This window comes from Heterodontus francisci, chromosome 10 (assembly GCF_036365525.1).
Source record: "Heterodontus francisci isolate sHetFra1 chromosome 10, sHetFra1.hap1, whole genome shotgun sequence".
NCBI classification, from domain to species: domain Eukaryota; kingdom Metazoa; phylum Chordata; class Chondrichthyes; order Heterodontiformes; family Heterodontidae; genus Heterodontus; species Heterodontus francisci.
In genome coordinates this window covers 42389973-42534151 of record NC_090380.1, presented here as the reverse complement: position 1 = coordinate 42534151, position 144179 = coordinate 42389973, and the positions used below count along the sequence as shown (strand labels likewise).

The following is a 144179-nucleotide window of genomic DNA, read 5'->3' as shown; positions in this document are numbered from 1 at the left end:
CTTTTAAATTTTTCTCCTCCTGACCTGAAGATGGTAACCATGTTTAGTAGTTTCATGTGTACTAGCAATTCACACAAGTGACTGTTCATACTGTGCAAATCCAGTCACCAAGCAGCAGATTATTTGGCCATGGAAACACAGCTAAACCAAATCCACTGAACAACTATCCACTTGTCTAATTTCCAGGAAGAGCAGGAACAGTGGCTGATCTTGCTACTATTCAGCCCAGAAATACGGAGGCCAGTTCCAATTACCCCTGATGAGTTTAGCTTACTCAGCACAGACGAAAGAACAAAAATGAGTCTTGCCTTGCCTTAGAGCAGTGCCAAGTTAAAAGGTTGTTAATCCACTAAGTGGTACTTTTTAAGAATACATACTACACAACTATAGTTCCTGTTATCTGAACAAAGATTTTATTGGGTAAAACTGCAAGTTAGTTTAAATTTCTACAGAAGGTGCAAATTTAAGGTTCGAGTACTTAAAATGGAGGTTATTATCGTTTCATTTCTGATTGAGATTTGTGTTACCTGAACAGAAACACCCCATCACTGTTGTAGCAAACAAAATAACATCTTTATTTTACAGAGCATCAAATTAAACAGAGAAAGAGAAGCCCCAGGAATATATGCCACATTAAAAAAAAATCCTGTTTCCTTATGTTTGTATTTTATTAGCGTTAGTGAAATAAACATTGACTTCAACCTTTTTGTAATAGGGTGGAGAGAAAGGGGGTTATTGATTTAAGCAAAAGAACTATAAGCACAATAAATTACAAAAAACACATTTGCATATGTGTTGAACAATTTGGTCAGCTTCTGTTGAGTGAATACCCAGCTGTCAAAAAATTTTAAATGTACTCATCAGCAAATCACTGCAACACTCATTGGATTTCATACAGCAGATTTTCAAGAGATGAAATACGTAAAAGTACTGCACACTTTCTTTTGTCCTGTACTCAGTCATACCATGGTCATTTGAGTACTGCTACCTTTGAAAAGATTCATCCCAATATCATGTATGTCTATTGATACATTAATAAAATAGAAAAATACACAAACTTATTTTTCATCCAAAATGAGACATCACGGCAAGCCCATAAATACATTTGGGATTCTTTCTGGCATTACCTTTAATAGGAATTAAGGCAATAAGTGTTGATAGATCTTCAAATACTCAAGTAGAATTGACAAATAAAGGAGTCCTTTTTAAAAGTCAACTCTTTTTATTTAACACTTTTTACAGTTTTTACAAATATCTTCAGCTTTAAAAAGTCACAAAATATTTTTTGCACTGATTAAGTGGGTTTTGAATATTTTGTATATTGTACTGCAATGTGGTTCCAATTTTTCCAGTGAGGGTATAGTTAATATAAATAATAAGACATGAACAGTCAAATAGTGAACATGTAAATGCATTTCAACTTGGGTCTGCCTTAGACTGTAAGTGCTACTGCCTGCTCCTACTGGTCAAGGTGATCCTCAGCACCAAAAAGATCATCTGGTCCATGACTCGACAATGACCAGAGATGAGTAGACTTCAAGTAGGAGAATAAAATCTTTAAAAAAAAATTGTTAAAGCATTTAAGAAAACTACATTTAGTTGTACTTTAACTACACTGGCTGCATTTGTGAAGTAGTCCAAGAACAGCCAAACATTTATGATTTACATAGTCTGTTTCAAATGTAGAAAAACTTCCCTTTTATTCAAAACCATGGCAATGCATTACAGAAGTTTAAGTTTGCTGTGCTTTTCAGTGCCCCAATTTTAGTAACAATAGAACATAATGATTTACTGTAGGAATCCTTGCGGACTGGTCTTAACCTCAGATTTAGTTTGTCAACACAGGCACTTAAAACTCCTGGGACAACAGTCTGAATGCCCAGTTTATCAAAATGTTCACGAAATTAAAGAACTAAGTACCTTCCTGTTGCCTATTGCAAGATCTTTAAATTAATTTGTAGGTAATTTGTTAAAACCCAGAACAAGGTTTGTGACTTGTACACAAATAGTGTCTTCCTATTAACAGAGGGGGAAGTTTCCAGGCACAAACATGTTAGCTACATATTTTTCTGTATGACACAGATCTTTCCTTCTGACTGTAACTGTTTTCATGGATTGATTCAATTTCTTGCCCCCACCCCCCAATCCTACAGACATATACTTTTCTCAAATTTTATTATAAATAAGCATAAGGCTTCAAAAAAAAAAACTTCAGTACAGGGAGTTGTGTTTTTTTTTTAAAGTGGCAATTTGTACATTATGCAATCCAGTAGATGGCCTTTTATTAATGGAAATTGAATTTATAAAACTAGCAAGATGGTTGTTTGCAAAGGTGCATCCTACTGAACTGGAACACATACATTGTAAAGTGACTAGGATGTGTTAGTGACTACAGTCACCTCTACAGAAATGATGAATATAGCTTGTTGATATATAATGTCATCTTGTAACTGAGAAGTCTTAAATTTGAATTGCTTAATTGCTACAATAGCATATGTCAGTGATAAATCATTTTTTAAAAATATTTTAATTTTCAGTTGCACAAATTTTCAAGACTATAACTAACTAAATACACTTTATTTGGAAGCTTGATGCATCCACTTTACCCAGAGTGAAAAATAAGATTCAGTATTTACATTGCAAAACTTTTTACACTTCCTGATTTTTTTTCTGTCCCTTTACAATTTTTATGATAAGTCTACTATTTTTCCTACAATCAAATCCATGACTGACTTTGTTTTGGTTTCCAGAATGGTTAAAATGGTAAACGTGTTCAATATTTTTAAATAAGCTTTGTGGGTCACAAAGAGAAATAAAGAGTGTTACAAATGTGCAAGTTATATTGTTGAGTCCCTGGAAAAGCTGCAACTGGAGTTTACCATTTATTCTAGAATAAATGATGGCATGGAGATGGTACTAAAATATACATCTACGTGCATTTTGAAAAACAGTTTGTTCTTAGAACAGAACATTTTTTTATTTTTAAAAGAGAAACCTTTCCAGTGTTATTACCACCCAAACACAATACAGTTCATTTCAACTCAAATCAATGTGGAACTTGTTTACCCGACTCCTGTAATTCTATTGAAAGCTTATCCTATTATCTCAAACCTCTCATTCACACAATGATGAAGTTTAAAACATACAAAAGACATTGCAGTGACCTAATGAAGGATTTCCCAGCTACCCTTTTGTAAATTACCTCATATTATCTGAGCTAGAATAGTGCAGGATATGATTAACGCTGGAGTTTTGGTTTCCAGGGCTGTCCTTTGGAAACTCAAAATAAAACTGTTACATTACAAATAAAGATTTAAAAAAAGGATTGTATTCATGTTAAAGCTTATGAAAAGCGAACACACAAAATCAATCTGTTAAGCACAAGTTTAAACACAGGAGGAAACTCAACATTTTCTTCAAGAGGTTTTCATTTCCCCAAAATAATCATCTGATTCTGCAAAAATTCTCCTAGCACCTAGATTGCACTTTTTTCCTCCATGCATTAAAACTAACTGCACAATGTGGTAGTTTCATAACCTTACTGTCTTAAAGAGTTTGTATTTGATGGGTGCATAATTCTGAGCCAGATTGATCAGATAATGAAAGACAACAGGGAAAACTAGGGTAAAAATTCACAAGAAATAACGTTTTAGTGGAAAGGCCAACGTTTGCGATAAAATTCTAAACAGGAAACTAAAAGGAAAAACCTAATAAATGATAAAAGTGGCCAAAAATTCAGATACATCTGGTAAGCCCTCCAAAAATTGTACCAGGTACTAAGAGTGCCAGGCTGAAGATGCAAGGGTATCAAGGGGCAACTTGTCAAGTACAGTTACAAACGTAAACTTCCCCATTAACTAAGTTTTTAAACTTAAATGGTAGAGAATTAATTAATCTAAAATCTTTTATAGATTTTGACAAAGACTACACCTAATAAAATTAAACAAAAAATAACACTGTGAACTGCACTGAAAAGACGTACACAGCTTCTTCTTTTTGGCATCTTGTATTTCAAGGGCAATATTTTTTCAATACTGCATAACTTGCTCTCACGCAAATCCATTAAAAATCTACTCTGTTTCCCCTCCAGTTGATTAGTGTAACATAGCTAAAGCCATGTTTTAGGTACATCGCCGAACATGTTCCAATATGAAGTCAGGAAAGTAAAGGCTGCAGACTTGCAGGCCATCCAGCTTACAAGGCATCCTTGGGTATTCATCTTCTTTCCACTTATTTTCTTCTGGATCGAAGGTGAGTATGGAGTCACTATACTGACCATTGTAACAAAGGCCACCAAGAACTATTATCTGCTTTTCAACAACTGCAACCCCGTGTCCACTTCTTCCTATGGGCATTGATGCTAGGATCGTCCACTGATCAGTATCAGGATTATAAACTTCTGTAGACGGACAGCCTTGAGACTCAAAAGATGCCCGTAAAATTACACACACCCCACCAAATACATAGAGTTTCCCATTGTGGGCAATCATTTTATGAAAGCAGCGTGCATAATTCATTTTGGCCTTGTTCTCCCAACATGTTGTAACTACTTGCGTTCTCCTTGTCCGCTGTTCTACAGTCCCTTCTTTACTGGGATCAAATACACATACTTGTTTGGAGGTTGAAGAGGACATTATACCACCAGTTATGTATAGCTTATTGTTGAGAACTGTTCCTTCATGGCCGTATTTATTAACTGGATATGGATCAATGAATTCCCATTTGTTTTGTGTGATGTCATATCGTTCTGTTGAGTAAAACGTTTCGTCTCTCGTTCTCCCTGCCACGGCATAGATGTATTTTCCAATGATGCCAACAGCAAACTCAGATCGGGGGACAGACATGTCGGACATTCTCAACCATGAATTTTGTCGGGGATCATACCTGAAAACTTTCGAGGAGGCATGAAATTCACCATCGGGGCCCAATTCTTCCCCTCCTAATAGAAACACAAAGTTGTTCACTACTGCAAGGCAGTCAGGTCGCAGTGGTACTTGTGGACCCTCCAGTTCCCACCAGACCCTGGGCCTGTGCAGCAGAAGAATCTTGCTATTCACCATGCTGTGTCCAATCATTCCTCGGAAAACTGCAGTCTGTGCCTTGGCAGAGCGAATGCGATTAGATTTCATCTCCAGAAGAGGTTGTTGATTAACGTTCTGAAAGTAACTTAAAGCCTGCTCAACCTCAAAACGCAGCTGCCGCGAGTAGCGATAAAATTCAGATGGTTTCACCTGAGAAGAAATGAGAATATATAATAAAATGGTCACAATTTGGAAACAGGAAAGATAAACTTTAAACAGCAATATTTCTGTTCCAGTCTTCAGTTTAATTCAGTTCTGGTTGTCAACCCCAATATAATTTCTGCTTATAACTGGAAATCCTTGCCCAAGAAAAACACCAATTGCAACAATCAATACCAAAAGCCCTAGATTTCACGGTTGTGCAACTTTAGGCCAGACCTCAACAGGCACTTTACCTTAACATGGCAATCCAGCCTTCACACTCTTGTTAGCAATAGTGATGCAATGTAAACTACACACAAGTACAATGAGCAAGTAGTGATGTAAAATTTAATTGTACAACTCATACTTTACCGCAGTCTGTTTAGTAGGGTGATGTCCTGTCACAGAAAGCAGAAACTTCATGTTCCTCCTTTCCCCAAGTACTTTACAAATGAATATGACACTTAATGGATACTGCACCATCTCATTGGGAAAGTTACGGTACAACTGGATCAAGGTGAGTATCTTCAGCAAACTAAACCTCAGCAACAGCAAATATTTTAGTTTTGTTACCTTTGCAGCCATGCTTTGTTCTTAATGATTTAATTATCAAGTCACCATCGTGCAGGGAGGACAGCATGGAATTTCCCCATATTAAAAAAAAATCTGACCACCTCCAACTTAAACTGGATATTTAAATACTGCAGGGAATGGAAAACATTTGTGGTCTCACTTAAATATGAGGCACTCAACATGTAATTAGTTGATGCCATACTCATTAACTTTTCCTTCTGAAAGCACAGCAACGATTATTTTGCACCAAACAGATTCAACATAGAGGCCATTTAAAGTGCATGATGAATACCCTTTGACTTTTGCACAAACTGATGATAGGATCCAGGATATTACATTTTACAAACTGTAGAACAACATTGGATTTAATTTGGAGATTGTATAATAAGAACTCTTTATACAATAGTACAATAATCTGAAACAGGAAAGAGGAGGATTGGAGTATTGTAACAAAAAAACAACTCCACACATTGACCTGGACTGGCTACTGTGGTTAACACAAAGAAAATGGAAACTGTATTACATTGCAAGTTTCTTTTTTTACTTCTTGCACAAAACACATTTCAGTCACATATAGGAATCAGCACCAACACCGACCGGCCTCCCAATCAACTCTCTTAAATAACAAAATGCCCTGTGACTACAATGCAAACCCCGCCACTAACCTTCTAATGAAAACTTAATATAGGTAAAATTCAGAAACCAGTTTAAGAGAAGGAAAGTAACTTTTTAAAAAATCATTTCATAGTGGTGTGTTTCTTCCACAAGAAATAATTCAATTCCCAAAAACCTTATACAGTTCTTTATCTACTTCCTTGCTGAATAAGTGAGAAGTTGAATTTGGGACTTTATTTAACTTTAGAAAACAGCTCAGGTATGGATAGATTTTCCACCTGACACTTTATGTAATGTCACAGTAACAGTCTCAACAACACCTTGTGGAAAATGTTTAAAATAAGTAAGGAAACCACCCAGAATGTGATTATATATGACACACAAGTCTCATTGGAAGTGGAAAAGGTATTGTTGTACATTTGTATTTTCTACCTCTCCCTCTGACGGCAGGGACTTGTACTGGGGAATGGTTCATAGGCATAAGCAGCTTTCCTGCACCTCATCCAGGTGTATATACTCCACAATCAGCTTAGAAAGTGAATACTGGCAAACTATTTGATGGTAGCAGCATCACAGTTAAGACAATGCTTGTCCTCACCTGACTTTATCAAGGGTACTTAATATAGTTATCAAAAGCCTAAAGCTTTGGTTGATTTTTCCCATCCCTTGGGTGGGACAGTGTCCAGGGAACAAACTGGGGGGTGTTCCTGGTCTGTTGAGATCACTCTCACACCATGTGACAAATTTACAAACTAAGCTCACATTTTTTTTTAAATCCTTTAGAAGCACCCCACATTTTCCCCCCCGAATATTCTCCCTCCGAAGAAAGAGCTGGGGGCAGCTGAGGCCTTCTTCTTACTCTTTAGAACATAAGAATTGCAGTCATCGTAGAACCATGGAACTTTCAATGAACAGGCCAATTAAAAAGTTTTCCACAACACCAGCATGGCAATCCCCTAAAGGATGGGTTACATGTAAACGGTGTATTAATATCTCAAAGAGATGAGGCTTATTGCTTGCAAGAAAACAAAAGCAAGAATAACCATTAAATCACAAAACAGTAGCAGATCTGGGATGTAAAGGTCACCACGGAAAGCACTGTGCTAAAGCATTCAATTCATAAAAAATACATTTGGAGTTGATCCTTCAAAGATATTTATTTCAGCACCAAGCCATTCCTAGCATGCCTGCTTTTAGAAGTTAACCAATAAAGTGCACAAGTCCCTGTCCAAAAGACATTTAGCCTGAGGTAACAAAAACAAGTCTAAAAGGAGCATGTTCATGGATCAATGGAAACAGTCTTCTTTTTGGGGGGTGGGGAGGGGGGAGAGTCAGGGGAGCGACGAAAGAAACCAATTGCAATTATAAAACTGCAGTATGCTATCCACGCTACTTTGTTACTTAAACAGCAGCACAAATGTTTTAATAGGAAAAATTTGCTTGTACTGCTGCTTATGGTTTCCACCAAGCTTAAACCTAATCAGGTCATACAAATTATATTACAAAATATGAGCATCCAACATGGAAGGAAGTTGGTAAAAAGCTAATACTGGCTGTTTAAGGCTGGAATAATGAAGCAGCAAAGAATCCTTTTGTATTAGCATGGATGCACGAGACAGGATATAAAATTGATGCCTGAAGGTCAGAATTGCTGGTATCTGTAGCATATCATTTTGTTGCATCTGAACACATGATGGTATAAATTCATATAAAGATGGGTTTATGAAACTGTGAAAACTCTGGACTAATGTAGCTAGCCTCATGATGCAGTATCTTACTCTTAGTTGTAATTTAACTTCAGTACACCAAATTCCAGCATTTTTTGTGGGAAAAGAAAAACAAAGTTCTGAAGCATTATAGCAGGACCAAAATTTAAATGTACCAGTTAATAATTTTCCTCTTCTTTAAGTAAAACTGGTCAGATTTTTAAAAATTCTAGGAATAATTTACTTTGACATTGCTTGAAGTTACCTGGTCAGCCTCACATGGAGAAAGCGTTCATACTTCACGTTTTGCCATGGCCGATCAACTGGTTAATTCAGGAGGAAGGGAGGAGGAAAAGAAATCAAACAGCAAAAAGAACCTCCACAATTAATTTGGAACTTTTCCTCATAATTAAGATTTTTAAACTATGGCATCATGTCTTTCTTCCTCTGAGTTACGTCCAATCTTACTATACAGTCTGTGCTCCAATCATTCTTACAGCTTGCGTTTTAGTTACACTCATTATGTACAAATAAACACACAATGACTTACTGGCTAGGTTGGTATCCCCAGTACAAATGCTCTCCACACTTTGATGTGTGCTGGGAGTATCAGTCCACGCCATACGACTGGTGTGTTACTGCAAAAGGTGAGCTGTATTAGAGTAAAAGTGTGTGTCCTGTCCCTTCCCTCCCTCCTCCAATCAAATAAATAAAACACCAAACAAAAACAATAAACACATCTATGTTGCTCAAGAAAGTTTCTGTAATTATATCACAAATGTGTACATTTTCACATACAAGATGAATGGCAATTACAGACACTAACACTGGCATATTAACTCTGCTTCCTTCATTCCCACCTCACCAAATCACAACTTAGAAACACAGTAGCTGTAACATTTGCCATCTACTGATAACTACAGTGGAACCATCTTAAGCTCAATTCTTGCCTGCCTGAGAAAATTTCAGTCTCGATCCAATCATTCACCATTGGTTTTATTGGACTGAAGTAGTATATTGCAGGACCGGCTTGTTGCAGACAGATGTCACCAGTTCACTGTAAATACTGTACAGCATTTGACTCGAGACATCTAGTGATCACTAACAGCTACAGAGTTTACCAAAGCCCACTCCTCTGAGGTATAGCAGCTGGAGGTCATTATTAAACAGCACCACTAAATGTCATATTAAAGCAGCAAACTCAGCTTTGTTATGTATCTTAATCAATTTAACACAACTGGATGTATGGACAACAAAGAGCTGCGCAAGTCATTGGATTAACAAGTTGTGTTATTTGGGCTATATATAGGCTCTGAAACTAACCACAGCTGATAACATTAGTTTAAAAAGGCTGGCATAAGATGGTACTTAATTTGGGAATCAAAATTATTCTGTTCCTGGGTTACAAAACTTTGAATGACATTGGATCTCCTTAGAACTGATCATCAGCTATATGTGGTACAGAGCTCAAGATACTGGAAGATGATGAGTGGGTAGAGGGAGAAGGGAGAACGCAGGCTCAAGCTTCCACTTAACGATATCTCTGATTACAACCATGCTGTTGATAACTCAAAGGGAGGGAGGAGAAAACTGGAAGCCATGTTCAGCAGACCATTCCTCTGGTCTCCTAGCAGGTGCCTCCACAGCAACTCTTGCACACCTGCCCACTTGGTTGCAAGAAGTGCATGACCTGGGAGAGAAAAATAATTGATCTTAAGTGTGCTCCACTGTATTTCTTGGCTACAAGAATATCACATTTACAGAATTTATAACCAATTGTATTGCAATCATTCCACACAAACGTTGGAGATATAACAGGGCATTTCCTGCCAAGGTGGAACTGTACTAAATTGTGTGTGCATAGATTCAAATAAATACAAGTGCAAAAGGGTACATAATTCTCCTTTAAAGGGGCATGAACCCTATCAAGACCTGCCTGAATTCAAATCTCTTAGGCTTTCTATGTTCATTTGGTTCCTCTGAATTCATTGTGACTATGACATACATAAATACAACAGCGTCTTAAGAGTTTGCTGGCATGCTTTCAGATCCAAACAAAGTATCTCAACAGTCTGCTGTAGTGTGTGAGGACAAAAGCTCCGTTCAATCCCAACATGTTGATGCCTACTGCATAGACACTGCTGGGTCTGGGTTTGAACATGATGATTTTGAACAGAAACACACTTGGACCCCTTCCTATAGTGGCATTGTTTAGAAAAGAAAGACAGGACCACCACCAAACTGCAGAAACACAAAGCAAAACTATGAAATTATTGCTGAAGAGCAATGTTCTTAAATTATTCGTCTAATTTTTCAGTTCAGTTGATTTCACAGAAGTTAGAAGTAATGCCAGTCACCCACTGAATCTGGATAGCCAATCAAAACCTGATGGATAACCCAATTGTACAGGGATATTTTGTACTGAACATCAATCACATGAACTGATCCTCTGACTCCTAACCCATGATTAGTTGTCTTTCTGTCCTGTCTCTCTGTTAATACTATCTTCTACTAGCTTCTGGTGCAGGTGAATCCAGGATCTCAGATTCAATCCCAGTTCCACATGAAGTGGCGTCTACAGACTACCAGTGATCAAAAGGCTTGTTAGAACCTGCTTCCCAAAAATCCAAACTGTTTGTACTGCCATTCATAGCCGAGATTGCATCAAGATGGGAAGTGCTCTAGTTTGAAAAGGAGATTAAAGCAGAGCTTTAGCACTTTTACAATAAAAGCTTAATATAACTGTTTGCATTGAGGTAACATTCAAAAAGCTATCTTTCTCCCCAAGTATATTAACGAGAAATCAATTCAATGGCATGCTACAGCAAAGCATTATCTAAATTCTTGCATTATCAAAAAAACTTTTACATCACTGTACTATATGACAAAAAAATTACTGTAACCTTGTTTTTCGTAAACGCTGTAATAACATTCCCTCACCCTATGATACAAGAATACTGCGTAATCAGCGATAGCATAAAGCAATAGCTAAAAAGTGAAGAAGCAAAGAAGGCAAAGAGTAATTGCTAACGATAACAGATCAACCAGCTAAAGCAAAGAGTAAACGGACCCTGACTGATAATTTCCCCACAGCACACACAATGGTCTAGCTAAGTGTCGATTCTCAGTTACTGCTTTCAAACATACTAACCTTTTCCAAAACGTTTGTCGTATTCATCAGACAAAACCTGACATTCTGAACAATGGCATCTGTGTGCCTCCAACGGCTTCTGTCATGTCGCAGCCAGGCCTGCGCAGCCTCAAAGAGCTCAATCTCTGGGAATCGGCTCAGTTGATCATTCTCCAAACATGACAAAAGTTTTTCAACACTCAAGTACGACAGAAAGTCAGCTCGGGACATGAGTGGCACGAAATTCTCTAGCAGGAACTTGTCCAGTTGCTCTTGAATACCATCTATATTAACACTGAAATCATCCAAAAGTCGCATGATTTCTGCGCAGTTGTCTAAGCAGATTTTTGACAACAGGAAAGAACAGCAGAATTTCACCACTTCGGTCAACTGGACATACATGGCTGCCTGCAGGATCTCATGGACAGTGCTCATGTTCAGTTCAATGGAGCCATAATACATAAACTGAAGCACATGACTAAAGCCTGTTGGAGTGAGTCCCTTAAGATGAATCTTGTTCTGGTCCCGCTCCCTCATGTCAGCAGTGAACATTATTCGAAAGTAGTCACTCTGCGTAGCCAATAGTGCCTTGTGAGCTTGGAACTGGTGATCCTCAATTACTAGGGTGACATCAAATAATAATCCCTCCTCGTACAGGGTTTTAAACCCTGAAGAAACACAGGAGTCATGAACAGAAGAGTTGTACACATCCACGTTTCCTGCCATTAATACCCTGCAACAGTCAAAAAAATGAATCTTAATACAGATCAAGACAAAATTAACACATTTAATTTCAAAGAAATTCTACAGAATTATTGGCCGCAAGTGCTCACCCTAGCTGCCACTCCCCTCTCCTAACAACATAAATATTAACCATTGCATTATTATAACCTCTGAAGTAGCACAATGCACATGCTTGTAGCTACATTTTAGAAAATTAACAATTAGAAAGTGTTTTTATACACAAATCTTAATGCAGTTCTCAAAGGCTTAATGCCAGCAGCTGGTTAGATTATCAAACACCAAAATAAATTAATTACAGCAGCACTGATACTCATATCCACCTATAGTCACCATATATGCTCAATTCAACCAAACTCCAAGACCCAATTTTATTTTCCCAATCTTCAGAAAAAATTATATCCATGATCTTGCGTTAAAATTTACCTTTATATTGTTTATTGTGCTCACTATCAGTTTGTATTTATACTGCTCACTATTGATACAGTACTCACTAGCATTATCACTGTTTACTATCAACAGCACTTTATAGTGATCTCAACTGGCATCAGTTTTTGTTACTAGTATGAATTCTTCTCAAAAGCAATGATCTGTAAATAGCCTGAAACAGCCAAGTAGGTTTTGAGACATGTTTAGAATCCAATGAAATCACGACTATAGGTAAATCAGTTACTCTGAGTTCCACTCTGGCTTTTGCGCAATCTTGCACAGCACAAAGATTAACACACAGTTAGCAGATTACCACTATTCTAACCTTGCATTTCAACCTTTTAAAAAATATTTAGTACAACACAAATAAATATACATCTCATTTGTAAAAGAGTGCAATGTTACCATAAAGTGACTAAAATGAAATATTTTTAGTCATTGTTTTAACCTTTAAAACAAAGATTGGTAACGAATCCTCTGACGTTCTCACCTACTCAACATTAAACTGATATGCAACGACACACCTATCATACCTAAATTCAAACAGATCTTTCCTTATTCAGTGCTATTTAACAAAGCAATAACTAGGTAAGAGATTGAACTGCTGTTTTTCCCCACAGAAGAGCTTGGTGGACTAACTGGGATAGATTTTCATTCTCAATACCTGGGCACTAACTTGACAGATTCAATCATCTGTTTGTTATACAGTCCACCTTATTTTTTTCCAGAACAAATCAATGGCATGATAATTATGAAAATCAGGCAGGTTTTAGAACGAGTGGACAATTCACCCCACCAGATTACTGCATAGGTGTTGAAGATAGTCTTCTTCTTCTTTGGCCTCCTTATCTCGAGAGACAATGGGTAAGCTCCTGGAGGTGGTCAGTGGTTTGTGGAGTAGCCTGGAGTGGCTATAAAGGCCAATATTAGAGTGACAGACTTTTCCACAGGTGCTGCAGAAAAAATTGTTTGTTGGGGCTGTTACACAGTTGGCTCTCCCCTTTCGCTTCTGTCTTTTTTCCTGCCAACTGCTAAGTCTCTTCGACTCGCCACACTTTAGCCCCGCCTTTATGGCTGCCCGCCAGCTCTGGCGATCGCTGGCAACTGGCAACTGAAGATAGTAGCCATTTGAATTTAATACTGGCCGGCCAGGTTTCCTAGGGCTCAGGAAACCTGTAAGCTAATGGGAGGCTGAAGCAGCCGGTGCAAGTATGTAAGTGCTTTTTACAGCACTGCACGTGGGGCCACAAAGAGCAGAGTGCTTCCACCAACCCATTAAGCAATCTTCTTCCGCAGTCGGCCCAACACCCCCCCCCCCCCCCCCACCCCCCACCCCACCAACCAAGTCCACTACGCCTTGATCTTTCCTTCCCTGCATACTTCTACATCCCGGACCCCCTACATGATCTTTTACAATTTCCGGGGCTGTCCCTGGCTGCAATATTTTACCATTGGCTTTCCCGCCCCTACTCTCAATCTGGCCTCTTGCTAGCTGGAAAACAGAGTTTTAAAAAATGACACTGACACACTACACATTCCCAGCGACACCCACAAACCCAGGCTTCCCTCCAAGGTGCATGTATGTGCAACAACCCAGAAGGTATCATGCAGACCACTCACAAGTTGTAAGATAATGTGCGTGTACACAAAAGAAATGTAAAAGCACCGCACAACAAAAAGAGGGAACACAGGCTCCCTCCCCCTTCCCAGAAATATCAGGGCCACTGCGTTTCATTCAGCAATTATATTGGTATTTTAAAACTTAAAAGGAGACTGCTTTCTTTTTCAACATTCTTCCTACTCTTCTGGTGGCAGTGAATCAGCTAGGGTACTGATCTATGGTCACCCGTTGGATCCTCTCCTAAATGGCCATTATTTATTTAGAAGCTTCAACAGTGAGTCACTAGGCTCTTCATCCATGGGGACATAATAGATAAACTGATCCAAATTTCACCCAGTGGATACACAGGAATATTTCCAGCAGGGCTGTTGAGCAGTGATAAAGGGCTGGAAACCCAGCTTACATTTTCCCCTACTCAGGGACACTGAGACAATCACAGCTCTTTCAGCACAGCCCTAATCAAGATCAGCAAACTTACCACGGACTCAAATGGGACTTGGTATCTGAATCACAGGCACAGACACAAAACTTTTTTTTTTGTACCAAAAATGAGTTTATTTTCTAATTCTTTGGCTGGTCACTTCAGTTACAATTTAATCCAGCTTCTTATTTAGTGGGCCTGACAGCAACAGCTTGCATTTATATAGCGGCCTAACATAATGAAACGTCCCCAAGGCACTTCACAGAAGCATTACAAATCAAAATTTGACACCGAGCCACATGAGATATTAGGCCAGATAATCAAAAGATTGGTCAAAGAGGTCAGTTTTAAAGAGTGTCTTAAAGTCGGAAAGCGAGGTAGAGAGGAAAGGTCTGGGGGGAATTTCAGAGGTTAAGGCCCTGGTAGCTGAAGGCACGGCCACTAATGGTGGAGCAATTAAAATCAGAAATGCTCAAGAGGCCAGAATTAGAGGAGCACAGATATCTCAGAAGATTTTAGGGTTGGAAGAGGTTAGAGTAGTTAAGGACAGATGAGGCCATGAGGGGATCTGAAAACAAGGATGAGAATTTTAAAAATCAAGGCACTGCTTAACAATGAGCACAGGGGTGATGGGCGAATGGAACTTGGTGCAGCTAGGACAAGAGCAGCAGAGTTTTGGATTACCTCAAATTCACAGATGATAGCACATGGGAGACTGGCCAGGAATGCATTGCAATTGTCAAGTCTAGAGGTAACAAAGGTATGGGTGAGGTTTTCAGCAGCACATCCTGAGGTAAGGGTGGAATCGGGCGATGTTACGAAGGTGGAAATAGGAGGCCTTAGTGATGTGTGGTCAAAAGATCATCTCAGGGTCAAATATGACATCAAGGTTGCGAACAGTATGGTTCAGCCTCAGACAGTTGCCAGAGAGAAGGATGGAGTTTTTTTTAAATTCGTTCATGGGATGTGGGCGTCACTGGCATGGCCAGCATTTATGGCCCATCCCTAATTGCCCTTGACCTGAGTTGCTTGCTGGGCCATTTCAGAGGGCATTTAAGAGTCAACCACATTGCTGTGGGTCTGGAGTCACATGCAGGCCAGACCAGGTAAGGACAGCAGATTTCCTTACCAAAGGACCTGACAATAGTTTCTCAAGAGTTCACTTGACTCAGTTAATGAGTGTTTAGCAGGGGTTTCATTAGAAGCCAGCAACTGTACAACTTCTTCATCCACCCAACTCAGTGGCTTGTTTCATGACATTGTAACCAAATTTAAAGATAATGCAGGCTTTATGCATCTTGCATATGCTATATATTCAGGCAATTATTTCTCTGAAGTTTCCTATTTCACGCCTCCATGGAACCTGCAAATTATGTTTTATTTTACTGTTGTAGGCAGGCACAATAAGATGCCTCCATTCATTAAAAAAAGTTATAGATCTACTCTCATTGCAGCCAGCCCTGTCCCCCCATCTTTGTAAATTAGAACATTGTTAGATGCAACAAAAAAAATTACCTGGTAGTATTTCACCAAGTGTCAATTTTAAACTTAAAATAAATTAGTAGCAAAAATGTCATGGTGGGAGGGGGAAGGGGACGAGACTCTAAGTAAAAACTGGAATTTACTTGCAAGCAGAAAAAAGTCTGATCCTAAACCATGACAAGCAGCAAACATTGCTCTCCAGAAACATAAAACAACTGCAAATCCACTGCAGCTTTAAATTACGAAACAGTTGAAATTCTAGCCAGGTCACAGCTAACACGGAGAAGAGCCTTTTTGGTTGGCAAAATAAGACAAATGAGTTGACCTCAACTTTGATCCATTCATTTCCTATGAAAAGCATCTTCATTTTTGTTACCTAAAAAGGGGTGTATGTCTGCATTCTGTTACACAAGTTGTAAAATCAATGGTTTTTACAGTGATAAGCAGGGCACTTCGAGGGGAAAATAAACTTTTACTGTTGTTAAAGTTGGAATTCAGTCAGTCTGGCTGCATTTCCATTCTTTCATCAGTAACAAGTACACAATGTTGCACTGCTTCAATCTCCATTTTACAACAATTTGTATCTATATAGCACCTTTATATAAGAAAGATCCCAAGGCACAAGAAAAACTGCCGCTGATCTGGGAAAGAAGTTTCGGAGGAGTGACTGAAATCACGGCCAAAGAGAGGGGTCTTAAGAAATTTTTAAAAGGTGGAGGAAGAGGTGGCGAAGTTTGAGGGCACAGCTTTAAAATGTAGGACTGAAGTTGTTTATCACTCTGCCATTAATATGGGAACAAGGTTGGGAGATGCATAGAAAGCTAGAATCAGAGGAACAAAGCATTTGGGAGAAGATATAGGGTTTGAGAAGATAGCAGAGATAGGGTGTGGAACGAAAATTAGAATAAGCTCTAATGTAAAAAAACAGCCATGGCACAGACATGATAAGCTAAATACCCTCAGTGTGGAAATTTCAGTGATTCTAAAACAGCAACACGCTGTACTATAAAACACAGATTTGTTGCATAAAATCGATGATGATTCATACTCATAGAATGGTTACAGCAGAGGAGGAGGCCATTCAGCCCATCTCGTCTGTGCTGGCTCTCTAAGAACAATTGAGACACTCTGTTGTCAATGCAGGGCTTCGTTGTGGATGAGCACAGGACATTACAATGGAAAAGTAATGAACTAACAAAAGAAAGAGCAACTCCTGATGTATTAGGCAGCACCTGTTGTTAGGCACTGAATTAAAACTATTAATAAAGCTCATAATTTTGGAAAATACACCCAGGTAAGCCAATTGTTCTTCCCAGTACAAATAAGGCAGCAACTCTCGTTGGGGCACAGGTCTGTGGTGCCTTGCCCACATGGCCATTCTTCAAGCATTTTCTTATACAGCAAAGCCCCAAAATGATCATAGAATCAGAATGGTTAAAGCACGAGGCCATTCAGCCCATCGTGTCTGTGCTGGCTCTCTGTAAGAACAATCAAGAATCGTTGACTTCTCTGTGACTTTTCTAATATTTATCAGTTCCGAAGAAGGGTCACTGACCCAAAACGTTAACTCTGCTTCTCTTTTCACAGATGCTGCCTGACCTGCTGAGTGGTTCCAGCATTTCTTGTTTTTATTTCAGATTTCCAGCATCCGCAGTATTTTGCTTTTAATCAAGTATCGTTGTTGTTAACGCAGGGCTTCGTCGTGGATGAGCACAGGGCATTACTTCAGACATGCATTCATTTTGATGTACAACAATTCATGGTTGTTATAAAAGTTGCCCAAAGGAAAGCAGCACTGCTGTCCAGTGTCAGCCTCTGTGTAAAGCAGCAGCTATGATACAGTCAAACTCTGAAATTCACTGTCAGGCAAGTTCCATCTCCAGTACTCATCTTGCCAATGTAAGATGACTGCTGGCCTAGCTGTCTATGTAAGCTTGAGAGTTTTCCATCCCAAAATTAAGTCAAAACTTGGGCTTTCCTTGGAAGCAGCATTTATATGTAGCTACATTTAGCTCCCAGTATTAGTTTCTTTTTCTATAGAGGGTGTCATTTCTGCATATTATTTGTTTAATGCACTTTCATACAAAATTGCAGCAGGCAGCAGCAGCATACATATTGCTCCCTTATCTCAAATCCTGTACCACTGAACTAACTATGCTACTAATCTAACTCCCAGCACCCACTGCAGTTGCTGACAGCCTATCAGAATCAGAGATGCTAGCTTCAATTTCTAGCCAGTCCTTCCTACTGCTGGGGTGGGTGTGCCTGCAATTATCAAGATCATAATTTTATGACTAAGGCGTCAATAGGCTGTTATTCCACAGTGAGTATCACAGCCACGCTTCCAACAGGGATCACTGAGAAGCATTTGGGAGTTGGAATTCCAGCTATTTTCCTAGAAGACAATCCTTTTGTTAATTGAAAAATAACCTGTTAGCACCTATTGGTGGGAAAAGAAGCCTCAATCTTCACGGTGGCCATTGTTTGTAATTAACTAGCAAGAACTGCATGAATGTGAACAATCATTTAGACACCAGTTTTCCCTTCTTGTGGGGATGCCCCTCACCTTTACTCACAACTGTCTCAAGGCTGAGTATGACTGGGACTGGCAATTTAATACACAGGGGGCAAATTCATCGCTTGCCATTGCCCCTTCCACAGAAGCAAGCAGCCTTTTTGCTATTTAATACTGGCCAAAAGCCATTTCTGTTTCCAACATATCACTGAAATGTAACTTTCTACAAATTTATTTTATGGATAAACTTATCTGGATTAATCCATTAATTCTATTTCAAAACCACACTTTAGAATGATGTTTAAGTCCTTAGGGAGGGTGCAGAAAAGATTTACTAAAATGGTGCCAGGAATAAGGGATTACAGTTACATGGATAGACTGGAGAAACTGGAATTGTTCTCATTAGAGCAGAGAGGGCTAGGGGTAGATATGATAGGTGTTTATTTACTCTATCTAAACTGTTGATGATTTTAAAGAGAACTGATTCCAATAGCTGAAGGGTTGATAACCAGAGGGCACAGATTTAATGTGATTGAAAGAAAGAACTAGAGGCGACATGAGGCAAAACATTTTACATGACAAGTGCTTAAGATTTGTAATGTACTGCTTGACAGGGTGGTGGAAACAGATTCAGAAGTAGCTACAATTGCCATGGCAAGTTAATAAATTGAAGGAGAAAAGATTTCAGGGCTATGGGGAGCAAGTGGGTGAATGAGAAGAACTGGATTGCTCTTCGAAAGAACCGTCGCAGATTCAATAGGGCAAACTATCTCCTTCTGTAGTGTACTATTTTATGGTTCTATGAAAACAAACTGTAAAATTCACTTTTCCTATGATGCTGTTTAAGTACAAGTTTGGAGAAGGAATTATATTCAAATTGATTAGTTAGAGATGAAATTTGTTAGCCAATGACTTTCTCCCTGAAATGGGTACCTTTTGCTGGATGATCATAGAACTGCCTTGCCGGCAGTTAGGAGAAAATATGATGCCATGACTATCCTGTTGTTCCAAACTGGAAAAGGAGGCATGATGTGGAGTAACCTACAAGTAGAGAAAAGTCTTTACGCTTCTTCATTGAATTATAGAATGGTTACAGCACAGGAGGTGGCCGTTTGACCCGTCGCGTCCGTGCCAGCTCTTTGAGAGCAACTCAACTACTCCCACTCGCCTGTCCTTTCCCTACAGCCCTGCAATTCCCTATTGAAAGCCACGATTGAATCTGCCCCCACCACACTCTCAGTCAGTGCATTCCAGATCTTAACAACTCACTGTTAAAACGTTTTTCCTCATGTTACTGTTGATTCTTTTGCCAATCACTTAAATCGGTGTCTTCTGGTTCTTGATCCTTCTGCCAATGGAAAATGTTTCTCCCTACCTACTCTGTCCAGACCCTCATGATTTTGAGCATCTCTATCAAACCTTCTCTTCTGAGAGCAAGCCCAGCTTCTCCAATCTATCCTCATAGCTGAAGTCCCTCATCCCTGGAACTATTCTTGTAAATCTTTTCTGCAACTTCGCCAATGCCTTCACATCCTTCCTAAAGTGTGATGCCCAAAATTGGGCACAATACTTCATTTGAGGCCAAACCAGTGTTTTATAAAGATTCATCATAACTTCCTTGCTTTTGCACTGAGGCTGTTGGCTGCCCTGAAAAAAACTGTGCATCATACCAAAGCCTTCCACTCATCCAAGGGAAGGTGAGATAACATAGGAGAGCTCGAGGTCTAGGACCCGGGGCAGGGCTGCCCCACGCTTTATTGACACGGACCTAAATATCACGTTGGAGGCCGTGAGGCAGAGTAGGGAGGTCCTTTTCCCAAAGGGTGAACAGAGGAGGCCACCAGCTGAGACCAAGTAGGCCTGGCTTGAGACTGCTGCTGTTATGAGTAGCAGAAGTGGTAATAAAAGCAAAATACTGCAGATGCTGGAAATCTGAAATAAAAACAAAAAATGTTGGAAATACTCAGCAGGTCTGGCAACATCTGTGGCGAGAGAAGCAAAGTTAACGTTTCATGTCTGATGAAAGGTCACAGACCTAAGATATTGTAATTCTTAATCCAGTGCTGGAAAAGATTCACCACCTCATACATTCTAGCAAGCTGAGTGCAACCCCCACCCCCTCTGGATGGGTCTCAAGGCTTGCACTCTCCAGCAGCCACACACCTGAGGAGCCTCAGGGCACGTGCTGCTCCTAAACATGGGAGGGTGCGTGTCCAAAGCAATTACTGACCCCTCAGAATGGTTCACAGCCATAGTGCTGATGAAGAGCTGTTAACAGTGTGACAAGCAGGTCCTAATGCATAGGAGCAGATACCATTGAGCAGAGTAGAGCAGTGCCTCATCTCACTCTCTTTTGTCCTTGCAGAAGTGCGCTCATGTGAGGGAGAGGGCCCAGACAAGATGAGGGGTGCCCTTCCTCTATTGAATCACCCCCATGGAGGCCAAGGCCTTCGACATAGCCAGATCAGTGGAAGAGGATGCAGTCGGGTGAAACCACAGTTCCTGGTGCACCTGGTGATTTCAGAGGGTAAGTGCTCATTAAGGGGGTGCAGTGCACTCCATCCCATCAGATAATATGTCGCGTACAGAGTAATATTTGTTAACCATAGCATTACTCGCCTACGCTGGCTCTCATCATCTTATGTCACCTTTGATTTCAATTTATTTCATCCTGTGCCTTATCCGATGCATTACCAAAAAACCTTTTCTCTTCCTTTTAAGTCTTAAGCACGCAAGCTCCAGCAACTCATGGGCACAAACGCCCCTCCAGATCTTTCTTCCCCTTCCCTCTGACACCATCCTTTCCCCTAATCTCAACCCTTGTCGCGTATTCACAATACCCTCTGACCTTCCCCTCTCTGACGCTGAAGGATCTGTACTTAGCAAAGAACTCAGTTTTATACCCTGACACCCCCACCTCAATGAATTCATACTCGGCATGACGTTGAGCTTTTCTTCTGTCCACTTTGCCTCCAGACTCACTTCTTTGGCCAGGAGTCCTCCCCCCGACCAGCGGACCCCATTCACCACCACCCGCCCCGCCACCCCCCATGGTGTTCTCCCTCCTCCTCTACCCCTCCCTCTGGCCTCTTACCTGCTCTTGATCTTTTCATTGAGAACTGTCGGCATGACATCAGCCGTCCTAATTTCTGTGCCCCCCCCCTCACTCACTCTAACCTCTCTCCCTCTGAACTTGCTGCACTCCGTTCTCGCAGGTCTAACCCTGACATTGTGATCAAACCCCTGACAAGGGTGGTGCTGCTGTAGTCTAGCGCACGACCTCTACCTTGCAGAGACTGAGTGCCAATCTCAAACACTTCTTCCTACCTCCCCCAAACCATGACCCCACTACCGAACATCAAGCCAATGACCTCATTTCCTCTGGAGATCTTCCCTCTATAGCTTCTATAGTGGGGCATAAATGATTCATTTTCTGGTTGGCACGATGCACCGAGTGGTGTGCCACAGGTATCTGTGCTGGGGCCTCAACTTTTTATAATTTATATAAATGACTTAGATGAAGGGACCGAAGGTATGGTTGCTAAATTTGCTGATGACACAAAGATAGGTAGGAAAGTAACTTGTAAAGAGGACATAAAGGGGCTACAAAAGGATATAGATAGGTTAAGTGAGTGGGCAAAGACCTGGCAAATGGAGTATAATGTGGGAAAGTGGGAAATTGTCCACTTTGGCAGGCAGAATAAAAAAAAGATATTATCTCAATGGTGAGAGATTGCAGAGCTCTGAGATGCAGAGGGATCTGGGTGTCCTAGTGCATCAATCGCATAAGGTTAGTATGCAGGTGCAGCACGTAATTAGGAAAGCTAATAGAATGTTATCATTTATTGCAAGGGGAATTGAATACAAAAGTAGGGAAGTTATGCTTCAGCTATACAGGGCATTGGTGAGACCACAATCTGGAGTATTGTGTACAGTACTGGTCTCCTTATTTAAGGAAAGATGTAAATGCATTGGAGGCAGTACAGAGAGGGTTTACTAGACTAATACCTGGAATGGGCGGGCTGTCTTACGAGGAAAGATTGGACAGGCTAGGCTTACATCCACTGGAATTTAGAAGAGTAGGTGACTTGATTGAAACATACAAGATCCTGAGGAGTCTTGACAGGGTGGATGTGGAAAGGATGTTTCCCGTTGTGGGAGAATCTAGAACTAGGGGTCACTGTTTAAAAGTAAGGGGTCACCCATTTAAGACAAGGATGAGGAGAAATATGTTCTCTCAGAGGGTCGTGAGTCTTTTGAACTCTCTTCCTCAAAAGGGGGTGGATGCAGAATCTTTGAATATTTTTAAGGCAGAGGTAGATAGATTCTTGATAAGCAAGGGGGTGGACGATTATCAGGGGTAGGTGGAAATGTGGAGAAATCTGTTCAGCCATGAACTTAGTGAATGGCGGAGCACACTTGAAGGGCTGAGTGGCCTACTCCTGCTCTTAACTTGTATGTTCCCACCTCATAGTCCCACAACCTCGAACAGCCAGCTTCTATCTTCTTCCCAAAATCCACAAACAGGACTGTCTGGTAGACCCATCATTTCAGCCTGTTCCTGCCCCACTGAACTTATTTCCTATCTCGATTCTATCTTTTCTCACCTTGTCCAGTCTCTTCCCACCTACATCCGTGACTCTTCTGATGCCCTACGTCATTTCGACAGTTTCCTGGCTCGGACCATCTCCTCTTCACTATGGACATCCAATCTCTCTACACCTCCATCCCCCACCAGGACGGTCTGTTCCTTGAACAGAGGCCCACCCAGTCCCCATCCACTCAACACCCACTCACTTCCTCCAAATAAAAGGTGCTGTTATGGGTATCCGTATGGGTCCTAGTTATGCCTGCATTTTTGTGGGGTATGTCGAACATTCCTTGTTCCTGTCCTACTCAGGCCCCCTTCCCAACTCTTTTTCTGGTACATTAATGATTGTATTGGTGCCACTTCCTGCTCTTGCCCCGAACTGGGGCATCATTTCATCAACTTTTGCTTCCAATTTCCACCCTTCTCTCACCTTCACATGGTCCATCTCTGACACGTCCCTTCGCTTCCTTGACTTCTCTGTCGCCATCTCTGGGGATAGGCTGCCCACTAGTATTTATCAGCCCACCAACTTCCATGGCTACCTCGACTACACTTCTTCACATCCTGCCCCCTGTAAGAACTCCATTCCATTCTCCCAGTTTCTCCATCGCTGGCACATTTGTTCTGATGATGCAACCTTCCAGAACAGCACCTGTGACATATCTTCCTATTTCCTCACACAAGGATTGCCCCCGCACTGTGGTTGACAGGGCCCTCGACTATGTCTGACACATTTCCCACACTTCTGCCCTCACCCCTTCCCCTCCCTCCCAGAACCCCGACAGGGTTCTCCTTGTCCTCACTTTCCACCCCACCAGCCTCCACATCCAAAGGATCATCCTCCACCATTTCTGCCACCTCCAGCATGATGCCACCACCAAACACAACTTCACCTCCCGTCAGCATTGCGAAGGGACTGTTCCCTCCGCGACACCCTGGTCCACTCCTCCATCAGCCCTGACACCTCGCCCCTTTCCCATGGCACCTTCCCATGCAATCACAGGAGGCCTAATACCTGCCCTCTTCCTTCCTCTCCTCACTATCCAAGGCCCCAAACACTCCTTCCAGGTGAAGCAGCAATATACTTGCACTTCTTTCAATTTAGTATACAGTATTTGCTGCTCACGGTGGTCTCCTCTACATTGGAGAGACCAAAAGCAGATCGGCTGACTGCTTTGCAGAACACCTCCACTCGATCCACAAGCAAGATATCAAGCTTCCGGTTGCCTGCCATTGTAATTCACCACCTTGTTCTCATGCCCTCATTTCTGTCCTCAGCCTGCTGCAGTGTTCCAGTGAACATCAATGTAAGCTCGAGGAACAGCACCTCATCTTCCAATTAGGCACTACAGCCTTCTGGACTCAATATTGAGTTCAATAATTTCAGACCATGAGCCCCATTATTTTTTGTTTAATTATTTTTTTTAAAATATATTTTCTTTTTAAAATTATTTTTTAGCCATGTGCTCATTAAACTTATTTTTCATGGTTTTGCACAGAGATGTTCTTTATTCTGCCATGAGCACACTCTGGACTCATGCTTTGTCTTTCTCAACAACTGTTTACACTCTATTTGCATTCTGTTCCATGACATCTCTCCCCCCTGCATCCTATCTGAGTCCTTCCTTCTGGTTCTTCTTAGCCCCTCCCCTTTCACTTGCACAAAGACTGTTACATTTCTAGCTTTTGCCAGTTCTGATGAAGGGTCACTGACCTGAAACGTTAACTCTGTTTCTCTCTCCACAGATGCTGCCAGACCTGTTGAATATTCCCGGCACTTTATGTCCTTATCTCAGGGTTCCAGCATCCGCAGTATTTTTCTCTTATCTCATCATCTCTTCTTGTGTCTCCCATAGTGGGTCCAACACAAGGCACCCTCTCCCTCTACCACCTGATCTACAAAGGGAGAAGCAGCAGCATTGTCTCACACTACGAGCACACCACCAACCAGTGCAGATACTCTCGGAGGGTCCTCGCGTGCATGTAGGTATGGTGGCAGGGTGATGATCACGGCACTAGTGTACAGGACGAGATGCCAGACGCAGAGGGAGCTATGGTCAGTTCACCTCAGAGGAGGGAGAACAGACATAGCCCTGCTTTTGCTGGGCACAGGTGCAGGGCCTCAGGAGTCACTGGAAAAGAGGCTCACCCTTGAACAGTAGTAGGCAATGTGCTCCAACACGTCAGAGTTCCCTGAGGCAGTGTGGGGTCTTGGGCACAGGATGGAAGAGTGCATCCAGCTAACGTGCACCACTATGGCTCAGGGCTGTGAGCGAATGAGCTCCTCCATAAAGCGGGCAATCTCTTGGAAAGCCATATGCGACAGTACTCGGAGTACATGCAGGAATTTTGTACCGACATCCACAGGAACCGAGAGACGCTGGGTAGTGCAGACTGATGAGTAGAGCTACAGATCCCTTGGAGAGGATGTCAGTTGCGCCCCAAATGGTGTCCTCTGCCAGGTAGCCGGCACATCCAGCAAGTGCTGAGGATGTCGTGGAGGAGGGTGAGGGCGCCACCGGTCATGGGGCTCCCTCATTACCCCTGGCCCCTCAGACTGAGGGACCATCTGTGCAGCAGAGCCAAGTGAAGGAGGCTGCCTTGGCCATGATGGATGTGCAGCAGCCTCAGGAGATGCCCCCACGAGCATCTCCACGATGAGGATGACCACCACGTTCATCTCAGCCACAGACAAGTGAACAGGCTGCCTCCACCTCGAGGCCACAAGGGGGGGCAACGCCTAGAAGTGGCCGAGCATGGAGGCCACCATGTTAAGCAGAGCACAAGTGGGTCGCTGCGGTGTCTTCCTACAGTCTCTGTCAACTGTTTTCCTCCCTGCAAACTTTGTATAAAAAAAGGACACGTCTGGTACTCCTTTTCCTGCTGCCATGATAGGAAAAGTGTTTTGAGTTGACGAAAGACATAACAGGATCGTCAACGCTGAGAGCAAAGCCTCTGGGCAGCTGTGCATCAGTCATTAACAGTAAATGATTAGATGTTCCAGGCTGCATCGTCCATGCATGCGTTAGCACAGGTATCTCAGACTCCCTTCCATGCCATGCCCCTCTAACTGAGTCGGAGGCGCTCAGTTGAAACTTCTCTGAATCAGGAAATCCCTGACTTTCATAGCATCCTCATAAGCCTGTTACCCCACTCCCGAACTGTGCCGGATTACCTCTTTGTGAAGCGGGGCACCTTACTATTCTGCGCCATCTTCCTCCGGCTCCATTTCCACCTCCTCCCTCACCTCCTGCTCTCCCCTCAATGACCTGTCTGCTTCCACGGACCCACCGTCAAGGTCCACACCTCTCTGGAAAGCCATGTTATGGTGAACGCAGCAAACCACTACAATGACCAAGACCCATGCAGAAGGGTACTGGAGGACGCCACCCGACCTGTCCAGGCACCTGAAGTGCATTTCAGACCCCAGATGACCTGTTCAAGGATGCCCTAGTGAGCAGGTGGCTCTGGTTGTATCGCCTCTATGCCTCTCATGGAAGGGTGAGTAGCCATGTCTTCAAAGGACATCCCTTGTCCCCTAGGATCCATCCACGCGCTCTGGAATTTGGAATGAAGATCTGAGCAGCATGTACTGGTGAAGGATGAAGGAGTCATGGCAACTGCCAGGATAGCATGCACAAAAATGGAGGAAGTTCTTTTCGTGGTTGCAGACCAGTTGAACATTGAGGGAGTGAAAGCCCTTCCTGTTGATGAATCTCAGTGGACGGTCAGTTGGTGCCTTGATGACCACATGGGTGCAATCGATGTTGCCCTGCACCTGGGGGAATCCAGCAATGGCGATAAAACCTGTTGCCCTCTGATCCTACAAGCCAGGGTCTGTCATGAAGTGAATATACTGGCTAGCTCTGGCAATGAGGGTATCTGTGATCTGCGAGATGCAGTGGTGTGCTGTCACTTGCGAGATGCTACTAAGGTCCACTTGGAAGGAGCTAGAAGTGAAGAGGTTCAAAGCCATGGTGACTTTGAAGGCTACTAGCAGGGCATGGCAGTCACAGCGCTGCGAGGTCTTCAGCGACGAAGGCACAGATATCTGAGGTCATCTGCCTGCGGCTCTGAGTCTTGGTAATCTCAAGGTAGCTCCACCTTCAGCAGTAGATCTTGTGCTGTGGGTATCGTCTCTGTGTCCTTCCGACTCTTCTTTGCTCTTCCTGTTGCTTAGGGCTCCGCCTTTCCTGTGGAGAGCATTGACCCTCATCGCCACTGGGCCCAAAGTCCTAAAGTCGTGCCCCCATTGCCAGCTGCAGCCTTATTCTGGGCACGTGGCTGCCCAACTGTCTTTGGCAGCCTTGACCACTGCTCTTCTGCCCCCACGTTGCCTGTTCAATGCCTGAGCGCTGTAATGCCCCTCTCCCTGACACCTACACAATGCCAAGGGCACCCCCTTACCAAGAGCTAAGTCCCCCTTTGCCCAATGACCCTCTTAAGGGGCTAGGGTAATGCCCTGGGACAGCCATGACTGACTCCCCACTTTGTACCCACCTCCCCTCACCTCATCTGTTTCAGAAGGCGGGTGTTAACTCATGTGCCTCTAAAAATTTGAACTTGAATCGCTGACGAGCTCTTAACAAGCTTTTCAACAATGCAAATTGGCCTTAAATAGGAGCAAAGAGGAATTCATGTCCCGCCCTGGTGATTATTGCGGGCACCAGCTTAGGCGCCTTGAAATTGACATGCCCAGTGCCAGTTATTTCCCGTGCTTCCCCGCTCTCCCCTCCTGTTCCCGACTTCGGGGAACCCCAAAAATTCAGCCCACGGTGTGTGCAATCATAGAAATGTTTAGTACAAAAGGCGCCACTGTAACTGTGCCAGCTCCACATCAGTATCTGTTCCAATTCCATTTTTCTGATCTTTACCTGCACTCAACATTTTTCTTTAAGTAGTCAATCCTTCTTAAATGCAATGGTTGGCTCAGATTCAGTAAACACTTCTTATTGCATTTCATAACCTAATAAGTCTTGGTGTTTAGATTAGATTGGGATTAGATTGGGTGGTTAGTTTTTTCTGGCCAGCAAGGACACGACAGGCTGAATGGCCTCCTTCTATGCTATAATTTTTCTCTGGTGGTATGGCTTAAAAAAATCTTTTAGCTTTCCCCTTAGATTCTAATCATATCTGGAAAATATTACCCACCTGATTCACCAGACCAGTAAAAATAATCTTTTACTATACATCCTATCAAACTATTCTGAACATTTACTAGGTTCCCCCTTAAAAACTCTGCACCAGAGACTGCAGACCATGTTTCAATCACAACTACATCCTTTCATCCTAACACAGATTCCTGAGACATGTCACTGACTATACTTATACAATCCAACAATCATCCATTTACTCTGTCTTCTAGCCATCCTGATATCCATGGCGCATTTTATGTGAGAGAAAAGCATGCATAGATCACATCTTACCACGTTGAGGTTTATTTTTTTTTAAATATAATTAAATATTTATATATACACCAGGTAGTTTAGTGGCATACTCGCAAGTGAGGAACATAGGTCTGTGACCAGATTTCCCTGTAAAAGGACTAATCTCTGCCAGGTTGCCATAGGAAGGAAAAATACACTTAAACCTCTGTACCTTTTTCGTGACACAGACACCTCAAAATAGGTCAGGGAGTGGTGCACTGTTAAGAATGATCACATACACCTCCAACATCTTACACACAAAAGTAGTATTTTACTGTACCATTCGCATGCTTTTGACAAGATTTAGTAATTTATGGTTTATGGATTTTCTATTGTCTCAAATATTTAACCATTTGTAGCTCAGTAGCAAGGAAACACAGCATCTACCTGAAACCATGGGTATGGCTCCAGTAGTGCCCAACTGACACTGTTAGGAGGTGAGGAGCAAGTAGGTATCATTAGTCTTGGCTAGGCTGCTCATAAGAGAGATTCTAAGGTGGGAAATGACACACCATTCTGATCGAAAGGGGAAATATCTGACAGTTGTCTCACCCTGCTACAAGTCCGCCTTCTGTTGGATGAGCGTGGAGTAACATTGACGAAATTCGTGAAGAAGTCCGCAGACCCGACCGTCCTGTGATCCTGCCCAAAGGAGGTTCCACACTAGCAAGCGATTCCTGCACAGAAGACAGAAAATGAAAATCAGTTTGAAGATATTTTCATACTTCTATTTAAATAACTAAGCTCTAATGTTTATTAACTATAGAGAAAAAGCCTAAAAGAAAATGTTTATGGGCTTTCCTGCTTTCCCTCTTTCCTCAGCTTGGTTTCATAGATTGCTGCAGCCATCTCGTACCTTACCCAAGCAGCTACTTTTTGTATCGAGTTGAAACTTTGCGGTAGTCTATTCAACTGTAGGAGAAATCACATTCAAGCTCAATCCTAGCCTTAACCAACATCCAAACATCCACTATCCAAGCAGTCACCTGATTATGATCAGATACAACACTGAGTTTATTCAGCAAAAATAGCCACTTTATTGCCCTGATTCAGAGGCGTTAACCCAACGCAAACCAGGAATTGAACACTCACCCTTACAGTGAACCAACTAAGCTATCAGGAAGCTCAAATGCTACACTTCTTAAAACTATTCTGCTAAGCAAAAACTATGAAGAAACAATTCACAATAAACCACTAAGCACGATGATGATTAAAGCCTAAATTTCATGCCTTTTGGAAATTATAATCAGTTGATATATTTTGATGCTTTGAAGCAGGCATGCCCACACTGCAGCATTTGACCCACAAGCTTTGCCAAGTCAGTTTTATTTCAGTTTTTATTTCATACCTGGTCACTTGCCCTGTTTGAATTGAGAGGCTAGACATGAAAATGGCTGTGCTTAGTACTGTTACCATTCTGGTGAACAAATCTTAAATCAGAATATTAAATTTGATTGGTATCAACAGCTTGTGATATTAGCATGATCATTATTCAGGGAACTCTAGCATAGTGGTAATCTTACTTGACTTGTAATCCAGAGGCCTAGACTAATGCTCTGGAGACATGAGTTCAAATCCCACCACGGTAGATGGTGGAATTTAAATTGAATTAATAAATCTGGAATAAAAAGGCAATCTCAGTAATGGTGATCATTAAACTAACAGACTTTCATAAAAACCCACCTGATTCACAAATTTAGGGACAGAAATGTGCCGTCCTTACCCGGTCTGGCCTATATGTGACGCCAGACCCACAGGAACGTGGTTGACTCTTAACCACCCTCTGAAATGGCCTCGCAAGTCACTCAGTTGTATCAAACCACTGCAGAAAAGTTGAATGAGAATAAAAGCGGACAGATCACCCAGCATCAACCTAGGCACCAGAAATGACACAGGCAGTTGACCCTGCAAAGTCCTCCTCGCTAACAGCTAGGGACGTGCCAAAATTGGGAGAGCTATCCCACAGGCCAGTCAAGCAACAGCCTGACACAGTCATACTCACCAAATCATACCTTACAGCCAATATCCCAGACTCCTCCAAAGGTGGCTACACAGTTGTATATAGTTAGGAAGAAGGCCCCAGGACTCCTCATCATTGACTCTGGACCCCATGAAGTCAAGAACAAGCAGGTTATGTAGAACTTGTATATGATACTAGTTCAGCCTCAGCTGCAGCATTGCATCCAATTCTGGGCGCCGCACTTTAGGAAAGATGTGAAGGCAATGGAATGGATACAGAAAAGATTCATGAGAATGGTTCCGGGGTGAGGACCATCAATTATAAAGAATGATTGGAGAAGTTGGGACTGTTTTCCTTGGAGAAGAGAAGGCCGAGAGGAGATTTGATAGAGGTATTCAAAATCACGAGGGGTCTGGACAGAGTGGATAGGGAAAATCTGTTCCCACTCGTGAAAGGATTGAGAACAAGGGGGGCACAGATTTAAAGTGACTGGCAAAAGAAGCAAAAGAAACAGACATGAGGGAAAACGTCTTCATGCAGCAAGTGGTTAGTATCTGGAATGCACTGCCGGAGAGTGTGATGGAGGCAGGTTCAATCGAGGCATTCAAAAGGCAATTACACTGTTATCTGAAAAGGAAGAATGTGCAGGGTTATGGAGAGAAGACGGGGGAATGGCATTAGGTGAATTGCTCATTCGGAGAGCAGGTGCAGAAAAGATGGGCTGAATGGCCTCCTTCGGCGCTGTGCATCAGATCAAACATGAGCAAGGAAACCTGATTACCACCTACTGCCCTCTTTCAGCTGATGAATCCATGTTGAACACCACTTGGAAAAAGTACTCAGGGTAGCAAGGGCACGGAATGTACTCTGGGTGGAGGACTTCAATGTCCGTCACCAAGAGTGGCTCGGTAGCCCCACAACCGACAGAGCCCTGATGGGCATATCTGCCAGACTGGGCCTGCGGCAGGTGGCAACAGAGGGGGAAAAACTTCGCCCTGACCAATCTACCTGTCACAGATGCATCTCTCCATCATATCGGTGGAAATGACCACCAGACATCATGTTGTAGGGCATTACCACTGTAATGGGATAGATTCAAAACAGATATAGCAGTTCAAAGTTGGGCATCCATGAGGCACTGTGGGCCATCAGCAGCAGCAGAATTGTATTCAACCACAATCTGTAACCTCATGGCCTGGGATATGCCTCACTCTACTATCACCATCAAGCCAGGGGATCAACCTTAGCTCAATGAAGAATGCAGGAGAGCATGCCAGGAGCAGCACCAGGCATACCTAAAAATGAGGTGCTAACCCGAAGCTACAACACAGGACTACATGCATGTTAAACAGCAGCAGCAGCATCCTATAGATAGAGCTAAGCGATTCCACAACCACTGGATCAGATCAAAGCTCTGCAATCCTGCCACACCCAGTCATAAATTGTAGAGGACAATTAAACAACTGGGCGGCACAGTGGTTAGCACTGCAGCCTCACCGCTCCAGCGATCAGGGTTCGATTCTGGGTACTGCCTGTGTGGAGTTTGCAAGTTCTCCCTGCGACCGCTTGGGTTTCCACCGGGTGCTCCGGTTTCCTCCCACAGCCAAAGACTTGCAGGTTGATAGGTAAATTGGCCATTGTAAATTGCCCCTAGTATAGGCAGGTGGTAGGGGAATTGAGGGAAGGTGGGGATGTGGTATATGGGATTAATGTAGGATTAGTATAAATGGGTGGTTGATGGTCGGCATAGACTCGGTGGGCCGAAGGGCCTGTTTCAGTGCTGTAACTCTAAATAAATAAAATAAATAAACTGATTGGAGGAGCAAACATCCCCAAGCTCAATGATGGGGGAGCCCAGCATGTCACTGCAAGAGATAATGCTGAAACATTTGCAACCATCTTCAGCCAGAACTGCCACCTCAGCCTCCCAGATGTCAGTCTTCAGCCAATTTGATTCATTCCACATGATATCAAGAAACTGCTGAAGGCACTGGATACAGCAAAGGCTATGGTCCCTGACAACATTTCGGCTGAAGACGTACTCGAGAACTAACCGCGCCCCTAGCCAAGCTGTTCCAGTTCAGTTACAACACGGGCATCTACCCGACGATGTGGAAAATTGCCCAGATATATCCTGTCCACAAATCTAATCTGGCCAATTACCGCTCCATCAGTCTACTCTCAATCATCAAAGTGATGGAAGGTGTCATTGACAGTGCTGTCAAGTGGCACTTACTCAGTGGTACTTACTTGCTCACCAATGTTCAGTTTGGATTCCACCAGGGCCACCTGGCACTGGACCTCATTACAGCCTTGGCCCAAACATGGACAAAAGAGCTGAATTCCAGAGGTGAGAATAACTGCCCTTGATATTTAGGGCATTTAGAAAAATTCACGGTTATCAGGCAGAGTCAACATGGTTTTGTGAAAGGGAAATCATGTTTGAGCAATTTATTGGAGTTCTTTGAGGGAGTTACATGTGCTGTGGATAAAGGTGGATGTATTGTACTTAGATTTCCAGAAGGCCTTTGATAAGGTGCTACATCAAAGGTTATTGCAGAAAATAAAAGCTCATGGTGTAGGGATTAACATACTGGCAAAGGATAGAACATTGGTTAGCTAACAGGAAAGAGAGAGTGGGCATAAATCAGTCATTTTCTGGTTGGCAAGATGTAATGAGTGCTGGGATCTCAACTTTTTATAATTTATATAAATGACTTAGATGAAGGGACCGAAGGTATGGTTGCTAAATTTGCTGATGACACAAAGATAGGTAGGAAAGTATTTTGTAAAGAGGACATAAAGGGGCTACAAAGGGATATAGATAGGTTAGGTGAGTGGGCAAAGACCTGGCAAATGGAGTATAATGTGGGAAAGTGGGAAATTGTCCACTTTGGCAGGAAGAATAAAAAAGCATATTATCTAAATGGAGAGAGATTGCAGAGCTCTGAGATGCAGAGGGATCTGGGTGTCCTAGTGCATGAATCGCAAAAGGTTAGGATGCAGGTACAGCACGTAATTAGGAAAGCTAATAGAATGTTATAGTTTATCGTGAGGGGAATTGAATACAAAAATAGGGAAATTATGCTTCCGTCACATAGGGCATTGGTGAGACCACATCTGGAGTACTGTTAAGTACTGCTCTCCTTATTTAAGGAAGGATGTAAATGCGTTGGAAGCAGTTCAGAGAAGGTTTATGAGACTAATTCCTGGAATGGGCGGGCTGTCTTACAAGGAAAGATTGGACAGACTAGACTTGTATCTGCTGGAATTTACTAGAGTAAGAGGCGACTTGATTGAAGCATATAAGATATTGAGGGGTCTTGACAGTATGGATGTAGATTCTACCTTGTGGGAGAATCTAGAACTAGGGATCACTAGTTAAAAATAAGGGGTCGCCCATTTAAGACAGAGATGAGGAGAATTTTTTTCTCAGAGGGTTGAGAGTCTTTGGAATTCTCTTCCTCAAAAGGCAGTGGAAGCAGAGTCTTTGAATATTTTTAAGGCAGAGGTAAACAGATTCTTGATAAGCAAGGGGGTGGAAGGTTATCGGGGGTGGAAATGTGGAGTAATCAGTTCAGCCATGAACTTATTGAATAGTGGAGCAGGTTCGAAGGGCTGAGTGGCCCACTCCTGCTCCTAATTCGTATGACATCAAGGCAACATATGACCAAGCGTGGCATCAAGGAGCCCGAGCAATATTGAAGTCAATGGGGATCAGGGGAAAACTCTCCACTAGTCGGATCAAACCTAGCACAAAGGAAGAAGTGGTGGTGGAAGGCCAAGCATCTAACCCCAGAACATTGCTGCAGGAGTTCCTCAGGATAGTGCCCTAGGGCCAACCATCTTCAGCTGCTTCATTAATGACCTTCCCTCCGTCATAAGAAGTGGAGACGTTCACTGATGATTGCATAGCGTTCAGCACCATTCTCAACTCCTCAAATACTGAAGCAGTCCGTGCCCATGTGCAGCAAGACCTGGACAACATTCAGGCTTGGGCTGATAAGTGGTAAGTAACATTCATGCTGCACAAATGTCAGGCAATGACCATCTTCCATGAGAGAATCTAACCATCACCCTTGACATTCAACGGCATTACCATTGCTGAAACCCCCACCATCAACATCCTAGGGGTTACTATTGACCAGAAACTTAACTGGACCAGCCATATAAACACTATGGCTTCTGGAGCAGGTCAGAGACTGGAAATTCTGCGGCAAATAACCCACCTCCTGACTCCCCAAAGCCTGTCCACCATCTATAAGGTACATGTCACGAGTGTGATCCACTTGACTGGATGAATGCAGCTCCAAAACAAAAGAAGTTCGACACTATCCAGGACAATGCAGCCTGCTGGATTGGCAACCCATTCACCATCTTAAACCTTCACTCCCTCCACCACTGGCAAGCAGTGTCGGCAGTGTGTTCCACCCATAAGATGCATTGCAGCAACTCACTTCGACAGCTCCTTCCAAATCCGCAAACTCAACCACCTAGAAGAACAAGGGCAGCAGATGTATGGGAATACTACCACCTGCAAGTTCCTCGCTAAGCCATACACCATCCTGACCTGGAAATATATCGCTGTTCTTTCACTGTCGCTGCGGCAAAATCCTGGAACTCATTTCCTAATAGCACTGTGGGTGGGCCTACACCGCATGGACTGCAGAAGTTCAAGAAGGCACCTCACCACCACCTTCTCAAGAGCATTTAGGGATGGGCAACAAATAACGGTCTTGCAAGCGACGTTCAAATTCCATACACAATTTTAAAAAACTGTTTTAAACTTTATACAAGCTCGATAAAACCAGCAGCCCAGTGCAAAAAGCACAGACGTTCATACGATAAAGACGGTAAATGCTACATTCAAAAACATTTGTGCAATATTGCAATCTCAAGAGTTACACTAATAACTGCCTTTTCCAACACCTTGCCAGGCTGATCCTTGCAATCTAACACTCAAAACAAGATTTGAAATATACAAAGTTTTAAACTGCCTTTGTGATCACAGTGCCAGGTTACTGTAGTTTTTTGAGACCACAAAAATATATATTTAAGCTCTATAGTTATTGGCCTAAAGCATTTCTTCTGCATTTTAGAAAACAAAATATTCAACACATTTAAGTGCATATTACACCTCCTCTAAATCCCAGTCATCTAAGAGAAATACACACCAGTGGGTTTAATGAACTTCAACCATGTATGAAAATCTAATGTTAAAAAAGAGTTAGAATCAACCTCAGTAACGTTTATATAAATAAACGCAATAAATTAAGTGATCCACAAAAGGCGAGTCAGAGTGAGTGTTTTTCTATGAACAAACTCTAGTCTCCAAGTTTGACCTTTAATTTCCTCAACATCAAAATTAGAAAATAAGCAGGAGTTTTGCGCCCTCGACCCACACTCCAGGTGGTTACTACAAGATAGGTGGGATGACTTGCTTTAACTGAAAGTGGACGCCCGTTAACCTGCCTGCAGTAACGTTAGAGGTTGAGCAGAGCAGGATTTCCTGGGATGGTGCAGCCTCACACGCTACCTCTGCCTCACACTCACCAACATCGGTAGCCGCCGCTCCGCATTCACAACCCAACCTGCCCTTTTAACCGCAGCTCATGGGGGGACCCCGGCGTTCTTTCCTCTCCCCGCTCGGCCTCTCTCGGCGCTTTGCCGCCAATGAAGATGATGCCGTTTCCCCCCACCCCCCGAACTTAGTGTCAGCTCCAGCCGACCGCCGCCATCTTCTCTTCCACCGGCCTGCGCTGCCAGTTACGCCCAACGTCACTTCCGTCAAAACAACGGAAACCACTTCCGGGTGAAGTTCTTCCCACGGGGTCTGGGAAGGGGCGGAGCCTGGAGTTCGGTCTACCGACGTTAATGGTCAAATTCTGGCTCGGGGGAATTGCAGCATTATCGTCGGTTCAGTTTATAGTCACCCTTTCGAGGCGGAAGTTTCCCCGATTTGATGGGCAACTCTGAAGCAGTGCAGCGGTGTTTGATACATTGTGCGGTCGGGCTGACAAGTGCCCATCGCCACGGTCCTGCTGCCCAGCCTCTTCCCTCGCCCTAGAGTTATTACGATGCAGAAGGAGGCCATTCGGCACATCGATTCCATGTCAGCTCTCTGTCGCAGGCCAATCTGTCCCATTATCCACGTAGCCCTACAAGTTTAGTTCACTCAAGTGCCCATCCAGTTTCTTTTTGAATTCATTGAATGTCTCTGCTTCTAGCACCCTCGTAGACAGTGAGTTCCTGGTCATTAACACTTGCCGTGTAAACAATGTTCTTCCTCATAATTCCCCTGCATCTGTTGCTCAAAACTTTAATCTGTGTTTCCTAGTCTTTGTACCATTAGTTAATGGGAACAATTTTTCATTGTCAACCTTATCTAGGTCTGTCATAATCTTGTACACCTTTTATCAAATCTCCCCTCAATCTCCTTTGCTCAAAGGAGAACAACCCCAGCTTTTCCAACATAACCATGTAGCTAAAATCCCTCATCCCTGGAACCATTCTGATAAATCTCTGTGCACTCTCAAGGACTGCCACATCCTTCCTAAAGTATGGTGATCAGAATGTCCCAAACTACTTCACAGGAGCAATTATGAAACAAGATATGACACTGAGCTACATAAAGAGAGATTAGGTCAGATAGCCAAAAGCTTGGACAAAGATGTAGATTTTAAGGAGGATCTTAAAGGAGGAAAGAGGGGCAGAGAGGTTTATGGAGGAAATTCTAGAGCTTAGGGCCTAGGCAGCTGAAGGCATAGCCACCAATGGTGGAGCGATGAATATCAGGGTGCTTAGGAAGCCAAAATTAGATGAGCGCTGTTAACTCAGAAAGTTATGGGGCTGGAGGAGATTACAGAGATAGCGATGGGCAGGGCCATGGAGGAATTTGAAAACAAGAATGAGAATTTTAAATTTGAAGTGTTGTTTAACTGGGAGCTAATGCAGGTCAGGGAGCATATGGGTGCTAGGTAGGGCCCTACCGAATTGACGGTCAAATTTCACAAATTTCATAGTCACAGCATTTTAAGAATCATAAATTTCACATATTTAAATTGTAAATTTCACAGTGTTGCAACAAACTATGAAAATGATCTAGTTAAAACAATAAAAAAGACAAGGAAGGTTTCTAATTTCAAATGACATTTATTGTATACTGGAAAACTACTGTAAAAAGCTGACTATAAACAGGTCAAATTCTTTACCCACTGAAGTCAGTGGTTGAAAGTGAGTTTGGAGCAACTTGCAACTGTGTCTTTCTTCATTCCCTGCCTCTGTGCTGTGTACACCTGTCCATGTTTAGACTTCTCCACGTCCACAGGGTTTGTTGGAATTGTCAGACAGTGCCATGCGAGCCTTGCAAGGTGGTGGATTCTGCATTACACAGAGTTCCAAAACTGCAGCACAGGCAAAGTATAAACTGCTTCTTTTGCAATGTATTTTTTAAGCAGGAATCTCCAGGCTACAGTTCTTGTCAAAGCCAGGAATCGCATCAAACTAGTTTAAATCCACCATCAACAGGTACATTTGTGAAGGGTTAAAGATACGCACAGCTTTCAGGTACACTGCAGAACATTGTTGAAACTTCTGAGCCACTTCACCACTTGACTCTTCCCCATGGCAGTAATATTGTTTGAGCTTCTTTGCCATGCAAGAAAACACCTGTTGAGCACAGGCATTTAATTCAGCGCCATCAGAGTGTTGTTTGTTTGACTGCTTCAGCCCAGAACAGTACATCCATTACTTTATCGTTAGCTTTGTGGATTGTGATGAGTTGATTAAGTCAATTAGTCGTGTGGAATTCTTGGCAACAAACTGAACGTCCTCATTAAGCTGAGCATCGTTTAGAAGGGTTACAATGTCTGTTAATGGCGTCAGTGTGAGCTCTTCTGAGACAAAGTCTGAGTAGTATTTCAGGTGAGCTGCAAGATACTGTACTACCCGAAACCAAAAACTCCAAAATGTAATTATTGGCTCTGGAGGAAGGGGGATGTTTTGTTCCCCAATTTCAGCTGCATTTGCAATGTGTTGCCTGTGTCGAAGCTTGCGGCTAGGGAACTGTTTAAAGATCTTTTTAATGTAGCTGACCAGTTTGTCGACTTCACCAAACTCACCTTTCCACAACTGACTGACAAGAAAAATTATATATACATTACATATAATATGGACAGCATTAAGCATTACACCTTGGAGCATAGGTTTGAAAGATTCTGTCATGTAATTTGCATTGTCACTGATGAAAGGAGACAATTTATTGAAATCTGCACCGTATCTTGAAACGGTTTTGATTATCGCTTGGGAAACTGTGGTGTAATTAATAGCTCCTACCTGGACGCAGTCTGCGAGCACTGTACATCCTGACTGTACATCTTCGGCCTTACCAGACATAAAATCAAACAAAGCAAGCAGCACATAGTTGTCTTGCTCATCAGTGGACTCATAACAAATAATTGCAAAAGGCTCACATGCATTAATCTGAGACGTCAACTCCTCACAATATGCCACAAGAATCTTTGGTAGGTAGTCCTGTCATACATTATTTGCACTTGGCAAGTAAGCACCATTTTGCACATAACATTGAATGAATATCCGCAGCTTTGGGTGATCATGTTTTTCCAATGGAATGTTGGTGCTTGCAAAAGCATCCAGACGCTCAATGATACCCAGTTTGGGTTCCGACAGAGCCACTCAGCACCTGACCTCATTACAGCCTTGGTTCAAACATGGACAAAAGAACTGAACTTGAGAGGTGAGGTGAGAGTGACTGCCCTTGACATCAAGGCAGCATTTGACCAAGTATGGCATCAAAGAGCGCTAGCAAAACTGAGGTCAATGGGAATCGGGGGCAAACGCTCTGCTGGTTGGAGCCATACGTAGCGCAAAGGAAGATGGTTGTGGTTGTTGGAGGTCAATCATCTGAGCTCCAGGACATTACTGCAGGAGTTCCTCAGGGTAGTGTCCTAGGCCAGACCATCTTCAGCTGCTTCAACAATGACCTTCCTTCAATCATAAGGTCAGAATTGGGGATGTTCGCTGATGTTTGCACAATGTTCAGCACCATTCGCGACTCCTTAAATACTGACGCAGTCCGTGTAGAAACACAGCAAGACCTGGACAATATCCAGGCTTGGGCTGATAAGTGGCAAGTAACATTTACGCCACACAAGTGCCAGGCAATGACCATCTCCAACAAGAGAGAATCTAACCATCTCCCGTTGACATTCAATGGCATTACCATCGTTGAATTCCCCACTATCAACATCCTAGGGGCTACCATTGATCAGAAACTGAAGTGGAGTAGCCATATAAATACCGTGGCTTCAAGAGCAGGTCAGAGGCTAGGAATTCTGCGCCGAGTAACTCACCTCATGACTCCCCAAAGCCTGTCCACCATCTACAAGGCACAAGTCAGGAGTGTGATGGAATACTCTCCACTTGCCTGGATGGGTACAGCTCCAACAACACTCAAGAAGCTTGACACCATCCAGGACCAAGCAACCCGCTTGATTGTTTGTGGATGGTGTGCCATTCACTCCCTCCACCACCGACGCACAGTGGCAGCAGTGTGTACCATCTACAAGATGCACTGCAGCAACGCACCAAGGCTCCTTAGCACCTTCCAAACCCGCAACCTCTACCACCTCGAAGGACAAGAGTAGCAGGTGCATGGGAACATCACCACCTGCAAGTTCCCCTCCAAGTCACACACCATCCTGACTTGGAACTATATCGCCGTTCCTTCACTGTCGCTGGGTCAAAATCCTAGAACGGCACAACATCGTGGGCCGAAGGGCCTGTACTGTGCTGTACTGTTCTATGTTCTATGTTCCCTTCCTAACAGCACTGTGGGTGTACCTACCTCACATGGACTGCAGCGGTTCAAGAAGGCAGCTCACCACCGCCTTCTCAAGGGCAATTAGGGATGGGCAATAAATGCTGGCATAGCCGGTGATGCCCACATCCTATGAATGAATAAAAAAAGTTCCATTGTAACAATTTTCTGAGCTCTCTGTCGACTTCTTAAAAAGAGATGATGAGGTTGCTTGTTTTGCATGTTTGTTTTCCAGCAGTGTGGCGTTGGATGTTCTGTTTCTGTTGCAATGGCTTTTGGACAGTGGTGCTGAACCATTGCCTGCTGTGTGTGATCCAACGAAATATTGCAGCTTGTACAAAACAGTATTCCACCATCTGCATCCAGAATTTGGCTTCCAAATTCTTTCACTTGATGTACTGCAGTAATGGTTGTGGCCATTTTTGATTTGTTCATTCTGGCATTCTCACTTGTCTGTTAATACTTGAGACTGCTTCTGTCAAAACTGCACCAGAAGCCCTTGCAGATGGTGCAATTTGAATTTAATTAATAAAATCTGGAATTAAAGCACCTGGAGTATTGCGTGCAGTTCTGGTCACCGCATTATAGGAAGGATGTGGAAGCTTTGGAAAGGGTGCAGAGGAGATTTACTAGGATGTTGCCTGGTATGGAGGGAAGGTCTTACGAGGAAAGGCTGAGGGACTTGAGGTTGTTTTCGTTGGAGAGAAGGAGGAGGAGAGGTGACTTAATAGAGACATATAAGATAATCAGAGGGTTAGATAGGGTGGATAGTGAGAGTCTTTTTCCTCGGATGGTGATGGCAAACACGAGGGGACATAGCTTTAAGTTGAGGGGTGATAGATATAGGACAGATGTTAGAGGTAGTTTCTTTACTCAGAGAGTAGTAGGGGGCGTGGAACGCCCTGCCTGCAACAGTAGTAGACTCGCCAACTTTAAGGACATTTAAGTGGTCATTGGATAGACATATGGATGAAAATGGAATAGTGTAGGTCAGATGGTTTCACAGGTCGGCGCAACATCGAGGGCCGAAGGGCCTGTACTGCGCTGTAATGTTCTAATTCTAATTCTAAAAGGCTAGTCTAGTGATCATGAAGCAATTACCATTGTAAATTGTTGTAAAACCCTTCTGGTTCATGATTGTCATTTAGGGAAGGAAATCTGCCGTCCTTACTTGGTCTGGCCCACATGTGACTCCAGCCTGTTGACAACTACCCTCTGTAGTGGCATAGAAAGCCACTCAGTTGTATCAAACTGCTACAAAGTCTAAGAAAAGGAATGAAACCGGATGGATGACTTGGCATCGACCAAGGCAACAACATCAAACCCTGCCTTGTTGACCCTGCAAAGTCCTCCTTACTAACATCTGGGGGCTTGTACCAAAATTGGGAGACTTATCCCACAGATTAGTCAAACAACAGCCTGATATATTCATACTCATGGAATCATACATTGCAGACAATGCCCTAGACATCACCATCGCTGGATATGTCCTGTCCTCCCGGCAGGATAGACCCACCAGAGGTGGCAACACAGTGGTATACAGTCGGGAGGGAGTTGATCTAGGAGTCCTTAACATTGACTCCGGAACCCATGAAGTTTCATGGCATCAGGTCAAACATGGGCAAGGAAACCTCCTGCTGATTACCACCTACCACCGTCCCTTGGCTGATGAATCAGTGCTTCTCCGTGTTGAACCACCAATCGGGAGAGGCACTGAGGGTAGCAAGGCACTAAATGTACTCTGGGTGGGGACTTCAATGTCCACCACCAAGAGTGGCTCAGTAGCACCACTACTAACTGAGCTGGCCGAGTCCTAAAGGATAAGCTGCTAGACTGGTTCTGCAGCAGGTGGTGAGGGAACTAACAAGAGGGAAAAACCTACTTGACATCATCCTCACCAACCTGTCGCAGATGCATCTGTCCATGACAGTATTGGTGACCACCGCACAGTCCTTGTGGAGACAAAGTCCCGTCTTCACACTGAGGGTATCCACCATCATGTTAAATGGGATAGCTTTTGAACAGATCAAGCAACTCAAAACTGGGCATCCATGAGGCTGTGGGCCATTTGCACCAGCAAAATTGTATTCAACCACAATCTGTAACCTCATGGTCCGGCAGATCTCGCACTCTATCATTACCACCTAGCCAGGGGACCAACCCTGGTTCAATGAAGTGTGCAGGAGGGCATGCTAGGAGCAGCACCATGCATACCTAAAAAAGAGGTGTAGCCTGGTGAAGCTACAACATAGGACTACTTGCTTGCCAAACAACAGAAGCAGCATGCAATAGATAGGACTAAGTGATCCCATAACCATCAGATGAGATCTAAGCTCTGCAATTCTGCAACATCCAGTTGTGAATGGTGGTGGAGTATTAATCAATTGACAGGAGGAGGAGGCTCCACAAATATCCCCATCCTCAATGATGGGGGAGCCCAGCACATCAGTGCAAAAGTCAAGGCTGAAGCATTTGCATCCATCTTCAGCCAGAAGTGTTGAGTGGATGATCCATCTCAGTCTCCTCCTGAGGTCCCCAGCATCACAGATGCTAGTGTTCAGCCAATCCAATTCATTTCATGTGATATCAAGAAATGGCTGAAGGCACTGGAGACTGGGCTATGGGCCCTGATAACATTCCAGCAATAGTACTGAAGACCTGTGTTCCAGAACTAGCCGCGCCACTAACCAAGCTGTTCCAGTACAGCTGCAACACTGGCATCTACCCAGCAATGTGGATAATTGCCCAGGTATGTACTGAGCACAAAAAAGCCGGACAAATCCAACCTGGTCAGTTACCGCCCCATCAGTCTACTCCCGATCATCAGCAAAGTAATGGAAGGGGTCATTAACAGTACTTGCAAGTGGTACTTGCTCAGCAATGACCTGCTAACTGATGCTCAGTTTGGGTTCCGCTAGGGCCACTCAGCTCCTGACTTCATTACAACCTTGGTCCAAACATGGACAGAAGAGCTGAATTCCAGAGGTGAGGTGAGAGTGACTGCCCTTGACATGAAGGCAGCATTTGATCAAGTATGGCATCAAGGAGCCCTAGCAAAACTGGAGTCAGTGGGAATCGGGTAAACTCTCCGTTGGTTGGAGTCATACCTAGAAAAAGGAAGATGGTTGTGGTTGTTGGAGGTCAATCATCTCAGTCCCAGTTCATCATTGCATGAGTTCTTCAGGGTAGTGTCCTAGGCTCAAACATCTTCAGCTGTTTCATCAATGATCTTCCTTCCATCATAAGGTCAGAAGTAGGGATGTTCGCCGATGATTGCACAATGTTCAGCACCATTCACGACTCCTCATATACTGAAGCAGCCCATGTCCATATGCAGCAAGATCTGGACAACATCCAGGCTTGGGCTGATAAGTGGCAATTAGCATTCACATCACACATGTGCCAGGCAATGACCATCTCAAACAACAGAGAATCTAACCATCTCCCTTTGACGTTCAATGACATTACCATCATTGAATCTCCCACTATCAACATCCTGGGGGTCACCATTGACCATAAACTGAACTGGATCAGCCACATAAATGCTGTGGCTACAAGAGCAGGTCAGAGGCTGGGAATTCCGCGGCGAGTAACTCATCTCCTGTCTTCCAAATGCCTGTCCACCATCTACAAGGCACAAGTCAGGAGTGTGATGGAATACTCTCCACTTGCCTGGATGGGTGCAGCTCCAACAACACTCAAGAAGCTCAACACCATCCAGGACAAAGTAGCCTGCTTGACTGGCACCCCATCCACCACCTTCAACATTCAGTCCCTCCACCAACAATACACAGTGGCAGCAGTGTGTACCATCTACAAGTTGCACTGCCGCAACTCACCAAGGCTTCTTCGACAGCACCTTCCAAACCCACAACCTCTACCAACTAGCAGGACAAGGGCAGCAAATGCATGGGAACACCACCACCTGCAAGTTCCCATCCATGGCACACACCATCCTGACTTGGAACTATATTGCGGTTCCTTCACTGTCGCTGGGTCAAAATCCTGAAACTCCCTTCCTAACAGCACTGTGGGTGTACCTACCCCACATGGACTGCAGTGGTTCAAGAAGGCAGCTCACCGTCACCTTCTCAAGGGCAATTAGGGATGAGCACTAAATGCTTGCTTAGCTAGCGATGTCCACATCTCCTGAAATAATGTTTTAAAAATCTGCGAGGTGAGCAATGTGTCAATGAATAAAATGTACGAAGTTCACAAAATGGCTGATTTCATGGAGGATCCGCGATGTCACTGTCTGTGACATATTTTTCACGGGCGTGAAATCGGTAGGCCCCTAATGATAGGTGAACAGGACTTGGTACAAGTTAAGACACAGGCAATAAAGGTTTGGAAGACCTCAAGTTTACACAGGGTTGGATATGGGTGGCCAGACAGAAGTATGTTGGAATAGTTAATTCTTGGAGGTGACAAAAGCACAGATGAAGGTTTCAGCGGCAGGTGATCTGAGGCAGACGCAGAAGCGGCTGATTAAAATGGGTAACGGCATTTACTGTCAGGCAGATTTTAACTTAAATTGGGTGATTGTGACTCCCGTTAACCGATGATTGACTGATAATTGTTGTCATTAATTATTGAGCCAGAAATTGCTGGAAAGTTGCATAATTATAATAACTGACTAATGTTGCATGCCATTATAAATTTGAAAAATAAAGCCAATTGTAGAGTAAAAGATACAGCAGGAGTTCCGCTCTGCTGTGAATTGCTGGATGGTTTATGCCGCTTCTCCGTTAGTCTCTCCTGAGCCAATAAAAGTTTGTTCTTGCCGTGAGGTTCCCCATTCAACTTAATGCCATTTGTGAAATTTCTGTATTTACGACAATGTTACAAATTTTTCCTGCTGCAGTTGTTTAGAACTGGTAATTGATGTTGTAAAGGATATAAGATGATTTATGGTGCTGACATGGCAATCGTCTGAATGCTGCAGTGGAAGCTTAGACTGAGGTCATGAGATCCATGCTTCTTGCCATGCAAGCCCAGCTTGGTGCCATGCAAGCTGAGACTGCTGCCATCATGGCTGCTGATGCTTGTGCTCAAAGGGGCATTCAGGCTCACATAGCAGTCCAGCAATCTGTGCTCCAGCAGATTACTAGGATTGTTGAGGAGCTGCCCTGGCGGAGGTGGTGGCTCTGTGGTGCAAGGAACTGCAGCCCACTCTCAGGAGGACAGCATTTGTGCTCCCACTACTGCACACATAACACCCCAAGGTCCCTCTCTTCCTGCACCTACTTTAGAATTGTACCTTTTATTTCATATTGCCTCTCCTCATTCTTCCTACCAAAATGAATCATTTCACACTACTCTGCATTAAATTTCATCTGCCAGCTGTCTGCCATTCCTCCAGCCTGTAAGTCCTCTTGAAGTTTATCACTATCCTCCTCATAGTTCACAGTACTTCCAAGTTTTGTGCCATCCACAAATTTTGAAATCGTGCCCTATACACCAAAGTCTAGGTCATTAATATAGATAAATAAAAGTGATGGTCCTAAGTCTTCCTGCAGTCCGAGAAACAACTATTCACCAACCCGTCACTCGGCCAACTTTTTATCCATGCTGCCACTGTCTCTTTTATTCCATGGGCTTTAAATTTGCTGATAAGCATGTTCTGCGGCATTTTATCAACTGTCTTTTAGAAGTATTGGAGGCTGCGAGATGTGAGTGTGAGGCTTGCGGCAGTGGTAAGTGTATGAGAGCGAGGTAGAGCATATGAAAGTTAGGTGTGAGTGCAGATTGCTGGAGATTGCTGATCAGCGAATGAGGGGGGGGGGTGGGGGTGGGGTACATTGAGCATTGTATAAGGCTGGTGGTGCAGTGCTTGGGATATGATATTTGAAGATGCATTCACTGACCTTAAGGGCGGCACAGTGGCCCAGTGGTTAGCACCGCAGCCTCACAGCTCCAGCGACCCAGGTTCAATTCTGGGTACTGCCTGTGCGGAGTTTGCAAGTTCTCCCTGTGTCTGCGTGGGTTTCCTCCGGGTGCTCCGGTTTCCTCCCACATGCCAAAGACTTGCAGGTTGATAGGTAAATTGGCCATTATAAATTGTCCCTAGTATAGGTTATTGATAGGGAGGTATAGGGATAGGTGGGGATGTGGTAGGAATATGGGATTACTGTAGGATTAGTATAAATGGGTGGTTGATGGTCGGCACAGACTCGGTGGGTCGAAGGGCCTGTTTCAGTGCTGTATCTCTAAATCAAAAAATCAAAAAAAATCAAATCTTAACCATTGTGTCAAGCTACTGAACTTTTTGTGGCTAGATTCTTGGGGCCAGACTCCTTGAATTGACTTCCATGGCTACCTTCTCCCATTCCCTTCATGGTGTATGCCTGGAGGGCCTCCTGGCCCCCTGTGGAAACATGATGTCTGTCCTTGTTTCAATCTCCTGAACTAAGGCCTCCAGCGCAACATCAGAGAAACTGGGAAGGCTCGCTCCTATTTGCTGCTGCTTTGGTAATTTTATTCCGCCAACACCTACTAGTGCCAGAATGCACCTCCCCTTTAAGAGGTGCAAGGTGGCTTTAACTTGCGCTAGCCACGCATGCACCTGGGCTCCCTACTGTGCATGCAGCTGGTCAGTTGTGCATTCAGCGCTGGGCTGCATGCCACAATGATGGTATTGAACAGGCAGCACAAAAAGTCCCCTTTTGCCATTATCCCTCTCATGGCCCAGCTGCATTTCACTGTTACTATTGCGCTAGAGAACACTTTGGCATAGATCAGTGTGGTGCTGTGGGGCCAAGGCTAAGGTGTCTGTCATCTTATTTAAGGTGACAGACATGTTGTCATCCAAAGTCTGCATGGCAGTGGGCAAGGTGTGCATGGACTCACTTTGATGTTCCATGGAGCTGACCACTTTATCCATGCTATAAGACATCATCACAATGTCCTGTGGCATCAAGCCACTCGTGCTTGAAGCAGACCCCTCCATTCTATCTGCAATGGTATTCAATGTGCTTGGAAGGCCTGTCAGTACATGCATGTTCTCTGCTGCTCCTGAATGATTCTCCTTTTCATTGATGGCCCCCAGGATACAGCATTTGTCTCCAGCTGAGCAGAGCTTGAAAAGAGCTGAGGCCTCCTCAGCAGATTCTCCACTGCTTCCCGTGTCACAACAATTTGCTGTTGCTCACTTGTGAAGTGTGAGTCACCAGGTAAAAACCCAACTATCTGGTCTCACTGAATGTGAGTATCTGAGCTGGTGCATGATCACAGCACGAGTCCTGTGACAGTGCATCCTCAGAAGGAATCCGCTTCTCTGTGGAGTCATTGTCCTTGAGATTCATATATTCCTGCTAAACGTGTAAAGGCCCTGGCAGAGAGAAAAGATGTGAATTAGTACTGGCAAGGTAAGAATATCATCATGAAGATGATTATATTTCACTTGCTGTTGCAATCAAGTCATCGTGACTGAGTGTTGTATAACATGTGGGTTTGCTGATATTTAACTATCACCAGGTAGCTGGACGGTCCCCATCTCCCATGGCCAGAAATGCCGAAAAGCTGCTCATCTCCAGCACTTCCTCCTCTGAAGTTGTTCACTGTAAGATTTTTGGAGGATCACCTCTGGTACCCTCCCTTTTCCTCGTGCTCTATGCTCTCTTCTGAAATAGGGAAAGAACAGACCTATAAGTGACTGTTATGGCATGTTTTCACCTGATGGATGCAGTTCATTTGGTAAGGGTGACTATCAGGGAGAGGTATGAAATTGCATGAGAAAGAGGGTGAGTGGCAGTGGTGGATGAGTAGATGGGAATGTGAGGAAGTTCATATAAGGAGAATGGGTGCACTTGCGAGGTAATTGGATGTGAGGAGTGATGTGATGAAGTAGGCTTAATAAGGCAGTGAGGGGGTTGGGGGGTGGTGGTGGTAGTGATGTGTACAACAGGATGTAGGTGATTGTGTAACTGTACTCAGCTTTCCTGACCTAGTTAGGCCAATGAATCACTTCCTGCATTGAATCTAGAAATGTGGCACAAAGCTCCTGCTGCTGACCTCCTGGGACACCTCCAGCTCTGCCTTCTTGGTATCAGCAGCAGGTTTCTTCCTCCCAATGCAGAAGAAGATTATCTGTCTCTCCAACTCCTTGCTGTTGTGAGGAGTGCATCAGTAACTGATCATTAAAACAAGGCCCAGCCCTTGATGGTCCTGAATCCATCATAAAACTTCTCGCTCTCTTTGTACAGACTCTTAACCCTTCCAAGTTTCATCATTGGATTGGCCTTTTAAATACTGGAGTTGAGATCGTGTCATGTGGGTCCTCATCATGCCTGATGCTGTGTAATTGACAGCAAACCTTGAAGTAAAATGATAATGAGCTGATTGCATTAAAATGTCACAAACAGATGCGATGAAATTCCTTCTGGGTTCTCCACGTGATACTGGACTTCCTTGCGCCTCTGAGTTAATACCAGAGCCAATTTCTCTAAAGTCCTCATTGCTGACATTCCATTATTTGCTCCTCTTTCTATAGGAGAAATCGGCAGTCATTTCCATTTATATTGATCCATTTGATGATCTTGCTGTGATTAGTTGTGAGGATTGCTACAAAAATTTTTTTTGGCAAATGGGCACACACATCTAAAGTGTTCTTTCACCTGATCACATTCCTAGGTATTTCCCTTACCACCACGAGGGAGTTTTCTACCAACTGAAGCATCAGAGACTATAATATTCGCATAAACGTAGTAGATCGCCAACTATAGACATAAATACAACATATAAGGGTTCATCAAGGGTGAGGCAGACAGCAAAGGAGCTGCATATGTTAGGGGCACCTGACAAGATGATTTGTCATTAACCACTGGATCAATACACAAGTTTACTCTGACTGGATAGGGAAAGTGTGTGCAAACAGAAAGATCATTCCAAATAGTGTAGAATCTGAGCTGGTGAATATAATTCATGAGCCAAGGTTTTAGCGATACAACAAAGGGTAACTTGCATCTTGTTCTGGTAATGGCATGTGACCCAGATAGCATACTGGGAATGGAAGTATTGTTACCCCAGGGAACAGCAAGCATAGCATGATTATATTTAACATGATCTGGGATAAATCAGTACTCAGGTATGCAACTTTAATATGGCAAACTTCAATGCAATGAGGGAAAAGTTTAAACAGATCGACTTAAGAAAACTTTAGTTTGAAGACAAGTCTTTAAGGACATACTAGTAACCATACAGAAAAACTTTATATCAGGGAATAATAAACACAGATTAAAGAAATGTAACCATAAATAGATTTAGAAGAAAATACAAAATAAAATAAGCAAGAAGAAAAAAACTCAACTGAGCTTGATAGAAGTGAATGAGGGAAACCAATAGGATAGCTAGAGGAACCTCCAAAAATATTTCAGAAAAGGCATTCAGAGGGCACAAAGTGGACTAGAAATAATTCCAAATATAACATCAGGAGGGTTATCATATAAGAATTGAGATCCATGAGGGATGCAAAGGTTGAAACTGAGCCAGAACTAAAAATAGTTAACACACTAAATGATTATTTCCTGAAATTATTCAGTAAAGAATGTCTGGCAAGAATCGACCTATTATAGGAGATGCTAGAATTAGATTTTCATATCAATTCCATGGATGCACTAGACAGGCTTAAGGGATGAAAATCAATAAGTGCCCAGGGATAGCTGAGAGTGCTAAATGAGACTAGAGACAATAGACTGTCATCATGAGGGTATCAGTGAATAGAAGGAAGGTTCCACTGGCTTGGAAGCAAGCCAACATGGTACTTCACAAAGGCAACAAAATAAACCAAGGTGATTATATATTTATTAATCCTACATCAGCAACTATCAAAATAATGGAATCGATTCTTAGGAACAAACTTAAGAATTAGCTATATGAAAATAACCTTGTAATTGGCAGCCAAAACATTTTCAGCAGGGCAGATTTTTTTTATTCTTTCATGGGATGTGGGCATCGCTGGCAAGGCCAGTATTTGTTGCCCATCCCTAATTGCCCTTGAGATGGTTGTGGTGAGAATAGCCTTGATGTTATTTTGTGGACGTGACCTGGTATACTTAGACTACCTGAAAGCCATTGATATAGATTCATATGAAAGGCTGCTACATAATCTTAAGCAGCAGGTATCCTTGATAAAAATTAGTGATGGATAAGGAATTAATTGACAGAGGGGAAGCACCAGTGATTAGATTCTTTATAAGGACCTCTTGACGCTGCTTGGAAAATGTGCCAGATAAGTTTTTTTTTAAACACTTTTTGTGGTGCCAAGTGTATTAATGTTTTAATTAATTAATCCTTATGTATTGTCTGCCCACTGATCAGAATCCCCAACGTTCCAGTCCCCATTTGAGTAAATACTTCCTGCTCAGCTCTGCAGAGAAGCCATTGAATTGTCCCATCAACCAACCCCCACCCACTATCACTCCAAGTCAGTGAGCTGCCTGTCAATGCTTGAAATGCGTAGCACTTGGCCAAGAATATTTTGCTGAGTTCCAACCATAAAAAATAGTTCAGGCCTCTGACGAAGTTCGTGGGTCACATGAAGTAAGTTCCTCAAAATCTGAGATTGTACAAAACTAGAATCTGATGAAGTAACCAAGAAGTTATAGAAGGAGCTACACTGTATTTCTAAGCAGAATACCAGCAGATAAATTCAATACAGAAAGTGCAAGGTCTTATGTATATTTGTAGGAGAAAATGAGGGTATACAAATAGAATGGTGTTCAAGTAACTAATGGAGAAGTAGAAGGAGATCTAAGAGTACAAAGAACAGTACAGCACAGGAACAGGCCATTCGGCCCTCCAAGCCTGCGCCGAAATGGTAGACTCAAAGCTGACCAGGTCCTGTCACGTCAGAGCAACCACCAACAAAGCAAACAGAATTATGGGCTGTATTGCCAAAGGGCGGAATATGGGGCCAGTAATGTTGTCCTTCAGAGCTTGCAGGGAATTCCATAGATGAAACACGTTTATAGCACAGATTATTTTTTTGAGCGATCCAAAACGAATCCAGTTTCCCCGTTGTCTCCCCAAATACATGTAAGTTTCTCTGCTTCAAATATTTATTCAATTTTCCCTTAAAAATGCAATGGTCTCTGCCTTAACCACTCCCTGTTTGCAAACCCTCCGCATGAAAAGATTTCTCTCCTAATCCCTCTTCTTAGTGATAGCTTTAAATTGAAGCCCCCTCATCGCTCCCAAAGGAAATAGTCTTTCCTATTCAATCTATCAAAACCTTTCATAATTTTAAAACCAAATTCAATCTTCTCTTAGCTTTACCTGCTCCCGTGGAAATAGTCCCAGTATTTAATTTGTCTCCTCAAAACTATAGATTCCCATTCCTGGTATCATCCTTGCTATGCTGTTCCTAGGTTTTAATGCCCTTTCTATTGTGGGGTTCCTACAACTGAACACAATACTCTAATTGTGGTCCAAGCAATGTTTTGTGCAAATTTATCATCCCTTGGTTACCCTTGTGCTCTACGCACCATTTATCAAACCCAAAATGCCTTTGGCCTGTGTATGGCTTCATCTATCTGCACTCCCACTATCGGAATTATGTATTCAAACTCATAGGTCTCTATTTATCTGCATCTATCAATGTCTTTCCATTGAATGCATCCTGTTCCTTATTTTTAGTCTTAAAATATTTTTATTCATGTGTCTGCTTATTCTGCTAAGCGGTTTATATCTTCTGGGAACCTTTTACAGACCTCACTATTTGCCAAGCTTCCTAATATTGGGCTGGATTTTATGAGTCCACCGCCAATCTCGGCAGCAAGCTCAAAATATGGCGGCCTTCCCGTGCGTGCCGCACACAAAGGAGCTGCAGCGATCTTAAGCATGGTCGCTCATTTAAATAACCGGGTTGGCCCACCCCCCCCATAATCACGTGGAGGGGGCGGGCTGTCCATCCCTGGCAATGGCATCAGCTGCCTGTGCACAGGCACTGGCGCCATTTTTAAAGGGTATCCAGCCCTGCCGGCAGATTTAAATATTTAAAGAAATATACACCAAAATCAAATAAATACATTTATTATACCCCTTTTCCACCCCCCCAATAACAATCACAGTAACTATTTGCCCTTTCCCCCCCCCCCCCAAAACACTTACCTTCTACAACTGACCTTCCCCCACCAAAACTGCACAAAGTTTAAGGTTCAACCATTCCCACCATCCCCTACACCCATTACATGTATTTGACCCTGTTTCCTCCTCCCCCATCCCCCACTGAAAATCCTACCTCTTCCCCCTCCCCACCAGTGTCATGCCACGTTTCCTGGATGGGCATCTGAAGGCGCGGGAGTGCCGGCTGTCGTACTGAAGATCGCGGCAGGCCCTCAAGAGTGCAGGTAAGTGCATTTAAATGTATTAATTTTATTGATTTACATATTTAATGCAGGTCCTGTCGTCCAGTGGCGGGGTGGCTGCCACGGAGCCTCACTGCCACCGAGAGGATTGGGCTGGGCCCTGCCAGCATCGAGGTCCCTGGTGGACCTCATCCGGAGTCACCTTCAGGCAGCAACCCCACCGGCCCCCCACCCCGGATCATGACATTGAGGGTTTCTTAAAATCCAGCCCATTGTCTTGTCAGCACATTTCAAAACTGTATTCCCTAAACTCAAGTCCAAATTATCTATATATACCAAGAACAAAAATGGACCCAGCAAACTGGTATACACCACTTCCACCCCTTCATTAATCAGAGCAAAACCAGTTTAGCCCAACTCTTTGTTTACTGTTAATTACCAAATTTCTACCCATACTGCCAAGTTCCCTTTATCTGCCTGAATTTTTCTAACAATCCTTTGTAAGACACCTTATCAAATACCTTCTGAAGATTCGTGCCCACTACATCTATAATATTTCCTTTGTCCAATCAGTCATTTTTTTCAATAAACTTATTAAATTTATCAAACACATTTACCTTTAACAAATCTATGCTGACTGTGCTTGATTAACCTACACATTTCTAAATGCTCATTAATTTTATTTTTATTCATGAATTTTATGGGGGAAATTATAACCTAACCCACCCGTTGGAAAACTGATAGGAAAGGGTGATTTGCTAGCTTTACACCCAGCCTGATTTTACTCTCTATTGTCATATTGGTTGAGATGCAAAACTAACATTCCACCATGGATATCCCACCGGAGGAATTAAGTTTAAATTACCCGCCAGAAGTTTACCCAAATTGTTTTAAAATTACCCTGTTTAAAATTCTCTCCCATCTTGAATAGGAATGTTACATTCGCTACTCTCCATTCACATGGCACAATTTGCATATTTAGGAAGGATTGAAAAATTATGGCCAGAGCTTCTGGTTGTCTCCTTTATAATATATTTCAACAGCCCAGGGTGCACATCATCAAGACCCAGTGACCTTTCAATCTTGAGTTCTGCTAATTTTTTTCAGAATCAATTTCTTTTCTACAAGTAGCTCTAATAATTGTTCTATATCACTCTCTATGACACCTATGTTCTCACTTCTACAGCCATTTGTAAAGAAACAATGTTTATTAAGGATTTCCATCATATCATCATCCTCCACAGTTAGGGCTGAATTTAGTTGAGCTCCTGACGTCAGGCTCCGTGGCAGGGATGGGGGGTGGGGAGGGGGGCGGTGGTGGACAGGAAGATCGCTGAGGCAGGGGCCCACCACGTAGCCTGACGCTGGGATTGCCGGGCCTGATCTTCCCAGTGGCGACAAGGCTCCGTGGCGACATATGCAAACAGCCTCTCTGCATATATTATTATGCATCCCAGTGTGATTCAACCATCAGTTTAGGATCTTCATTTTCGCGTCCCAGAAAACCAGGTGCCAACGAGGCCAGAGTCCTTGGAGCTTGTGACGGTCGGTAAGTGCTGTCCTGCTCCCCTGTTCTTTGCGAAGCCAAGTTAACTTGCCTGATGGGGGTCTGAACTTTGCATCCATGAAGTAGGTTTGGTAGGTAGGTGTTGTGAAGGGGGTCTGAATTCTGCATCCATGAAGGGGGGGGACCCTGTACCCTTGTTCCGCAAAGGGGGCCTCTCTGCGTCCGTGAATGGCTGAGGGGGCTCAGCCTGCATTCGGGCATCAATGCTTGGGAGGGCGGGCAGCAATGGAAGTGGATGAGCCCTTTATGTGGGGTGGAGGGCACAAATATAAAACGTTGTAAGCTCCTGTTGCCAGTGCTTCAATGCAGGCAACATGGAATGATATTACAGTGGTCAAGCTGGTTCGCTCTCATTTGTAGCTAAGACGGGCAATGTCATGCCATCCCATACAGCTAATGCCATAACACAGCTGAAGCACGAATTTACAGAATTTTCTGCTAAGATAGGTGCCATTGACCTTGTGAAGGAACTGTGTTGAGCTCGATCATAGAGATGGGGATGGTCCACCCTGTCTTTTTGGATCCTCATACCGTGATGAGGCATATCCACCCGAGGCAGAACCAAGAGGCAGGTGCAGCCCATGTGGAAGCTCCCAGGCATGAGCAGCAGCAGCCAACAAGGCTTATTGTAGCCCAGATATACCAGCGGGTCTATAGGCAGGAGAGGGAGAAAGAAAGAGCCTTCCAGAAGGAACAGGAAGAGAAAGAAAGGGCCTTCCAAATGGAACATCAAGAAAAACAAAGACAGGAGAACGAGAGAGAGAGGAGAGAGAAAGAGAAAGGAAATTCCAGAAAGAATGCGAAGAAAGAGAGTCACAGCGGCTTGAGTTAGCTAGTGGCCAACAGAGTAACCCTAGTGAAAGCACGGCCAATATGGAGGATCAGAATTCAGGCTTGGGTATAAAATTGCTAAAACCCGCCCAATTGATTCCAAAATTCAGTGACGAAGATGTGGAAGCGTTTATCGTGACTTTCGAGAAACTGGCAAGGCAGCTAAAATGGTCAGCTGAGACCTGGTCTCTTTTACTGCAAAGCAAACTAGCTGGAAAAGCCCATGAGGTTTATTCCTTGTTGCCAGATGAGAGTTCATCCAACTATGAACTGACCAAAAATGCTGTCCTCAGGGCATATGAATTAGTACCCGAAGCCTAGCGCCAAAAGTTTAGAACCCTCAAAAAACAAGCCAATCAAACCTCTCTGGAGTTTGAAAGAAGTAAGCAGCTGGCTTTTGACTAGTGGATGAGGGCTTTAAAAATACAGCTCAGCTATGAGACTCTGAGAAGTAATCCTGTTAGAGGAATTTAAAAACTCTCTGCCATTCTCAATAAAAACTCATGTAGAGGAGCAGCGGGTTCAGGGAGCCCGGCAAGCAGCCGTTCTGGCCGATGAATTTTCTTTAATACGCAAGTCGGTTTCCTAGGGGAGAACCTTTCTGACCACCCCACAAATCTGAAAAGGAGAAAGGGTGGGAAGGTGATAGAAGCCCAGGCAGTCCTGGAAATGAAAGGGAAACAGGAGACACAGGGGGCCCTCCTCCAGCCAAAAAGGAAGGTGCTGTGAGCAAGAGTGAGACCCAGGGACCTGTGTGCTTCCATTATAATAAAGCAGGGCATTTAAAAGCTGACTGCTGGAAACTAAAGGGAAAACCGGTAAGGTTAATCAGGGCACACCCGCTCAGTGAAGACAAGGGCCTGATGTAAAACATGGAATGGGCTGTGGCATTGACTGCAAGCCAGGAAGCTTACTACGGCCAGTGCAGGAAAAGTTAATAGGATTCCTGAAGGTTATCAGGGCTTTGTATCTGAAGGGAAAATAACCCGAAATCCCTCCATTGGGGTAAGCAAGCCCAGAGTGATTCTCAGGGACACAGGGGCCACCAGATCCCTTTTACTGGGAAAAGGCCTGACCTTTCCCCCAGAGAGTGCAGTGAGCACCAAAATGGTGGTGAATGGTATTGGAGGGCAGTGTATGCCTGTACCTGTACACCGGGAGCACCTGGTGTGCAGCCTAGTTTCGGGACCGGTGACCGTAGAGATTGTTCCTAGTTTGCCCGTGGATGGGGTTGACCTGCTCCTAGGTAATGATCTGGCAGGGGTGAAGGTGGTAGCCCCCACAGTAGTGAAAGAAAGACTGCAGGAAGTCAGAGAGACAGAGCGGTAGCAGGAGACGGTCTCTTGCAGAGTCCCTGAATGTGTAATGGGTCAGGCCATGATCAAACCAGCTCCCCCAGAGAAGACTGCATTGGCACTGCAGGCAGATGACCATGAGGTCTGCCTGTCCGAGACTTTCTTTGGAAAGTTAGGAGACCCAGGGAATGAATTAAATGGACTTTCCCGAGCTGAGGCTCAGCGAGCCAGCACAGTATTGAGAGAGTTAGCACAGGCTGCCCAATCTGAAAGTGAAGTAGAGGGAGTCCCTGACTGCTACATTTTAAAGAATGAGATACTGATGAGGAAATGGAGTTTTCCTCACGACCTGAGAGCAAGGATTGGACAGTAGTTCACCAGTTAGTGGTGCCACAGAGGTACCGGGGAGAAATATTAAGAAGGGCCCACGAGACTACAGTAGTTGTATGTGCCGGTATACGAAAGACCAAAAACCTGCATAAGGCAGCAGTTTGACTGGCCAGAACTCCACAAAGATGTGGTGGGGTACTGCAGGAGTTACCACATGTGCCAGGTTGAGGGGAAACCCCAACCCACAGTGAAATCTGCACCCCTAAGTCCTAACGCCAGTGTTAGGAGGACCCTCCAGCAGACGGCAACTGAACTGTAAGGGACCCCTGCCATGAACAAAAGGGGACAGGCAGGCACACAACCGGCAAAAGTTTAGAAAGAGAAGGGGATAAAGTGGCCCAGAAGGCAGGTTAAAGGAAGTCTGGGAGGAATCCTGGATGAAAACCCCTACTGCCTGGTCAACCAACCCAGAAAAATGTGAAAAGTTAGACCCCACATCCTCCTATATAAATGCAGACTCTAGAAGCACCTCAGCAGAGTTGCTAACAGCATTTACAGGAACCTGCAGAGATGAAGAGAGACCTCTAGGGGGCAGAGAAATCGTGAGGGTGATGCCTCACCTAATTGAAGGGTTACCAGAAAATGTAGTTAAGTCTGCACAAATACCTACAGGTAGGAGTGACCCAGAGAACAAAGAGGAGCTACAGATACTCCTCCCCCACAGTCAGAGGAAAAGGGAACCACTCATCCCCTGGAGCTAAAAGTCTTTGCATGAATCCGGGAGTTCAGGATAGACCCTCCCCCCACCGCCCCACTAACTCTCCTGGAGGAAAAAAGGGGAATTAAAGCAGCCCTGCCCCCCCACCCCCCAGAACAAACCATTTTTAATGAGCTTCAAGAGTGGTGAATGAATGAAAATGAATGAGAGAAATGTGTGGTTTTCTTTCCGTATCTTATGTTTCTCTCAAACTCTGTAATGAAATGCACCATTTTCTTCAAATCATATTTCATTCCCCTGGGGGTGAAGGTGTTAGGTAAACCTGCCAAGACTGAGGCACACATTATTTTGCCACATGAACATTAAACCTTTAAAAAAAATGCAATCTCTGACTGGAAAGATATTTCCATGGTAACAGACCATGTTGAAATAATGGAGACTCGGCAGTGGCTCTCCAATACACAGAAGTGGTCAGACTAGTTTTAGTCACATGGCTAGCTGGCTGGTGTAGAGAAATTTGAGCCTCCAACAAGGGATGTGAAGAAACTGTTCCACATAAGGAACTAGTCACATGACTAACCTGCTGAGCATCCTGGGAGCTTTCTGAATTTGAACTTCCAAACAAAGGATGTGCCAGTTAGAACGCCGTGTGCTCTTCTGGAACTATGAACACCTCCTGCTTGCCTGCCTATCTCTCAGGGAACTGAAACCATTGAAGACTTGAAACTCAAAGAGAGAAAGGTTTGCCACGTGAACAAAGATTTAAGAAGATTACGGGGCCCCAATGAAATGCAAGAATATAACTTCAATCAAGGACTACAGTGAGCTCAAGAAACAGTAACAAGATATTGCCTCAAACTGTTCCACTTATCTCTTCTTCAACTCTTTTCTGTCCTTACCTTGCATAATAATGTGTGCCTCAGTCTTGGCAGGTTTGCCTGACACCTCCACCCCCAGGGGAATGAAATACGATTTGAAGAAAATGGTGCATTTCATTACAGATGCTCGTGTGCATGCTAATGTGAGTGCGTTGTATATCCGCAGGCGTGAACCGTATTAGAGTTAAGTTTAAGATTTAATAACATATTTTAAATCTTTCTGCATTAAATCAAAGAAAGCCTGTTCGTGCTCAGTTCTTTGCCTGATAATTGGAAACTGTAAACACGGATTCACAAAAAGGGGAGCTCAAAACATGGTGCGTTTAAAATTAAACCGTTACAATAAGACCAGGTGAAGACAGCAAGAGACCTCTAGACACATTGCTCACCTGGTCATAATAGTGGGATTCCCACAGATGCAAAAGTTCATCAACTGCATGTATGTGGCCATCAAGGCTCCTTTGGAACATTCAGCCGCATACCTCAACAGAAAGGGCTTTTACTGGCTCAATGTGCAGCTCGTATGTGACCACAGGAAGCGCTTCCTGCATGTGTGTGCCCGCTTCCCAGGCAGCTGCTAAGACTCCTTCATCCTGCGCCAGTCCCAGGTGCCACTGCTGTTCACTACACCAGCTCAAATTCAGGGGTGGATTCTTGGGGACAAGGGCTACCCCTTGCTGACATGGCTTCTAATGCCGGTGAGGAACCCCAGCGGTGATGCTGAAGAGTGCTACAATGCCTGCCATCGCTCCACCAGAGCTACCATCGAGCAGGCCATTGGCATGCTGAAGATGTGCTTCCACTGCCTCGATAGATCGGGTGCAGCCCTACAGTACACACCAGACAGGGAGAGGCCTTGCAGGATGAAGAGGCACAGGAGCAGGACACATCCACGGACGATGACGACACAGAGGTCATCCAGCAGCAGCTGCCCCTGGGAGCACAGAGAGCATTGATGGAGGGCAGACATGGCGAGCGGTGAGCAAGGGAGTGCTTCCACAATCCCTGAAGTGCAACATATGCTCTTCACACCATACACCACTGTCCTGCATCTCGTCTTAAGTCTTCTGCCTCTTTAACATCTGTCTCTCCAGCATGACCTGCAGCAGCTGACTGAACCATTGCCCATGTGACTGCATCCATGCAGTGCCATATCATGCATATTGGTATGGCAATGATGTTATTCCTTAAATTGGCAGTGCTGTCAGGCTACTAATATAATGGGAGGACACATAATCGGTACATGGACGCATGTGTTCTTTACGAAGGAAAGGCTACACTTGTCAGAAAAGCACATTTACTGATATTGTATATGACATAGTGGTCTCACCCATGAATACCCATATGCGTCAAGGTGTCTTTTTAAAAGGTTTGTGGGTGCTCTTTCATGGTGTAACCCCTGTGTTGGGAGCTGGACTGGAGGAAGGCTGCTGAGCTGGACACCCCTTGGCCTGGGATGACTTTGGCGGTCGTCCTCTGTGCGCCTGAGGCCTGGAGGGCCCTAGCTACCTGAGGGCCTCCTGCACGAGTGCAGAACTGTCCTCATACACTGTGGCTGCTGGAGCTGGATTCACCAGCGGAGGGGCTGAGGAGCTGGTGTCCATACTTGAATCACCCTGAGGAGGGGGGACCCCAGATGTGGAGCGCAGGCTCCCCTCCTCCCTCTCAAGGCTTGTAGGAACGTTACTGCTCTCCCCAGAAGGGGCAGGAGCAGAAACATTCTCCAGGCCCCTGGTCCCTCTCTCGCCTCGTCACTGCTGTGTCGAGCTCATGACCAAGGCGAGGGTTGGCAGGTCAGTGCGTATCGGTGGAATCTGGCTCTCCATGAGGGTTGCCAACCACTCCATGATTGAAGCCAAGCTCTCACATGCCTGGGACATTTGCTCAGGATGACCTGGATGAACTCCCCCACTGTCTGCTCAAGGCTTTGCATGATCTGTGGCATCTCCGCCAGATGTTGCCTTACCTCTCCCTGCAGCTCCAGCATGCCCTGTGCTGTCAACACCAGAGAGTCATCATCAGCCTGGGGCTCAGCATGGGCCTGGACACACACAGTCCTCTGACTGTCAGAGGTCTCAGCTATCTCAGCCTCACCCAGCTTGTGACCCAGAATACCGATCGATTACCCACCGAAGTGAGTGTATATGCACTGGTGGAAGTTGCAGGAGTGTCATGGGACGGTGTATCCTCTGAGGTTGACTCTTCCTCAGAGGTGAGCAATGTCTGCAAGGCCTCCAAGGCCGACTTGGAGCATCGCCCTGCAGGATGCATTGTGAAGAACAGGCATTTATGTTTTATGGTACAAATGTTGCTATGATGACAGCATAGTATCTGTATATGAAAGGCAGTTATGAATCATTGTGTTTATCAATAATCACTCTGTTCACCTGGGACCCCAAGCTCCACGTTCGAAACGGCACATGCTCCCTGGCTCCCAGACAGCATCAGCGCCTCTTCTTCGGCTTGCATGAGCGTCCTCAGGTCTGGCGCCCCGCCACCTGTCCTGCATGCCTCCTGACTATTGTGGCCCCTCTTCGCCTGGAAGAGAAAGGATGCAGATATTGAACATTGCCAAACATCAACATCACAGTTGTAACAACATGAGCGCTTCAACGGCTGGGGGATACTTTGTCTGGTATACGGACTCACCCTGTCATGGATGTGACATGCTCTGAGATACAAATGAGGGTGACTTGATGCGCATATGCAGCCAGTCGTGTGCCATCAACCCTCCCCGACCTCCCTGTCTTTGACATGGCAGTGGCACCCATGTGGCATACTGTGTAGGGACACCCAGGTCAAACTGAGCAGTTCTGCAATGTGGCACTTACCTTTGCGGAGCGCATGAGATTGTTGACCCTCTTCCTGCACTGGGCTCAGTCTCGCAGATGACCCCATGACAGCTTACCTCCTCTGTGATCTCTGTCCAGGCCTGCTTGGTCAGGTGGGAGGACCTCTTCTTGCCATCACTGGGGAAATGGACCTCCTGCACTTCCCTTACAGCCTGGAGGAGAGTAAGCAGGGCAGCATCGCTAAACCGTGGGGCCACCCTTCCTCAGAGGTCTGCAGTGTTGCAGACGCTCCTGGCCTTTGTGCTCCAGCACGACAGCAACGATGATGGAAGAGCTTACATGTAGGGCTGGCTGCCTTTTAAAGATGGAACCAGCACCTGCTCACAAATCAGCTGACACCATTCATGGCGAAGCTGAGGCCGCCCCCGCCACGTGATTGGGGCGTGGCCTGCCCGGCACATTCAAATGAGTCACCGCGTGCTACATCGTGGCGGCATGCTGGAGCGTGGCCATTTTTTTCGTCCGCAGCCGCTGGCGATGACAGGAAAATAAAATCCAGCCCTTAGACTCCCTTCTTTATCCTGAGTGATCATATACAGCCAAAAGAAGCAAACTCAAAGATTCGAGTACTGTGGATACAGAGCTTAAAACTAAACTGAAACTTAAAAGGTATTTTCTATTGCTTGATACATTGACCTGTTTGTGACTTTTCTGCCCATTGAATTTGGACCATCTTTCTTATTTTGCTGAACTTTGCCATTTCCAAGCCTAACACTCTTTGGATTTTTTGTTGTCCTTTTCTGCTGATACGTTGAACCTAACTTACGCTGTGGTTGCTATTTCGTTATTGCTTTCCTACTTTCAAATCAGTTATTTCCAAAGACTAAATGTTTCTTTCCTAGTTGGATGAGAAACATATTTATTGAGGGGATAATCCTGGATGTATTCTAAAAGGTATACCCTGCTTTGACCTTTATTTTAGTCTATCTTGGAACAGTTAAAATCACCCAAACTATTGTCTTGTTACTTTTATATGTCTCTCTAAACTATCTTCAGATCTATCCCTCTGTCTCATCTCCCATGCTATGTAATGTAAACTGAGAATTGTATCATTTCACATCCTCTTTCCTAACTCTCTCCACAGCATTCTGGATTAACAATACTCCCTGGGACATTATTACATTTTAGGGTTGTGAGAGAATCCTTCACTAATTTTGCCACCTCATCCCATTTTTCCATCCTATCTCTTCTGAAAACTGGTGTCCTCCTTCCTATATCACAGGGTCATTTTAACCAAAAGACTCTTTGAGCAGATTCGAGTCTTTACAGCAGTAAATCAAGAGTCTTGATTTCAAAAAAGAATATAAAGTCAGAAGTTTTGTGTTGTAAATCTGTGGGTGTTCCAAAGTTAATGCCATTATGGGGATCCTTGAACAGCCAAGAATTGAATGTTCATGACCTAATTAAATGGACCTTTGTACCTGTCAGGGGAATTATTCCAGAGAATTATTCCAGAGGGCGGCACAGTGTCACAGTGGTTAGCACCGCAGCCTCATAGCTCCAGCGACCCGGGTTCAATTCTGGGTACTGCCTGTGTGGAGTTTGCAAGTTCTCCCTGTGTCTGCGTGGGTTTCCTCCGGGTGCTCCGGTTTCCTCCCACAGCCAAAAGACTTGCAGGTTGATAGGTAAATTGCCCATTATAAATTTCCCCTAGTATAGGTAGGTGGTAGGGAAATATAGGGACAGGTGGGGATGTGGTAGGAATATGGGATTAGTGTAGGATTAGTATAAATGGGTGGTTAATGGTCGGCACAGACTCGGTGGGCCGAAGGACCTGTTTCAGTGCTGTATCTCTAAATCTAAAAATCTAAAAAAAAATCTCAGGACATGGGAGAAGAAAAAAGCAGGTTGAGACTGCCAGGTTTTATTGGACATACTGGTGGATCAGTGCTAGCACGCTCACAGATCTGTAAATGAAACAGTACCCTTCCCCACTCCCTTCTGAATAGGCAAATGATGCTTCCATCTGCTTCAAATGGGATCTTCAGTTGTCTGCCCAGGCCTGACTGGATGCTAGGGCAGGGCCTGAATCTTCCAGAATTCATTTCCATCAGATTTCCCACCACTGTAATTCTGTTTGTACCCAAATTCAGGGGCTAAAAACACCAAAATTAGTCCCATTACTTTACTGCCAGGATGGACGGATTAAATGATGACGAAAACTTGCATAAACCTGCTTTGTATTCCCTTGAGTTTAGAAGGTCGAGGGGGCATCTAGTTGAGGTCTTTAAAATTATAAAGGGATTCAATAGTGTAAATACAGAGAAACTATTTTCTCTGGTAGAGGAATCCAGGTGGAGGCATAATCTTAAAGTTAGAGCCAGGTTATTTAGGAGTGAAATCGGGGGCATTTTTTTCACAATGGGTAGTGGAAATTTGGAACTTTCTCCTCCAAAAGGCTGTGGATGCTGGGTTAATTGAAATATTCAAAATGGAGTTCAGCAGATCTTTATTTGGTAAGGGAATCAAAGGATATGGAGAAAAGGCAGATAAATAACATTGAGCTTCAGATTTGCCATGATCAAATAGAATGGCAGAACAGGTTCAAGGGGCCGAATGGTCTCCTATTCCTATGAATTGGATGAAACCCTCGATTGTAACTAGATAACAAGCTCTTCTGTTTATTTAGCAGAAATCAATGATCAGAGCATAGAGAAATTGGAGGGGCATGAAACCTAACGTAACTAAACTTATCAACAAGGAAAACTGCAACTACTGGAAATGTGACAGAAAATGCTGGAAATACATAGCAGGTCAGTCAGTATCTGTAAACAGATTAACAAATTAAATGTTTGGTTGTATACTCTTACGAAAACCGAGAACCAAAAAATACCCAAGCATTTTAGTGAGGTTGGAAGTAAACCTTGTTGATTAAATTAATATTGCCCAATCATTGTTAAAGAGGAGTGGCGAACTCACCAATCAATGAATAAAAGGCTTTTTGCATTCTGCTCTTTGACACTGTTGTTTTTGCTGCTGTGTGTTAAAGTTCAGTGAAAGAAATTGAAATATGTTCATGTTACAGCCAAGGTCTTTTTATATGATTATCACCAGGTATACTTACAACATACTCTTCAGACGTAAAGAGGTAAAAAGATTATTTTTTTGTGAACTTTGGTAGTGGGCATTTCCTTCTTCTTAATGAGATTTCTGTAAGTGATCTTTTTATGTGATTCTCAATGTGGAGGTACATTTGCTCCTTTTAATAATATCATGATACATTAGCAAATAAAAGAATGCAAAGGTTCACAAAGAGGTATGGGGAGAAGTCATGCGTAGCTTTGTGGCTGTTCTTTTCCAAGTGCTGGTCATTTTTATACCAATTTAAAGCCATTCAGACACCAGATTATTTGTAAAATTTTGTGTATAATCAAGTTAAATTTTCCAGTTTTGGTTGGAATCAATGCAAGGTGGGTATCCTGTTGCAGATTTTCAGATTTGTTTTGCAACTTCACATCTATAAAATGTGTATTTGTGATATGGTAAGGGTCTTTAAAAATGATCAAACTAAAGCTAAATTATGATAGTACATGGTTTGGGGGCTGCCCAAGTTCTTTCCAATTTACTTCTGGTAAAGTCAGTCAAGGCAAGCTCCTCTCCTTGACATGTCGTTCAGCCTTCATTTGAAGGTGATGCACCACATTCTTATTGATGCCACAATGTGTCAAACCCAGTCCCTCCCACACCTATCATTGCTGCAGATAGACCTGGCCCTCACCTTCCCACTGTCACAAGAGCTCCAGACCTGGCCTGCGCCATTGGCAGTCTTGGACAATGATCGTTCATATGTTATTAATGCATGATGACACACTACCAAGTTATACGAATCCGTGTTCACAAGTTTGTTGGATGTGACATACCTATACCTATCTATATTAAGTTTTCATATAGCACACACTTCCATTAAATGTCACATTTACTTCCTTTAGCACTTACCCCCTCACAGTTTTCTCGTCACACTTTGTTGAAATTGTCCCTGTTGTAAAAAGAGTATCCTCTGACTCACAATGAGGAATGCCATAGGAGATCTGCTAGCATTATATGAAAAATATTGTGCATGGATGCTCTTCCTGTCATCTGACCCTTACCTCTTGTAACATATGATTCTGTCTTGATCTGTTTGTGATGCTATTTCCTCACACTATTTCCTTTGTGGTTGATTTTGTGTAATGCAATGATTAAGAAATTACACTTAAATTCTCCTAACTGGATCTTGAGGCTAGATGGCATTTGAAGTCATCCTTCCTCATCGTAGGATCATGTGGGGGAGGTGGTGGTGTAGTGTGTAGTGGTATTGTCACTGGACTAATAAGCCAGGGTTCCGAAGAAGGGTCGCTGACCCGAAACGTTAACTCTGCTTCTCTTTCCACAGATGCTGCCAGACCTGCTGAGTGATTCCAGCATTTCTTGTTTTTGTTTCAGATTTCCAGCATCCGCAGTATTTTGCTTTTATAATAAGCCAGGGTATTGTGCTGGGGATATGGCTTCCAATCCCACCATGGCAGAAGGTAGAATTTGAATTCAATTAATAAAATATTGAATTAAAATCTAGTCTAACAATGACCATGAACCATTGGCGATTGTCGTAAAAACCCATCTGGTTCACTAATGTCCTTTAGGGAAGGAAATCTGCTGTCCTTAACTGTTCTGGCCTACATGTGACTCCAGATGCACAGCAATGACTTTTACATGCCTGCTGAAATGGCCGAGCAAGCCACTCAGTCGTATCAAACCACTATAAACCCGGTAAGGAATGAAACTGGATGGGACCACCCAGCATTGACGTAGGCACTGACAACGGCAAACCCAACCCAGTCGACCCTGCAAAGTCTGCCTTACTAACATCTGGGGGCTTGTGCCAAAGTTGGGAGAGCTGTCCCACAGACTAGTCAAGCAGCAGCCGCCTGACATGGTCATACTCACGGAATCATACCTTACAGAAAATGTCCCAGACACCATCATCAGCATCCCTGGGTATGTCCTGTCCCACCGGTAAGACAAACGCAGCAGAGGTGGTGACATAGTGGTATACACTTGGGAAGGAGTTGCCCCGGGAGTCCTCAATATCAACTCTGAAGTCTCATGGCATCAGGTTAAACATAGGCAAGGAAACCTCCTGCTGATGAATCAGTACTCCACCACTTGGAGGAAGCACTGAGGGTGGCAAGGGCACAGAATGTACTCTGGGTGGAACCATTACTGACATAGCTGCTAGACAGTGTCAAAGAACATAGAAGTAGGCCATTCAGCCCTTTTGAGCCTGCTGTAGGCCAGACCAGTTAAGGACAGCAGATTTCCTTCCCTAAAGGACATTATGATCATGACTGTTGATCCAACTCAGTAACCTGTTCCCACGTGGTGAGGGAAAAACATACTTGACCTCATGCTCACCAATCTGCCTGTCACAGATGCATCAGTCCATGACAGTATTGGTAGGAGTGACCACCGCACAGTCCTTGTGGAGACAAAGTCTCGTCTTCACATTGAGGATCCCTCCAGTGTGTTGTGTGGCACTATCACCGTGCTAAATGGGATAGATTTTGAACAGATCTAGCAATACAAAACTGGGCATCTGTGAGGCAGCAGCAGCAGAATTGTACTCAACCACAATCTGTAACCTCATGGCTGGGCATATCCCCACTCTACCATTACCATCAAGCCAGAAGATCAACCCTGGTTTAATGAAGAGTGCAGAAGGGCATGCCAGGGGCAATACCAGGCATACCTGAAAATTAGGTGTCGACCTGGGGAAGCTACATCCAATTGTGAATGATGGTGGATAATTAAATAACTGACAGGAGGAGGCTCCATAAATATCCCCTTCCTCAGTAATGGGGGAGCCCAGCAGTGCAAAATGATAAGGTTGAAGTATTTGCATCCATCTTCAGCCACAAGTGCCAAGTGGATGATCCATCTCGGCCTCCTCTTGACGTCCCCAGCATCACAGATGCCAGTCTTCAACCAATTTGATTAACTCCACATGATATCAAGAAATAGCTGAAGACACTGGATACTCCAAAGGTTATGGGCCCTTACTTGTGCTCCAGAACTTGCCGCGCCCATAGCCAAGCTGTTCCAGTACAGCTACAACACTGGCACCTACCCGGCAATGTGGAAAATTGCCCAGGTATGTCTGGTCCACAAAATGCAGGACAAATCCAACTCAGCCAATTACCACCCCAACAGTCTAATCTCAATCATCAGTAAAGCGATGGAAGGTGTCATGGACAGTACTATCAAGCGGCACTTGCTCAACAATAACCTGCTCAGTTGGGGTTCCACCAGGGCCACTTAGATCCTGACCTCATTACAGCCTTGGTTCAAACATGGACAAAAGAGGTGAGGTGAGAGTTACTGCTTGATACCAAGGCAGCATGGCATCAAGGAGCCCTAGCAAAACTGGAGTCAATGGGAATGGGGGGAAAACTCATCACTGGTTGGAGCCATACCTAGCTCCAGGACATCACTGCAGGAGTTCCTCAGGGTAGTGTCCTAGGCCCAACCATCTTCAGCTGCTTCCTCAATAACCTTCCTTCAATCATAAGGTCAGAAGTGGGGATGTTTGCTGATGACTGCACAATGTTCAGCACTATTAGTGACTCCTCAGGTACTGAAGCAGTCCTTGTAGAAATGCAGTAAGACCTCAACAATATCCAGGCTTGGGCTGATAAGTGGCAAGTAACATTTGCACCACACAAGTGCCAGGCAATGACTATCTCCAACGAGAGGGAATCTAACCATCTCCCCTTGACATTCAACGGCATTTCAATCGCTGAATCCCCCACTATCAACATCCTGGGGATTACCATTGACCGAAAACTGAACTGGAATAGCCATATAAATACTGTGGTTACAAAAGCAGGTCAGAGGTTAGGAATCCTGTGGTGAATAACTCACTGCCTGGCTCCCCAAAGCCTATCCACCATCTACAAGGCACAAGTCAGGAGTGTGATGGAATACTCTCCACTTGCCTGGATGGGTGCAGCTCCAACAACACTCGAGAAGCTCGACACCATCCAGGACAAAGCAACCCGCTTGATTGTCATCCCATCCACAAACATTCACTCCCTCCATCACTACGCACAATGGCAGCAGCGTGTACCATCTACAAGATGCACTGCAGCGATGCACCAAGGCTCCTTAGACAGCGCCTTCCAAACCCATGATCTTTAGTTTAGTTTAGTTTAGAGATACAGCACAGAAACAGGCCCTTTGGTCCACCGAGTCTGTGCCGACCATCAACCACCCATTTATACTAATCCTACACTAATCCCATATTCCTACCACATCCCCACCTGTTCCTATATTTCCCTACCACCTACCTATACTAGGGGCAATTTATAATGGCCAATTTACCTATCAACAAGTCTTTTGGCTTGTGGGAGGCAACCGGAGCACCCGGAGAAAACCCACGCAGACACAGGGAGAACTTGCAAACTCCACACAGGCAGTACCCAGAATTGAACCCGGGTCGCTGGAGCTGTGAGGCTGCGGTGCTAACCACTGCGCCACTGTGCTGCCCTCTCTACCACCTAGGAGGACAAGGGCCACACACCATCCTGACTTGGAACTATATCGCTGTTCTTTCACAGTTGCTGGGTCAAAATCCTGGAATTCTCTTCCTAACAGCACTGTGGGTGTACCTATCCCACATGGACTGCAGCTGTTCAAGAAAGCCATTCACCCCCACCTTCTCAAGGGCAATTAGGGATGGGCAATAAATGCTGTCCTAGCCAGCGACACCCATATCGCATGAACAAATGAAAAAAAGTGATGTAGCCATATCTGTCAGGCTTGAATTTTTTACAGAAGGCGCTATTTCCTATTTGTTTGCAATTCCCACTCCCAATGACTCTGCTGCCAGCCACTGCAAATCCTGCTGGAGTCCCTCTTGTAATCTGGGGCCTGAACACATTGGTTTCTCATTCCTCATTATCCTTTGTTCTCTTTGTTGCTACCTACTCCATGATGAATTTGGGACTTGGCCCAGCCTATGTGGGATTGATAAATGTGTATGGCAGTCGTTAGGTGACAACATATCATTTTGGATGCCCCATTATAGAATAAACATGAAAAGCATAAACAGTATATAGCAAAATTCCACCAGGATGATACCATGGTGAGAAACCACAGTTATAGGCAAGACTGAAATACTGAGATTAATGCCATGAGAGCATAGATGGCTAAGAGACAATTTAATAGACGTTTTTAAAACTCTGAAGGATTTTGATACGGCGACAAGGTAAAGACTATCTCATCTGTTTGGGAAGTCCATGGCATTGTAGCGGGAAGGTTACACTGTCTCCTCACCAGTGGCTGTGAACCGATAAGCAAGCAATTCCTTGGAGTTTGGAGCAGCTTCTGCTTCATTGGACATTCTCCAGGGTGCGCACCTCCAGGCCAGTGGGTGGTGATGGTGATGTAGACTGCTGGGTCGGGGACTGGAGCAGTGTCTTTGGCGGGCTCGGGGTGGACCTGGAGGGTCAAGGGCAGCAGGCAGAAGCGTGGGCAGGAGAAAAAGAGCCAGAGGGAGCAGCCTAAGGTCTGTGGGAAACGGTGCTGGCAAGGGGGGGATTTGGGGTGTGCATCCAGCCACTAAGGGCCACAGAGGACTAGCATGGGAGCACGGAAGCCCCAAAGATTGAGAAGCCCTGAGATGCTAAAGAAGGCTCTGGTGATCTGGATATCAAGGTAATCTGTGGCTCATGGTTTCAAGTGGAACTAGCAATACGAGGGCTGCAAGCACACCTGCTCTTGACTTTGTACTTGCATTGCTTCAAGTACAGTATTTAAGGCTAAGTATTTAAGCGAGGAGTGGAGATAAGAGGTCAAGAGAGAATGGTTCACAATCGTAAACCTACACTCCTGCTGAAAGCGAGGCATTCTTGCATCTCATTGTTTAACAAACACGTCTGCAACACTGCTGATTCGGAACAAGGAGTTGAAGTCTCAATGGATCTACTGCTTCGAGGTGTCGAGCAATGGTCATTCACTGTATTGAGTTGGTTTCTTTATGAAAGTTTTTTCTTCATGAGTGTACTTTCATGTTTGGTGCATGTGGAATAAAGAGACACTGAGCTGGAACCTTCCCGCAATGTGCTTTTTCCTGAATTACAACATCAATTTAAATTTGCCACCAAAAGAGTGAAGAGAGAAGTTAGGAGAAATGTCTTCATGTGGAGAGTTGTTTGAGCATTGATGCTTTGCCACAGGGAATAATTTAGACAAAAGCATTGGGCTTTTCATGGGAAAAGTGGATAAATCCTTGAAGTGGAAGAAGGGCTGTGGGAACTATGTAAGGCAGGTGGATAGTTTTAAATTGCTCTAGCAAAGAGCCAGGACAGCTATGATGGGCAGAATGACCTCCAGTTCTCTGGTTTTGTGATCTACACTAATACTAAGTCTTACGTTTCTACCTCCAATTTGATGCATGTTGCCCAATATCTTTCTATGTTTTGTAGGCTTTAAAAATAGATTAAATAAACAAATATCTCAAATCAAAGAACATATAATAAAGTCACTCATTTATGGTTTTCATAAAAATATGAATGGAGTCATGGAAGTTGACTATCCAAAGCATCAGTAATTAAAACCAAATCTGACTTATGTTTGTTCATTGTAAGTGAATGGCCCTGTCAGTACAATGTGCATTGTGCAGCATAGCAACTTATTGTTATGAAACAGCAAATCCCTGACTCAGTGGGATCGACACCAATGGAAATCAGCTGATATAGCTTGTCCACTGCCCTCGCTCACGTGAATAATGGTCACTTAGATGAGGTATTGGACAACTGCTGGTGGCTCTAGAACTGTAGCCCAGTCTGAGTCAGCATCCTCAGAAGAGAAAAGAACACAAAGAGACAAAAAGGTGCCTCAGGTAAGGAGGGAAAATAAATAAGGATTAAAGAGGACAGGTGAGAAGGGTTCTTTTGCTATGGAGCTGTTCAAGTATGATGTAATGAGAGGGAATACAGTTATGGGATGCTTTAGTGAACTAATTTCATGCTTCAATCTGTAAGTAATGAAATAAAGGTACTCAATTATGGCACAGAGCAGAATTAATGATAATAGTAATGTAATAATTTAATATTTCTGAATTCTTAGAGGAAATATGATTTGAACCAACTCAACATAACTTTGATAAAACAGATGATCGAACAAAATAGCATGATACAAACTATAGGTTATAGTGTAAGTAAGCAAAATATGAAATATATATATAATGGTGACAACAAGCTTAGATAAAAACGGAAAACAGCAAAAGCTGGCAAACTGAACTAACAACATAAAATGCTCATTGGGACTGCGGTCCCTTGGTTCCACTCCTACCTATCTGATTGTAGCTGAAGCATCTCATAGAATTACATAGAATCACATAGATATACAGCACAACGTCATTCAGCCCAAAGAGTCCATCTGGTATTAATGCTGTACTTGAGCCACCTCTCATCGTTCCTCATCTAACTCTATCAGCATAAGCCTCTATTCCTTTCTCACTCATATGCTTATCTAGCTTTCCATTAAATGCATCCATATGATTCTCCTCAGCTACTCCCTGTTGTCATGAGTTCCGCATTTTGGTTAAAGAAGTTTCTTCTCAATTCTCTTTTTGGTTTCATGATGACTATTTTATATTGGTGGCCTCTAGTTTTGTTCTTTCTGATAGTGAAAACATTGGGTTGAATTTCATGGGCTCCCCAGAGACAGGAACTGAGGCCTTTGGGGACAATCCAGGGCCCCTGGACGCACCCCCCCCCCAACCCCGTAGCAATTGCTGCCCACTGGGGAAGGCCCCGTACACCCTCACTGACAGCCACTCCTCCCTTTGTGGGCAGGGCCTGCCTTACTAAACTGGTGACCCCGACCCTACTCATCAATCTTCTCCTCTGCAGGGCCACCTGCAGTACTGGCAGTGGCCACTGTTTCAGGTGGCGCTGCCAGTTCTGCAGAGTTGCCGGACTTCCAATTAGTCAGGAGCTCGTCCCTTAAAGGGACAGTGTCCCCAGCGGCGGGCAGTTAATTTTTTTTTTCCAAAATATACTTTATTCATAAAAATCTGGAAAAAATACATTACCAAACAGTTTCAAACCGCACCAAGTCAAAAAATACAAACAGTGCATAGGTGATCAGTTTCCTTCAATACAATCAGGAGTTGCCTCACAACCCTTCCATTTCATTTGTCATGCCATTAACATTTTTACATTTTACAGCAAATGAAAAAATTTTTCCGATACAGTTCGAGGGGTTTCCCATGGATCCAGCCCCTCAGTTCAGCTTGGTGGGGGGACCTTACACTGTGGTCTTTCCCCATTGAGCCTTTGCTGTGGCTGCCCCAAGCTTTAGTGCATCCCTCAGCACGTAGTCCTGGACCTTGGAATGTGCCAGTCTGCAACATTCGGTGGTGGACAATTCTTTATGCTGGAAGACCAGCAAGTTTCGGGCAGACCAAAGGGCGTCTTTCACCGAATTGATAGTCCTCTAGCAGCAATTGATGTTTATCTTGGTGTGAGTCCCTGGGAACAGTCCGTAGAGCACAGACTCCTGTGTTACAGAGCTGCATGGGATGAACCTCGACAAAAACCACTGCATCTCTTTCCACACCTGCTTTGCAAAGACACATTCCAGGAGGAGGTGGGCAACCGTCTCTTCTCCACCACAGCCACCGTGGGGGCATTGTGCGCAGGGGGTGAGACTTCAGGCGAGCAGGAAGGATCTGACGGGGAGGGCCTTTCTCACCACCTCCAAACTACATCTTGGTGCTTGTTTGAAATGGCACCAGCCCAGCCCACTGTCTCTTTTTCTACTTTGTCAAACATTTCATAATTTTAAAGACCTCTTCTAGGTCACCCCTTAGTTTTCTCTTTTCATGAGAAAAAAGACTAGTCTGTTCATCGCTGGTAGAGATAATCTCACAGTTCTGATATCATCCCTGTAAATCCTTTTTGCACCCTCTCAGGTGCCTCTATATCATTTTTATGAAATGGCAACCAGAACTGTACACAATTACTGCAAGTGTGGTCTAACCTGGTTAGATACAAGTTTAGCATAACTTCTTTACTTTGTAATTCTACCTCTCTAGAAATAAACTCTGGTGCTTGGTTTGCTTTTTTATAGCCTTATTAACCTACATTGCTACTTTTAATGATTTGTGTATTTGTACTCCCATTTTTTTTTGCTCTTCTACCCTATTTAGATTCTTATTTTCCAAGTAAAAATTTACGAAAATATCATACTGCACACTGTTGAAATTTATTAGCCAATTATACGCTCATTCTGCAAGTTTATTAATGTCTTCTTGTAATTTGTTGCAGTCCTGCTCAACATTGACAATTTTTCACCCATCCCCCAATTTGGTGTGATCCGTAAATTTAGAAATTGTGTTTTTGATTCTAAAGTGTAAATTATTAATATTAATTGTGAACAACAGTGATCCCACCACTGATCCTGGTGGGATTCCACTTTTCATTTTCTGCCACTCTGAATAGATGCTCTTTACCTCTATTCTGTGCTTTCTGTTTTGCAGCCGGCTAGCTATTCATTCTGCTACTTGTCCCCAGACTCTGCATACTTTGGCCTTATTCATTAATTTATCATGCAGCACCTTGCTGAAGGCTTTTTGGAAGGAAGAATTTTGGAATTCTATGTAAAGTCTGTTGTGACGTTAGCATCCTTTCAACTTGAAACGGAGTTTCTGACCACATATTCTCTCCATCACAAAGACAGTAGTCATCATTACATCATCTGCCTCTTAGTCCATCTGTTGATGAAAGCCTCATCCATGCCTTTGTGACTTCCAGACATGACTATTCCAATGATTACTGTCCGCTTACCATCCTCAACCTTCCATAAACGTCAGCTCATCCAAAACTCTGTCGCTCATTTCTTAGCTGCTCCACATTGTCTCCTGATCCCCCAATAACTCAAATTTAAAATCCTTATTCTTGTGTTCAAATACTTTCATTCACCTACTGAACCCCCTACCCATCCCCTTTATCTCTGTTAAGTCTTCCAGCTTTACAACATTCTCCCACTAAACACTCTTGTGCCACTGTCTGTAGCTGTTGTGCATCTCCCCCATCCTTCACCTTCAGCTACTTAGGCCCCACACTGTAGAATTCACTTTCTAAACCCATCTGCTTCTAACTCCTCCACTATGCCTCCCTCTTCTCCATTGAAGATCCTCCTTCAAACCCATATCTTTGACCAAGCTTTTGGTTACCCCTCTTAATATTTCCTTTTTTGGTTTAGTGTCCATTTTTGATTGTGCCCCTGTGAAGCACCTTGAGATATTTTTCTATGTTAAAGGCACTCATGATTGCAAGTTACTGTGCTGAAAAAATCAGATTTGTTGAGAGAAAAGCTGGACTAATGTTTTGGGTAGAGACTTTTGTCAGAATTGTTATTTCTCTTTCCAGATGGAAATGGACCTGTTGTGTATTTGTATCTTTTTCTGATGAAAAGCATGTTACATTGCCACATTTTTTGTTTATCCTGAATTTATCCCATATCTAATTCAGTAAATATTTTACAGACAGTTGTAGTTCATTTTGTGTCCCCATGACTTTTGTTTTCCAGCTAAGGTGGTGTCTTATGAAGAGCTGAAGCAGATGATTGCAAATCATAACATCCAACGTAATGATGTGCGACAGGCAGAGGAGGTGGCTCAGGGCAAGATTCCCACTTCAATCAACATTCCCTGTAAAATAAAGTTTCATTGTTCAACATCAATTAACTTTTCAGTAGCTTTTATTTCACCAATAAGATTAAGATCTAATGATACTCTTGTTGCCAAACCTACTGATCTTGATTTTGCTTTTACAGTAGGTCAGCTTGAGACTGCCCTTAGGATGGATGCTGAGACATTTCAAGAGACATGTAAGTTGCAGAAGTCAAAAAGAGAGGACGCTAACATTGTATTTCAGTTTCGGACAGGTGTAAGAAGTGCTACTGCCTTAGAAACAGCTCGGAATCTGGGATATTCCAAGTATGTACAGTTCTAAACATCAAAAAATGTCAGGGTCAGAACAATTATTTTCCACAGTGGAGCAAATGACAGAGATAAAAAACTGTATTTTTTTTGTGACAGGAAAAATGTTTACTAAGATATTTAAAATAGGTCAATGCCTCCGCTAAAACAGAAAACAAAGAAATTTCATGCAAGTTGTTAAGCATTTGTTCACTAGTATTCGAAGAGCATGACTTCATGATATTATTTGTGCCTTTTGTTGAGGATAATACTGAAGGTTAATGATAGGGAGGCATTTCCACCCCTGTGAGAAATAAGTAATTTCAAGAACAGTTTGTTCCCTCTTGATGCAGTTATCGCTCCTTCTCTGAGCTGCCTGCTCAACTGGTTCAGGTGGCCATTAAAGATCTGGTGGCACAATTCAATAGAAGAGCAGGGGGTTCTCCCAGGGACATGGTAAAAATTCCTTCTTCAACATGCCAAAACAACCTAATTAATTATTCTCACCACTGTTAGTGGACAAAATGCTTGCCATGTTTACCCACATAACAATGGTAACTGGCTCTATGAACTTTCTTTTCCTTTACAGGTGTCTTTATGTAGAGTGGAAGTGAGTTTTTAAATTCCTTGAGCAAAATTACCTCTTTGAGATTTTCATAGCTGGGCTGCACTTTAAGAGCCCTCAAACACTGGTCAAAAGCCAGCTGCTTACTTCTCTCAAACTCCAGGTAAGTTTGATCAGCTTGCTTCTTGAGGGTTCGAAATTTCTGGCGATAGGCTTCCGGTACTAGCTCATATGCCCAGAGGATAGCAATTTTTGTCAATTCATAAGTTAATGAACTCTCATCTGGCAACAGGGAATAAACCTCATGGGCTTTTCCTGTAAACTTGCTTTGTAACAGCAGAGTCCAAGTCTCAGCTGGCCACTTTAACTGCTTTGCAAGTTTTTCAAAAGATACAAAAAATGCTTCACGTCTCCCTCATTGAATTTTGGGATCAGTTGAGTAAATTTTAACAATTCGGTAACCAGCCCTGAATTACGATCCTCCATATTGGCCATGTTTTCACTGGGGTTATTCTGTCGCCCCCTAGTGAACTCAAGCCGCCTCAGCTCTCCTCGCATTCCTTCTGGAAGGGTCTTGCTCTTTCTCTCTCTCCTGTCTTTCTTTCGCTCTCTCTTGTTTCTCTCTTTCTCTTCCTCTTTCCTCACGTCCTTCTGGACGGTTCTTTGTTTCTCTCTCTCCTCTCTTTCTCTTTCCCTGTCTTCTAATTCAAGTTTCCTCTGTTCCAATTGTATCTTTGCTAGCAATACTCTGTCGGGGTCTATTTCTAACCCTGTTTCTGCTTCTTCAGATTCAAGGGAAAAATGATTGGCCACTAGTCTTAGGAGTTCAGACTTCCTAGCCTTGGCATGGGCAGTGATCCCACACTGCTCAGCCATTTTCCTCAACTCTTCCATAGACAATGCTTTTAACTTATCCCGAGTTACTTCACCCTGGCTTGGGGAATTACCGGCTTCAATCACAGACATGTTAGTATTCTAGCACACACAACCACAAGAAAACCTGTATTGAAATCTTTTCTCTTTTTGATTGGGATCAAATTGACTTCCCACTTCCAATTTCCTCATTTGTCTGTGGGTCGAATCCGGACGCTAGCCCCCAAATTTCTGTTCTGACCTGGTGAGAAAGGGGTCTAGGGGTTTCCTCTCAGCCTTTTTCTGGTTTGGCCGAAACAGTGTTTAATTTTTAAAACACCATGTTTTTAGCTTCCCCTCAGTGAATCCTTGTTCACTGCTCTCTAATTGTAATGGCAAAGAAATCAACCAGACAGGATTTCTTAGATTTAAACAAGAAAGGTGTAAGTTTATTAAACTTAAAACTCTAATTCAGTTAAAACTACTAAAATACCCAACACGACCATGCTAGCATGTATACGCGATGAACACACACATAAATAGAGACAGAAAAGAGCAGAAAGAATCAAGGGGAAAGGTTTGAAGTAACAGCTGGAGTTCATTTACGGTCTTTTGAGTTTGATGTAAAATCTTTGATTGCAGTGAAATCTTGCCATCTTGTTGGGCCCAGTGCACTCTTTCAAACGTGTTTCAATGGTTTTCTGTCTTGGCTTAGTTTCTTCCATGGGTCCCTGTCTTTGCGTGAGAGGGAGAGAGAGAGGCAGGGAGATGCTGTCTTCCTTCAAGTTCAGTTGCAGTCTGACTCAAACTGTTCTGTGAGCACAATTCAAAAACTCCAAGTTGGCCAGCAGGTTAGTCATGTGACTAACCCCTTATTTGGAACAACCGCTCCTGCGGTTTGTGGATTGTCCATCTTAGCAGACACCCTCAGTGGGGTGGGTTAATTGAATCAGGGAGCAGTTCCATTGTCTTCTCCAGGCAACTGTCTCTTAGAATGCAAATGTTTCCAGCCATTGTCCTTTTAAAATGCAGGTACAGCCATATTTCAGTCCAGTAAGTGTTTGAAAACTAATGTTCCATATGACAAAATTAATATGCCTCATTCTTGGCAGGTGTGGTTTTCATCACATTCAGTATGAAATTGTTTCACTTCCTCTATATGATGTCAAAATTGGATTTAAGTTTCTCAGACATTGTCAGTGATATCATAATTTTCCATCTTCTGTAGATCTGCTTCTTTCCTTCCATTTTGGGGTTTCTTTGCCAATTAGGAGCTCATCTGATGATTTAGGTTAAGGGAATTGTTTTATATGTTAACCTAGAAACAGGTACTTCAGGTAGGTCTGAAAGACCATCTGCAGGTGCCCAAGCTGAGGAAAGTAAGCTTGTAAAAAAGGCAACTCCAAATATTAATAACTTTGTACTTTGCAAGGGCCCAATTTTAACTCATTCAAAACCAATTCACTTACCTAGAATTAAAATCAGGCTCTTGCTGTTTCTGGGTTGCCATTCAGGCTGCTCCAAAGCACCAATTCCTAGGTTAGTTTATAGAACCATTCTAGCATGCACCTGTGAGCTGTGACTTGAGTAGATCCATAGAATAAATACTTGCAATCCAAGGTCCCCACTGGAGTTAACATAACCAGCAAAAAGTAGAAGATACTTAAATCAATTTTCCCTGCTGTGTAGCTGAGCAACACTCAGTCCCTGTGCACAAAGAGAAGAAAAAGGGCAAGAGACCTGTGATGCACCATCCACTTTATATTGCTCAGGGATGCAAATTAAGTGGGAATAATGTAACAGCATCTCTCACTTCATTTTTTTGTCTTAATACCATGCAAATGCTCATTAGGAAATGCAGCCAGAAGAAGAAATAGGTTTTGTGCCCAGTCCCACTCAGACTGGAGTATCTGAGAGAGAAGGCAGCAAGGAAATGGGGAACCCAAAAGAGATAAGTTCCCTTTTATTTTAACAGGTCCTACAGTAATCAGCGATGGAAACATTCTGTTCTCTGTTTTCTTGGGCCTGCAGCTGAGGAAGACTTACCTCATCTGTTTCCAGGGACTATTCCCTGTCAGGAATTTTCTCCAAGTGAAGGAAATCATGAAGCAACTTTCACACAAAGGGGAGTAGAGGAACTTAAAGTAATTAATATTAGAAAAGAAAAAGTATTGGAAAAATTAATGGGACTTAAAGCCGACAAATCCTGTAGACCTGATAGCCTACATGTTAGATTTTTAGAAAAGTTGGCTGCAGAGAAAGTGGATGCATTGGTTTTGATCTTCCAGAATTCCCTAGCTTCTAGAATGGTCCCCCGCAGGTTGGAAGGCAAAAATGTAATTCTGCTATTCAAGAAAGGGAGGAGAGGGAAAACAGGGAACTATAGGCCAATTAGCCTGACACCAGGATTAGGAAAAATGCTAGAATTTGTTATTAGGGATGTGGTAACAGGGCACTTAGAAAATCATAATATGATTAAACAGAGTCAACATGATTTTATGAAAGAGAATAAAAACATAAAATACTGGAAATACTCAGCAGGACAGGCAGCATTGAAGGAAAGAGAAACGGAGTTAATGGGCTGAATTGAACATGTCCGCCACCAAGATCGGCAGCGAACGTAAATTATGGCGGTACTGCTTGTCACAGAGCCACCACGATATTAAACCACGGCAGCTCATTTAAATGGCTGGGGCGGACTGCCCCCCCTCCCAATGACATGGAGGGACAGGAGGTCCGTCCACGGCAACAGCGCCAGGCACCACTGTACCGGCGCCGACGTCATTTTTATAGGGCGTCCGGCCCTTCCATTTAATTTAGATGTTTAAAGAAAAATTAATTCTAAAAAATTAAGTAAAGTTATCCCTACCCTCTCCCACCACTCCCCCCAGTGAATATCAAATTCATTACTTGCCCTCTCCCCCCTCAATAAACTTACCTTGTGCTCCTGACCTCCCACCCCCACAATGTTCAGCAATTTTAAACTTTACCCCTTCCCACCACCCCCCTAGACCAATGAAATTAGTTTTAACCCACTCTCTCCCCACCCCTGCACTGAAAATGGAGATCCGAAGGTGCGGCAGTGCTGGCTGCCGCCACCAATATGGCACCGGAATGGACGGTGGGGGCGGGAAAGTAATTCATTTATTAATTTAACTAAATTAAATTTTGGTCCTGTCATCGAGCAGTGGGGGGGGGGGGGGGGGGGTGGGGGGGAGGGGGGGTGCCGCCATGAAGCCTTGCTGCCACTAGCAATATCGGACCAGGCCTTTCCGGCGTTGAGGCCCCTGGCGTGCCTCTCCCGAAAGCATTTTCCACCCCCCCCCCCGCAACCCCTGCCACGACTCCAGAGGTCGAGGGGCAGTAAAATCCAGCTCAATGTTTTTTGGCTGTTTTTTGGCCAATGACCTTCCATCGGAACTGAAAAATGTGAGACATATAATAGGTTTTAATCAAGTACAAAGGATGAGGGGGAAGAAACAAAGGGAAAGTTTGTGATAGTTTGGAAGGCAAGAGAGATTTAATGACAAAAGGGATGATGATAAAAAACTGTCTAGGACTAGGGGGCACAGTCAAAAAATTAGAGCCAGACCTTTTAGGAGTGAGATTAGGAAACAATTCTTCACACAAAGGGTGGTAGAAGTTTGGCATTCTCTTCTACAAATGGCAATTGCTGCTAGATCAATTGTTAATTTTAAAATTGAGATGGATAGATTTTTACAAAAGCAAAATACTGCAGATGCTGGAATTCTGAAATAAAATTGCTGGAAATACTCAGCAGGTCTGGTAGTATCTATGGAGTGAGCAACAGAGTTAACGTTTCAAGTCTGCGACCTATCATCAGAATTAAATTTTGTTATCCAAAGGTATTAAAGGATATGGGGCAAACTAGGGCATATGAAGTTAGGTCACAGATCATCCATGATCTCATTGAATGGCAGAACAGGCTTGAGGAGCAGATAGGCCTACTCCTGTTCCTATGTTCCTATCTGAAATTGTTGAACTCAATGCTGAGTCCAGATGGCTGTAATGTGTCCAATCGAAAAATGAGGTGTTCTTCCTTGAGCCTACATGAGCTTCATTGAAACAGTAGGAGGCTGAGGTCAGAGAGGGAGTGAGGAGGAGAATTAAAATGACAGGTGACCAGAGGTTCAGGGTCACACTTGCGGACTGAATGGAGTATTGTGCAAGGTGGTGACCCAATCTGTAACTGGTCTCCCCAGTGTAGAGGAGACCGCATTGTGAGCAGTAAATACAGTATACTAAATTGAAAGAAGTACAAGCAAATTGCTGTTTCACCTGGAAGGAGTGTTTGGGGCCTTGGATGTTGGGAATGGAGGAGATAAAAAAGTCAGGTGTTACATCCCCTGCGCTTGCATGCTAAGTTAGGATAAGGGGAACCTATCATGGTTCTGGGGGTTGGGGGGAGTGCTCAGGGGAAGGGGTGAGAGCAGAAGTACAGGAAATGGAATGGACACTGTCAATGGCCCTTCCAACCATGGGGGAGGAGGAATCCTTGGTTAAGGAAGAAGGAAGACATATCAAAAGCAGTGGTATGGAAGGTGGCATTGTCAGAACAGCTGGAGACAGAGAAACTGGGATAATGGAGTAGAGTCCTTTCAGGAAGTGGAGTGGGAGGAAGTGTAGTCAAAGTAGCTGCGGGAGTCAGTCAGCTAATAATGGAAAGTAGAAAAATCATCAACCTGAAACATTAACTCTGTTTCTCTCTCTCCACAGATACTATCTGACCTGCTGAATATTTCCAGCATTTTCCATTTTTACTTCAGCTTTGCAACATCAGCAGTATTTTGTTTTATGAAAGGAAAATCATATTTGATATTTGAAAACAGAGGAAATAAGGGGGAAACCAATGAGGTAGTATATTTGGAATTTCAAAAGGCATTTGATAAGGTGGCACATAATAGCTTGTAACTAACACAAGAGTAGGGCTCATGGGATTGGGGGTAATTTATTAGTTTGGATTATGGATTGTTAACAGCAAACAGAAAGGAACATTTTCAGGAAGGCAGGGTGTAACCAGTGAATTGCCACAAGGATCAGTGCTTAGGCCTCAGCAATTTACAATCTAGATCAATGACTTAGATGAGAGGACTAAATGTGATGTATCCAAGATTGCTAATGATACAAAGCTAGTTGGGAAAGTAAGCTGTGAGGAGAACACAAAGAGGCGACAAAGGGCAATAGACAGGTGAAGTGAGTGGATAAGAAGGGAGCAGGTGAGGAACAATGTAGAAAAACATGAAATTATCCACATTGGTAGGAAGAATAGAAAAGAACGTTTTTTTAAATGGTGCAAGACTGGCAAATGTTGGTATTCAAAGGGACCTGGGTATCCTTATTCACAAATCGCAGAAAGTTAACATGCAGGTACAGCAAGCAATTAGGAAGGCAAATGATATTGTTGGTCTTTATTGCAAGGAGTTGGAGTACAAGAGTAAGGAGGTCTTGTTGCAATTATATGGTACTTTAGTGAGACCACACCTTGGAGTATTGTATACAATTTTGGTCTCCTTCCCTAAGGAAGAATACACTTGCTTTAGAGGGGTGCAATGCAGGTTCACTAAATTGATTACTGCGATGAGAGTTTTTTTTATTCGTTTGGGGGCTGTGAGCTAGGCCAGCATTTATTGCCCATCCCGAATTGCCCTTGAGAAGGTTGTGGTGAGCTGCCTTCTTGAACTACTGCTGTCCTGGGGGTGTAGGTATACCAACAGTGCTGTTAGGAAGGGGATTTCCAGGATTTTGACCCAGTGATGGTGAAGGAACAGCGATATAGTTCCAAGTCAGGATGGTGTGTGGCTTGGAGGGAAACTTTCAGGTGGTGGTGTTCCCATGCATTTGCTGCCCTTAACCTTCTAGGTGGTAGAGGTTGCGGGTTTGGAAGGTGCTGTCAAAGAAGACTTGGTGAGTTGCTGCAGTGCATCTTGTAGATGGTACACACTGCTGCCACTGTGTGTCAGTGGTGAAGCGAGTGAATGTTGAAGGTGGTAGATGGGGTTCCAATCAAGTGGGCTGCTTTGTCCTGAAAGGTGTCAAGCTTCTTGAGTGTTGTTGGAGCTGCAACCAACCAGGCAAGTGGAGAGTGTTCCATCACACTCCTGACTTGTGTGTTGTAGATGGTGGACTGGCATTGGGGCGACAGGAGGTGGGTTACTCGCCACAGAATCCTCATCCTCTGACCTGCTCTTGTAGCCATTGCATCTTGTGGCAGGTGAGTTCAGTTTCTGGTCAATGGCAATAGTACTGAAGACCATCAGCGCACGTCCCCACTTCTGACCTTCTGATGGAGGGAAGGTCATTGATGAAGCAGCTGAAGATGGTTGGGCCTAGGACACTACCCTGAGGAACTCCTGCAGTGATGTCCTGGAGCTCAGATGATTGACCTCCAACAACCACAACCATCTTCCTTTGCGCTAGGTATGACTCCAAACAGTGGAGAGTTTTCCCCCTGATTCCCATTGACCTCAGTTTTGCTAGGGCTCCTTGATGCCATACTCAGTCAACTGCTGCCTTAATGTCAAGGACAGTCACTCTTGCCTTACCTCTGGAGTTTTGCTGTTTTGTCCATCTTTGGACCAACGTTGTAATGAGGTCAAGAGCTGAGTGACCCTGGCAGAACCTAAACTGAGCTTCAGTGAGCAGGTTATTGCTGAGCAAGTGCTGCTTAATAGTACTGTTGACAACACCTTCCATCACTTTGCTGATGATCGGGACTGATAGGGCGGTAATTGGCCAGGTTGGGTTTGTCCTGCTTTTTGTGTACAGGACATACCTGGGCAATTTTCCACAATGCCGGGTAGATGCCAGTGTTGTAACTGTACTGGAACAGCTTGGCTGTGGGCGCGGCTAGTTAGAGAGCCATAGCGTCACCGGAGCACATGTCTTCAGTACTATTGCCAGAATGATGTCAGGGCCCATAGCCTTTACAGTATCCAGTGCCTTCAGTCGTTTCTTGATATCACACGGAGTGAATTAAATTGGCTGAAGACTGGCATCTGTGATGCTGGGAACCTCAGGAGGAGGCCAAGATGGATCATCCACTCGGCACTTCTGGCTGAAGATGGATGCAAATTCTTCAGCCTTGTCTTTTGCACTAATGTGCTGGGCGCCCCCATCGTTGAGGATGGGGATATTTGTGGAGCCTCCTCCTCCTGTCAGTTGTTTAATTGTCCACCACCATTCACAACTGGATGTGGCAGGACTGCAGAGCTTGGATCTGATCTGTTGGTTGTGGGATCGCTTTGCTCTGTCCATTGCATGCTGCTTCTTCTGTTTGGCACGCAAGTAGTCCTGGGTTGTAGCTTCACCAGATTGACACCTCATTTTTAGGTATAGCTGGTGCTGCTCCTGGCATGCCCTCCTGCACTCTTCATTGAATCAGGGTTGGTCCCCCAGCTTAATGGGAATGTTAGAATGGAGGAATTGCCAGGCCGTGAGGTTACAGATTGTGGTTGAATACAATTCTGCTGCTGCTGATGGCCCACAGTGTCTCATGGATGCCCAATTTTGATTTGCTAGATCTGTTCAAAATCTATCCCATTTAGCACGGTGGTAGTTCCACACAACATGATGTTGGGTACCCGCAGTGTGAAGACGGAATTTCGTCTCTAGAAGGAAAAGCAACGATTTACTTGTACTTCTTTCAGTTTAGTATACTGTATTCGCTGCTCACAGTGCGGTCTCCTCTACACTGGGGAAACCAAACGCAGATTGGGTGACCGCTTTGCAGAACACTTCCACTCGGTCCACAAGCATGATCCCGAGCTTCCGGTTGCTTGCCATTTTAATTCTCCACCTTGTTCTCATGCCCACATTTCTGTCCTTGGCCCACTGCAGTGTTTCAGTGAACATCAACACAAGCTTGAGGAACAGCACCTTATTTTCCGATTAGGCACTCTACAGCCTTCTGGGCTCAATATTGCGTTCAATAATTTCAGACCATGAGCCCCATTATTTTTTGTTTATTTATCATTTTTATATGCTCTTTTAAAATTTTATTTATTTATTTTTTAACCATGTGCTGGTCTTAAACTTATTTTTCATGTTTTTGCTTTCATACAGACATGTTCATTTTTCTGCCTTTAGCACACTCTCTGGACTTAGGTGTTGTCTTTTGCTCCAACCATTTAACACTCCATTTGCATTCTGTTCTATGACATCTGTCATTTAACCTCTCCCCACTTCATCCTTTCACAGTCCTTCCTTCTTGTCCTACTTCCCCCCTCCCCCTTCTCACTTGCTCAAAGACTGTTACATTTCTAACTTTTGCTAGTTCTGATGAAGGGTCACAGACCTGAAGCGTTAACTCTGTTTCTCTCTCCCCAGATGCTGCCAGATCGACTGAGTATTTCCGTCATTTTCTGTTCTCATTTCAGAGTTCCAGCATCTGCAGTATTTTGCTCTTGTTATGGTGATGATGGTGTCTGCGACATTGTCTTCAAGGTGTGATTCTGTGTGTATGACTATGTCAGGCTGTTGCTTGACTAGCCTGTGGGACAACTCTCCCAATTTTGGCACAAGCCCCAAGAGGTTAGTATGGATGACTTTGCAGGGTCGACTGGGCTGGATTTGTTGTTGTCATTTCCAGTGCCTAGGTCAATGGCAGGTGGTCTGTCCAGTTTCATTCCTTTCTAGCAGTTTGATACAACTGAGTGGCTTGCTAGGCCATTGCAGAGGGCTTTTAAGAGTCAACCATACTGTTGTGTGTCTGGAGTCACATTTAGGCCAGACCAGGTAAGGACGCCAAACGTCCTTCCCTAAAGGACGTTAGTGAACCAGTTGGGTTTTAACAACAATCGACAATCACCATTAGACTAACTTTTAATTCTGGACTTTATTAATTGAATTCAAATTCCACCATCGACCATGGTGGGATTCGAACCCATGTCCCCAGAGCATTAGCCTGGGGCTCTGGGTTACTAGTCTAGTGACATTACCACTACATCATCGCCTCCCCCTGAGGAGTGGTGGTGGCGTAGTTATAATGCCCCATGAGGAGAGATTGAGTACAATGGACATAGATTCTCTGGAGTTTAAAAGAATGAGAGGTGATCTCATTGAAATGTATAAAATTCTTAGAGGGCTTTTTTTTATATTCATTTACGGGATGTGGGCGTCACTGGCCAGGCCAGCATTTATTGCTTGACAGGGTTATTTCCCCTGGCTGGAGAATCTACTACCAGGATTGTTGAGGGGAATTTTAACCCCCAAAGATGGGTGGGTTCAGATCAGGTGGGATGTAAAAATTTCAAATCCACCCCAACCACCTCAAACTCACCCACTTCCAGTTTAATGGAGCTGGGGCTGTGGTGGGTGGGGGGATGGGCGGGCAACCAACCCCCTCCCAGGAGTTGGGAGGTGAGGACTGCTACGTGGAGGAGGTAAGTAACCTCCTAGCATTGCTTGTGGACCAGGAGGAGCAGGGGGACATTCTCCCAGCCCCCCAAACTAAACTGCTTTACTCCCTGCAATCCTACACCAACCACCACCACCCCCAGCCACCTCTGACCCCGATCTGTCTCCGACACCACACAATCACCTCCTGACCCTACAAACCATGCTGTACCCACCCTCTCTCTACCCCAGCAGCATGAATTTTCCTACTCCTAGGCTGCAGCCTCTTCTGGAGCATTTTCTGCCCAACAGGGCATCAAGCCTCTCAATCAGGCTGAAACTTCTGAGTGGAGATCCTATGGAGAAAAAAGCATGTACACTGTAACTCCATAGCTTTCTGGACCCCCAGAATTCCTTACCCATTTGGAAATCCCATCCCAGTAAGTATAAGGGGTTGGCCATTTAGGACTGAGATGTGGAGAAATTTCTTCACTCAAAAGGTTGTGAATATTTGGAATTCCCTACCTCAGAGGGATGTGGATGTTCAGTTGTTGAGTATATCCTATAGTGATATAAATAGATTTTTGGACACTAAGAGAATCAAGCCATATAGGGATAGTGCAGGAAGGTGGAGTTAAGATAAAAGATCAGCCACAATCTTCTTGAATGGCCGAGGGGCTCGTTGGGCCATATCGTCTACTCCTATTATGTTCTTCACCACACTACAGTGGGGCTTATCATTTCATAGGAGAAAGCGTTCAGAGTCTTTTATGTTCCATGTGTTATTTGTTGAACATGTTGGAGAGTTAAGGGTTAATATTCAATATGACCTCTATAGCTATAACTGATCATAGAGCAAAACGCTTTCTAAGATAAACAATAAAACAACAAGGAACTCATGATTGGGATGACATCGACCGTGAGAGATTAATATATAACTTAGTGGCTAGTGTAATAAACTTAGGCAAAGGGATCAATTAACTATGGTAGAGAGGGATATTTTGGAAGATAGGTTGTCAATAAAACTAGTTCTTAAAAAATTCAATAACAGATAGATCAGGAAGCCTTGGTTGTGGAAAGCATCTTTGAAAGGATTCAAGATCAGATAAATCACGCAGTCTTATCTGTGAACTGCAGCTTTGAAGCAGGCAAATAAAGGAGCATGGTTTTCCAGAATTAATTGGAGATTTCAAAAGATACAGAAACTGAAAACTACTCCTTTGTACGGTATATATTGATCACATATGTTATTATATGAATAAAGTTTGTTTTGTATAATCCACTATAAAGTATCTCATGCTGATTTGAAGCATGGTGTGAACCCTTGAACAAAGGAGGTTGATTAACAGCTGACTCAACAGTATTCAGGTCATTGCTCAGAACATGCAACTAAAATGACAATAGTCCAATCATTTTAAAATATAATGAAAACTGCTATGAAAACCTATAATTTTACTTCTGAAACAAAGTCAGTAGAGTTACTGAAGCCAAGTCTTGTACTTACAGTGACATGGAATGCATTTATATTGTGCCTTTCATGTCCTCAAAATGCCCCAAAGTATTTTACAGCCAATCAAGTACTTTTGAAGTGCAATCATTGTTGTAATGTAAGCAAATGCAGCAACAGATTTCTTCCGTGTGGAGATCAACATTTCTGGGTCCTGCCTGAATTTCCGTCCCGCCAGGCCTTTGATATTCCCATAACATCAGCGAGCCCAAGGATTTTGGGATCCATTATCTGTGTTAATCACACGAGGTTAAAAGTCTCAAATGGATAAGGTCAAAGTGATGGATTTGTAGCTGTGAGAAGTATGTTGCCTGAATATTTGTATAAATTGTGCAACTGCCTTGAAATTCACAGGAAGTTGTTACTTCATATTTGCACATCACACTCTCTATATTTTGTCTCTAGAGCTCGTCACTACAAAGGAGGCTACACTGAATGGGCAGAGCATGAACAACATTGACAACATGACCATGAATTTGCCACTATAAATTTGATGATACAATGAATTTCTGTGGCAGATCTATGTGCTCTGATCCAGGTGCTACTAAAGAACTCAATTTGTTAAAATTTATCTGTCTAGGGAAATAATCTATCTTGATTTTAACTTACCCATCTGGAAAAAGCCAGATGATGGGGGTCAGTTAAAACAGAATGGGGGAATTACCCACTCCTTTCCCGCCCTGATCTGATTAATTACATTTCTAAATTCATGCGGCAAATGCACTCCATCAAGTCACCGTGGTCCTCCTTAAATATACAGATTGGGTCCTATGATGTAATCTGGGCCCAATCTGCCATTTTAACATGATCCCTGAGTGATAGCTTTCCCCCAGGCCAAACCTGCCAAGAATAGTGGCTAGAGCCAGAGGACGTTTCAAAATTAGTTTTTTTAGTGTCCTTCTGGGCCTAAAGGAGCAGGAGTGTTTCTCTGGACTCCACAAGGAAACCATGTGCTTCACACTCTGTTTGATTATCGACTTTTTTCCCATTCCCAGTGTGTTTGATTTATGGTCAGGTTTACATTCCCAGGGGGAAATTTTATGCTCTCCCCATGTCGGGTTTGGAGGTGAGGAGAGCGTATAATCGGGTGGGATGGTGGCGGAGGGGATCCCCGCCACAATCCTGCCTCTACCCAAATTAAGTCCAGGGTGGGAGGGCCTGTGCACGGCCTTCCCGCCCCGCTGCCAATTGACGCCCTTAATTGGGCAATTAATGCCCAATTAAGGACCTCATCCTGCCGCTGGTGTAATTATCCCAGCAGTGGGCAGGCCTGTTGCACAGTGCCTGAACGAGGACCTGGCATCGGGTAGGCGGGGGCCTGCTGAAAGCCACCCACCTGCCCTTGCTGCTGAGCCCACACCCCCGCGACCCCCACCCCACAAAACCCTCCCGCTGTGACTTACCTGTGGACTGGTTCCAGGGTCTCAGGTGAGCCCAGTACTGGCAGCAGCCAACACCTCCGCACTGGCACTGCTCAGCTAAAGAGCTGCCAACCTCTGATTGGCCAGCAGCTCCCAGCAGGCGGGACTTCCATCTCCGGTGTCTTTGATCCCAGGGAAGGCCTGCCACTGTCTGCTGAAGTGACTAAATGGCACTTGATTTGGTGGGCCTTCCCTAGAAGAGGCAAGGCGGGGCTCACACCAGCGCTTTTTCCGGTGGTCAAAACCCCTGTCGTGAAGACAAAATCCCGGCTGAAATGTGTGATTACCTATCATTCTCATTCCCGTGCATGATTGCCTGTTATTCCATTCCCAGCATGTGATTTTTTTTTTTATTCGTTCATGGGATGTGGGCGCTGCTGGCAAGGCCAGCATTTATTGCCCATCCCTAATTGCCCTTGAGAAGGTGGTGGTGAGCTGCCTTCTTGAACTGCTGCAGTCCATTTGGGATAGGTATACCCACAGTGCTGTTAGGAAGGGAGTTCCAGGATTTTGACCCAGCTACAGTGAGGGAACGGCGATATAGTTCCAAGTCAGGTTGGTGTGTGACTTGGAGGGGAACTTGCAGGTGGTGGTGTTCCCATGCATTTGCTGCCCTTGTCCTTCTAGTTGGTAGAGGTTACGGGTTTGGAAGGTGCTGTTGAAGGAGCCTTGGTGCATTTCTGCAGTGCATCTTGTAGATGGTACACACTGCTGCCGCTGTGAGTCGGTGGTGGAGGGAATGAATGTTTGTAGATGGGGTGCCAATCAAGTGGGCTGCTTTGTCCTGGATGGTGTCGAGCTTCTTGAGTGTTGTTGGAGCTGCACCCACCCAGGCAAGTGGAGAGTATTCCATCACACTCCTGACTTGTGCCTTGTAGATAGTGGACAGGCTTTGGGGAGTCAGGAGGTGAGTAACTCGCCTCAGGATTCCTAGCCTCTGACCTGCTCTTGCAGCCATGGTATTTATATGGCTACTCCACTTCAGTTTCTGGTCAATGGTAGCCCCTAGGATGTTGATAGTGGGGGATTCAGCGATGGTAATGCCGTTGAATGTCAAGGGGAGATGGTTAGGTTCCCTCTTGTTGGAGATGGTCATTGCCTGGCACTTGTGTGGCGCGAATGTTACTTGCCACTTATCAGCCCAAGCCTGGATATTGTCCAGGTCATGTTGCATTTCTCCACGGACATGAGGAGTCATGAATGGTGCTGAACATTGTGCAATCGTCAGCGAACATCCCCACTTCTGACCTTATGATTGAAGGAAGGTTATTGATGAAGCAGCCGAAGATGGTTGGGCCTAGGACACTACACTAAGGAACTCCTGCAGTGATGTCCTGGAGCTGAGACGATTGACCTCCAACAACCACACCCATCTTCCTTTGCGCTAGGTATGACTCCAGCCAGCAGGTTTCCCCCCGATTCCCATTGACCTCAGTTTTGCTCGGGCTCCTTGATGCCATACTCGGTCAAATGCTGCCTTGATGTCAAGGGCAGTCACTCTCACCTCACCTCTTGAGTTCAGCTCTTTTGTCCATGTTTGAACCAAGGCTGTAATGAGGTCAGGAGCTGAGTGGCCCTGACAGAACCCAAACTGAGCGCCACTGAGCAGGTTATTGCTAAGCAAGTGCCGCTTGATGGCACTGTTGATGACACCTTCCATCACTTTACTGATGATTGAGTGTAGGCTGATGGGGCGGTAATTGGCCGGGTTGATTGTGTTATTCCCATTCCCAGCTCGTCATTCACACTTTATGTTATTATATTCCCTATGTGACTGCTTGTGATATTCACATTCCCAGTGTATAATTGTCTGTTATTCTCATTTCCAGTGTTATTCTCTTTCCCAGTGTAACTACCTGTCATAGTCACACTCCCAATGTTATTCCTACCCTCACTGCCTGTGAAATTTACATTTGCAGTCTTATTCCCATTTCCACTGCAGATAATATTCACATTCAGTGTTATTCCCACACCCAGTGTCACTGCCTGTTATATCACATTCCCAGTGTTATTTCCATTCCCACTGCAGATGATATTCACATTCCCAGTGTTATTTCCATCTCAGGTGATATTCACATTCCCAATGTTATTCCCATTGTCACTGCCTGTGATATTTTCATTAACAGTATTACTGCCAGTGATATTCCACTGCCTATGTTATTCCCACTGCCTGTGATACTCATATTCCCATCTTCACTGATGTGTTATTGACATTTCCTGTGATATTCCCAGTCCCAATGTTATTTCCACTACCAGTTCACAGTTCCATTGCCAATGCTTGTGTTATCCCCAGCCACTAACCCTGTGGCAATCCCAGTCCCAGTTTTATTCCCACTCCCAAGTGTCAATACCTGTGGTAATCCCGTCCCCTGTGTTATTCCCAGTCCCACTGTCTGTAGTATTCCCAGTTCGAGTGCTACTGCCTGTAAAATTCCATGTCCTCCAGTGTTATTCCCATTTACATTGTTATTCGCATTCAGTTTTATTCCCAGTTCCTGTGGTATTCCCAATCCCAGTATCGCTGCCCTATGTTTCTCGCCCTGCTACACGTGACTCCTCCCTTCTGGACCGCACCATCCGGCTGCGACGCGGAGGGGTGGGGGGTGAGAACACTGTTGCCACAGCAACGGCGCCACACGCAGCTCGTCATTCACACTTTATGTTATGTAATCGGTTTCCCCGGTAACAGGAGGCAGCGAAAGTAAATCTCAGCGGACAAGGTAGCTGGAAGGCAGGGAAGGAGGGTGGGCAAAGTTTTCGGGACGTCCAATTTGGAATTACGTACTTTAATTTTCCCTTTGTTGGGAGTTTTGGAAGAGTGTTGAAGTTCATCGCGACAGTAATGAGTGAGGTAATCGCATCCTCTTGGAGTCTCCCGTGCATTCCTGGTCAGAGATAACATGAGGTCTTTTACAATGAGCCAGGTACTTCCTCCAAATGACACTGAGCTGTTAACGCCGGCTGGAGACTAAAGGCATTGGACTAAAGGGAAAGCAGCGACAAACGCTTGAAATGAGCTTCTGCATTTCTGATCTCTGGTGTTGGTGAGAAAACAACAGTAAACACCTGGGGAATGGGGTGGGAAGTGTAGCATTTACTGTCAGCTTTCACAATTTTGTTGTGGACAGACCAGAGATCCCAAGTTTACTGTTTTTATGTAGATCAGTTGTGCTAAGAGCTTACTGTTGAGTAATTTCTGAAAGTGCATTACACATGTGAGAAACGTAGCCCACTTGATAATAATTTACACCAAGTCAAACTCTGAAGAAGTAAGTTTATTTAACGTTCTTGCAAGATCGGGTGTCCTACAAGCAGGCACACCGATCAACATATTCAGTTCATGTTTATACAATACAAATCCATTTGTCCACGCCTTTATTTTACATTATTGGTTATAACGTATTACGACACTAACCTATCCTATGGTTGCTACAGTCTCCTCCTCTGTTTACTTCTCCCCCTACTCTAACTTTCTAGCCCCTAACTCTTGTTTTTGTTTTACCTTATTTGGCTCTCCATTGTGTGTTTTAACTTGCAGCTGTCAGCCTTTATCTTAGTGGGGCAGTTTCTTATTCACTACATCCTTTGTTCTAACTCTTGCTGTTTCTCTGTTATCTGCCTAAGCACAATTTTTAAGTGATGTACTGTCCCAAGGTCTGTACTTACATACCCTTATCAATTCTCTTTGTCAGTGATGTACTGTCTTAAGGTCTCCACATACCCTTATCAGTTCTCTTTGTCAGTGATGTACTGTCTTAAGGTCTCCACTGACATATCCTTATCAGTTCTCTTTTTCAGTGATTTCATTATGTTGTGCACAAATGACTTCTTGGTAATTTTCCACAAGCTGTAGAAACAACATTTCAGTATTTCTTATTCTCACAATTCCCCCTTTTCTTTTACTTAATCCTTGTTGTTTTCTACATACTGCGGAGGGTTCTCATATGTCCTCTCAAATCCTCTGAGCATTATTTCAGCCGCCTTTTCAATGTCTGTATTTCCGTTGATACTATCCACTTTGTCATTACCTAACAGGTACATACTCTCTTCCTGGCCTCTTTGTATTGACATCTGCTTCGTCAAAGCTGTCTCAATCAATCGCTGTGTCAGCCCTCTTACACAAGGAATAATACAACACCCGATGGCTATTAGTATTCCGACAACCATGATCAGGGAGGTAAAAACCGAGATTATCATGCCTTTCCATTTTCCAAACCAGGATTCAAGCCACCCCGTCAGGGAAGTGACTGCTCCTGAATTTTCGGCCATCTCCTCTGCTAAAGTTGTTAACCCTTGCAGTGCTCGGGTGATTGAACCATCGGGTGCTGTGTTATTTGGGATAAATGTGCAACATTTCCCTCCTAACATTATACACACGCCTCCTTTTTCTGCTAAGATCATATCTAGAGCCAGTCGATTTTCCCAAGCCATTCTACTAGTGGCATCTAATTGTTCAGCTATACCTTTTACCGCATCTCTAGTATAATTTATAAATCTTTGTTGGTTGTAATAAATATAATTTATCCAATCTACATTTTTGTTAATAGTGACCCACCAAAACAAAGACTCGAAACCGGCGGTTATTTGGTTTCGGGCCTTGAATGCATCAGGTACCCCTCTTGGGACCCCTATGGAATCCAAGTACACCTGGTCGTCAAAAGAGTTCGCTATCGCTTCCCTTTTACCCCTTTCCCTCGTTATTATCTTTTGTTTCTCAAATGCCAAGGTGAATGGTATTGCCAATTGAACAATTGCGCACGTCCCCTTCCACTGGGAGGGTAGGGTCTGTCTCAGGATTTTTCCTCCGCAATACCACCATAAATCCGCTCTGGGGACATTCAATGTTGATTAGTTCCCTCCCCTGACTCTTCCAGTTACGTCCTCAGTCTCTATGCATGACTTCAACTCTCCCATATTTCTGGTTAGCTCCGCACCGTGTCGACATACGCATGATGTGTGATTCACACTGGTGGCTAAAAATGAAGGGGGAGTCCTTGAATCCTTTTTCTCTAGGGGAGGGAACATTATTGACAAGGATATGCAAGTTTGAATACCCCAAGCCGTCTTATCCTGATATCGGGCTAACATGCATTCCATGCCCTTTCGGTCACGCTCCCACCCCAGCGGGAAAGGTACTACTTGAGCTATCGGTCTACTAGATGCACAAGCATAGCAATTGTTTTTGTTCAAACTTTTTACAGGTAATTTTATCCATTCTACCCAGGCATTTGTGTCCCCGTAACCGGTTTCTATCTCAATTCTCAGGTCCTTTACCTCTATTATTTTTACTATGTTAGGATCGTTATGAGAGGTCCCTTTTAGTTTGTTAGATGGTTTACCAGTCTTATCTATTGTTACCTGAAAACAACATTTTAATTCACCTTTCTTTTTCCCTTCTCTAACTGTTACTCCAAACACCTTGTTGTCTAATTGGAAGTGGGTAATACAAAAACATCCAACCCATTTTATTTCCTGGCTACTTTTGAAAAGAAAGAGAGAAGGCACACAATATTACAGACAGTATTTCCGCGCTCGCGCCGTTATATTAAAAAAAAAGTTCGTTACTCATAGTCTTTTTAGCTTTATTTTCAATGGTTCTTCTGTTAATTCGGTTGTCCAAGTTCCTTCCTCGGCCGGGGTTTGTACCGGCCCCTTGATTCTTGTGTAGTGGGTCCAACCTCTTTCTGCCGTTCTTATGGCTGTTTCAGTGGTTAGGAGAGTCTGGTATGGTCTTTCCCAGTTCAGTTGTAGTTTAGTCTCTTTCCACGATTTCACCAGAACCCAATCTCCTGGTTGGATCTTGTGCACTGCAAATTCGAGAGGTGGTGTCTGTGCTAACAGGCCTTGCTTCCTGAGGAATGACAATGAGGAAGACAACGCCAGTATATAGTTCTTTAGAAACGAATCTTTAGTTTCTAAGGTTGGCATCTTGCCCCTGGTTCCCATATCGGGTAATCCGAATAGCATTTCATAGGGGGACAGTCCCACATCTTTTCTAGGGGCTGTCCGAATTCTGAGTATCGCTATAGGTAAACATTTTGTCCAGGGTAACCTTGTTTCAAGTATCAGTTTGGACAGGTGTTTCTTTAAGGTCTGATTCATTCTTTCCACCCGCCCTGAAGAGGGAGGGTGCCAAGGGGTATGGAAGTCCCATTGGATTCCCAATCCCCTAACTATTTCTTGCAATAGCTTCGAGGTAAAATGACTTCCTTGGTCTGAAGTGCTGTGGCTGCCACAGCTTGTACACACTCTGGCCATCCCTTTTAGCTATTTCATTGTGGTTTCTGCCACTTAAAATCAAAGCTCAGCAAAGCTACTATTCCTAACTTTGCTATATTTCCCATTAAGCATTGTGCCATGCCTAAAAGCAAATATAAAAAAACTCAGCAACTGCTGAATCAGAAGGGTAGGCTGAGCCACCCTCTAACAAGGGGGTGTGTATTAGCCTGGTCGGTATGTTTTTCATTCTAACTTTTCCCTAGGATTGTCATGTCTGGGTGATAAGAAGAGTGCTGTTGAAGTACAATGTCTCTCTCTCTCTCTCTCTCTCTCTCTCGCTGTACCAGCTGCAAGGCCAAGTTGCCTCTGCAGCCCTGAAGTTATGAAGTCAGCTAGCTTGTTAGCAATACATGACTGATTAATTGTTTCATCTTAAATGTTCCCATGTAATTCTGTTCTTAAAAATTCTAAAATCTAAATTCTGTTCTCACAGTCCCCCCTTTTGATTCTTCAAAACATTTTTACAAATCAATCCTTTGATCCCACCTAGGTGCCTTTAATGGTCTCTATTTGTCTAGAAAAAGCCTTCAACACCCAGAGGGGTCGCACTCAATACGCCGCCTGCTTGTGCCATAAGAGGGGCCTGCGGTAACTCTGTAAAGGCATAAGTTTTGCAGGGGCTTCAACTACTTGTTTACAACAATGCCTTTTACTATCAGATTTCTAAGGTCTTTCATCTGGCCCCTATGGCCGATATTATTGTTCTGCCACTGCGGGTCTTGATTAGGGTATTTTTGTTCAGCTGGTTCATTTCCCCCTACCCCGGGAGGGTTTTCTCTTTCCCAAATTTTCAGGGGTCTTCTACGAGGACTTTCATTTCCTTTTTAAACACTCTTACCTCTCCTGACGTTAATGGTGCACTAACAAATCCAATTTCATTATTTCCTATTGGTACCTCTCTCAAGGGCATCATTGTCTTAGGAGACTCTCTATCTCTATCGTCGTCGTTATCGTCGGGTTTAGGGGTGGTCCTTCTTGCTGTCCTTAGATCATATTTGGGTCTTTTTCTCCTTGGTTTTTGACTCTAAATCCCAATACTCCAACATCCGTCCCAATGGACTTTCTGGAGGGATGTTGCCGGCAGACTTTCCTTGTCTCCCATCGTCTTCCTTTTTAGACGATTTATTTCGCATGGTTAACTGAAGGGTCTTGTACCCTACGGTATTCACCTCCTAGCTGAAGGGTCTTATACCTTACGGTATTCACCTCCTAACTGAAGGGTCTTATACCTGACAGTATTCACCTCCTAACTGAAGGGTCTTATACCTTACGGTATTCACCTCCTAACTGAAGGGTCTTATACCTTACGGTATTCACCTCCTAACTGAAGGGTCTTATACCTGACAGTATTCACCTCCTAGCTGAAGGGTCTTATACCTTACGGTATTCACCTCCTAACTGAAGGGTCTTATACCCGGCAGTATTCACCTCCTAACTGAAGGGTCTTGTACCCTACGGTATTCACCTCCTAGCTGAAGGGTCTTATACCTTACGGTATTCACCTCCTAACTGAAGGGTCTTATACCCCACGGTACTCACCTCCTAGCTGAAGGGTCTTATACTGCCCCACAGTATTCACCTCCTAACTGAAGGGTCTTGTACCCTACGGTACTCACCTCCTAGCTGAAGGGTCTTATACTGCAGTACTGAGAAGGTCTTATCCTACAGTTAACCAGTATTCACCTCCTAACTGAAGGGTCTTATACCTTACGGTATTCACCTCCTAGCTGAAGGGTCTTATACTGCCCCACAGTATTCACCTCCTAACTGAAGGGTCTTGTACCCTACGGTATTCACCTCCTAGCTGAAGGGTCTTATACCTTACGGTATTCACCTCCTAACTGAAGGGTCTTATACCATACAGTACTCACCTCCTAGCTGAAGGGTCTTATACTGTCCCACAGTATTCACCTCCTAACTGAAGGGTCTTGTACCCTACGGTATTCACCTCCTAGCTGAAGGGTCTTATACCTTACAGTACTCACCTCCTAGCTGAAGGGTCTTATACTGCAGGACTGTAAAATTCACTCCTCAAGGACTTTTGGTACTTAGAAAGTCTTATCCTACAGTTAACCATAAGTCACCAAGATAATACTTAAAAGTCGTTTTTCTTACCTTGGTCCGTGCACGGAGTTGCCTGACTTCACGTGTGTACCTGCCGCACTAAATACTCGTTCAGAGTGACTTCCCTAGGATCATTTTCAGTCGATTACTCGGGTCCGCTACCAACGAGAGAAACGAGACCGTTTATAAATTAATGGGACGCGTCTTCTCGTCTGTCGTCGGCCGCGGTCCCGGCAATGATGAAGAGATCCCGGACGAGCCCCCAATTGTGAGAAACGTAGCCCACTTGATAATAATTTACACCAAGTCAAACTCTGAAGAAGTAAGTTTATTTAACGTTCTTGCAAGATCGGGTGTCCTACAAGCAGGCACACCGATCAACATATTCAGTTCATGTTTATACAATACAAATCCATTTGTCCACGCCTTTATTTTACATTATTGGTTATAACGTATTATGACACTAACCTATCCTATGGTTGCTACAGTCTCCTCCTCTGTTTACTTCTCCCCCTACTCTAACTTTCTAGCCCCTAACTCTTGTTTTTGTTTTACCTTATTTGGCTCTCCATTATGTGTTTTAACTTGCAGCTGTCAGCCTTTATCTTAGTGGGGCAGTTTCTTATTCACTACATCCTTTGTTCTAACTCTTGCTGTTTCTCTGTTATCTGCCTAAGCACAATTTTTAAGTGATGTACTGTCCCAAGGTCTGTACTTACATACCCTTATCAATTCTCTTTGTCAGTGATGTACTGTCTTAAGGTCTCCACATACCCTTATCAGTTCTCTTTGTCAGTGATGTACTGTCTTAAGGTCTCCACTGACATATCCTTATCAGTTCTCTTTTTCAGTGATTTCATTATGTTGTGCACAAATGACTTCTTGGTAATTTTCCACAAGCTGTAGAAACAACATTTCAGTATTTCCTATTCTCACACACAGAATTTAGACAGAAGATACAGCACAGAAACAGGCCATTGGGTCCAAAGGTGCTTGTAATCCATAAAACCCTCCTCCCACATCATTTACTTATCCTCATCAGCATATCAGCATATTAACCCTATCAGCATATCCTTCTATTCCTTTCTCCCTTTTATCCTTTTCTAGCTTTCCCCTAAATTCATTTATGTTATTTACCTCAACCACTCCTTGTAGGAGCAAGTTCCATATTCTTAGCACTTGCTCAGTAAAGAAGTTTCTTCTGAATTCCTTTTTGGATTTCTTAGTGACTATCTTATATTTTGGCCACTAGTTCTGGACTCCCTCACAGGTGAAGCTATCTTCTCTACATCTACATTAACAACCACTAGGTGGAGCTGTACTAGCACATGTGCAAATGCAGCCTCATCCACTTAAATGTCACTGTCTGCGACGGAATTGAAGATGGCACTGCTCAATTTATCACAGAAAAACAACTTCGACACATAGCAGCACACAATGGACATGTTTGATACAAATAGAACATTTGGCTGTTTAAAGTCTCATCAGAAGGACAGCGCCTCTCCGTGCTGCACAGCCCCCGTAATTCTGTGAGGTTTCAGTGCCATCCTGCTCTCTGGCTGCTCACTCCTTCCCCATCTCGCTCTCTGGCCGCTCACTTCCCTCCCATCCCGCTGTCTGGCCACTCACTCCCCGCTTCCCTCCCCCCCCCCCAGTCCCTCCAGACACTAACTCTAGGCTGCGCTGCTTCCCTCCTCTCGGCCATTTGCTTCTTCGGGTGGAGCGAATGGCCGAGAGGGGGGAAGTGGCCCGCGGCCTAGAGCTAGTGTCTGCAGGGATGGGGGGAGGAAGCGGGGAGTGAGCAGCCAGAGAGTAGGGGGCAGGGGGAGCAAGCGGCTGTCAAGGGGGTGGTTGGATGGTGAGCGGAGTGGCTGGAGAGCGGGGGGGGGGGGGGGGGGGGGGCGGGGCGGGGTGGGTTGAGAAGCGTGGAGCGAGCGGCCTGAAGTGAGTGACTGAGGGGGGAGAGCTTTTTTCTGTGCATGGGCCTGTTCGTCCTGGCAAGGCAAGACATAGGCTGTGCATGAGCAGCATCTCAGAGCGCAGGAGACCGTTTGCGCATGTGCTCAGCTTGGAGCGCTCTGATGACGTCAGCGGGCCACTGCGTTGTCAGGAGTCACTTTGTAATTTCAAAGACCTCGATTAGGATTCCCCTCAGTGGTGAACACAGTGGCTTTAGCACCAAACCCTGAGGAACAAGACTTCAACAGTACCAACAACTTGCGTTTGTATAGTACCTTTACCATAGTAAAACATCTCAAGGTGCTTCACAGGAACATTATCCCAGCTTCCCAGGTACAGTGAAGGAACGGTGACATCATTCCAAGTCAGGATGGTGTGTGGCTTGGAGGGGAACTTGCAGGTGGTATTGATCCCATGCATCTGCTGCCCTTGTCCTTCTTGGTGGTAGAGGTCATGGGTTTGGTAGGTGCTGTCGAAGGAGCCTTGGTGCGTTGCTGCAGTGCATCTTGTAGATGGTGCACACTGCTGCCACTGTGTGTTGGGGGTGGAGGGAGTGAATGTTTGTGGAAAGGGTGCCAATCAAGCAGGCTGCATTTGTCCTGGATTAGTCTCCCTGATGGATAAGGTGACAAAGTAACTTTCATATTTCTGCCATTTCTCTGTCATTACCTGTGAGTTAATCTGTGTACATAAGAAATAGGAGAAGGGGTAGATCATATGGCCTGTCGAGCCTGCTCTGCTATTCAATATGAACATTTTCTCTGGAGTTTAGAACAATGAGAGGTGATCTTATTGAAGCATTCAAGATTATGAAGGGGCTGGACAGGGTAGTTACTGAGATGTTTTTTCCCCTGGCTGGGGAATCTGATCTGATCTTGGGCCTCAACTGTACTTTCCTGCCCACTCCTCATACTCCATGATTCCCTGAGAGACCAGAAGTCTCTCTTTCTCAGCCTTAAACATATTCAATGATGGTGCATCCACAACGCTCTGGGGTAGAGAATTCCAAAGATTCACAACCCTTTGAGTGAAGAAATTGCACCTCATCTCAGTCCTAAATGATCGGCTTCTTATCCTGAAACTGTGCCACCTTGTTCCAGATTTCCCAGTCAGGGGAAACAACATCTCAGTAACTACCCTGTCCAGCCCCTTCATAATCTTGAATATTTCAATGAGATCACCTCTCATTATTCTAAACTCTAGAGAAAATAGACCCAATTTACTCAACCTCTCATCATAGGACAACTCTCTCATCCCACGGACCAATCTAGTACACTGCCTGCAATGCAAGTATATTCTTTCTTAAATATGGAAACTACACTATTCCAGGTGTGGTCTCACCAAAGCTCCGTACATTTGTGGCAAGACTTTTTTTATTCTTGTATCCCAATTCCCTTGCAATAAAGGCCAATATGCCATTTGCCTTCCCAATTATTTGCTGTACCTGCATGCTAACTTTTTGTGCTCCTTGTACAAGTATACCCAAGTCTCTCTGAACATCAACATTACAAGTTTCACGCTTTTGAAAAAATATTCTGCTTTTCTATTTTTACGATCACAGTGAATAATGTCACACATCCCCACTTTATACACCATCTGCCACCTTGTTGCCCACTCACTTAATCTGTCTATATCTCTTTGCAGCCTCTTTGTGTCCTCCTCATAGCTTACATTCCCACCAAGCTGTATATTGTCAGCAAACCTAGATACATTACTCTCTGTCTTTTCGCTCAGTAATTAAAATAGATTGTAAATGGCTGAGGCACCAGCACTGATCCTTACATTACTCCACTAGTCACAGCCTGCCAACTTGAAAATGCCCCATTTATCCCTAATATCTGCTTCCTTTCCATTAACCAATCCTTTATTCATGCTAATATATCACCCCCACCTCCATGAGCCCTTATCTTGTGTATTAACCTTTTGTGTGTCACCCTATTGAATGCCTTTTGGAAATCTAAGTACAGTACATCTACTGGTTCCCCTATATCTACTCTACTAGACATGTTCAAAAAATTCTAATAAATTTGTCAAACAGGATTTCCCTTTTGTAACACCATTTTGACTTGTTCTATTCATACTATGCTTTTCTTAGTGCATTGTTAAGATTTCCTTAATAATTGATTCCAGCACTTTCCCAACGACTGATGTCAGGTTAACTGGCCTGTAGTTCCCTGTTTTCTCTCTCCCTCCTTTCTTGAATAGCAGTGTGACATTTGCTAACTTCCAATCTACTTGGATCATTCCAGAACCTAGGGAATTTTGGAAAATCATAGCCAGTGCATCACTATCTCTGCAGCTACCTTTATTAGAACGCTAAGATGTAGGCCATTAGGTCCTGGGGATTTGTTGGATTTGAGTCCCTTGAGTTTCTCTAGTACTTTTTCTCTGCTGATATTAATTACCTTAATTTCCTTACTCTTATTCGCCCCTAGGTTACCCTCTACTTCTGGTATGTAACTTGTGTCTTCTGCTGTAAAGATGGACACAAAGTATTTGTTCAATATCTCTGCCATTTCCTCATTCCCTCTGATAATTTCTCCTGTCTCTGCTTCCGAGGGACCAAAGTTTACTTTAGCTATTCTCTTTTTATATTCCTAGCTCGTTTACTGTCATATTCTTTCTTTTCCCTTTTTATCAACTTTTTGGTGGCCCTATGCTGGTTTCTAAAACACTCCTTAGCCTCAGACCTACTACTGTTCTTTCCACGGATGGATCTTTGCTTAGTTTTTGTTTTTCAATGGAATGTATTTTTGTTGAACATTTTGAATTATTCCTTTCATGTTTCCCACTGTTTATTTACTGCCATACCGTTTAGTCTATTCACCAAATCAACCTTAGCCAGCTCTCCCCTCATACCTGGTGTTATGATGGTGCTTCTATATTTTTTTCTAAGTATTTTTTTGAGGACTCATGTATTTTAGAATTATGGACATTGTTTTATTTGGGAAAACAGAAAAGGATTCCATGAATGTTTTTTTCATTGGGGTCATTGAAAGGACACTGAGCGGTCTTGTTTGAAAACAACATTTACTGGAAGACACTAGTCTTCAGATAAATGTGCAGCAGGTGCTTTTTGACTTGGGGGAGATGTTTACAGAGAAGTGACAGGTCAAGATTTATGGGGTCAGGAGGTTTGACTTTTGAGATATTGTTCTTGGTTTCGCTTTGGACAGTGTGTTGGGGTGTGAGCTGTTTTGAAGGCAGTTGGCACCATCAGCTCTCCCTCTTCCATCTCTTTGAGAACTTCCTGAGAATCAAGTGTAAGAAATAGAGAAACTGAAGCTGCATTTCTCCTGAAAAGCCTTCCAGAAACCCTTGTTGCTGCATTTCTCCTGGAAAGTCTGCCAAACTGATCTTTAATGTCGCCTCAAAAGAACTTTCCTAGAAAGATCCCAGTGACAGCTGTCTATGAGTATTTGGGATGCCAAACAAAAAGGGACAACTGACATCTTTCCATATCTTTTCTTTTTTTCTTCAAGAATTAGCAAGTATTTGGCCAAAGTATTCTTCTTCTGTTTTTGTTTCTAACAGAGATCTAAAGAAAAAATCTCTTTATTTTTCGGTTAACCAGTGTGTGTGTGTGTGTGTGTGTGTGTGTGTGTGTGTGTGTGTGTGTGTGGAGAAAAGGTAAAAGGGAACTTTCATATTTCAATCTGTGTGTTAATGCTTTGCTCCATTACTGGTTAAGTTTTGTTTTATAATAAACTGATAATTTTGTTCTTTATTAAAGAAACCTAATTGGTGTATTTTCTGGAATAAAGAGTAGAGTATCGGTAACTGGGTAAACATCTAAATATATGTTGTGACCTGTGGAGAAGTGGAACTAGAAAAGACAGTGCACTCCTCCCACCTCGGTCGTGACACTGACTTTGTTTAAGATTCTTGTTTGTGATTGGAGTATGTCGTTTTCATACTTAATCTGGAATTCAATTGTGTTATGATCATTATTTGTCAGTGGATCTTTTACTATGACATTACTATTTGCAAAGTGACTCCTGACAACGCAGCCAAGTGCTGACATCGTCAGTGCGTTCCTAGCTACACACATCCACAGAACGGTTTCTTCCTGCAAGGATGGTGTTGCGCATGCACAGCCTACATCAGCACCCGGTTTACCAGGACTATTTCGCGCATGCGCTCTAAAACATTATTGCATGCTGGAAAGGAGCCGCTTGCTCCCCGCCTCGCCATTGCCTTCCCTCAGCCACTTGCTCCCAGCCTCGCCGCTGCCTTCCCTCAGCCGCTCGCATCAGGCCTCACTGCTGCCTACCCTCAGCTGCTCGCTCCAGGCCTCACCGCTTTCCCCCCCTTGGCCGCTTGTTCCCTGCTGCACTGCCTGAAGAAGCGGCGGGGAACGAGCCACCGAAGTACAAGGCGGGGAGCAAGTGGCTGAGGGAAGGCAGCGGCGAGGCGGAGAGCAGACAGGCATGGGTGGGAGCGGTGAAGAGAAATGTAGTGGCAGAAGAGAGCGGGGTACTTTGGGGGTGGGATGGAGGCAACAATTGCAGCCATTGAGGGAATTTGGACAATTTATTTTTGTGATAAATTGAGCAGGGCCATCTTCATTACTGGCAGCTGCCTTGACGTTGCAGATGTTGATGTTTCAGTGGATTAGGCCGCATTCGCGCATATGCCAATACTGCCCCACCTAGTGGTTGTGTTGTCATCAAACACAGCTTACTATTTAATCCTGCCTCATTGCACAATATTAGATCTAATATAGCTTTATCCCTAGTTGCTTCCACAACATATTGCTCCAGGAAACTGTCTGAAAAGCATTCTACGTACTCAGCTTTCGGACCACCTTTGCCAATTTGATTTGTCCAGTTTATATGAAGATTGAAGTCCCACAATTTTCTACATTTCCTTTTTTACAAGCTCCAGTAATTTCTTGTTTAATGCTCTGTCCACGGTTTCACTACTGTTAGGGGGCCTATAAACTACTCTAGCGTTTTCTGACCTTCGCTATTCCTGTTCTCCACCCATTAGTGTATCCCTCAGTTACATTTTCCTTTTGTTATTTATGTGTCTGTAGCATACTTTACTATTTCTTTTTATATTCTTTAATCATTTCATTTCGCAATTCATTTTTGCCTTCCTAATTGTTTTCTTTTGACTTCTTTCTTCAGGTCTTCATGTTCCCTATTGTCATCGTCTCCTTTATTGCTTATGTACTTAGTATTTTTCTTTAGAAACTATTTTACCCTTTTCTCTTTATTCATCTATTATGTTTCATTATGAGCTTGTTTGCTCTTGTTTTATAGTGGAGTATATTTCTCCTGAACTCTATCACTTTTTAAAATATTCCCCATAGCTCTTCTGCCTCATGATTTATCAATGCTTTTCCAGTTTTCTCACCTTAGTTTCATCCTCATCTCCTCACAATTAGTTTTTTTTTGCAGACTGTTACTTTTGTCTTTGTCTTACTTGTGTCTCTCGGTCATTATCTTAAATCTTATTTATTATGTTGTGATCGCTATGGCCGAGATGATCACTACGATTACTTCTCTTATCTGCTGTGGTTCATTTCCCATTACTAGACCAAGCAGTGATTACTCTTTTGTTTAGCTTCTTATGCAATGGTAAGAAAGAAATCCTGCAAGATTAGGTTGGTATCTTCCATCTACGAAAGATGATGACACGCAGCAAACAATTCATTTAGGTGTGGTGTCTTCTCTTGGTGCACCTTTGCCAATGGCTCTGAAGGCCAATCCATGAGAGGCAGGTTCTGTCACAAGTGCCGCACATGAAGCTGCCAAGTGATGCTGTGATTTGTTGTTTTCGGCGTTAGCGCCTGTTGCCAAGCTGCTGTAGCCACTAGTCGTTGTGGTCGTGCACACCAGTCCGCAGGATGTGTCATTTCCCTCTTTTGCCAGCTAGTGACTCCCAGGTGCATTAGTCGACATTTAGGGCCTTCATGTCATGCTTACAAGCATCCTTGAAGCAGAGATTTGGGCTCCTGACTGGTCGTCTGACCCTGGCTACCTCACCATACAGAAGTGCCTTGGGTATGCGACCATCTTCTATCCTGCAGATGTGTCCGATCCACTGAAGCCGCCTCAGTTTGATTACTGCCAACACACTTGGGAGCTCTGCTTTGTGAGGACTGTGCATTTGTGATTTTATCCTGCCAGGATCTACCCATAATGCGCTGCAGACAGCGAAGGTAGAAATTATTGAGCTTCTCTTCCTAGTAGCTGTCAGTTGCCTATGTCTCACAGCCATACAGCAAGGTGCTGAGAACACAGGCCTTATAAATCATGAGCTTGGTCCTAAGGGTCAGCTTGCTGTTATCCCATGTGCATTTCGCGAATTGGCCAAAGGTGGTAGCTGCTTTGCCTATGCGTTTATCGAGCTCTGTGTCAAGGGACAGATTGTTTGTCGCAATGGACCCCAGGTAGCAGAATTTGCGAACTACTTCCAGTGGGGTGTTATTTAGTGTGATCATGGCGAAGATGCAAATTGCTGTCCACCGAAGCTTCTCAGTCTCATCTGCTGCTTCCATGACAACATGCACTGCACTGTACAGTTTGATGGCTCCACTTCCGACAGTTTCAGAATGAAGAATGGAGTGAAACAGGGTTGTGTCCTTGCCCCCACTCAGTTTGGCATCTTCTTCTCCCTGCTCCTGACCTTCATCTTCCCTGCTGATATGGAAGGGGGGCTACTTGCACACTAGGTCAGACGGCAAGCTCTATCAAGGCTGAAAGCGAAGACAAAAACACATTGTGTCCTGACCAGGGAACTCCGCTACTCTGATGATGCTGCACTAGCCACTCACACAGAAACTCAGCTACAAAGGCTCATGGACTGTCTCTCCCATCCCTGTAACTTATTTTACTTGACTTTTAGCGAATCCTGTAAGTGCTGTAAAAACTCCATTTGCGTGTTCGCAACACTCAAGGACAAGGAAATGACCATCTCCAACAAGAGAGAATCCAACCATCTCCCTTTGACCATCACTGAATCCCCTACTGTCAACATCCTGGGGGTTACCATTGGCCAGAAACTGAACTCGCCAGCCACATAAATACTGTGGCTGCAAGAGCAACTCAGAGGCTAGGAATCCTGCGGCAAGTAACTCACCTCCTTTCTACCCAAAGCCTGTCCACCTTTTACAAGGCACAAGTCAGGAGTGTGATGGAATACTGTCCAGTTACTTGGATGAGTGCAGCTCCATCAACACTCATGAAGCTTGACACCATCTAGGACAAAGCAGCCTGCTTGATTGACACCTCATCCACCACCTTCAACATTCACTCCCTCCGCCACTGACGCAGAGTGGCAGCAGTGTGTACCATATACAAGATGCACTGCAGCAACTCAGCAAGGCTCCTTCAACAGCACCTTCCAAACCTGCAACCTCTACCACCTAGAAGGACAAGGGCAAGTTCCCCTCCAAGCCGCACATCATCCTGACTTGGAACTATATCGCCGTTCCTTCACTGTCACTGGGTCAAAATCCTGGAACTCCCTTCCTAACAGCACTGTGGGTATACCTACACCACATGGACTGCAGCGGTTCAAGAAGGTGGCTCACTACCGCCTTCTCAAGGGCAATTAGGGATGGGCAATAAATGCTGGTCTAGCTAGCGAAGCCCACATCCCATGAAAGAATAAAAAAAATTTCCTTCTCCCCTTTCACCACCTCTTTTTTTCCCAGTTATTTGGGTACAGTTGAAATCTCCAATGATTATTATTCTGCCTCTTACTTAATTCATAGCTTTGCTTACATATTTCTCCCTCCAGTTCCCTTACACTATTGGGTGGTCTGTAGTATACCCCTATTAGCGTGATCAATACCTTCTCATCCTTTATCTCAATTCATATGAATTCTAATTACATGTTAATGTTACTTAGTTCCTTTTTCTACTGCCATTCTTTTATCTCTAATTAGTATAGCTATCCCACCCCTTTTCCATCCTTTCTAAATATGTTATATTCTGCAATATAATGCTGCTAATCTTGTTCTTCATGCTGACATGTTTCAGTTACCCCAAATGCATCTAGTTCTCCTCTACAAATTATTGCCTCCAGTTCTCCCATTTTCTTTTGGATGCTAGCACATTTCTCTGCAGGCAATTTATTTCTAGTAATTGTTTCTCTCACTTTATTTTTAAGTTAATTTACACTTAGTTCTCTAACTTTATCAGATTACTGATCCTTTATGCTATTCTTTCTCATTTTATTCATCTGACTTTTATCTCTTATTTCTTTTATCTTGATACTACTGTAATTTTTACCAGCTCCCTCCTTCCATCTCACTAGTTTAAAGTCTTATCTACAGCCCTATTATTAATTTCCATTAGGACCTTGGTTCCATTCCAGTTCAGGTGCAGCTCACCCAGTGCTACAGTTCCTTCCTGTTCCAGTATTGATGGCAGTGTCCCATGAAATAGGACACTGTAGAGATGGTTCCCTTAGGTAATGTGAGTCAGACTACAAAAGTGGAAGCAATGCACTACGAAGAGAACAATGAAAGTGCTAGAAATGGTCGGTCACTATCTGAAGGTGAATGACAACAACTTATACTTATATAGAACCTTTAACATAATATATCCCAAGGCACGTCACAGGAGCATTATAAAACAAAATATGACATTGAGCCACATAAGGAGATATTAGGTCAGATGACCAAAAGCTTGCTTACAGAGGTAGGTTTTAAGTAATCTCTTAAAGGAGGAAAGCGAGGGAGAGAGGTTAAGAGGTGTAGGCAACTGAAGGCACAGCCACCAATGCTGGAGCTGTTAAAATCGTGGATGCGCAAGAGGCCAAATTAGATTTTGGAGGGTTGTGGGGCTGGAGGAGATTACAGAGATAGAGAGGGGCACGTCCATGGAGGGATTTGAAAACAAGGATGAGAATTTTAAAATCAAGACGTTGCTTGACCAGGAGCCAATGTAGGTCAGCAGGAGGAATAGATGAATGGGACTTGTGTGAGTTAAGATACGAATGGCAGAGTTTTGTATGAGCGCAAGTTGATGGAGAGTGGAATGTGGGAGGCCAGCCGGAATGCATTGGAATAGTTAAGTCTAGAGGTAACAAAAACATGAATGAGGGTTTCAGCAACAGATAAGCTGAGGCAGGGTGAAGTCAGGCAATTTTACAGAGGTGGAAATAGGCAGTCCTAGTAATGGCCCGAATATGTGATTGGACAAATTATTAACTTCAGGTTTAAGTATCCCTCCATCCCAAAACTTTAACCTATTTTTTTCTTTCAAATGATGAGTGATTGGTGCATTTCCACCATTCCCTGTCTATTTGTACAAAACACAGATCAGTGCGATAAAAGCTCTAGGGTATATGATTTACATGTGTAAGATTGCAAGTGTTTTTATTCCCTACTGGAACTAAAGATGTGCAAACATAGCCATGAAATCTATTTACAATTAAAGGAAATATTCTGGATCAATTTTATTTAATCCTGTTGTTCATGACTGTAACATTATCTGTGGTTAAATGCTTATACACAAAAAGTTTGCTTTGTGGTCCTAAAATAAATGTGACATAATCAAGGTTTTTCATACCTAACTTAATACACCGATTGTGTTATAAGATGACCGATTGTGTTATAAGATGATGCACCCAAATAAATCTTCATCATGAAGGAAAACATAGAATTTACACTCGGCCCAACTGGTCCATGTCAGTGTTTATATTCCACAAAAGCTCAAGAAAAGATTAAAGCAAAATACTGTGGATGCTGAAAATCTGAATTAAAAACAGAAAATGCTAGAAACAATCAGCAGGTCAGGCAGCATCTGTGAAGAGGGAAACAGAACTAATGTTTCAGGTTGATGACAGGACAAGTGTTCCCAGCATTTTCTGTTTTTATTTCGTCAGGAAGGAAATTGTCTTAGGACAGAATGCTTCAGCTCAAACAGACTTTCAGCCTAGTTCATTTGGTGACACTCTGGGACTTGAGTGCATAAACTGAGCTGACAGTATCGTCCAGTATTTCAGTAGTGCTACTTGAGTGCGACTTGAACATTGTACTGGGAGTTCGGTGAGTTGAGTGAATCTTAATCTCGTTTTAAAAATCTAAGTAACTGAAAGTTACTGTTTAAATTATAAATTTCATCCGGGGCCTAAGTCGGGATATGCAAGCTATCCACTGGGGAGCAGCTTTAGTTAGTTAATTGTGGAAACTAGCTTGAACTGATTTTTTTCTGTACTGGGGCTCAGCTAATCCCTTTCGTTTCAGAACATATACATTCAGGCATCTCAATGCGAATTAGCATTGAGTGCAACTTGAACAGAGTGCTGGCAGTTCAGTGAGTTGAGGGAGTTGGGTGAGGAGGGGAAGGAGGTGCTCCTTTGCTTTTTCTAACTTTTTCACACTGTAGGATTTGGTTTTTACTTTACTAAAGGAGAAGAAGCTAGCTGTTTGGTGAGTATCTGGTAAGTGGTTAAGGTCTATTCTATTCCTAAGGTTTAAAATAGTACAGGAACTGGTGGTAAGGTGGTAAGGTTAATAAATTATATTAAGAAAAGGAAAATAAATAATTGAATAAAGGAATTAAGTAGTGAATTAAAACACATTAGGATTGGCAGGACAGGTGATGTATCATGGCTGCAGCATGTGGGAGCTCCTAGATGCCAGTGTGATCCAGGGCAAACACATCTGCAGTAAGTGTTTGTGACTCTGGAGCTTCGGCTGAGAGTCATTGAGCTGGAGGCTGAGCTGCAGGCACTGTGACACATCAGGGAGGGGAAAGTTACCTGGACACTATGTACCAGGAGGCGGTCATGCCCCTTAGGATGTTTGTGGTCAGGGACAGGAGAGTGGGTGCAGCTGAGGGGCAGGTAAGGGGACAGGAGTGCAGGAGCCTCAGCCTTTGCGACTGTCAACCGGTTTAAGGTTCTTTCAGCTTGTTTGGATGAGAGGTGGGGGCTGCAGGATGATTGAGCTAACTGACCATGGCACCATGGTACAGGAAACCATTCAATTGGGGGAGCAAAAAGGAATGCAGTGATAGTATGGGACAGTGTAGTGAGGGGGATTGACACTGTTCTCTGCAGCAAAGAGTGAGAGTCCAGAAGGCTATGTCGCTTGCCCAGTACCAGGGTTCGGGACATCTGCTCAGGGCTGTAAAGGAACCTACAGCGGGAGGGGAGGATCCAGTCGAGGGGAGGTACCAGTGACATAGGCAGGACAAGGAAGGAGGTTCTGCATAGTCAGTATGAGGAGATAGGCACGAAATTAAGAAGCTGAACCTCAAAAGTAATAATCTCTGGATAATTTTCTGAGCCACATGCAAATTGGCATAGGGCAAATAAGATTAGAGAAATGAATGCGTGTCTCAAAGACTGGTGTGGTAGAAGTGGTTACTGGTTCGAGGGACACTGGCACTAGTACTGGGGAAAGTGGGGGCTATACCATTGTGTCATGCAGGCCACCACCTGCCAAGAATGAGACACATTAATTTCGTCACATGAACATTGATTTTTAAACTGTTACTGGAGTAAAGAAAGAACTTGTTTTAAAAAAAAACAGACCCTTGACTGGAAAAACATTTGCATAATAACAGACAGTACCTGGAAAGGACAAAGGGGCCACTCCCTGCTCCAATTTAATCCACAATGGACTGTTGATCACCAGATGTTGAAGGTGGAGAAGCTAGCATTCCAGGTTAACTGCTAAGATGGAAAATGTGAAATTGTCTATTTTGACAGGAAGAATAAAAAAGAAGCATATTATCTAAACGGTGAGAGAGTGCAGAGTTCTGAGATGCAGAGGGATCTGGGTGTCCTAGTGCATGAATGACAAAAGTTTAGGATGCAGGTTCAGCAAGTAATTAGGAAAGCTAATAGAATGTTATCATTTATTGCAAGGGGAATTGCATACAAAAGTAGGGAGATTAGTTATACTTCAGTTATACAGAGCATTAATGAGATCACATCTGGAGTACTGTGTACCGTATTGGTCTCCTTATTTAAGGAAGGATGTAAATGCTTTGGAAGCAGTTCAGAGAAGGTTTACTAGACTAATACCTGGAATGGGCGGGCTGTCTTATGAGAAAAGGTTTGACAGGCTAGGCTTGTATCTGCTGGAGTTTGGAAGAGTAAGAGATGACTTAATTGAAACATATAAGATCCTGAGGGGTCTTGACAGGGTGGATGTGGAAAAGGATGTTTCCTCCTGTGGGAGAATCTAGAACTAAGGGTCATTATTTAAAAATAAGGTGTTGCCCATTTAAGACAGAGATGAGGAGGAATTATTTTCTCTCAGAGGGTCGGGAGGTTTTGGAACTCTCTTCCTCAAAATGCAGCGGAAGCAGAGTTTTTAAATATTTTTAAGGCAGACTTAGATAGATTCTTGATAAGCAAGGGGGTGAAAAGTTATCAGGAGTAGGCGGGAATGTGGAGTTGAGATTACAATCAGATCAGCCATGATCTTACTGAATGGCCGAGCAGGCTCGAGTGGCTGAGTGGCCTACTCCTGCTCCTAATTCTTTTGTTCGTACTTTGTCGTAGTGCTATTCTTTGGCTGACGTGTTAGAAACAAGACCTTGCATCTTTGTAGTGCCTTTCATTACCTCAGGATGTCCCAATGTGTTTCACAGGCAATTAAGTTTTTTTTAAGTGCAGGAAATTTCTCGGCAATTTGCACACAACAAGATCCCACAAACAGTAATGATTTAAATGGATAATCTGGTTTTGGTGGTATTGGTTGAGAGACAAATGCTGGCCAGGACACTGGAGAACTCACCTACCCTTCTTCAAAATGTGCCATGGAATGTTTTACAGGCACCTAAGAGGGAAGACAGGACCTTAATTTAATATCTTCTCTGAATTTTGACCACTGACAGAGCAGCACTTGCTCACTACTGTTTGCAAGGGCTAAAATAATACCTGTGATAACCTCATAGCAGAAAATGCTGAAAATACTGAGGTCAGGCAGTATCTGTGGAAAGAGAAACAAGAGTTTACGTTTCAGGTTGATGGCCTTTCATCAAAACTGAAGTGTTAATTCTGTTTCACTCTCTATGGATGCTGCCTGACCTGCTGAGCATTTCCAACATTTTCTGTTTTTATTTAGATTTCCAGCATCCGCAGTATTTTGCTTTTGTAATGTCATAGCATGTTTGCTTCTGAATTAAGTACCATTCCATCAGAAGTTTATAGGCCCTTACCATCAGCAGAATGTATCAGCTACTATCAATAAGCTTGGCTTGTTCAGTTATATAATGGAAATTTAAACAAATCAAATCAATATATTGTCAGTTTCTTGCATCAAAATGTTAGAATTATATATTTATTAACAATAATCTTTTACACTTTTTTTCAATCAAAAAGAACGATGATCTCAATCCTATAGGAAAGGAAACTGAAGAGTTTGCAGTAGAGACTACAGATGAACGAGATGCGGAAGTTGCAGCTGAACCAGAAGGAGAGGATACAGCTGAACCAGATGTGGAAGCTCAAGCTGAACAAGATGCAAAAGCTTCAGCTGAACCAGAAGCGGAGGCTCCAGCTGCACCGGAAGCGGAGGCTGCAGCTGAGCCAGAAGCGGAGGCTCCAGCTGAGCCAGAAGCGGAGGCTGCAGCTGAACCAGAAACGGAGGCTGCAGCTGAACCAGATACGGAGAATGCAGCTGAACCAGAGGCGGAAGCTGGAGCTGAACCAGATGCGGAGGCTGCAGCTGAACCAGATGTGGAGGCTGCAGCTGAACCAGATGCGGAGGCTGCAGCTGAATCAGATGCGGAGGCTGCAGCTGAACCAGACGCGGAGGCTGCAGCTGAATCAGAAGCGGAGGCTGCACGTGAACCAGAAGCGAAGGCCGCACCTGAACCAGATGCGGAGGCTGCAGCTGAATCAGAAGCGGAGGCTGCACGTGAACCAGAAGCGAAGGCCGCACCTGAACCAGAAGTGCAGGCTGCATCTGAACCAGAAGCAAAGGCATTGCCTGAACCAGAAGAGGAGGCGATAGTCGAACCTGGAACTGAGCCACTAGTCGAGGGTGAACATCTAGTTGAACCTACAATTGAGCTTGTGATTCAGCCTACAATTGACGCTATAAATCAACTTATAGCTCAACCTACATCTACAGCTATGTCGACAGATGCAGCTGAGGTGGCCCAGAAGCCTTTACTTGCTGAAGACAAATTTTCAACCTGTTTTGAAGATCCATATATTCAATCTGTGCTGTACATGGAAAAACACAACATTCTACAGATGTTTCAGGTTAGTGCGCAGTTCAAAGTCTATGGGTTAATACTGGTCTGCCTCATTATCTGGAGTTTAAATTTAGTGCAGGAAAAGATTTCCCTTCGATGATGCTTGTTTAATGTTGCATAGTTCTCCTTTGCAGAGAATGGGTGTGTATATTAGAAATGGTTTATCTCTGTTCACCATTGTTATGCCTCTGTTCTGTGCCATTGCTCATACTGCATTACAGGAACATAGAGCTCTTGGAATCTTCCAAGAATCTGTATTGCTGCAGGGACGTTACAGGCATTATACATGTTCTGTGCTGAGTTAGCTGATCTCAGCCTGCACTAGGACCCGTTCAACAGGCATCGGTATCCCTGGGCTAGGAAGGAGAAAAATCAGTCAGGGTTTCTGTACCAGACTGTTATCCAGGGATTCCTGCTGTAAATAGTGCTGTGGACTTAAGGCAGGGATGTAATTTGGCTCAGCTGTGATGCCACACATGGTGAAATAGTCTGCTGACACTCACTGCTCAGATTCACACATGAAGGGCTGGATTTTGTGCTGAGCCTGAAGATGGGTTTTATGGCGAGCGGGGCATGGGGGGTTGGTGGGGGAGGCCGAGAATCGGTGTACAATTGTCTGCCACGGAACTCAACGCCGTAATGCCAGGTTTTGATCTTCTTGGAGGCGGTGAAGCACCCCTGCCGTTCTGTGACGGGATCATAATTTAAATATTTTAAATACCATTTTGCATTAATTAGAATGCAATTTGCTGCCACCCTACCATCCGATCGCAATCTTCTACTTGACATGTGGCACTCATGTGCCTTCACTTTCTCGTCCTTGAAAGGCTGGCACCACTGTGGTGAGAGTCTCCGGTGCCTGTAAAGGTTAGGTAAGTTATGCCTTGCTATCCTGGCGAATTTGTTTCAACATTGGACATTGCCACTAAGGTTAATCTGCAGATATATGGGGAGGTTGGAACTCTGAAAGTGGGTACTGTTGAGCTGGGGGGCGGGGGGGTGCGGGGGGCAGAGGAGGTGGTATCTCTGCAAGTGGGTACTATGGGGGGTGGTGAAAGGGATATCTGCAAGAGGGTACTATGGGGGGTGGTGGAAGTGATATCTCTGCAAGTGGGTACTGTGGGGGGTGGTGGAAGGGATATCTCTGCAAGTGGGTACTGTGGGGGGTGGTGGAAGGGATATCTCTGCAAGTGGGTACTGTGGGGGGTGGTGGAAGTGATATCTCTGCAAGTGGGTACTATGGGGGGTGGTGGAAGTGATATATCTGCAAGTGGGTACTGTGGGGGGTGGTGGAAGTGATATATCTGCAAGTGGGTACTGTGGGGAGGGGGGGGTGGGTGGAAGGGATATATCTGCAAGTGGGTACAGTGGGGGGGGGGGGTGGAAGTGATATCTCTGCAAGTGGGTACTGTTGGGGGGAGGGTAGTGGAAGGAATATCTCTGCAAGTGGGTACTGTGGGGATGGAGGGTTGAACTCTGCAATCCAATATCAGAAGATGCTTCAATGGTGTCATCAATGCCGTCCCGCCATGTGATTGAGGGACGGCCGCCATCATTATCCTAAGTGGCCGTCCGCCGCATAATCGTGGTGGCACAGCCGAAAACATCACAGGCGGGGCTGTTGTCATTTTGTGGGCTGGATAACAAAATCCAACTCAAAGAATGGTCACTTGGGGGTGGTCTTGGACAGTAGTATGAATCTTACCCCAGCATAAAATAGCACATTCAGAAGAGGAAGGAAGGAAGAAAATCAAAAGGTCATTAACATCATAGACTTATACAGCACAGAAGGAGGCTATTTGGCCCATCGTGTCTGTGCCGGCTCTTTGGTAGAGCTATCCAACTAATCCCATTGCGCAGCTCTTTCGCCGTAGTCCTGTAATTTTTGTCCCTTCAAGTAGTTATCTAATTCTTTTTTGGAAGTTACTATTTAATCTGCTTCCACCACCCTTTCAGGCAGTGCATTTCAGATCAAAATAACTTGCTGTGTTATACATACTGTTTCCTCATGTCGCCTTTGGTTCTTTTGCCAACCACATAAGTAAAAAACACTCTAAGCTGTCCATAAATCAGATGCAATAAATTATTTAGTGGCTTTTGATATTGTGATTTCAGGCAAGAAAGCATAGGTAGAATATTGTGTCACAAATTAATTAAAATTCTTCAATCTACATTGTTCTGAAGCACCATAACAGTCTGATTTTGACCAATTTGAATCATTCTTTTACATAATCGTGCAAGACAGAAATTCGTGGAATCAATTTGTGAGGATACATCATGGCTTGGTGATAACATTGAACCTGTTCAAAAATGTATTTGAATAACTCAGGTTGGATTGCATAATGGCTACAGCATTGAGTATCCTTGAATTGTTCCTGTATTGTAGGACAACCTGGCCTCTTTAAAAGTCAATCATGTATCACTCTTAAATAGTTTTATCTTTAATTCATTATACTTGGGCTTGGTAGTATAGATAATGGACATTCTACTCAATGTACTAGTGTGGAGGGGGAGGGGATGGAGAATGTGTTAATTGAGTCTACCATATATACAGTACTGATTTATACTATCTAATCCGAGGAATATTCAACACTCATTAGAGTTCAAGACAATAAAAGCAAAATACTGCGGATGCTGGAAATCTGAAACAAAAACAAGAAATGCTGGAATCACTCAGCAGGTCTGGCAGCATCTGTGGAAAGAGAAGCAGAGTTAACGTTTCGGGTCAGTGACCCTTCTTCGGAACTAGGAAGGGTCACTGACCCGAAACGTTAACTCTGCTTCTCTTTCCACAGATGCTGCCAGACCTGCTGAGTGATTCCAGCATTTCTTGTTTTTGTTTCAGAGTTCAAGACAACTTGGCTTTGTAAGGTATAATATTCATGGCTTTCAAATCCAGTCTTAATTTTAAGACTGCATTACTGAGTAGGGAAGCAGCTTTTGTTTGCCTAGCAGAAATTCAGTCCTAATGGAGTTAGTATGTTTAAAGCAGAGATTGACATATTTCTAAATACAAAGGACATAAGGGGATATGAGGTTAGTATGGGAAAAAGGCATTGAAGTGGAATCAGCCATGATCATATTGAATGGTGGGGCAGGCTCAATGGGTTGAATGACCTACTCTTGCTCCTATGTTCCTATGAGTATGTTTAGTTCCTACATGTTCCTCAGCACAAGTGAAAGCATTCTCCTGTATTATGTCAAGTGTGCCCCTTAAGGGTATAGGACAGGCCCATCCATTATTTCAAATTGTGTACTTCAACTTCTTATTATATTTGAAACCACTCAAATAAGAACATAAGAAATAGGGTCAGGAAGAGGCCAGACGGGCCATTAAGCCTCCTTTGGCATTCAGGAAGACCGTGGCTGAACTTCTGCATTAACTCTACTTTCTACCTTCATCTTCTTATCCCTGGATTCCCTTAGTCCCCAAAAATCTCTCAATCTCAGTCTTGAATATACTCATCGACTGAGCATCCACAGCCCTCTGGAGTAGAGAATTGCAAAGATTCACAACCCTCTGAGAAGTTTCTCCTCATCTCAGTCCTCAACGGCTGACCCCTTATCCTGAGACTAGCACTCCTATTTCTAGACTAGGGGACGGCAACCTTTTTTTACCTGAAGAGCCTTTTTAAAAAAATAATTGCCTAAAGTAAAAACTATTAGGAGCCACAAGATGAAAATTCGGCATTTCTAAACAAAAAATACGGCAAATTGCCAAGTGTCTCTGGTAGAATGCATAATTTGCACATATTGGCCAGAATTTTACAGTGGGCGGACGGGAGCCGGACTCGGTCATAAATGTCAGTGCCGAACCCGCTTCCGCCCAGCCTGGGGATCCGTCCCATATTTTACCCATATTTTATCCGACCCGCTGGGGCAGCGTAAAATTCTGGCCATAGTAAATAAAGTATAAGTATTGAATTTATGTATCAATTGAAAAAAAAATTGAAATTAAAATAGACCTAACTCTGAATTATTGTGGTTTTTGTAGTTTTTTGCATTTTAAACATTTTTTTCTTCATAGATCCAGTATATGCATGATCAGGTTTTATACATAAATTTGCATGAATTATGTATAAGCATGTTCGAAAAGAAAATATAAAAATGGTGAACCATATTAATTTAATGGAAAAGCAGCATGTTTCCATTTTGAATAAAGAAGTAATAAGAAATTTACATATAAAACTGAGAATGCTTTTTGTCTTTGTGTTTTTATAACAGATCTTGTAATAAATGGATTTTTTACTAAAATTTTGTCAGTAGTCATCTTTAAGACAAACTTTAACTTAAGATGTGTCGAATTAAAACAATTTTTTCAGCTATTGATTCTTGTGATAAAAAAACTTCTAATAGCACATTCAGAATAATTTATCGTCTCAGCTATATTAGAAACAATAATGGTTGCGACCATAAAACCTGTTCCTCAAACCAAAGGCATTATCTATCACCATGGTGTAGCTATACCACTGGAAATGTTTAGAGCACGATGATATTTTTCATTAAAATAGTTAATTGAAACCATAAAATGCAGCATAATGATTAGCCTTTTATCCCCACAATAAAAACTTTAAAACTCTTACTTAATTTTTAGGCTTTTTTTCATGATAATGCGATCCAACTGGAAAAAAATAGGAGCTGCAAATGAGATGTTAAAGAGTTTCATGTGGCTCCAGAGCTCTAGGTTGCCGGCCCCTTTTCTAGACTCTCCAGCATGGAAACAACCTCTCAGCATCTACCTTGTCAAGCCCTCTAAGAATTTTATATATTTCAATGAGAGCACCTCTCATTAATCTGAACTCCAGAAAATATAGGCACATTTTACTCAATCTCTCCTCATAGGACAACGCTTCATTCCCAGCAATCAATCCAGTGGATAGATGCACATAACAAAGTCACAAATGACATTGAACTAAAAAGCAAAAATCTCTGCCCACAAACGATTGCCTATGTTTCAAAAGCAAGTACATTTGAATTAAATAAATAAATAATTAGATAAATACATTTGTATTAGGTTACCTTGAATTTTTTTACAATTAACTTCAGAGTGATTTAAAATTCTGTTTAGCCTTCATCTATCACGCTGAGGATTTATGGGTCATAACAATAAAAACAAGCTAGAGTGTCTTCTAAATGTCAAAGTTAAGGAACTATTTCGGGTATTTGGAATGGTGCAAGACATCTGATTCAAAGCCAGATCCACCTGTGTAATTTTTGTGCTCATCAAAGCTAAATATATCAGTGCCTGGAAATGTAGGCCTTTTCAACTTCTGGTCAGCACAAAGTATTTTCTGGTTGCTTTTGATTCTTAAGATCATTCTAACTTGGTGTTGTTATAAGCCTGGAATGCAATGAGTGTGTCTGAAGTTTTAGGTTGTACACAGCAGAGTGGATGGTACAGAAAGCTCTGACTACTCAGTTCCAGTAGTGGGGCTGAAATTCTTCTCATGAGCACAGATGGAGGAGAACATCAGGATTGGATGCCATATGTCCTGGGTTTTCCAATGGGATGGGGAGGAGATACAGAAGGATTGCCATGTTCCGTTACACAAGTCCATTAGTGTATTAATTTGGGGACATGTTGGGTGCTCTTGTGAGGTTGACATTAAGGATCACTGGGATTACAATTTGGTGTCATTATGTTATTGGCACAAGGCCAGCTGATACAAAGTAGAGTCCTGCAGAGGTACAGCCACCCAAAGTCATAACTGTACTAACATTTTGATTAGATTAGTCTTCAGTATGGGACTGTTTCTGCTTTATTTGCGTTCCTCTAATGCTTGTTTCTTTGGGTTGGATCAACGTGTTCCCTTTTGTTTGCTTTCAACTTTACTGCTGCACTGCGACAATACATCATCCAATGTATGTTAATTGTACATCAGTTGTGTTTAATTATATGCAGGTGGAGGGCATTAATTGGGGATTGACTTAAGCAGATACAAAGAGACACTGAAACTAGGGTGTCGTTGATTTGGGAGGTCTTTGCTGGTAATACTTCATTCTGTAAATAAATGTTAGACTGAGTAAAGATTGGCTTCAGTACTATACTTTACCAACTGGCTTTCTGGAATATAACAATGTAGGCTGCCCTCTGGACATTAGCAAGCTTCTGCCTCATCTCAGCACAAATACACCACAGAAAATGACTGATTTGGTTGAACTGTGCAAGTGCTGCTTTAAAGGAGTTGTTCCTGCACAGTCATGCTTCCTTTAATCACTGCACTCAGAGCACAGAGTGCAAACACTACTGGGATTGTATTAGCACCGTATCAATGAAAATTCCCTCAGTGCACTGGTAGTGCAAAATGCAATAGTGTAGCCAAATTACTGTCAATGGAATTTAAGCTCCAATGTTCCTTAAAATCAACCTCATAGGAGTCCTTTTCTGTACCAGTGTGAATTCTTTTACATAAGAATCAATCTTATTACTCTCTGAATGTTAATTCAGTATCAAACTATGAGCAGTTTTGCACTGTGTACTCATGTTCACCATGAACTAGGTGAGATTGTTGAAATATTTGCATTTAAGACATTTATACGCAGCTATTTGTACTGAATCTGAAATCAGGTCTCAGAGACAGAGGACACAGATCTACTTTATTGCACACCGGCCTGCCAGTCAGCATTCAGTTGCTTTTGATTCTTAGTGCCATGCATACCGAAAGTGCGATGGTACACAATCATGGACTAACTCTGAACAGTTATGAAAAAAACGGACTCTGTCTTTAAAAAAATGAACCTTTATTTTAAACAGTGAACAATGGTCCAAATTGGCCACTGGAGAAAAGGGGATTGGCCTTTTGCGTATTCAAACTGTCTGACAAAGGACAAATCATCAAAGCCAAAAGGTGTTATTGAAACCCATCTTACACTTATCCTAAAAACATTCCAGGAATTGAATGTCTTCTTCTGAAACAAAAGAGATGTGAAGTAGCCACGTCCTGGGCCGTTGTGCAATTACCATGGAGAAGAGAGGAGAATGTCTCTTACCAGGTGTGAGAGGTGACACAGTTTTCCCTTAAAAAAAGACAGCCAGAGAGAGAGAGAAAGCTAGACTGACCCAGAAGGTGAAGCTACTTGTAAAAGCTTGAGTTCCAGCCAAGCCAGGAAGCACAAGCCCTGCCGAAAAAATATAACATCTACAGTAAACAGCAGTGAAAACTAGAAGTAACCCACCATCTTCAACAGAACCTTCAATCAAAAGAGAAATCTACAATCATCTCAGGCCTGCATCCATCTAGAATTTGATTCTCAAGAGAATTCAACAGATTTATCATAACCGTTCCCCCCACTAAAAACCACTTTCCTCTTTCCCTTCTCTATCTGTTTCTTCTTGTGTGCGTGTGTGTTTGAGTGGATGCGGTTGTGTCAATTTTGGGATAAGGTGTATTGATCAATAAACAATTGATTATCTGTTTTTTAAACCTACAGGAAAACATGTTGCTGAGTGTTTATTTGAAAAATAAAACACCAAGGGGCTAAACTCTAATTCAAATACACTTGTTGTAGTCAGGTGGGGTGTTGATCGGTGGGAACCACCCACATCATACCATGTGGCTGTAACATGAGGATCATTCTAACTTGGTGTTACTATGAGCCTGGAATGCAATGAATGTATCTTAAGCTTCTTGTGAAATATTTTGTCATTTGAACACATTCACCAGTATGAACCCACACAGTATAATCAGAATTGAACTAAATATATGCCTAGATTTGGACAGCTTATTTCATAAGAACATAAAAAATAGGAGCCTGCTCTGCCATTAAGTACGATCTTGGCTGATCTTCTGCCTCAACTCCACTTGCCCACCTGTTCCCCATATCTCTGGATTCCCTGAGAAACCAAAACTCTGTCTCTCTCAACCTTAAATATATGCAACAATGGAGCATTCACAACCCTCTGGGGTAGAGAATTTAAAAGATTCATAACACTTTGAATGAAGAAGTTTCTCCTCACCTCAGTCCTATTGACGCCAGCAATATAGGAGTAGGAGCAGTCTTACTCCAAAATAATGATTCAGGCCTTGAGAGACCAATTTTTCAAAAAATAAACACCAATGCAAATATTCCACAATAAAGAAGGAGGCATTGGGACTCCTGCTGGCCATTCAACATTTCAAAGTTTATGTAAATAATGGACACAGAGAAATTCAAATCTATACTGACCACACCCCCCTAACACTCCTGGAAAAATTCAAAGTTAAAAATGCCAAACTGTTCCAATGGAGCTTCCTTCTCCGGCCGTTAAACTTGAAAATTGTACATATAGCTGGGAAGAACAACATTATTGCAGACGCACTGTCCAGAATTTAAACACTGTGCAATTAGAAGCCTATGAAAAAATCATGACTGAAAATCTGAGGAATGCTTGGGATGAGTGCGTGAAGATACGGGCTATCTTTCTTACTTTCTTTCTAAAAAAAATACAACAAAAAAAATGAAATACCAAGGATTTCATTTTTCCCTTTTTGTGGGGAAGTTTCACACTTACAGAGGGAACAGTGATGAAATATGAAATGAACTGGAGGAATTATGAAATAAAAATAAACTATTGAACTAAGCTACAAGAAAATGGACACTTTGCTACCCGGCAAAATGGAGGGAGAGATCAGGTGATCCCCTCCTCTACTGCAATCAACATGTCTGTTAAAAATGGGACCATTATTAATGTCTGGAATTGCCTTGAGGAGGCACCTTGACGTAAAACAACCCATTCCATGCTCACAACTCCTATCATCAATAATTGGGCTAGCAAAGGCTTTTGCAGAGACTCGGAAGCCAAGGCCAAGATAACAGATGTGAATTAACACCTATTTATCAAAATGGACCACAGTCAGGTGCCATTATGTAACAATGGTCCCCAGATGCTGGGACATTGTATGGACACCCCAAGTGACAGCGTCTTAAGTCACTTGACTGAACCCAAAACCTGATAAGGTTTTACCTTAAAAGTAACTTCTCTGAGAGAGAGACCGAAATCCATTCCAGCCAGAAAAGCTGTGAGATCGATCCAGCTAGGCAAGGAGTCCTGCCAGCACCATCTTTAAACTAGTGAGGCAGAGAAATCTGAGAAATTGAACCAAGACTTCCACCTCCAACTTCGGACTGAGTTTTAACCAAAGGAGTCTGCGACACTTCAATTCCAAGACAAGGAACATTCAGCCTGCAACACTGTTAAAAATTCCTCCTGGAAAACCAAGAACTCTCTTTACAACAATTGGACTCTAGTTGCATGCTACCCTCTACTCTTGGGGTTGGATTTTATTTGCGTGCCGCGCTGTGCAGCGGCGCGTTTTGAACTCGGCGGCCTTCCGACATGGAAGTACCGGTGCACAGCCCCCGCAACATTATGTGCGGGGCCTGATTTAAAAAGAGGGGGCGGAGCAGCTGCCCCCGATGACGTAGAGTGGGAGGCCACTGCATCCCCGGCAACGGTGTCTGATGCCACCGCACAGGTGCTGGTGCCATTTTTAAAGGGCTTCAAGCCCTTCAGTTACATTTTAAAATTTAAAGGTCCTGATCACAGGGAAATGAAAATAAAATGTTATTTCAACTGTAAATCACAACTCCCATCACCCCCAATGCATAATTGATACATTAATTGCCCTATCCCCCCATAATAAAATTTTATTAGTCTCTGGAATTTTCCACCCAAAATGTTTCCTTTTGACCCTCAACCCCTTCCCACCATCCCCACAGCCAATAAAAATTGTTTCGCCCGCTCCCTCACCACTACCGACCTGAAAATTTTATTCCTTCCCCTCTCCCCACCAGGTTCTCGCCTCGAAACTCTGTATGGAGTTTCGAAGGCACACGAGCTGCGTTCGGCGGTGGCAAAATCGGTGTGGGACAGCCGCCACCTCCAGGTAGGTCAATTTACATCTAATTAATGTTAATTTGCATATTTAGATGAAGGCCTGCCACCTGGCAGTGGTTGGGGGGTGGGGGGCTGCACCGAGGTACCCCCGCTGCCTGTAATATGCGGCGGGCCCTTCTTGCCGTCGGGGGTCGAGACGGGCCTCTTCCCGCTGAATTTTACGGGCCCCCCTGCCACGACCCAAGGTGTTGAGGGGCTAGTCAAATTCAGCCCTTTATCTTTTCTTGTGTGTGTGCTTGAGTATGAATACGTGAGTAGGTGAGGTTACAAACATTTTCAGATATTGTTTAATAGTTCACTTTCTTTTTTTTAACCTATGAGAAAAACTTTCATTTGTTTATTTGACCTGTAAACACTCAGGGACTAAAACACAATTTTTAAAACACTATCTGCAGTCAGTTGGAAGATGAAGAGCTGAATTTTATTCAGGCACCGCACTGCAGCGCCCTTTAAACTCAGCGGGGTTCCTGCATTTAGTGGCTGCCGCAAGCCCCCATGATGTTACATGCAGGGGCTCATTAGCATCACTGCTGCGAGCCGCCATCCCCCCCGCCATATTACATGTGGAGAGGCGGGACATTCAGTGCAGTGAGAGACATTTTGACAGCTGTGCAGCAGGTGCTGGGGCCCTATTTAAAGCGCCCCAGCACCTGCTTCCTGACAGCTGTCAAATACTTACGTCACTGTTGAAGAGTGGGGATGCTGGCACTCTGGCAGCAAAGCAGAAAGTGCTGGAGAAATTCAGCAGTTCAGGCAGCATCTGTGGAGAGAGAAGCAGAGTTAACTTGACCAAGTTCACAGACCTGAAAGTTATCTCTGCTTCTGTCTCCACAGATGCTGCCTGACTTGCTGAGTTTCCCCAACACTTACTGCTTTGCCGTCACATACTTACCCTGCTGTGTCCCACTGTCCTATGAAGTTGCGATCTTTTTCTTCCACTCAAGTGTAACATTCCTTTGTGTAGGCGTGCCGCACCTGGGTGAATAATCTTAATTTTGCACATTCCAGGATGTGAGACTTAAATGTACCATAAAATGCAAATACACAACAGAAATAAAACCATAATTGAAGAATAATTACCTACTATGAGCATCTAATCATCTGACTGTGAAAAGCCGCAGACTAATATGCATTTGGAATCTGTATTCATTTCTCTACTAACTTATGTGAAAATACATGTAACTGCAGTGATGTGATCTTTGTTAAAAAAAAAGGAAAATATGGTCATATTCTGGCTGCATTGCCACCTAGAAATATTACACCAATAAATATGATCAGCTGCTGCAGAAGCAAAGTGTTCATGAACATGTGTTAATGTGTAATAGTTGAAAAACCATGACAACAGCACGGATTTCCTGACTAGTCCTGCACTGGTTTTTAAACGTGTGCAAGACAGACCTTGCAGCTAGAATTTAGAGCAGTTACACGGTGGAGTCACTTTTGCATTTAAAGGACTACACCAAAAGCTGAGGATGGCAGAGGGGTGCTCTAGGGTGGCCCCACAGTTCAGTGATGCCTCCCTGCTCACTCTCCTCCAAGCTGTGCAAGCAAGGTGGGAGGTCATTTTCTCTAGCGACAGTAAGAGGCCCTCCCGCTTGAACAAGGCAGTCTGGCTGGAGATGACAGAGGAGGTGAATAGCCGTGGGGCCATCCGTCGTCAGAGGGTCCAATGACGGGAGGTGATGGACGAGCACTCCCCCAGCCAGCCAGGGCCCTCTAGGCCTCGTGTGCACAGGGTATGAGAACCAAAGTCATCCACAACCATAGGGCATTCAGATCAGCAGCCTTCCTCCAGTCAGGCTCCTAGCGCAGAGGTTGCACCGAGAAGGGGCAACCTCTCCGTTTACAGAGAACACACTGACACAAATGGGAATGCATGGGTGTCACAGCAATGTAAATACGTCTTTCACTAAATGTTTCTCACCAACATGTGTGTCCTTTTCTCTGCGTGAATGATGTGTGCCAGCATGTAGCGGCAATATCACATCCCTTTGCACCGTTAACCCTTCAGGAGAGCCAATGTATGCAATTACATCATTTCCATGCCACCATTACTCATGAGCGTCTCCACGGATGCAGTGACATGGACATTGGCTTAGTCAGCTGCTGCCTCTAATAGTTTACACAGGAATGCTGCAGAGCGAGGGTGATGCTTGCAGAGCTCATGTTGGTTCCTATGGAGCAGACAGCCTTTGTCTGATAAGCCACTGCCATACATCCCTAGCTCACTGCTAGCCCTGCATGCAGAGCCTGGGTGCCATCTGTCCTCCCATGCGTCTTTCATGTTGTAAGTCTTCAGCGTCCTCATAGTCCGAGGAGGAATCCTGTTGATGCCACTCCTCATCATGCCAGGCCTGGCCCCTATAGGGCTCATAGTTGTGCAGAGCAGCAAAGAAAGGAGCTGGCCTTTTTGGCCCGTAGTACTTGGTATCACCCTATCCATCCAGGCGTTGGAAGCACTCTTTCAGCATGCCGATCTCCCGCTCAATGGTGGCTCTTGTAGCTCAGTGGCTGCCGTTGTATCTCTCCTCTGCAGCAGTGGTGGGGTCTCTCACTGGTGTTGGGAGCCATGTCAACAAAGGATAGCCCTTATCTCCAAGAAGCCACCCCTCCACCTGAGCCAGTTCAGTGAACAGTGGTGGTAGCTGGGACTGGTGCAGGTCCCAGGTGTCATGGCAGCTGCTTGAGAAGCGGTCACAGATTTGAATGAAGTATCTGCAGTGATAACATACCTTTCACCTAGATTGAAAGGATTCCTTTAATGGTGACGTCTGCAGGTGGTAGCCTGGCGGGAGACCTGATGGCCACGAGTGCAGTCTATGAACATTACAACCTATGATTCTCCGGCAATGGTGCCAAAACCGGGCCGGGCTGTGAGAGTCCGTCCTGAAGCGGACATACTCACTGGCCCTCCGGTGCAGGGCATCAGTGAGCTCCTTGATGCAGCGGTGCACTGCTGACTGTGTGACCCCACAAAGGTCTCTGGTGGGCCGCTGAAAAGCTGCATAGGTGAGAACTGCTGTCACTATGAGGACCAAAGGCATAGGATGTCCACCGTAGCCCGTGGGCTGCAGGTCATCTTTGAGCAGGGCACAGAGACATGTCACCACCCTCTCTACATGCGCAATTGCCTCTGACACTGGTGCTCTGACATCTGGTGGCATGTCATGTAGGCCTGTAGATGCACGGCGACTGTAATGGCGGGCTCCCCTTGGGGGCTGCTACTCATGACTGGGGGCCTCGACATGGATCGCACCTGCCTGTTGATTTTGCCTCTGGCGCATACAGATCCTCAGGAGCAGAGGATCACACAATGTAGGATGAGCCGTACCTATTTCCATGATAAATAATGTTGAACCCTTCATGTATTCGAAGGTTCCTAACAGGGCAGGGATTGGTGTTGATGGGTACATCAGCTGCTTTCGTGGATTAACTGTGGCGTGCCCATCTTGGCCAACACTGAGTGGCACAGCATGACCACATCAATATCTTACCAGCTGTATTGATTGCCCCACCATCCATATAACCTTTATGCTCCTGTGCTTTCTGGCACCCTTCCCTCACACAGGGTGACTAGAGTGCCATTGCTCCTTCACAAACACAAACAAATGCAGAGCATACACTGTTTACGGAGAAAAGGTGCACAGTATCTCCCTTTATGCTTGCAGAGCTTTCCCTCCAGTAATCACAGATTCCCTCCCTCCTCCCTTTAAGAATGCAAAGCTGTGACCCCTGTAATCCCCCTCTTCCCTTCCAGTCTGTAGAGCGAGACCCCTGTGATTCCCCCTTCCCTCCTCCCCTTCCCTCCTCCCCTTCCAGTATGCAAAGTAAGACCCCTGTAATCTCCCCTCCATCCTCCCTTCCAGTTTGCAGAATGAGACCCCTGTAATTACCCCCCCCCCCCCACTCCTCCCTTTCAGAATGCAGAATGAGTCCTCTGACAACGGAACCTACCTTCAGTCACGAAACCTTCTGCCTCCAATGACCCCCGGCTTTTCAAATTGTGAACGGGACGGCACGTGACAGCCACCCGTTCAAAGTAAAATCAGGAAGTGTGCATTGAGGAGTGCTGGGCTGCATAACCTGCAGAGGTAAGTACCATTTAACATATTCTAATTGAGGTGCTGCCGCTGTGCGGTGGGGGGGGGGGGGGGCCGCACCGAGGTCCCTGCGCCGCCGATAATTTGTGGTGGGCCATTATCGACGGCGCAGGTCGAGGCAGGCCTCTCCCCACTGAATTGTACTGGCCCCTGTGCTGCGACCCGGTGGCATCAAGGGGCTGGTAAAATTCAGCCCAAAAAGTGGAAGACACCTACACCAGTTTCCACCTATTGGTAACATGTATATTCAATTTAAATCAAAAGTAAAATATGACAGCAAGCAAAAAAAAATTTCAGTGAGCTAAATGTATAGGTAAAGGGATAACTAATTAGATGAATGGATTAGAGCATGGTTGGTTTCACTGTGTAAATTATACATACCTGCAATTAGTTAGCTGACCAAATACACTATCTTTTATAAAGCAAAGACATTTTTATTATTTAACACTTGTAAAATAAATTATAATAAACTTGTAAAATTCCAAATAGCTCAAGTGAGAGCACTTGTAGGGCTGAATTTTGTAGAGTGCCCGATGTCGGGCTCCATGGTGAAGGGGTGGGGGGGCGGGAGATCAGAGTGGCAGCGGCCGCCACACAGCGCACGCCAGGATTGCCGGGCCCGATCTTCCCAGCGGCAGCAAGGCTCCGCAGCAGCCCCTCCGCCACTCGTCAACAGAACCTGACTTTAAATATTTAAATAAACTCTATGCATACATTTAAATCCAATTCCCTGCGATCTTTCCTTCAGTTCCAGATCTTCAGTGTGACATACGGCACACATGCGCCTTCACTTTCCCATCCAAGGAAAGCTGATGCCACTGAGGTGGGGAAGGGGGGATCAGAGCATTTTTAATGTAGTGGGGGGGGGGGGTTCAACTCTGCATTTTTAGTGTGGGGGGAATGTGCAGTTGGAGGGGGGGCGGGGAAAGAGGGGTCAACCATGTACTTTGTGCAGTTCCAGGAAGAAGGGCTCAAATCTGCAATTTCAGTGTATTGGGGGAGGGGGGATGCGGGGGGGTGGGTGGAAACGAGCCTAACATTTATTTTTAGTGTAGTGGGGATGGGGGCAACTCTGCATTGTCTCAGCAGAGCTGGCAGCCCTTTAAAAATGGCGGCAGCGCCTGCGCAGAGACAGCTGGTGCCATTCACGGCGTTGCCGAAGCTGCCCCCACCATGTGATTGGGGTTGGGGGTGGGGAGGGGGGGGGGTCGGTTGCCCTGCATATTTAAATGAGCTGCCACGCCCTAGATGGCAGCGGTGCACAGTCCGCATGTGCGGACTCCCATTTTTTTCACCCACCGCCACTCCCAGCAGTGGGAAAATAAAATCCAGCCCATGGTTTGTCAGACTGAATTTCAAATGTTAATGTTATAAACAAATGCTACAGGATTTTAAATATGCTTTATTTTACAGAGAATGACTGAAAATCTGGTATATGAGAAACCAGATGACCCCCTTGAGTTCATGCTACATCAGGTATGAGAAACATCATAAAAGATTTGCAAACATATCTTTATAAATTGAAGCACTGTTGACCTGGGTTGTCCTGATGCCTCAGTGGGTAAATATACTGTGAGGTATGGAACTGAGGCAAACAGGCCAGGAAGTCCCCAATTAGTTCCCTTGATCTGTACTGAGTTACTAGGCTTCAATGGGGCAGCTTTAGGTATAATTGACGTAATTGTCCCTCGATTAAAAGGGGAAAATTTCCCAGGTTTTCCACTTGCTGATTGCTGGATAATGCACACCCACGGTTGTTGGGCAAACAGAGGACTGGGCTTGGGTTTTATGTTACTCCAGGGTTGATTAGGCCACTCACCATTCAGCAGCCAGGCCTACACATTAGGAAAGTCCATTAGACGGAAGTAATGAACAGTAGTCAGCTCCTGTGGAGTTGTATCCGGTAACTTCATCTTTCATTTGAGACTCTAGAATTTTCTCTACCATAGATGTTAAATTATCTGGCCTGTCATTACCACATTCTTTTTAATAACGGATACTGCATCGGACACTTTCCAGCCCTCTAGCAAGCACACGCACCCAAATCAGTTCTGACATATAATTTTATGGGGCTCAGCAATGTTCTCCCTTGTCTTCCTCAGTATCCTCGGATGTATCCAATGGCCCTTGGTGCTTGTCTTCTTTTAGCTTAGCCCAACGGAGAATGTTGGTTGTCTTGTTTAGTTCCATTGAACAGGGATGCCTAGACATGCTTAGCGAAGAATTTCCTTTTATCCATCATAATATCACTTATCTCGCTGTCAACCACTTCAGGATTCACCTCCTGTCAGATATCCTCTTTGTAAAAGCCTCTGCAAATTTTTGATCATCATCGACAGACTGACAGTCTTCTCCTCTCAGAGGTCTCACCTCATTTTTAAGAATTCCCTTTTACTGATATACTGTTAAAATACTTTACTGTTCCTTTTAATGTTTTAGAATTTTCTTCCCTCATACTCAATCTTACCTTTCTTTATCCTTTTTTCACTTATTTTCCTATTTCTTATATTTTCCATTGGGTTTTTCTATCCCAACCAATAAATTGATAATTAAAATCTTCCAGAACAATAATTTTGTTATTCCTACTCATTGGTCTAATCTAACTGCAAATTTCCTTTTATTTTCTTCCCACAATTGGGAAGTCTGTAATACACCCATTCTAATGTAACAAGCTCTTTTTTCTCTTTAAGCTCCAACTAAAGTGACTATATTTACATCAACCCTATCGACAGAATGTTTCCCCTCTTTTAGCAATATTGCCACCCTCTTTAGAATTTCTAATTAAATTATATCTTGATATGTATATTTTCTATTCTTGTCCAGTTTGTAACCAGGTTTCTGTTAATTGTAGTAAGTGTAGATCTTCCTGTAAAATACTTGCTTCAAGCTCACCATGCTTATTTCTCTTATTTGTAAATTGCAATATATGCACTTGAACTGTTTTGCTTTATTTGGCACTACTCTTTTTCCCATTTTTTGGTCTACCCCCTATACTTCAGTCATTGCCTCATTTAAAACTAGTCCATTCACTCCATATCCTTCTTGCTAAATTGCTTTCTGCATGAATATTATCCTCATCTATCTCTCTCTTTCCTATCAGCTGATCCTGATTGGTTTTATTTTCCCAGTTCCCCTCTCCCTTCCTAGTTTAAATGCTTTGTCATTTCCCTATTTAACTGTTTTGACAGTGCATTAGCATCTTTCCTGTTCAAATGTAACCCATCTTTGCAGAACAGCTCCTATCTGTCCCAGAACTAGGCCAACAAAATTGAATCCCTCTTCCTGACAACACACCTTTAGCAATATATTGAATTTTTTTTATTCATTCATGGGATGTGGGTGTCGCTGGCCAGGCCAGCATTTGTTGTCCATCCCTAATTGCCCTAACTGAGTGGCTTGCTAGGCCATTTCAGAGGGCATGTAAGAGTCAACCACATTGCTGTGGGTCTGGAGTCACATGTAGGTCAGACCAGGTAAGGGCAGCAGATTTCCTTCCCTAAAGGATATTAGTGAACCAGATGGGCTTTTACAACAATCGACAATGGTTTCATGGCCATCATTAGATTAGCTTTTTAATTCCAGATTTATTAATTGAATTCAAATTCCACCTTCTGCTGTGGTGGGATTTGAACCCATGTCCCCACAGCAATACCCTGGGTCTCTGGGTTACTAGTCCAGTGAAAATACCACTACGCCACTGCCTCCCCTTCAATATATTGAATTACTTAATCTTCCTTTCCTATTCTAGCACATGGCTGGGGAAGCAATCCTGTGGTTACTTTTATTCCTTATGGATTCTGTCACAAAATGTTGATGATATTTGCTTCAAGAATTCTTAGTGTTACAAGTTTTTGTTGAATTGTGATAATATTTCTATGCACTGTTATGACCTCTGTATTTTATCTCAGGAACTGAACTGTATAGCACAGAACGTGTTGATGTATTTTAAATTTAGTACGTCAGATATTTGCTTGCTCTAGAGTGGGAACAATCAGAGAAATTCACAATACATATTTGATAACTGGGTATTTCTGCTCCATAATAGGTACAGGCATTGATCTGGATGCGTGACAAAGAAATCTGTGTGGAATAAACTGCACTCCAGCACATTGTGCTATGAAAGCATTCTAAGCATTCTGCAGGATTTGACGTGTTTTGATTTTTAATCAAGTCTTCTCATTGCTTCCATTACTCTAATATCATGTGCACAAATAGAGGACTTAAGGCAAGTGAACAATAACCACAGATGATTGGTTGAGGTAATATCTCATTTCCCAGGAAAAACCAAGAAAATCAGGTCACCTATATTTGTTGACTTGTTTTTGTTGTTAAAATGTTGCCGTGATAACTTCAGGGTTTTCTGAAAGACAATTAAATATCTGAAAAAATTTTTTTTTGCATGTCATGTTTGCTTTACATTTGCTGGTTTTGCGTTTTGTCTCTATTTTGCTTTTCTTCCTCCATTTTACAATCAGTTTTGTGATTTGAACCTTTGTTAGATTTGGCTTTAAGGCACCTGGGCACTTTCTGGTACCTTCTGCAAATGGACATTAACCATATGTGATCCTTAACAGTATGTGCCAGGGGGCTATTTGACTTTACTCAATGTCTACACTTGCACACATCCAGCAATCTACAACAGGAATTCTTGTTACAATTCTGGCCATTTTCCCCACCCTAATCTGAGGTGCTGAGACCAGTTCTAAGTGCTTCTATTGCTGTGCCAGCATAGACTAAGGATCAAATCTGGGACCTTGATGATCTGTATGGCTCAGCTACTCACTGCCTTAAAAAGCAGAGGTATTGGAGGAGCTTCCAATCAGGAGCTGTGTTCAGTGGGAGTGCATATTGGAAAACTGGGTACCTACTGTACATTTAAAACTAGCCAAGATATACATTCCCAGTGGACAGCTTTGCTTCCTGGGTGAGTAAGGTCAGACAGTAACCTCTCACTTGCCACCTTTTGATAGGAGGGTGTAGACATGTCAGAACTTACAGTATCTGCAAACCCAATGCCCATAAAAATAACTTGCCAAAAAACAAAATAAATCTTGACTTCTCAATGTGAAAACCAATAGATGAGAGTGATTTTGAAGTTACAATCTCATTTTGGGGTTTAGTTTTATAGGTTATGCTAACATAATGGTTATGCTAATGGATTAATAATCCAGAAGCCTGGGCTCATAACAATGTGAGTTCAAATCCCACCACGGAGCTTGAGAATTTGAATTCAGTTAATTAAATAAATCTGGAGAATGGTATTATTGATAATGGTGACCTTTTGGATTGTCATAAAAACACAACTAACTGGTAGGAAACCTGCTGTCCTTACCCAGGCTGCTTGTAGTGTGACCTCTATGTAACAATGTGATTGACTCTTAGCTGCCCTCTGAAATGGCCTCACAAGCCACTCAGCTGTCACCACAATCTTCTCAAGGGCAATTAGGAATGGGCAATAAATGCTAGCATTGCCAGCAACACCCACATCCCATGAATTGAATAAAATAAATTAATTAAAATTAAACTCTTGTGCATAATGTGCACAATTTAGGCCAGCCTAAAAAATGCATTTGAAGATTAAGCAGTGCTGAGTTTAATTGGGCATTCAATGTACTGACAAAACCAAATCCTACCTGCTGGAAATCTACCTTTGCACAGCCCCAGTTGCTTTGCAAAAAGCTGCAGGACTATAACACACATGGGCGATGTTTCTTATTTAATTACAGTTTCGTTTAACACTTATATATCGAAGATTCAGTGCCTATCTTGATAGGGTTGCAGAGAGGAAAGCAGTTTCTGCAGCTGCTCCACACCTCTAACTGCTGGAAGCGTGATTTGATGGGGTATGGTGTGTGTCCAGAAGAAGGAATTTTCCTCCACGCAAAATCAGGTGGCAGGTTGTTCAACCTTGCCCGTCTAAGAGCGAAGACCAAAGTACGGAAAGTCCTCATCAGGGAACTTCTCTTTGCTGACGATGCTGCATTAACATCTCACACTGAAGAGTGTCTGCAGAATCTCATCGACAGGTTTGCGGCTGCCTGCAACGAATTTGGCCTAGCCATCAGCCTCAAGAAAACGAACATCATGGGACAGGACATCAGAAATGCTCCATCCATCAATATCGGCGACCACGCTCTGGAAGTGGTTCAAGAGTTCACCTACCTAGGTTCAACTATCACCAGTAACCTGTCTCTCGATGCAGAAATCAACAAGCGCATGGGAGAGGCTTCCACTGCTATGTCCAGACTGGCCAAGAGAGTGTGGGAAAATGGCGCACTGACACGGAACACAAAAGTCCGCATGTATCAAGCTTGTGTCCTCAGTACCTTGCTCTATGGCAGCGAGGCCTGGACAACGTATGTCAGCCAAGAGCGACGTCTCAATTCATTCCATCTTGGCTGCCTCCGGAGAATCCTTGGCATCAGGTGGCAGGACCGTATCTCCAACACAGAAGTCCTCGAGGCGGCCAACATCCCCAGCTTATACACCCTACTGCGTCAGCGGCGCTTGAGATGTCTTGGCCATCTGAGCTGCATGGAAGATGGCAGGATCCCCAAAGACACATTGTACAGCGAGCTCGTCACTGGTATCAGACCCACCGGCTGTCCATGTCTCCGCTTTAAAGACGTCTGCAAACGCGACATGAAGTCCTGTGACATTGATCACAAGTCGTGGGAGTCAGTTGCCAGCGATCGCCAGAGCTGGCGGGCAGCCATAAAGGCAGGGCTAAAGTGTGGCGAATCGAAGAGACTTAGCGGTTGGCAGGAAAAAAGACAGACGCGCAAGGGGAGAGCCAACTGCGAAACAGCCCTGACAACCAATTTTATCTGCAGCACCTGTGGAAGAATCTGTCACTCTAGTATTGGCCTTTATAGCCATTCCAGGCGCTGCTCCACAAACCACTGACCACCTCCAGGCGTTTACCCATTGTCTCCCGAGACAAGGAGGCCAAAGAAGAGGTGTGTGTCCACATTGTGGTTAACAAGATGGTGACAACACACTCAAATACAATGATGAGTTGTGCTGCTTACCATACATCCTCGTACTTAAAAGGGAATTTTCCTGACATGGTTGGTAATATGGCAGAGTGTGATTTCCACCTGTGCACATGATCCTGCCGGCACCAGACTGCATTGTCCTTAAGAGTCTTCATTGACTATACAGGGTGCGATTTCAGTAAGAATCCCACTCCTGACTGAGTCTAAGCCACTGGAAGGGAAATCGGGGCAGACTGCAGCAGTTAAACAGCTGCTGCAGCTGAAATGTTAAGACACACAGCAAGTCACTCAGGGCAGGCGGGGAGGGCATGGTAGGGGGTGGGAGGGGAAAGAGAGAACTGCAGCTGTACTTGAATATTTGAACAGTGATATCGGAAAGAAGAACCTCATGTTGGGGGGTGGTTTGTCTATAATGACCTTGGTGCCAAGATTCTCAGAAGTCGTGGTGAAGATAATCCACACTGAGATAAAGGCCAGGAGACACTGGTGGAGAATTTGGGCTCTGTATAGCGGCCATTTTATGGGTACTATGTGGCCTCCTAGAGTTTGAAAATGGTGTCTGTGGATCACTTGCATACTTCCGACAGGAAATGCAATGAACCCCATATTTGTAAAGGGATTTTGAGCATGCACACCAAATGACTGCTGGCAGCATGGTAAGCTGGCAGATTATGATGCAATGCTGCCATTTCCGAACTCCACACTGCAAGCTATGCCCTCTCTTAATCTCCCACAGTTCAACATGATGTTAAATGACATGTAGGACCCCTCCACCAGTGCTATTTAAACTGACCATGAACTGCTTACAGTTTAGTTATTGGATTATTTCTGGCTGTTGCTGCAATTCCAAATGTTTTGGTGCTTTTCCATATTTGTTTCAAGTTTCAGTCGTCTACAGGGAATGGTCTGGCTGTTGCTGAAGTACTTTTTTGGTGACTTAAAGGCTCCTGCACAAAACCAGTTGCTCACAGACATGGGTGACCTGGTAGGCCTTCCTCTTGGAATTGAGAATGCCTGGGAGAATGAAGAAAGGCCATGCAAAGCAGGACAAGAGGGAAGAGGAGGGGGAGGACTCTTAGGAGGAGGCCATATCTGCAGAGGGTGTTTAGGGTGCCATTCTCTTACCTGATCTTCAGCGATGACCAAGGCTTGAGCCATCTACGCTTCACTAAAGAGGTTGTGACTGAAGTCTGCCACCTGCTGCAGCCACAATTCCATTCTCAAAGCAGGGCAAGGACTACATTGCCTGTGGCTGTCAAGATGACTGTGGCTCTTAACTTTTATGCGTCTGGCTCCTTCCATGCTGCTGCTGGAGAAAAGCAACATCTCGCACTTTGCACTACACTGCTGTATAAGGGAGGTCACTGAGGTGCTCTAAAAGACAGCTTCATCTCATTGCCCCTTGCCAGACACAAGTAGGTGCAGTGAGCAGGAGGTCTTGCTCGGTTTGCAGGTTTCCCTATGGTGCGCAGGGTGCCAATGACTGCACAAACAAGGTTGAACTTAATGGCCGTGGCAATGCCCCCATCCACCAGCTAGAAAGCCAATAGCAATCCAGCTGTGGCCATTTTCAGAAGCCCTGACAGATAATTGCTTGACATCGGAGTTCCTGTGCCTTAAAAGGCAAAGAGTCCACCTCCAAGAGCTGTCAGCCAATCAGAGGGACAGTAGATCTTCAGTCCCAGCAGCACCATTGGGAGTGTGGCCACTGCTGGGACTGCAGCTGATACAGAGCAGCAGTCATGGAGGAGGCCACCGTTGAGTGGGGGTGGGTCACCGAAGCCAGTCAGGCAGGCCCCAGCAAGATGGGGGTTGGGGTGGTCATTGTGGAGGGCAGGGGGTCTCTTTCAGTAAGGATGGTCCTTGCCACCGGGGAGGCCTTCATGGGCCACAGAGTGCCCAAACAGGAGGGCCCCTACCCCACTAGTCCACAGGGAGGCTGCCAGGGTATACCTGGCGGCCTCCCACCGACTCACCACTGGTGGGGAGGCTCTCATGTGGCCATTAATTGGCCACTTAAGGGCCTCAATTGGCTTCCAAGCAGGAAAGGCCATCCTCAACCTTATCTTTATTGGGGGAGTCAGGAAGGCAACAGACACTCTATCCCACACCTTCCTTCCTGATTCTATGCCCACCCCTCGGCTCCCAGCCCGCTTCCAAGGGGGGAGTTAAATTCCATCCACAATGCCTTGCCATTTTCCTGAACACACATGCACAGCAGGCCTACAAAGACAGCCATGCTGCCACAAGGATTATTATAGAGCACACCATTGGCATCCTCGAGCAATACTTCCGATATCTAGACTGCCCTGGTGGAGCCCTGCAGTATTCAGCTGAGGGGGTTTCAAGATTTGTGGTAGTCTGCTGCATGCGGCACAATCTTGGCATCATAAAGAAGCAGTCCTATCAAGTGAGAAGCTGAGGAGAAGGAGGACGAGGAAGTGGAAGGCAAGGAAGTAGAGGAACAATAGCGGAATAGGCAGAGGAAGGGAGGTTACAATGTAGACAACCTCCTTCTGCCGGACTCTACGTGATCAAATAATTAAGGAGCGATAGCCAGTAACCAACCTCAATCATAACTCTCTATTCACCAACACTCCCAAGTCGCTTTACCTTTCCTCTGTCACTGACCATCACATTATCCCCTTTCCCACAGTGCAAAAATAACAGCCAACACAAAATACACGTTCCCATCCAAATTTATGAATTAAATAATGACATAATACATGCAAAAATAAACTAACACCCTGTGCATTCCCTTAGTGCCTCTTCTGTGTGCCTTTGCCTCTCCTAGTGCTCTACAAGGTATTTTCCCAGTGGATACCACATGGCTAGTGGAAGGTGGCTGACCATCAGTTGAGAAGCCGCAGAGTACCTTGAAGGGCGACCTTGAGCAGCCAGGAACCTAGAGGGCCCGGCTTCAGGCTGCACCATCTTGGCCTGGGTGGCAGCAGTCTAGTCAGGCTGACTGACAGGCAACATCAAGGGAACTGATGGAGTGGCAGGGGTGAGAGGATGAATGTTGTCACACTGAGATAGGACAGTAGGTTCATATTCCATGGAACTACTGCCACTCGCCTGGGGTGGCACATCAGCAATCCTAGTAACCTTTTAGGAGAACAGATTTCTGGAGTGCTGTGATACCCTGCAAGTCCCTTTGCACTCCATAATCCACAATGTAATAGGAGTCTGAACTTGCATGGCAGAAAGCTGAGTTTGCATTGCAGCACGCAAACCTTTGGTATGAGCTGCTTGAGCTACAATGGAAGCTAAAACATTGGACATCACATGTTGTAGCATGGTACCGCAGGTATATTGATGGAGGTGGCCGCCCATTTCATGTTGGAAAGAATGGGCTCCAAGCTTTGTGCAAAGCTCATGCCAAGTTGGTGCTGGTCTCCTCCATGCTCCTGTGCAGGCTTTCTGGCAGGGTTTCCAGTGCACCTAGCATTTGGTTATGCACATCGATCTTCTGGAGCCTGGCCCATCAAAGTCCTCATCTGACTCCTGCAGCAAAACTAGTATGTGACCTTGCCCTCTGGCAAGCTGGCAGCTGTGCTATCCTTTCCCTCTGCCCTGGCTCCTGCATATTTGTGGCCAGCATCTCATCTATTGTAGCCTCTAAATTATGCACAATGTCAATATCTGAGCTGATGGCTGCGACTGTGAAATTGAGTGATGGTATCTCTTCATCTTCACTTCCTTCTTCCTTTTTCTCCACTGCCTGGGCAGTTTCTTGTTCTAGACTATCTGAAATGAAAAAGGGATAAGGGTTGGTTTGTAGTGAGGGAGAGGAGAAAGTAAGAAGTGTATGTTTACACCATCTGCAGTTTTCTCTGTCAGAAGAGATTGAGGGATGAAGGAGAAGTGGAATAAGAGGAGGATTACATATGCAGATGCCCTCATCATCAATTGCTTCAGCTTCTCCCACCATCCTGTTGGGCACGGCCTTAGCAATGCCTCTTCGCATGGTGGCCAGCATTGCCTCCCTGATGGGGGTGAAAACGTGCAGACACGCATCTCCTCCTCCAGTTCTTTCTTGCTGTCTCCTGTAATGTGCCACCTCCTCCTGCAGGAAAGAGGGAAGTGTCAGTGTCGTGCAATATGTTGGGGTGATGTGTCTGTTACAGTTGAATAATTGCCAGTGTGTACGAGTGGTGAGATGTGAGTGTGAGGTTTTCAACAATTCGAAGTGTGTGAGGGTGAGGTGAAATATATGAATAGTTGGGTTCAATCCTGATTGATAGTTACTGTTGGTAGGTGGGTGATGGACATGTAGTGAATTGAGCAATGGATGAGACAATTGATAGGATATGCCATTTGAAGATAAACTCACTGACCTGGACAACTCATGTGAGACCATCAAACTTCTTCCTGTACTGCATCCAGGTTCTTGCAGCTAGATTCCTGACATTGACCTCCGCTGCTGGCATTGACCTCCGCTGCTATCTCTTCCCACTGAGATAATGGGTTTTGATCGAATAGATACAGAAAGGCTGTTCCTCTGGTGAGTGGGTCAATAAGTAGAGATCATAGATTTAAAATCATTGACAAAACATTGAGAGGGGAGATGAGGAGAAACTTCTCCACAGAGAGTTGTTGGGATCTGGAACGCTCTATCTGAAAAGGTGGTGGGAACTGAAAGAAGAAGAAAAAGACTTGCATTTGTAAAGCACCTTTCACAACCTCAAGGCATCCCAAAGTGCTTTACAGCAAATTAAGTATTTTTTTTCCGAAGTGTAGTCATGGTTGTAATGCTGGAAACATGGCAGCCAATTTGCACACAGTAATGTAATAAACCAGATAACCTGTCTTTTTTGTGATGTTTATTGAGGGATAAATGTTGGCCAGGACACTGGGGATAACTCCCCTCCTCTTCTTCAAAATAGTGCTATGTATCTTCTACATTCACCTGCGAGAGAAGACAAGGCCCCAGTTTAACATTTCATCTAAAGGACGTACAGTACTTCCTTAGGCCTCTACTTGATTGTTAGCCTAGGTTTTCATACTTAAATCATTGGATTGGGACTTGAACCCGCAACCTTCTGACTCAGAGGTAAGAAGTGAACCATGGCAATCATAACTAACCAGTGCACAAGTAATTTTAAAAGGGAGTTGGACAGGTACTTAAGGGTGAGGAACTTACAAAATTACAGACAAAAAAACAGGATGTGGGACTGAACGCAACTATATGAATTATAAGAACAATGTACATGGACTTCCAAAAAGCGTTTAATAAAGTGCCTCATAACAGGTTTGTTAGCAAAGTTGAAGCCCAATAAAAGTGGCAGCATGCATATGAAATTGGCTGAGTGACAGAAAACAGAGTAGTGGTAAACAGTTGTTTTTCAGATTGGAGGAAAGCAAACAGTGGCGTTCCCCAAGTTTGGCACTAGGATCACTACAATTCTTGATATATATTAACTTAGACTTGGGTGTCCAGGGCACAATTTCAAAATTTGCAGAGACACAAATCTTGGAAGTATAGTGAACTGTGAGCAGGATAGTGATTGACTTAAAGAGGATATAGACACATACCTGTCTGGTGGAAAAGCCAGACCTGTGGTAGATGCTATTTAATGCAGAGACATGTGAAGTGATACAATCTGGTAGGAAGAATGATGAGAGACAATATAAACTAAAGGGTACAATTCTAAAGGGGGTGGAGAAACAGAGAGACCTGGGGTATATGTGCACAAATCGTTGAAGGTGGCAAAGCTGGTTGAGAAATTGGCTTGAAAGGCGTACGGGATCCTCAGTTTTATAAATAGAGGCATAGATTACAAAAGCAAGGAAGTTATGATGAACATTTATAAAACCCTGATTCGGCCTCAACTGGAGTATTGTGTTCAATTCTGGGCACCGCATTTTGGAAAGGATGTGAAGGCTTTTTAGATGGAGTGCAGAAAAGATTTACAAGAATGGTTCCAGGATTGAGGGATTATGCGGATAGGTTGGAGAAGCTGGGGCTGTTCTGCTTAAAGAGGCGGGAGGAGTGCACTGTTAATTCAGTCCCACTTCTCCACAGGTCACAACATAGTCTTTAAAGCTTTCCCACTTGTTGAAACAGTCAATCAGATACACCATTTTCCCCAGAATAGAACACAGTCACCAAGTTTCTTTACTGAACAACAAAATTAACAGTTTATTATAAAAACAAGTCTGATCTAGTAATGAAGTAAAACAATATCACATAGAACAATTTTTTTTTACAAATCCAACATTAAATTTTAAACAGTTCCCTTTTCTATGTTAACTAATTTCTAAAGTCCCTTTTTACCTTAGTCCCTTCACACTCACACATACATACATATATATATATATATACCAGTTAACCAAAAATGTAAAAAAGGATTTTTAGATCAGAGCTCTATTACAGACAAAAAAACACACACCTGGGTAGATCACTTGCCCACCCCTGAAAAAACAGCACACAGTCCAACCTCTGAGCACACGTAGACAGAAACTTTAGAATCTTCCCGAAATTAGTTCTCTTTAGGCAGCGTTGAAAAGGTAATTTAGCAGGCCTTCTTGAAATACAGAAGACAAGACAAATTCACAGTGAACTTCACAGAATCTCTTAGAGAATTGCAAGAAAGTGAGCTGGGTCATAGTCATCTGCTCTTTCCTGGAATTCTCTTCTTCTTCTGTCCTTTTTTGTTACTTTAGCAGCACTTGACTTTTTTTAAAACATTCAGCAAGAATCTGGTCTCTTCTTCCAGAGTGTAAAACACACACTGACTGACACCCAGAAAACTTGTCAGTTTTTTTGCCCATCCCAGGTGTCCTGTTGCTACTGGGCTTGTCCAATCAAAGGAGTGCTTGTCAATTTTCTGCCCCTGTTACCAAGGCTTCTGCTCTAAGCTTCACCCCAGCCATGTGACATACAGCAACACTGTTGCCAATCCAGCTCTCTCAGGGCCCTGATGGTTTCCTTTATAAAATGAAATACCCTGGTCCACATTTATTCAACTTAACCATAAATTATTTTTTAAAACATTTTAAACAAAAAACAATCACGTTTATAATAATTGGCATAAGAGAATCAGAGAACACAGACTTGAAGTGCTTGGCAAAAGAACCAAAGGCAGAATGGGGGAAAACTTTTTTTACACAGTGGGTGGTTACGATTTGGAGCAGGAAGATTTCAAAAGGGAATTGGATAATCATCTGAAGGGAAATAAAATTGCAGGGCTATGGGGAAAGAGCTGGGAGTGGATTAGTTAAATTGTTCCTGCAGAAAACTGGCATAGGCTTGCCAGGCTGAATGGCCTCCTTCTGTGTTGTAACCATTCTATGATTCTATGTTCTCTTAAACACCCAGCACAGACACGATGGTCCAAATGGCCACCTTCTGTGTTGTAAGTTTCTATGATTCTATGATTATCTTGTCTCATCTTACTCCACACAAGAAATAAAAGAGACTGCGTGGCACTGTGGATAAGCACATCGTCCTTTCAGCTCTTGGGTTTCAGTTAGAACCCAATTCAAGGTGGTGAGGTAAAAGTCTTCTCTGTCATTTCATCATGATGATCCTATATGAAATTAATTTGAACAGAATCAACCCAGGTCCTACTAGCTACGGGTCCACAGCACCAGAATGGCTTGAATAGGCTGTCTGGCTCAAAGTCATCAGAAGAATGGTTGGTATAGGAAATGGAGAAGTCAGATGTGTAGTTGTGGTGATGCTCTGAGGTTGTGGGTTAAGAAATACATACTATTTGGTTAAGTATAATGTTTACTCTACAGCTAGACTTGGTATACCTGACTTCAGGGCCTACAACATGCAATCTATTATTCACGAGACCTGCTGACTGGCGCACGACATTCCATTTCAAAAAGCATTGAAAAATGCTATGTTGTGTTTTCTCAAACTTAAAACCCATCATAAAATTGCATGTCTCTTGGCATTTCTTCGCGGACGTAGATTTTGGGAAGGTTGTATTCATCGGTTGCAGGCCCGCTGGAGGCTAGTCAAGCCTATCTGTGACAGGCAGATTCTCCTACAGCAGGTACAAGTGAAGATGTAGTCTCTGCTGGGGCAACTGGATCTATCCTTCTCCTTTTCTCTTTCATGCTGGTTCTTCACTTAATCTCATTGTCCTCCTGATGTAGCATCTCCAAGTATCACGGTCTATGGCCTGCGCTTCCCACTGGCGATGGTCAATGTAGTACACAGAAAGGGACTTCTTCAGGGAGTCCTTGAAACGTTTGCATGGGGCCCCTCTGTTCCTTTTATCCGTGGTCAGCTCTCCGTAGAATACGATCTTGGGCAGGCAACTGTCGTCCAACTGGCCAACGTGACCCGCCCAACGTAGTTGGCTTTGCAGGAGGATGGCCTCGATGCTGGTGATGTTTGCTGTTGCCAGGACTTCAATGTTTGTGATGAGGTCCCACCAGATCTTGAGGATGCTGCGGAAGCAGTGATGATGGAAGCGCCTAGAAGGCATACACAAAGGCGGTATAGGACCCATGCCTCAGCGCCATACAGAGGAGTGGTGAGGACTACAGTTTGTACACTTTGAGTTTGGTCTGTGCTTTGAGGTTGTGATTGCTGCACAGCCATTTGTAGAGTCTGCCGAATGTACTGTTTGCTTTTGAGAGCCTATTGTCCACTTCCTTGTCTATGGTGGCATCAACTGAGATGACCTCCCCAAATAAGTAAATGCTTGACGGCAGTCAGCTCGGTTCCCTCAATGACAGTGCTTGGTGGTCTATATTCTTGGTGTGCAGTCAGATGCAAGACTTCAGTTTTCTTTAAACTGATTTTTAGTCCGAAGAGTTGTGCCGCCTCAGAAAAATGTGTTGTTATACTTTGCAGGTCTGACTGACTGTGGACCAGGAGAGAAGTCATCGGCGAAAAGAAGTTCATGCATGAGTTTTTCTTGTGTCTTTGTATGAGCCTGAAGATGCCTAAGGTTGAAAAGGCCTCCATCAGTCCCTCCTTAAGGTCTCCTTGGCTGCTGCAGCATCATGCTGAAAAAGATGGTGAATAGGGTCAGGGCCAGCACACATCCCTGCTTCATGTCATTGGAGATTCAGAAGGGACTTGAGAGGTCACTGTTTTGCTTGACTTGTCCAGACTGATTTTCATGAAACTGCTTCACCGTGGCCAGGAACCTGGGTGGGAATCCAAGTTTTACAAGGATTTTCCAAAGTCACAGTGTCAAATGCCTTGTTGAGATCTACGAAAGTGACGTACAAGCCTTTGTTTTGCTCCCAACACTTTTATTGTAATTGTCTGAGCGCAAATACCATGTCTGGTGCCTCTGTTTGCTCTGAAACCACACTGGCACTCTGGGAGGTTTTCTTCCGCAATGGTAGCACAAGCCTGTTCAGATGTATTCTAGCCAGGATCTTCCCAGCAATAAAAAGGAGGGTGATCCCTCGGTAGTTGGAGCTGTCTGATTTTTCTCCTTTTTTTGTGCAAGGTGATGATAACGGCATCACGAAGATCCTGTGGAATCCTGCTCCGTTCCCAGCAGGCCATGAAAAACTCATGGAACTTGGTGTATAGGGCAGGGCCACCATGCTTCAAGGCTTTGGGTGGAATTTCATCGGCTCTGGGAGCTTTGTTGTTCTTCATCTGGTTGATGGCAGTCACAGTTTCCTCCAGAGTTGCGCTCTCATTCAGTTCTTCTTTGACAGGCTGTTGTTGGACGTGATTGATGGCAGTATCATGCACTGTGTACTTGGTGCTAAAGAGAATTTCAAAGTGCTCCGGCCAGTGATCCAGGACGGACTTCTTGTTGGTCTGTAGGATCTTGCCATTGGCACTCCTCACGCCATTTTGCGTTTGATGTGCTGGTCCATAAACAGATTTTAGTGCTTCACAGAAACTCCTCATGTTGCCAGTATCAGCGTACAGTTGAGTTTTTTCTGCAAGTGCAGGGTAGGCAGTGGCGTAGTGGTATTATCATTGGACTAGTAACCCAGAGACCCAGGGTGGAATTTGAATTTAATTAATAAATCTGGAATTAAAAGCTAGTCTAATGCTGGCCATGAAAC

General features: G+C 43.9%; 2 protein-coding genes across 2 annotated transcripts; one reads left to right on the top strand and one right to left on the bottom strand.

The window, feature by feature from the left end:
* Window positions 1-1202: 1202 nt before the first annotated feature.
* Window positions 1203-36195, bottom strand: klhl15 (kelch-like family member 15). Its single transcript, XM_068040499.1, has 4 exons — window positions 35986-36195; window positions 29025-29149; window positions 11268-11979; window positions 1203-5231 (listed from the first exon to the last, which is right to left on the bottom strand). Exons 1-4 carry the CDS (start codon window positions 35989-35991, stop codon window positions 4122-4124), a joined length of 1953 nt encoding a protein of 650 aa, XP_067896600.1. The 5' UTR covers window positions 35992-36195; the 3' UTR covers window positions 1203-4121.
* Window positions 36196-74625: 38430 nt separating this feature from the next.
* On the top strand, window positions 74626-131536 carry LOC137374171 (uncharacterized). Its single transcript, XM_068039956.1, has 12 exons — window positions 74626-74744; window positions 74868-75030; window positions 75366-75468; window positions 77752-77808; window positions 81167-81304; window positions 81520-81638; window positions 88711-88893; window positions 91158-91314; window positions 91401-91562; window positions 112316-113203; window positions 128587-128649; window positions 131219-131536. Exons 1-12 carry the CDS (start codon window positions 74654-74656, stop codon window positions 131264-131266), a joined length of 2172 nt encoding a protein of 723 aa, XP_067896057.1. The 5' UTR covers window positions 74626-74653; the 3' UTR covers window positions 131267-131536.
* Window positions 131537-144179: the final 12643 nt, after the last annotated feature.

Coding starts and splice junctions, on each gene's coding strand:
- LOC137374171 (XM_068039956.1), top strand. CDS start 74,654: ATGATTGCAAATCATAACATCCAACGTAATGATGTGCGACAGGCAGAG. Junction 77,809..81,166: donor AGGTGCCCAAGCTGAGGAAA/GTAAGCTTGTAA, acceptor CTCTCTCCACAG/ATACTATCTGACCTGCTGAA. Junction 81,639..88,710: donor CGACAAAGGGCAATAGACAG/GTGAAGTGAGTG, acceptor GACTGGTTCCAG/GGTCTCAGGTGAGCCCAGTA.
- klhl15 (XM_068040499.1), bottom strand. Junction 11,980..29,024: donor GAAGGCGGACTTGTAGCAGG/GTGAGACAACTG, acceptor TGACTGTTGCAG/GGTATTAATGGCAGGAAACG. Junction 5,232..11,267: donor CGACAAACGTTTTGGAAAAG/GTTAGTATGTTT, acceptor ATTTCTTCTCAG/GTGAAACCATCTGAATTTTA.